Here is a 122,543-nt window from a genome sequence, read left to right on the forward strand (position 1 = left end):
CTTAAAAAAATTCAATATAATCACAAGGTCAATCTCAAGGTCAATCAAAATATTACAATTGAATTTCTTAACCCTCTATGGATCCAAACAAACAATAATGTTTTTCAATACCTTTTCCGCTGCTTATCAGTTACATAGTCGTCGAAAGTGCCCTTTCCCATGAAAGCAGAGTGGTGCATCGGAAGCGTGCTGGGCTCAAAGCCCAGGGTTCGATGCATCGAAACCATCCACTGCTAACAAGTATTTTTCATCATTCTTAGCTCGGTTTTAGTTATCGCAGATTTATCGGCTAAGTTTGTTGTGGCTTGCATAGATATTTTGCAAAAAGTGCTATGGCCTATTTCGTGATAAACACCCAAACTAAGCCTCTGTAGGATTAGCTCAAGTGGTAGAGCACGTGTTTTGCATGTGAGAAGTAGTGGAATCGATACCCACATTTTCCAAAGCACATACAGGCAACGAGTGGATTTTTCATTAGCATGTAAATATAGAGGCAACATATCAACTTATCGAATGTTTATAAAAATCAATATATTCACAATGTCAATCAAAAATTACAAATGAATATCTTAACTCTTGATTGATGCAAACAATAAAGAATATTTTTCAATGTATTTTCAGATGCTTCTCAGTTACATAGACGTCGATAATATGCCTTTCCAGAAAAACAGAGTGGTGCAGCGGATTCGTGCTGGGCCCATAACCCAAAGGTCGATGGATCGAAACCATCCTCTGCTAACAAGTCTTTTTAATCAATCTTAGCTCGGTTTTAGTTATCGCAGATTTATCGGCTAAGTTTGTTGTGGCTTTGCATAGATATTTTGCAAAAAGTGCTATGGCATATGTCACGAAAAAAAACACCCAAAATAACTTGGCATTGGATTAAATCAAGTGGTAAAGAGTGCGTGTAGCATGCGCGGTAGTGGGATCGATACCCACATTCTCCTAAACACATATGGGCAACTTGTGCATTTTTTATTAGCATCTAAAAATCGATGCAACATATCAAACTATCGAATGCTTAAAAAAAATCAATATAATCACAAGGTCAATCTCAAGGTCAATCAAAATATTACAATTGAATTTCTTAACCCTCTATGGATCCAAACAAACAATAAGGTTTTTCAATACCTTTTCCGCTGCTTATCAGTTACATAGTCGTCGAAAGTGCCCTTTCCCATGAAAGCAGAGTGGTGCATCGGAAGCGTGCTGGGCTCAAAGCCCAGAGTTCGATGAATCGAAACCATCCACTGCTAACAAGTGTTTTTCATCATTCTTAGCTCGGTTTTAGTTATCGCAGATTTATCGGCTAAGTTTGTTGTGGCTTGCATAGATATTTTGCAAAAAGTGCTATGGCCTATTTCGCGATAAACACCCAAACTAAGCCTCTGTAGGATTAGCTCAAGTGGTAGAGCACGTGTTTTGCATGTGAGAAGTAGTGGAATCGATACCCACATTTTCCAAAGCACATACAGGCAACGAGTGGATTTTTCATTAGCATGTAAATACAGAGGCAACATATCAACTTATCGAATGTTTATAAAAATCAATATGTTCACAATGTCAATCAAAAGGTTACAAATGAATTTCTTAACTCTCGATTGATGCAAACAATAAAGAATATTTTTCAATGTATTTTCAGATGCTTCTCAGTTACATAGACGTCGATAATATGCCTTTCCAGAAAAACAGAGTGGCGCAGCGGATTCGTGCTGGGCCCATAACCCAAAGGTCGATGGATCGAAACCATCCTCTGCTAACAAGTCTTTTTAATCAATCTTAGCTCGGTTTTAGTTATCGCAGATTTATCGGCTAAGTTTGTTGTGGCTTTGCATAGATATTTTGCAAAAAGTGCTATGGCCTATTTCGCGATAAACACCCAAACTAAGCCTCTGTAGGATTAGCTCAAGTGGTAGAGCACGTGTTTTGCATGTGAGAAGTAGTGGAATCGATACCCACATTTTCCAAAGCACATATAGGCAACGAGTGGATGTTTTATTAGCATGTAAAAATAGAGGCAACATATCAACTTATCGAATGTTTATAAAAAATCAATATGTTCACAATGTCAATCAAAAGATTACAAATGAATTTCTTAACTCTCGATTGATGCAAACAATAAATAATATTTTTCAATGTATTTTCTGATGCTTCTCAGTTACATAGACGTCGATAATATAACTTTCCATAAAAGCAGAGTGGCGCAGCGGAAGCGTGCTGGGCCCATAACCCAGAGGTCGATGGATTGAAACCATCCTCTGCTAACAAGTCTTTTTAATCAATCTTAGCTCGGTTTTAGTTATCGCAGATTTATCGTATAAATTTGTTGTGGCTTTGCATAGATATTTTGCAAAAAGTGCTATGGCATATGTCACGAAAAAAAACACCCAAAATAACTTGCTATTGGATTAAATCAAGTGGTAAAGAGTGCGTGTAGCATGCGCGGTAGTGCGATCGATACCCACATTCTCCTAAACACATATGGGCAACTTTTGCATTTTTTATTAGCATCTAAAAATCGATGCAACATATCAAACTATCGAATGCTTAAAAAAATTCAATATATTCACAAGGTCAATCTCGAGGTCAATCAAAATATTACAATTGAATTTCTTAACCCTCTATGGATCCAAACAAACAATAATGTTTTTCAATACCTTTTCCGCTGCTTATCAGTTACATAGTCGTCGAAAGTGCCCTTTCCCATGAAAGCAGAGTGGTGCATCGGAAACGTGCTGGGCTCAAAGCCCAGAGTTCAATGAATCAAAACCATCCACTGCTAACAAGTCTTTTTCATCATTCTTCGCTCGGTTTTAGTTATCGCAGATTTATCGGCTAAGTTTGCTCTGGCTTTGCATAGATATTTTGCAAAAATTGCTATGGCCTATTTCGCGAAATACACCCAAAGTAAGTCTCTCTAGGATTAGCTCAAGTGGTAGAGCACCTGTTTTGCATGTGAGAAGTAGTGGAATCGATACCCACATTTTCCAAAGCACATACAGGCAACGAGTGGATTTTTTATTAGCATGTAAAAATAGAGGCAACATATCAACTTATCGAATGTTTATAAAAAATCAATATATTCACAATGTCAATCAAAAGATTGCAAATGAATTTCTTAACTCTCGATTGATGCAAACAATAAAGAATATTTTTCAATGTATTTCTGATGCTTCTCAGTTACATAGACGTCGATAATATGCCTTTCCATAAAAGCAGAGTGGCGCAGCGGAAGCGTGCTGTGCCCAGAACCCAGAGGTCGATGGATCGAAACCATCTTCTACTAACAAGTCTATTTCATCAATCTTAGCTCGGTTTTAGTTATCGCAGATTTATCGGCTAAATTTGTTGTGGCTTTGCATAGATATTTTGCAAAAAGTGCTATGGCATATGTCACGAAAAAAAACACCCAAAATAACTTGGCATTGGATTAAATCAAGTGGTAAAGAGTGCGTGTAGCATGCGCGGTAGTGGGATCGATACCCACATTCTCCTAAACACATATGGGCAACTTGTGCATTTTTATTAGCATCTAAAAATCGATGCAACATATCAAACTATCGAATGCTTAAAAAAATTCAATATAATCACAAGGTCAATCTCAAGGTCAATCAAAATATTACAATTGAATTTCTTAACCCTCTATGGATCCAAACAAACAATAATGTTTTTCAATACCTTTTCCGCTGCTTATCAGTTACATAGTCGTCGAAAGTGCCCTTTCCCATGAAAGCAGAGTGGTGCATCGGAAACGTGCTGGGCTCAAAGCCCAGGGTTCGTTGCATCGAAACCATCTTCTGCTAACAAGTATTTTTCATCATTCTTAGCTCGGTTTTAGTTGTCGCAGATTTATCGGCTAAGTTTGTTGTGGCTTTGCATAGATATTTTGCAAAAAGTGCTATGGCCTATTTCGCGATAAACACCCAAACTAAGCCTCTGTAGGATTAGCTCAAGTGGGACAGCACGTGTTTTGCATGTGAATAGTGGAATCGATACGCACATTTTCCAAAGCACATATAGGCAACGAGTGGATTTTTTTTTAGCACGTAAAAATAGAGGCAACATATCAACTTAATAATATATTTATAAAAAATCAATATATTCACAATGTCAATCAAAAGATTACAAATGAATTTCTTAACTCTCGATTGATGCAAACAATAAAGAATATTTTTCAATGTATTTTCTGATGCTTCTCAGTTACATAGACGTCGATAATATGCCTTTCCATAAAAGCAGAGTGGCGCAGCGGAAGACGTGCTGGGCCCATAACCCAGAGGTCGATGGATCGAAACCATCCTCTGCTAACAAGTCTTTTTAATCAATCTTAGCTCGGTTTTAGTTATCGCAGATTTATCGGCTAAGTTTGTTGTGGCTTGCATAGATATTTTGCAAAAAGTGCTATGGCCTATTTCACGATAAACACCCAAACTAAGCCTCTGTAGGATTAGCTCAAGTGGTAGAGCACGTGTTTTGCATGTGAGAAGTAGTGGAATCGATACCCACATTTTCCAAAGCACATATTGGCAACGAGTGGATTTTTTATTAGCATGTAAATATAGAGGCAACATATCAACTTATCGAATGTTTATAAAAAATCAATATGTTCACAATGTCAATCAAAAGATTACAAATGAATTTCTTAACTCTCGATTGATGCAAACAATAAATAATATTTTTCAATGTATTTTCTGATGCTTCTCAGTTAAATAGACGTCGATAATATGCCTTTCCATAAAAGCAGAGTGGCGCAGCGGAAGCGTGTTGGGCCCAAAACCCAGAGGTCGATGGATTGAAACCATCCTCTGCTAACAAGTCTTTTTAATCAATCTTAGCTCGGTTTTAGTTATCGCAGATTTATCGGCTAAGTTTGTTGTGTCTTTGCATAGATATTTTGCAAAAAGTGCTATGGCCTATTTCGCGATAAACACCCAAAGTAAGCCTCTGTAGGATTAGCTCAAGTGGTAGAGCACCTGTTTTGCATGTGAGAAGAAGTGCAATCGATACCCACATTTTCCAAAGCACATATAGGCAACGAGTGGATTTTTTTATTAGCATGTAAAAATAGAGGCAACATATCAACTTATCGAATGTTTATAAAAAATCAATATATTCACAATGTCAATCAAAAGATTACAAATGAATTTCTTAACTCTCGATTGATGCAAACAATAAAGAATATTTTTCAATGTATTTTCTGATGCTTCTCAGTTACATAGACGTCGATAATATGCCTTTCCATAAAAGCAGAGTGGCGCAGCGGAAGCGTGCTGGGCCCATAACCCAGAGGTCGATGGATCGAAACCATCCTCTGCTAACAAGTCTTTTTAATCAATCTTAGCTCGGTTTTAGTTATCGCAGATTTATCGGCTAAGTTTGTTGTGGCTTGCATAGATGTTTTGCAAAAAGTGCTATGGCCTATTTCACGATAAACACCCAAACTAAGCCTCTGTAGGATTAGCTCAAGTGGTAGAGCACGTGTTTTGCATGTGAGAAGTAGTGGAATCGATACCCACATTTTCCAAAGCACATATTGGCAACGAGTGGATTTTTTACTAGCATGTAAATATAGAGGCAACATATCAACTTATCGAATGTTTATAAAAAATCAATATGTTCACAATGTCAATCAAAAGATTACAAATGAATTTCTTAACTCTCGATTGATGCAAACAATAAATAATATTTTTCAATGTATTTTCTGATGCTTCTCAGTTAAATAGACGTCGATAATATGCCTTTCCATAAAAGCAGAGTGGCGCAGCGGAAGCGTGCTGGGCCCAAAACCCAGAGGTCGATGGATTGAAACCATCCTCTGCTAACAAGTCTTTTTAATCAATCTTAGCTCGGTTTTAGTTATCGCAGATTTATCGGCTAAGTTTGTTGTGTCTTTGCATAGATATTTTGCAAAAAGTGCTATGGCCTATTTCGCGATAAACACCCAAAGTAAGCCTCTGTAGGATTAGCTCAAGTGGTAGAGCACCCGTTTTGCATGTGAGAAGTAGTGCAATCGATACCCACATTTTCCAAAGCACATATAGGCAACGAGTGGATTTTTTATTAGCATGTAAAAATAGAGGCAACATATCAACTTATCGAATGTTTATAAAAAATCAATATATTCACAATGTCAATCAAAAGATTACAAATGAATTTCTTAACTCTCGATTGATGCAAACAATGAAAAATATTTTTCAATGTATTTTCTGATGCTTCTCAGTTACATAGACGTCGATAATACGCCTTTCCATAAAAGCAGAGTGGCGCAGCGGAAGCGTGCTGGGCCCATAACCCAGAGGTCGATGGATCGAAACCATCCTCTGCTAACAAGTCTTTTTCATCAATCTTAGCTCGGTTTTAGTTATCGCAGATTTATAGGATAAGTTTGTTGTGGCTTTGCATAGATATTTTGCAAAAAGTGCTATGGCATATGTCACGAAAAAAAACACCCAAAATAACTTGGCATGGGATTAAATCAAGTGGTAAAGAGTGCGTGTAGCATGTGCGGTAGTGGGATCGATACCCACATTCTCCTAAACACATATGGGCAACTTGTGCATTTTTTATTAGCATCTAAAAATCGATGCAACATATCAAACTATCGAATGCTTAAAAAAATTCAATATAATCACAAGGTCAATCTCAAAGTCAATCAAAATATTACAATTGAATTTCTTAACCCTCTATGGATCCAAACAAACAATAATGTTTTTCAATACCTTTTCCGCTGCTTATCAGTTACATAGTCGTCGAAAGTGCCCTTTCCCATGAAAGCATAGTGGTGCAGCGGAAGCGTGCTGGGCTCAAAGCCCAGGGTTCGTTGCATCGAAACCAGCTTCTGCTAACAAGTATTTTTCATCATTCTTAGCTCGGTTTTAGTTGTCGCAGATTTATCGGCTAAGTTTGTTGTGGCTTTGCATAGATATTTTGCAAAAAGTGCTATGGCCTATTTCGCGATAAACACCCAAACTAAGCCTCTGTAGGATTAGCTCAAGTGGGACAGCACGTGTTTTGCATGTGAATAGTGGAATCGATACGCACATTTTCCAAAGCACATATAGGCAACGAGTGGATTTTTTATTAGCATGTAAAAATAGAGGCAACATATCAACTTAATAATATATTTATAAAAAATCAATATATTCACAATGTCAATCAAAAGATTACAAATGAATTTCTTAACTCTCGATTGATGCAAACAATAAAGAATATTTTTCAATGTATTTTCTGATGCTTCTCAGTTACATAGACGTCGATAATATGCCTTTCCATAAAAGCAGAGTGGCGCAGCGGAAGCGTGCTGGGCCCATAACCCAGAGGTCGATGGATCGAAACCATCCTCTGCTAACAAGTCTTTTTAATCAATCTTAGCTCGGTTTTAGTTATCGCAGATTTATCGGCTAAGTTTGTTGTGGCTTGCATAGATATTTTGCAAAAAGTGCTATGGCCTATTTCGCGATAAACACCCAAACTAAGCCTCTGTAGGATTAGCTCAAGTGGTAGAGCACGTGTTTTGCATGTGAGAAGTAGTGGAATCGATACCCACATTTTCCAAAGCACATATTGGCAACGAGTGGATTTTTTATTAGCATGTAAATATAGAGGCAACATATCAACTTATCGAATGTTTATAAAAAATCAATATGTTCACAATGTCAATCAAAAGATTACAAATGAATTTCTTAACTCTCGATTGATGCAAACAATAAATAATATTTTTCAATGTATTTTCTGATGCTTCTCAGTTAAATAGACGTCGATAATATGCCTTTCCATAAAAGCAGAGTGGCGCAGCGGAAGCGTGCTGGGCCCAAAACCCAGAGGTCGATGGATTGAAACCATCCTCTGCTAACAAGTCTTTTTAATCAATCTTAGCTCGGTTTTAGTTATCGCAGATTTATCGGCTAAGTTTGTTGTGTCTTTGCATAGATATTTTGCAAAAAGTGCTATGGCCTATTTCGCGATAAACACCCAAAGTAAGCCTCTGTAGGATTAGCTCAAGTGGTAGAGCACGTGTTTTGCATGTGAGAAGTAGTGCAATCGATAGCCACATTTTCCAAAGCACATATAGGCAACGAGTGGATTTTTTATTAGCATGTAAAAATAGAGGCAACATATCAACTTATCGAATGTTTATAAAAAATCAATATATTCACAATGTCAATCAAAAGATTACAAATGAATTTCCTAACCATCGATTGATGCAAACAATAAAGAATATTTTTCAATGTATTTTCTGATGCTTCTCAGTTACATAGACGTCGATAATATGCCTTTCCATAAAAGCAGAGTGGCGCAGCGGAAGCGTGCTGGGCCCATAACCCAGAGGTCGATGGATCGAAACCATCCTCTGCTAACAAGTCTTTTTCATCAATCTTAGCTCGGTTTTAGTTATCGCAGATTTATCGGCTAAGTTTGTTGTGGCTTTGCATAGATATTTTGCAAAAAGTGCTATGGCATATGTCACGAAAAAAACACCCAAAATAACTTGGCATGGGATTAAATCAAGTGGTAAAGAGTGCGTGTAGCATGCGCGGTAGTGGGATCGATACCCACATTCTCCTAAACACATATGGGCAACTTGTGCATTTTTTATTAGCATCTAAAAATCGATGCAACATATCAAACTATCGAATGCTTTAAAAAATTCAATATAATCACAAGGTCAATCTCAAGGTCAATCAAAATATTACAATTGAATTTCTTAACCCTCTATGGATTCAAACAAACAATAATGTTTTTCAATACCTTTTCCGCTGCTTATCAGTTACATAGTCGTCGAAAGTGCCCTTTCCCATGAAAGCATAGTGGTGCATCGGAAGCGTGTTGGGCTCAAAGCCCAGAGTTCGATGAATCGAAACCATCCACTGTTAACAAGTGTTTTTCATCATTCTTAGCTCGGTTTTAGTTATCGCAGATTTATCGGCTAAGTTTGTTGTGGCTTTGCATAGATATTTTGCAAAAATTGCTATGGCCTATTTCGCGAAAAACACCCAAAGTAAGCCTCTGTAGGATTAGCTCAAGTGGTAGAGCACCTGTTTTTCATGTGCGAAGTAGTGGAATCGATACCCACATTTTCCAAAGCACATACAGGCAACGAGTGGATTTTTTATTAGCATGTAAAAATAGAGGCAACATATCAACTTATCGAATATTTATAAAAAATCACTATATTCATAATGTCAATCAAAAGATTGCAAATGAATTTCTTAACTCTCGATTGATGCAAACAATAAAGAATATTTTTCAATGTATTTTCTGATGCTTCTCAGTTACATAGACGTCGATAATCTGCCTTTCCATAAAAGCAGAGTGGCGCAGCGGAAGCGTGCTGGGCCCATAACCCAGAGGTCGATGGATCGAAACCATCCTCTGCTAACAAGTCTTTTTCATCAATCTTAGCTCGATTTTAGTTATCGCAGATTTACCGGCTAAGTTTGTTGTGGCTTTGCATAGATATTTTGCAAAAAGTGCTATGGCATATGTCACGAAAAAAAACACCCAAAATAGCTTGGCATGGGATTAAATCAAGTGGTAAAGAGTGCGTGTAGCATGCGCGGTAGTGGGATCGATACCCACATTCTCCTAAACACATATGGGCAACTTGTGCATTTTTTATTAGCATCTAAAAATCGATGCAACATATCAAACTATCGAATGCTTAAAAAAATTCAATATAATCACAAGGTCAATCTCAAAGTCAATCAAAATATTACAATTGAATTTCTTAACCCTCTATGGATCCAAACAAACAATAATGTTTTTCAATACCTTTTCCGCTGCTTATCAGTTACATAGTCGTCGAAAGTGCCCTTTCCCATGAAAGCAGAGTGGTGCATCGGAAGCGTGCTGGGCTCAAAGCCCAGGGTTCGTTGCATCGAAACCATCTTCTGCTAACAAGAATTTTTCATCATTCTTAGCTCGGTTTTAGTTGTCGCAGATTTATCGGCTAAGTTTGTTGTGGCTTTGCATAGATATTTTGCAAAAAGTGCTATGGCCTATTTCGCGATAAACACCCAAACTAAGCCTCTGTAGGATTAGCTCAAGTGGGACAGCACGTGTTTTGCATGTGAATAGTGGAATCGATACGCACATTTTCCAAAGCACATATAGGCAACGAGTGGATTTTTTTTTAGCATGTAAAAATAGAGGCAACATATCAACTTAATAATATATTTATAAAAAATCAATATATTCACAATGTCAATCAAAAGATTACAAATGAATTTCTTAACTCTCGATTGATGCAAACAATAAAGAATATTTTTCAATGTATTTTCTGATGCTTCTCAGTTACATAGACGTCGATAATATGCCTTTCCATAAAAGCAGAGTGGCGCAGCGGAAGACGTGCTGGGCCCATAACCCAGAGGTCGATGGATCGAAACCATCCTCTGCTAACAAGTCTTTTTAATCAATCTTAGCTCGGTTTTAGTTATCGCAGATTTATCGGCTAAGTTTGTTGTGGCTTGCATAGATATTTTGCAAAAAGTGCTATGGCCTATTTCACGATAAACACCCAAACTAAGCCTCTGTAGGATTAGCTCAAGTGGTAGAGCACGTGTTTTGCATGTGAGAAGTAGTGGAATCGATACCCACATTTTCCAAAGCACATATTGGCAACGAGTGGATTTTTTATTAGCATGTAAATATAGAGGCAACATATCAACTTATCGAATGTTTATAAAAAATCAATATGTTCACAATGTCAATCAAAAGATTACAAATGAATTTCTTAACTCTCGATTGATGCAAACAATAAATAATATTTTTCAATGTATTTTCTGATGCTTCTCAGTTAAATAGACGTCGATAATATGCCTTTCCATAAAAGCAGAGTGGCGCAGCGGAAGCGTGCTGGGCCCAAAACCCAGAGGTCGATGGATTGAAACCATCCTCTGCTAACAAGTCTTTTAATCAATCTTAGCTCGGTTTTAGTTATCGCAGATTTATCGGCTAAGTTTGTTGTGTCTTTGCATAGATATTTTGCAAAAAGTGCTATGGCCTATTTCGCGATAAACACCCAAAGTAAGCCTCTGTAGGATTAGCTCAAGTGGTAGAGCACCTGTTTTGCATGTGAGAAGAAGTGCAATCGATACCCACATTTTCCAAAGCACATATAGGCAACGAGTGGATTTTTTTATTAGCATGTAAAAATAGAGGCAACATATCAACTTATCGAATGTTTATAAAAAATCAATATATTCACAATGTCAATCAAAAGATTACAAATGAATTTCTTAACTCTCGATTGATGCAAACAATAAAGAATATTTTTCAATGTATTTTCTGATGCTTCTCAGTTACATAGACGTCGATAATATGCCTTTCCATAAAAGCAGAGTGGCGCAGCGGAAGCGTGCTGGGCCCATAACCCAGAGGTCGATGGATCGAAACCATCCTCTGCTAACAAGTCTTTTTAATCAATCTTAGCTCGGTATTAGTTATCGCAGATTTATCGGATAAGTTTGTTGTGGCTTTGCATAGATATTTTGCAAAAAGTGCTATGGCATATGTCACGAAAAAAAACACCCAAAATAACTTGGCATGGGATTAAATCAAGTGGTAAAGAGTGCGTGTAGCATGTGCGGTAGTGGGATCGATACCCACATTCTCCTAAACACATATGGGCAACTTGTGCATTTTTTATTAGCATCTAAAAATCGATGCAACATATCAAACTATCGAATGCTTAAAAAAATTCAATATAATCACAAGGTCAATCTCAAAGTCAATCAAAATATTACAATTGAATTTCTTAACCCTCTATGGATCCAAACAAACAATAATGTTTTTCAATACCTTTTCCGCTGCTTATCAGTTACATAGTCGTCGAAAGTGCCCTTTCCCATGAAAGCATAGTGGTGCAGCGGAAGCGTGCTGGGCTCAAAGCCCAGGGTTCGTTGCATCGAAACCAGCTTCTGCTAACAAGTATTTTTCATCATTCTTAGCTCGGTTTTAGTTGTCGCAGATTTATCGGCTAAGTTTGTTGTGGCTTTGCATAGATATTTTGCAAAAAGTGCTATGGCCTATTTCGCGATAAACACCCAAACTAAGCCTCTGTAGGATTAGCTCAAGTGGGACAGCACGTGTTTTGCATGTGAATAGTGGAATCGATACGCACATTTTCCAAAGCACATATAGGCAACGAGTGGATTTTTTATTAGCATGTAAAAATAGAGGCAACATATCAACTTAATAATATATTTATAAAAAATCAATATATTCACAATGTCAATCAAAAGATTACAAATGAATTTCTTAACTCTCGATTGATGCAAACAATAAAGAATATTTTTCAATGTATTTTCTGATGCTTCTCAGTTACATAGACGTCGATAATATGCCTTTCCATAAAAGCAGAGTGGCGCAGCGGAAGCGTGCTGGGCCCATAACCCAGAGATCGATGGATCGAAACCATCCTCTGCTAACAAGTCTTTTTAATCAATCTTAGCTCGGTTTTAGTTATCGCAGATTTATCGGCTAAGTTTGTTGTGGCTTGCATAGATATTTTGCAAAAAGTGCTATGGCCTATTTCGCGATAAACACCCAAACTAAGCCTCTGTAGGATTAGCTCAAGTGGTAGAGCACGTGTTTTGCATGTGAGAAGTAGTGGAATCGATACCCACATTTTCCAAAGCACATATTGGCAACGAGTGGATTTTTTATTAGCATGTAAATATAGAGGCAACATATCAACTTATCGAATGTTTATAAAAAATCAATATGTTCACAATGTCAATCAAAAGATTACAAATGAATTTCTTAACTCTCGATTGATGCAAACAATAAATAATATTTTTCAATGTATTTTCTGATGCTTCTCAGTTAAATAGACGTCGATAATATGCCTTTCCATAAAAGCAGAGTGGCGCAGCGGAAGCGTGCTGGGCCCAAAACCCAGAGGTCGATGGATTGAAACCATCCTCTGCTAACAAGTCTTTTTAATCAATCTTAGCTCGGTTTTAGTTATCGCAGATTTATCGGCTAAGTTTGTTGTGTCTTTGCATAGATATTTTGCAAAAAGTGCTATGGCCTATTTCGCGATAAACACCCAAAGTAAGCCTCTGTAGGATTAGCTCAAGTGGTAGAGCACGTGTTTTGCATGTGAGAAGTAGTGCAATCGATAGCCACATTTTCCAACGCACATATAGGCAACGAGTGGATTTTTTATTAGCATGTAAAAATAGAGGCAACATATCAACTTATCGAATGTTTATAAAAAATCAATATATTCACAATGTCAATCAAAAGATTACAAATGAATTTCCTAACCATCGATTGATGCAAACAATAAAGAATATTTTTCAATGTATTTTCTGATGCTTCTCAGTTACATAGACGTCGATAATCTGCCTTTCCATAAAAGCAGAGTGGCGCAGCGGAAGCGTGCTGGGCCCATAACCCAGAGGTCGAAAGATCGAAACCATCCTCTGCTAACAAGTCTGTTTAATCAATCTTAGATCGGTTTTAGTTATTGCAGATTTATCGGCTAAGTTTGTTGTGGCATTGCATAGATATTTTGCAAAAAGTGCTATGGCCTATTTCGCGATAAACACCCAAACTAAGCCTCTGTAGGATTAGCTCAAGTGGTAGAGCACGTGTTTTGCATGTGAGAAGTAGTGGAATCGATACCCACATTTTCCAAAGCACATATAGGCAACGAGTGGATTTTTTATTAGCATGTAAACATAGACGCAACATATCAAGTTATCGAATGTTTATAAAAAATCAATATGTTCACAATGTCAATCAAAAGATTACAAATGAATTTCTTAACTCTCAATTGATGCAAACAATAAAGAATATTTTTCAATGTATTTTCTGATGCTTCTCAGTTAAATAGACGTCGATAATATGCCTTTCCATAAAAGCAGAGTGGCGCAGCGGAAGCGTGCTGGGCCCATAACCCAGAGGTCGATGGATCGAAACCATCCTCTGCTAACAAGTCTTTTTCATCAATCTTAGCTCGGTTTTAGTTATCGCAGATTTATCGGCTAAGTTTGTTGTGGCTTTGCATAGATATTTTGCAAAAAGTGCTATGGCATATGTCACGAAAAAAACACCCAAAATAACTTGGCATGGGATTAAATCAAGTGGTAAAGAGTGCGTGTAGCATGCGCGGTAGTGGGATCGATACCCACATTCTCCTAAACACATATGGGCAACTTGTGCATTTTTTATTAGCATCTAAAAATCGATGCAACATATCAAACTATCGAATGCTTTAAAAAATTCAATATAATCACAAGGTCAATCTCAAGGTCAATCAAAATATTACAATTGAATTTCTTAACCCTCTATGGATTCAAACAAACAATAATGTTTTTCAATACCTTTTCCGCTGCTTATCAGTTACATAGTCGTCGAAAGTGCCCTTTCCCATGAAAGCAGAGTGGTGCATCGGAAGCGTGTTGGGCTCAAAGCCCAGAGTTCGATGAATCGAAACCATCCACTGCTAACAAGTGTTTTTCATCATTCTTAGCTCGGTTTTAGTTATCGCAGATTTATCGGCTAAGTTTGTTGTGGCTTTGCATAGATATTTTGCAAAAATTGCTATGGCCTATTTCGCGAAAAACACCCAAAGTAAGCCTCTGTAGGATTAGCTCAAGTGGTAGAGCACCTGTTTTTCATGTGCGAAGTAGTGGAATCGATACCCACATTTTCCAAAGCACATACAGGCAACGAGTGGATTTTTTATTAGCATGTAAAAATAGAGGCAACATATCAACTTATCGAATATTTATAAAAAAATCACTATATTCATAATGTCAATCAAAAGATTGCAAATGAATTTCTTAACTCTCGATTGATGCAAACAATAAAGAATATTTTTCAATGTATTTTCTGATGCTTCTCAGTTACATAGACGTCGATAATCTGCCTTTCCATAAAAGCAGAGTGGCGCAGCGGAAGCGTGCTGGGCCCATAACCCAGAGGTCGATGGATCGAAACCATCCTCTGCTAACAAGTCTTTTTCATCAATCTTAGCTCGATTTTAGTTATCGCAGATTTATCGGCTAAGTTTGTTGTGGCTTTGCATAGATATTTTGCAAAAAGTGCTATGGCATATGTCACGAAAAAAAACACCCAAAATAGCTTGGCATGGGATTAAATCAAGTAGTAAAGAGTGCGTGTAGCATGCGCGGTAGTGGGATCGATACCCACATTCTCCTAAACACATATGGGCAACTTGTGCATTTTTTATTAGCATCTAAAAATCGATGCAACATATCAAACTATCGAATGCTTAAAAAAATTCAATATAATCACAAGGTCAATCTCAAAGTCAATCAAAATATTACAGTTGAATTTCTTAACCCTCTATGGATCCAAACAAACAATAATGTTTTTCAATACCTTTTCCGCTGCTTATCAGTTACATAGTCGTCGAAAGTGCCCTTTCCCATGAAAGCAGAGTGGTGCATCGGAAGCGTGCTGGGCTCAAAGCCCAGGGTTCGTTGCATCGAAACCATCTTCTGCTAACAAGTCTTTTTAATCAATCTTAGCTCGGTTTTAGTTATCGCAGATTCATCGGCTAAGTTTGTTGTGGCTTGCATAGATATTTTGCAAAAAGTGCTATGGCCTATTTCACGATAAACACCCAAACTAAGCCTCTGTAGGATTAGCTCAAGTGGTAGAGCACGTGTTTTGCATGTGAGAAGTAGTGGAATCGATACCCACATTTTCCAAAGCACATATTGGCAACGAGTGGATTTTTTATTAGCATGTAAATATAGAGGCAACATATCAACTTATCGAATGTTTATAAAAAATCAATATGTTCACAATGTCAATCAAAATATTACAAATGAATTTCTTAACTCTCGATTGATGCAAACAATAAATAATATTTTTCAATGTATTTTCTGATGCTTCTCAGTTAAATAGACGTCGATAATATGCCTTTCCATAAAAGCAGAGTGGCGCAGCGGAAGTGTGCTGGGCCCAAAACCCAGAGGTCGATGGATTGAAACCATCCTCTGCTAACAAGTCTTTTTAATCAATCTTAGCTCGGTTTTAGTTATCGCAGATTTATCGGCTAAGTTTGTTGTGTCTTTGCATAGATATTTTGCAAAAAGTGCTATGGCCTATTTCGCGATAAACACCCAAAGTATGCCTCTGTAGGATTAGCTCAAGTGGTAGAGCACCTGTTTTGCATGTGAGAAGAAGTGCAATCGATACCCACATTTTCCAAAGCACATATAGGCAACGAGTGGATTTTTTTATTAGCATGTAAAAATAGAGGCAACATATCAACTTATCGAATGTTTATAAAAAAATCAATATATTCACAATGTCAATCAAAAGATTACAAATGAATTTCCTAACCATCGATTGATGCAAACAATAAAGAATATTTTTCAATGTATTTTCTGATGCTTCTCAGTTACATAGACGTCGATAATCTGCCTTTCCATAAAAGCAGAGTGGCGCAGCGGAAGCGTGCTGGGCCCATAACCCAGAGGTCGAAAGATCGAAACCATCCTCTGCTAACAAGTCTGTTTAATCAATCTTAGATCGGTTTTAGTTATTGCAGATTTATCGGCTAAGTTTGTTGTGGCATTGCATAGATATTTTGCAAAAAGTGCTATGGCCTATTTCGCGATAAACACCCAAACTAAGCCTCTGTAGGATTAGCTCAAGTGGTAGAGCACGTGTTTTGCATGTGAGAAGTAGTGGAATCGATACCCACATTTTCCAAAGCACATATAGGCAACGAGTGGATTTTTTATTAGCATGTAAACATAGACGCAACATATCAAGTTATCGAATGTTTATAAAAAATCAATATGTTCACAATGTCAATCAAAAGATTACAAATGAATTTCTTAACTCTCAATTGATGCAAACAATAAAGAATATTTTTCAATGTATTTTCTGATGCTTCTCAGTTAAATAGACGTCGATAATATGCCTTTCCATAAAAGCAGAGTGGCGCAGCGGAAGCGTGCTGGGCCCATAACCCAGAGGTCGATGGATCGAAACCATCCTCTGCTAACAAGTCTTTTTCATCAATCTTAGCTCGGTTTTAGTTATCGCAGATTTATCGGCTAAGTTTGTTGTGGCTTTGCATAGATATTTTGCAAAAAGTGCTATGGCATATGTCACGAAAAAAACACCCAAAATAACTTGGCATGGGATTAAATCAAGTGGTAAAGAGTGCGTGTAGCATGCGCGGTAGTGGGATCGATACCCACATTCTCCTAAACACATATGGGCAACTTGTGCATTTTTTATTAGCATCTAAAAATCGATGCAACATATCAAACTATCGAATGCTTTAAAAAATTCAATATAATCACAAGGTCAATCTCAAGGTCAATCAAAATATTACAATTGAATTTCTTAACCCTCTATGGATTCAAACAAACAATAATGTTTTTCAATACCTTTTCCGCTGCTTATCAGTTACATAGTCGTCGAAAGTGCCCTTTCCCATGAAAGCAGAGTGGTGCATCGGAAGCGTGTTGGGCTCAAAGCCCAGAGTTCGATGAATCGAAACCATCCACTGCTAACAAGTGTTTTTCATCATTCTTAGCTCGGTTTTAGTTATCGCAGATTTATCGGCTAAGTTTGTTGTGGCTTTGCATAGATATTTTGCAAAAATTGCTATGGCCTATTTCGCGAAAAACACCCAAAGTATACCTCTGTAGGATGAGCTCAAGTGGGGACAGCACCTGTTTTTCATGTGCGAAGTAGTGGAATCGATACCCACATTTTCCAAAGCACATACAGGCAACGAGTGGATTTTTTATTAGCATGTAAAAATAGAGGCAACATATCAACTTATCGAATATTTAGAAAAAATCACTATATTCATAATGTCAATCAAAATATTGCAAATGAATTTCTTAACTCTCGATTGATGCAAACAATAAAGAATATTTTTCAATGTATTTTCTGATGCTTCTCAGTTACATAGACGTCGATAATCTGCCTTTCCATAAAAGCAGAGTGGCGCAGCGGAAGCGTGCTGGGCCCATAACCCAGAGGTCGATGGATCGAAACCATCCTCTGCTAACAAGTCTTTTTCATCAATCTTAGCTCGATTTTAGTTATCGCAGATTTATCGGCTAAGTTTGTTGTGGCTTTGCATAGATATTTTGCAAAAAGTGCTATGGCATATGTCACGAAAAAAAACACCCAAAATAGCTTGGCATGGGATTAAATCAAGTGGTAAAGAGTGCGTGTAGCATGCGCGGTAGTGGGATCGATACCCACATTCTCCTAAACACATATGGGCAACTTGTGCATTTTTTATTAGCATCTAAAAATCGATGCAACATATCAAACTATCGAATGCTTAAAAAAATTCAATATAATCACAAGGTCAATCTCAAAGTCAATCAAAATATTACAGTTGAATTTCTTAACCCTCTATGGATCCAAACAAACAATAATGTTTTTCAATACCTTTTCCGCTGCTTATCAGTTACATAGTCGTCGAAAGTGCCCTTTCCCATGAAAGCAGAGTGGTGCATCGGAAGCGTGCTGGGCACAAAGCCCAGGGTTCGTTGCATCGAAACCATCTTCTGCTAACAAGTCTTTTTAATCAATCTCAGCTCGGTTTTAGTTATCGCAGATTTATCGGCTAAGTTTGTTGTGGCTTGCATAGATATTTTGCAAAAAGTGCTATGGCCTATTTCACGATAAACACCCAAACTAAGCCTCTGTAGGATTAGCTCAAGTGGTAGAGCACGTGTTTTGCATGTGAGAAGTAGTGGAATCGATACCCACATTTTCCAAAGCACATATTGGCAACGAGTGGATTTTTTATTAGCATGTAAATATAGAGGCAACATATCAACTTATCGAATGTTTATAAAAAATCAATATGTTCACAATGTCAATCAAAAGATTACAAATGAATTTCTTAACTCTCGATTGATGCAAACAATAAATAATATTTTTCAATGTTTTTTCTGATGCTTCTCAGTTAAATAGACGTCGATAATATGCCTTTCCATAAAAGCAGAGTGGCGCAGCGGAAGCGTGCTGGGCCCAAAACCCAGAGGTCGATGGATTGAAACCATCCTCTGCTAACAAGTCTTTTTAATCAATCTTAGCTCGGTTTTAGTTATCGCAGATTTATCGGCTAAGTTTGTTGTGTCTTTGCATAGATATTTTGCAAAAAGTGCTATGGCCTATTTCGCGATAAACACCCAAAGTAAGCCTCTGTAGGATTAGCTCAAGTGGTAGAGCACCTGTTTTGCATGTGAGAAGAAGTGCAATCGATACCCACATTTTCCAAAGCACATACAGGCAACGAGTGGATTTTTTATTAGCATGTAAAAATAGAGGCAACATATCAACTTATCGAATATTTATAAAAAATCACTATATTCATAATGTCAATCAAAAGATTGCAAATGAATTTCTTAACTCTCGATTGATGCAAACAATAAAGAATATTTTTCAATGTATTTTCTGATGCTTCTCAGTTACATAGACGTCGATAATCTGCCTTTCCATAAAAGCAGAGTGGCGCAGCGGAAGCGTGCTGGGCCCATAACCCAGAGGTCGATGGATCGAAACCATCCTCTGCTAACAAGTCTTTTTCATCAATCTTAGCTCGATTTTAGTTATCGCAGATTTATCGGCTAAGTTTGTTGTGGCTTTGCATAGATATTTTGCAAAAAGTGCTATGGCATATGTCACGAAAAAAAACACCCAAAATAGCTTGGCATGGGATTAAATCAAGTGGTAAAGAGTGCGTGTAGCATGCGCGGTAGTGGGATCGATACCCACATTCTCCTAAACACATATGGGCAACTTGTGCATTTTTTATTAGCATCTAAAAATCGATGCAACATATCAAACTATCGAATGCTTAAAAAAATTCAATATAATCACAAGGTCAATCTCAAAGTCAATCAAAATATTACAGTTGAATTTCTTAACCCTCTATGGATCCAAACAAACAATAATGTTTTTCAATACCTTTTCCGCTGCTTATCAGTTACATAGTCGTCGAAAGTGCCCTTTCCCATGAAAGCAGAGTGGTGCATCGGAAGCGTGCTGGGCTCAAAGCCCAGGGTTCGTTGCATCGAAACCATCTTCTGCTAACAAGTATTTTTCATCATTCTTAGCTCGGTTTTAGTTGTCGCAGATTTATCGGCTAAGTTTGTTGTGGCTTTGCATAGATATTTTGCAAAAAGTGCTATGGCCTATTTCGCGATAAACACCCAAACTAAGCCTCTGTAGGATTAGCTCAAGTGGGACAGCACGTGTTTTGCATGTGAATAGTGGAATCGATACGCACATTTTCCAAAGCACATATAGGCAACGAGTGGATTTTTTTTTAGCATGAAAAAATAGAGGCAACATATCAACTTAATAATATATTTATAAAAAATCAATATATTCACAATGTCAATCAAAAGATTACAAATGAATTTCTTAACTCTCGATTGATGCAAACAATAAAGAATATTTTTCAATGTATTTTCTGATGCTTCTCAGTTACATAGACGTCGATAATATGCCTTTCCATAAAAGCAGAGTGGCGCAGCGGAAGACGTGCTGGGCCCATAACCCAGAGGTCGATGGATCGAAACCATCCTCTGCTAACAAGTCTTTTTAATCAATCTTAGCTCGGTTTTAGTTATCGCAGATTTATCGGCTAAGTTTGTTGTGGCTTGCATAGATATTTTGCAAAAAGTGCTATGGCCTATTTCACGATAAACACCCAAACTAAGCCTCTGTAGGATTAGCTCAAGTGGTAGAGCACGTGTTTTGCATGTGAGAAGTAGTGGAATCGATACCCACATTTTCCAAAGCACATATTGGCAACGAGTGGATTTTTTATTAGCATGTAAATATAGAGGCAACATATCAACTTATCGAATGTTTATAAAAAATCAATATGTTCACAATGTCAATCAAAAGATTACAAATGAATTTCTTAACTCTCGATTGATGCAAACAATAAATAATATTTTTCAATGTATTTTCTGATGCTTCTCAGTTAAATAGACGTCGATAACATGCCTTTCCATAAAAGCAGAGTGGCGCAGCGGAAGCGTGCTGGGCCCAAAACCCAGAGGTCGATGGATTGAAACCATCCTCTGCTAACAAGTCTTTTTAATCAATCTTAGCTCGGTTTTAGTTATCGCAGATTTATCGGCTAAGTTTGTTGTGTCTTTGCATAGATATTTTGCAAAAAGTGCTATGGCCTATTTCGCGATAAACACCCAAAGTAAGCCTCTGTAGGATTAGCTCAAGTGGTAGAGCACCTGTTTTGCATGTGAGAAGAAGTGCAATCGATACCCACATTTTCCAAAGCACATATAGGCAACGAGTGGATTTTTTTATTAGCATGTAAAAATAGAGGCAACATATCAACTTATCGAATGTTTATAAAAAATCAATATATTCACAATGTCAATCAAAAGATTACAAATGAATTTCTTAACTCTCGATTGATGCAAACAATAAAGAATATTTTTCAATGTATTTTCTGATGCTTCTCAGTTACATAGACGTCGATAATATGCCTTTCCATAAAAGCAGAGTGGCGCAGCGGAAGCGTGCTGGGCCCATAACCCAGAGGTCGATGGATCGAAACCATCCTCTGCTAACAAGTCTTTTTAATCAATCTTAGCTCGGTTTTAGTTATCGCAGATTTATCGGCTAAGTTTGTTGTGGCTTGCATAGATGTTTTGCAAAAAGTGCTATGGCCTATTTCACGATAAACACCCAAACTAAGCCTCTGTAGGATTAGCTCAAGTGGTAGAGCACGTGTTTTGCATGTGAGAAGTAGTGGAATCGATACCCACATTTTCCAAAGCACATATTGGCAACGAGTGGATTTTTTACTAGCATGTAAATATAGAGGCAACATATCAACTTATCGAATGTTTATAAAAAAATCAATATGTTCACAATGTCAATCAAAAGATTACAAATTAATTTCTTAACTCTCGATTGATGCAAACAATAAATAATATTTTTCAATGTATTTTCTGATGCTTCTCAGTTAAATAGACGTCGATAATATGCCTTTCCATAAAAGCAGAGTGGCGCAGCGGAAGCGTGCTGGGCCCAAAACCCAGAGGTCGATGGATTGAAACCATCCTCTGCTAACAAGTCTTTTTAATCAATCTTAGCTCGGTTTTAGTTATCGCAGATTTATCGGCTAAGTTTGTTGTGTCTTTGCATAGATATTTTGCAAAAAGTGCTATGGCCTATTTCGCGATAAACACCCAAAGTAAGCCTCTGTAGGATTAGCTCAAGTGGTAGAGCACCCGTTTTGCATGTGAGAAGTAGTGCAATCGATACCCACATTTTCCAAAGCACATATAGGCAACGAGTGGATTTTTTATTAGCATGTAAAAATAGAGGCAACATATCAACTTATCGAATGTTTATAAAAAATCAATATATTCACAATGTCAATCAAAAGATTACAAATGAATTTCTTAACTCTCGATTGATGCAAACAATGAAAAATATTTTTCAATGTATTTTCTGATGCTTCTCAGTTACATAGACGTCGATAATATGCCTTTCCATAAAAGCAGAGTGGCGCAGCGGAAGCGTGCTGGGCCCATAACCCAGAGGTCGATGGATCGAAACCATCCTCTGCTAACAAGTCTTTTTCATCAATCTTAGCTCGGTTTTAGTTATCGCAGATTTATCGGATAAGTTTGTTGTGGCTTTGCATAGATATTTTGCAAAAAGTGCTATGGAATATGTCACGAAAAAAAACACCCAAAATAACTTGGCATGGGATTAAATCAAGTGGTAAAGAGTGCGTGTAGCATGTGCGGTAGTGGGATCGATACCCACATTCTCCTAAACACATATGGGCAACTTGTGCATTTTTTATTAGCATCTAAAAATCGATGCAACATATCAAACTATCGAATGCTTAAAAAAATTCAATATAATCACAAGGTCAATCTCAAAGTCAATCAAAATATTACAATTGAATTTCTTAACCCTCTATGGATCCAAACAAACAATAATGTTTTTCAATACCTTTTCCGCTGCTTATCAGTTACATAGTCGTCGAAAGTGCCCTTTCCCATGAAAGCATAGTGGTGCAGCGGAAGCGTGCTGGGCTCAAAGCCCAGGGTTCGTTGCATCGAAACCATCCTCTGCTAACAAGTCTTTTTAATCAATCTTAGCTCGGTTTTAGCTATCGCAGATTTATCGGCTAAGTTTGTTGTGGCTTGCATAGATATTTTGCAAAAAGTGCTATGGCCTATTTCGCGATAAACACCCAAACTAAGCCTCTGTAGGATTAGCTCAAGTGGTAGAGCACGTGTTTTGCATGTGAGAAGTAGTGGAATCGATACCCACATTTTCCAAAGCACATATTGGCAACGAGTGGATTTTTTATTAGCATGTAAATATAGAGGAAACATATCAACTTATCGAATGTTTATAAAAAATCAATATGTTCACAATGTCAATCAAAAGATTACAAATGAATTTCTTATCTCTCGATTGATGCAAACAATAAAGAATATTTTTCAATGTATTTTCTGATGCTTCTCAGTTACATAGACGTCGATAATCTGCCTTTCCATAAAAGCAGAGTGGCGCAGCGGAAGCGTGCTGGGCCCATAACCCAGAGGTCGATGGATCGAAACCATTCTCTGCTAACAAGTCTTTTTCATCAATCTTAGCTCGGTTTTAGTTATCGCAGATTTATCGGCTAAGTTTGTTGTGGCTTGCATAGATGTTTTGCAAAAAGTGCTATGGCCTATTTCACGATAAACACCCAAACTAAGCCTCTGTAGGATTAGCTCAAGTGGTAGAGCACGTGTTTTGCATGTGAGAAGTAGTGGAATCGATACCCACATTTTCCAAAGCACATATTGGCAACGAGTGGATTTTTTACTAGCATGTAAATATAGAGGCAACATATCAACTTATCGAATGTTTATAAAAAAATCAATATGTTCACAATGTCAATCAAAAGATTACAAATTAATTTCTTAACTCTCGATTGATGCAAACAATAAATAATATTTTTCAATGTATTTTCTGATGCTTCTCAGTTAAATAGACGTCGATAATATGCCTTTCCATAAAAGCAGAGTGGCGCAGCGGAAGCGTGCTGGGCCCAAAACCCAGAGGTCGATGGATTGAAACCATCCTCTGCTAACAAGTCTTTTTAATCAATCTTAGCTCGGTTTTAGTTATCGCAGATTTATCGGCTAAGTTTGTTGTGTCTTTGCATAGATATTTTGCAAAAAGTGCTATGGCCTATTTCGCGATAAACACCCAAAGTAAGCCTCTGTAGGATTAGCTCAAGTGGTAGAGCACCCGTTTTGCATGTGAGAAGTAGTGCAATCGATACCCACATTTTCCAAAGCACATATAGGCAACGAGTGGATTTTTTATTAGCATGTAAAAATAGAGGCAACATATCAACTTATCGAATGTTTATAAAAAATCAATATATTCACAATGTCAATCAAAAGATTACAAATGAATTTCTTAACTCTCGATTGATGCAAACAATGAAAAATATTTTTCAATGTATTTTCTGATGCTTCTCAGTTACATAGACGTCGATAATACGCCTTTCCATAAAAGCAGAGTGGCGCAGCGGAAGCGTGCTGGGCCCATAACCCAGAGGTCGATGGATCGAAACCATCCTCTGCTAACAAGTCTTTTTCATCAATCTTAGCTCGGTTTTAGTTATCGCAGATTTATCGGATAAGTTTGTTGTGGCTTTGCATAGATATTTTGCAAAAAGTGCTATGGCATATGTCACGAAAAAAAACACCCAAAATAACTTGGCATGGGATTAAATCAAGTGGTAAAGAGTGCGTGTAGCATGTGCGGTAGTGGGATCGATACCCACATTCTCCTAAACACATATGGGCAACTTGTGCATTTTTTATTAGCATCTAAAAATCGATGCAACATATCAAACTATCGAATGCTTAAAAAAATTCAATATAATCACAAGGTCAATCTCAAAGTCAATCAAAATATTACAATTGAATTTCTTAACCCTCTATGGATCCAAACAAACAATAATGTTTTTCAATACCTTTTCCGCTGCTTATCAGTTACATAGTCGTCGAAAGTGCCCTTTCCCATGAAAGCATAGTGGTGCAGCGGAAGCGTGCTGGGCTCAAAGCCCAGGGTTCGTTGCATCGAAACCAGCTTCTGCTAACAAGTATTTTTCATCATTCTTAGCTCGGTTTTAGTTGTCGCAGATTTATCGGCTAAGTTTGTTGTGGCTTTGCATAGATATTTTGCAAAAAGTGCTATGGCCTATTTCGCGATAAACACCCAAACTAAGCCTCTGTAGGATTAGCTCAAGTGGGACAGCACGTGTTTTGCATGTGAATAGTGGAATCGATACGCACATTTTCCAAAGCACATATAGGCAACGAGTGGATTTTTTATTAGCATGTAAAAATAGAGGCAACATATCAACTTAATAATATATTTATAAAAAATCAATATATTCACAATGTCAATCAAAAGATTACAAATGAATTTCTTAACTCTCGATTGATGCAAACAATAAAGAATATTTTTCAATGTATTTTCTGATGCTTCTCAGTTACATAGACGTCGATAATATGCCTTTCCATAAAAGCAGAGTGGCGCAGCGGAAGCGTGCTGGGCCCATAACCCAGAGGTCGATGGATCGAAACCATCCTCTGCTAACAAGTCTTTTTAATCAATCTTAGCTCGGTTTTAGTTATCGCAGATTTATCGGCTAAGTTTGTTGTGGCTTGCATAGATATTTTGCAAAAAGTGCTATGGCCTATTTCGCGATAAACACCCAAAGTAAGCCTCTGTAGGATTAGCTCAAGTGGTAGAGCACCCGTTTTGCATGTGAGAAGTAGTGCAATCGATACCCACATTTTCCAAAGCACATATAGGCAACGAGTGGATTTTTTATTAGCATGTAAAAATAGAGGCAACATATCAACTTATCGAATGTTTATAAAAAATCAATATATTCACAATGTCAATCAAAAGATTACAAATGAATTTCTTAACTCTCGATTGATGCAAACAATGAAAAATATTTTTCAATGTATTTTCTGATGCTTCTCAGTTACATAGACGTCGATAATACGCCTTTCCATAAAAGCAGAGTGGCGCAGCGGAAGCGTGCTGGGCCCATAACCCAGAGGTCTGATGGATCGAAACCATCCTCTGCTAACAAGTCTTTTTCATCAATCTTAGCTCGGTTTTAGTTATCGCAGATTTATCGGATAAGTTTGTTGTGGCTTTGCATAGATATTTTGCAAAAAGTGCTATGGCATATGTCACGAAAAAAAACACCCAAAATAACTTGGCATGGGATTAAATCAAGTGGTAAAGAGTGCGTGTAGCATGTGCGGTAGTGGGATCGATACCAACATTCTCCTAAACACATATGGGCAACTTGTGCATTTTTTATTAGCATCTAAAAATCGATGCAACATATCAAACTATCGAATGCTTAAAAAAATTCAATATAATCACAAGGTCAATCTCAAAGTCAATCAAAATATTACAATTGAATTTCTTAACCCTCTATGGATCCAAACAAACAATAATGTTTTTCAATACCTTTTCCGCTGCTTATCAGTTACATAGTCGTCGAAAGTGCCCTTTCCCATGAAAGCATAGTGGTGCAGCGGAAGCGTGCTGGGCTCAAAGCCCAGGGTTCGTTGCATCGAAACCAGCTTCTGCTAACACGTATTTTTCATCATTCTTAGCTCGGTTTTAGTTGTCGCAGATTTATCGGCTAAGTTTGTTGTGGCTTTGCATAGATATTTTGCAAAAAGTGCTATGGCCTATTTCGCGATAAACACCCAAACTAAGCCTCTGTAGGATTAGCTCAAGTGGGACAGCACGTGTTTTGCATGTGAATAGTGGAATCGATACGCACATTTTCCAAAGCACATATAGGCAACGAGTGGATTTTTTATTAGCATGTAAAAATAGAGGCAACATATCAACTTAATAATATATTTATAAAAAATCAATATATTCACAATGTCAATCAAAAGATTACAAATGAATTTCTTAACTCTCGATTGATGCAAACAATAAAGAATATTTTTCAATGTATTTTCTGATGCTTCTCAGTTACATAGACGTCGATAATATGCCTTTCCATAAAAGCAGAGTGGCGCAGCGGAAGCGTGCTGGGCCCATAACCCTAGAGGTCGATGGATCGAAACCATCCTCTGCTAACAAGTCTTTTTAATCAATCTTAGCTCGGTTTTAGTTATCGCAGATTTATCGGCTAAGTTTGTTGTGGCTTGCATAGATATTTTGCAAAAAGTGCTATGGCCTATTTCGCGATAAACACCCAAACTAAGCCTCTGTAGGATTAGCTCAAGTGGTAGAGCACGTGTTTTGCATGTGAGAAGTAGTGGAATCGATACCCACATTTTCCAAAGCACATATTGGCAACGAGTGGATTTTTTATTAGCATGTAAATATAGAGGCAACATATCAACTTATCGAATGTTTATAAAAAATCAATATGTTCACAATGTCAATCAAAAGATTACAAATGAATTTCTTAACTCTCGATTGATGCAAACAATAAATAATATTTTTCAATGTATTTTCTGATGCTTCTCAGTTAAATAGACGTCGATAATATGCCTTTCCATAAAAGCAGAGTGGCGCAGCGGAAGCGTGCTGGGCCCAAAACCCAGAGGTCGATGGATTGAAACCATCCTCTGCTAACAAGTCTTTTTCATCAATCTTAGCTCGGTTTTAGTTATCGCAGATTTATCGGATAAGTTTGTTGTGGCTTTGCATAGATATTTTGCAAAAAGTGCTATGGCATATGTCACGAAAAAAACACCCAAAATAACTTGGCATGGGATTAAATCAAGTGGTAAAGAGTGCGTGTAGCATGCGCGGTAGTGGGATCGATACCCACATTCTCCTAAACACATATGGGCAACTTGTGCATTTTTTATTAGCATCTAAAAATCGATGCAACATATCAAACTATCGAATGCTTAAAAAAATTCAATATAATCACTAGGTCAATCTCAAGGTCAATCAAAATATTACAATTGAATTTCTTAAACCTCTATGGATCCAAACAAACAATAAGGTTTTTCAATACCTTTTCCGCTGCTTATCAGTTACATAGTCGTCGAAAGTGCCCTTTCCCATGAAAGCAGAGTGGTGCATCGGAAGCGTGCTGGGCTCAAAGCCCAGAGTTCCATGAATCGAAACCATCCACTGCTAACAAGTGTTTTTCATCATTCTTAGCTCGGTTTTAGTTATCGCAGATTTATCGGCTAAGTTTTCTCTGGCTTTGCATAGATATTTTGCAAAAAGTGCTATGGCCTATTTCGCGAAAAACACCCAAAGTAAGCCTCTGTAGGATTAGCTCAAGTGGTAGAGCACCTGTTTTTCATGTGCTAAGTAGTGAAATCGATACGCACATTTTCCAAAGCACATATAGGCAACGAGTGGATTTTTTATTAGCATGTAAAAATAGAGGCAACATATCAACTTAATAATATATTTATAAAAAATCAATATATTCACAATGTCAATAAAAAGATTACAAATGAATTTCTTAACTCTCGATTGATGCAAACAATAAAGAATATTTTTCAATGTATTTTCTGATGCTTCTCAGTTACATAGACGTCGATAATATGCCTTTCCATAAAAGCAGAGTGGCGCAGCGGAAGCGTGCTGGGCCCATAACCCAGAGGTCGATGGATTGAAACCATCCTCTGCTAACAAGTCTTTTTAATCAATCTTAGCTCGGTTTTAGCTATCGCAGATTTATCGGCTAAGTTTGTTGTGGCTTGCATAAATATTTTGCAAAAAGTGCTATGGCCTATTTCGCGATAAACACCCAAACTAAGCCTCTGTAGGATTAGCTCAAGTGGTAGAGCACGTGTTTTGCATGTGAGAAGTAGTGGAATCGATACCCACATTTTCCAAAGCACATATTGGCAACGAGTGGATTTTTTATTAGCATGTAAATATAGAGGAAACATATCAACTTATCGAATGTTTATAAAAAATCAATATGTTCACAATGTCAATCAAAAGATTACAAATGAATTTCTTATCTCTCGATTGATGCAAACAATAAAGAATATTTTTCAATGTATTTTCTGATGCTTCTCAGTTACATAGACGTCGATAATCTGCCTTTCCATAAAAGCAGAGTGGCGCAGCGGAAGCGTGCTGGGCCCATAACCCAGAGGTCGATGGATCGAAACCATTCTCTGCTAACAAGTCTTTTTCATCAATCTTAGCTCGGTTTTAGTTATCGCAGATTTATCGGCTAAGTTTGTTGTGGCTTGCATAGATGTTTTGCAAAAAGTGCTATGGCCTATTTCACGATAAACACCCAAACTAAGCCTCTGTAGGATTAGCTCAAGTGGTAGAGCACGTGTTTTGCATGTGAGAAGTAGTGGAATCGATACCCACATTTTCCAAAGCACATATTGGCAACGAGTGGATTTTTTACTAGCATGTAAATATAGAGGCAACATATCAACTTATCGAATGTTTATAAAAAAATCAATATGTTCACAATGTCAATCAAAAGATTACAAATTAATTTCTTAACTCTCGATTGATGCAAACAATAAATAATATTTTTCAATGTATTTTCTGATGCTTCTCAGTTAAATAGACGTCGATAATATGCCTTTCCATAAAAGCAGAGTGGCGCAGCGGAAGCGTGCTGGGCCCAAAACCCAGAGGTCGATGGATTGAAACCATCCTCTGCTAACAAGTCTTTTTAATCAATCTTAGCTCGGTTTTAGTTATCGCAGATTTATCGGCTAAGTTTGTTGTGTCTTTGCATAGATATTTTGCAAAAAGTGCTATGGCCTATTTCGCGATAAACACCCAAAGTAAGCCTCTGTAGGATTAGCTCAAGTGGTAGAGCACCCGTTTTGCATGTGAGAAGTAGTGCAATCGATACCCACATTTTCCAAAGCACATATAGGCAACGAGTGGATTTTTTATTAGCATGTAAAAATAGAGGCAACATATCAACTTATCGAATGTTTATAAAAAATCAATATATTCACAATGTCAATCAAAAGATTACAAATGAATTTCTTAACTCTCGATTGATGCAAACAATGAAAAATATTTTTCAATGTATTTTCTGATGCTTCTCAGTTACATAGACGTCGATAATACGCCTTTCCATAAAAGCAGAGTGGCGCAGCGGAAGCGTGCTGGGCCCATAACCCAGAGGTCGATGGATCGAAACCATACTCTGCTAACAAGTCTTTTTCATCAATCTTAGCTCGGTTTTAGTTATCGCAGATTTATCGGATAAGTTTGTTGTGGCTTTGCATAGATATTTTGCAAAAAGTGCTATGGCATATGTCACGAAAAAAACACCCAAAATAACTTGGCATGGGATTAAATCAAGTGGTAAAGAGTGCGTGTAGCATGTGCGGTAGTGGGATCGATACCCACATTCTCCTAAACACATATGGGCAACTTGTGCATTTTTTATTAGCATCTAAAAATCGATGCAACATATCAAACTATCGAATGCTTAAAAAAATTCAATATAATCACAAGGTCAATCTCAAAGTCAATCAAAATATTACAATTGAATTTCTTAACCCTCTATGGATCCAAACAAACAATAATGTTTTTCAATACCTTTTCCGCTGCTTATCAGTTACATAGTCGTCGAAAGTGCCCTTTCCCATGAAAGCATAGTGGTGCAGCGGAAGCGTGCTGGGCTCAAAGCCCAGGGTTCGTTGCATCGAAACCAGCTTCTGCTAACACGTATTTTTCATCATTCTTAGCTCGGTTTTAGTTGTCGCAGATTTATCGGCTAAGTTTGTTGTGGCTTTGCATAGATATTTTGCAAAAAGTGCTATGGCCTATTTCGCGATAAACACCCAAACTAAGCCTCTGTAGGATTAGCTCAAGTGGGACAGCACGTGTTTTGCATGTGAATAGTGGAATCGATACGCACATTTTCCAAAGCACATATAGGCAACGAGTGGATTTTTTATTAGCATGTAAAAATAGAGGCAACATATCAACTTAATAATATATTTATAAAAAATCAATATATTCACAATGTCAATCAAAAGATTACAAATGAATTTCTTAACTCTCGATTGATGCAAACAATAAAGAATATTTTTCAATGTATTTTCTGATGCTTCTCAGTTACATAGACGTCGATAATATGCCTTTCCATAAAAGCAGAGTGGCGCAGCGGAAGCGTGCTGGGCCCATAACCCAGAGGTCGATGGATCGAAACCATCCTCTGCTAACAAGTCTTTTTAATCAATCTTAGCTCGGTTTTAGTTATCGCAGATTTATCGGCTAAGTTTGTTGTGGCTTGCATAGATATTTTGCAAAAAGTGCTATGGCCTATTTCGCGATAAACACCCAAAGTAAGCCTCTGTAGGATTAGCTCAAGTGGTAGAGCACCCGTTTTGCATGTGAGAAGTAGTGCAATCGATACCTACATTTTCCAAAGCACATATAGGCAACGAGTGGATTTTTTATTAGCATGTAAAAATAGAGGCAACATATCAACTTATCGAATGTTTATAAAAAATCAATATATTCACAATGTCAATCAAAAGATTACAAATGAATTTCTTAACTCTCGATTGATGCAAACAATGAAAAATATTTTTCAATGTATTTTCTGATGCTTCTCAGTTACATAGACGTCGATAATACGCCTTTCCATAAAAGCAGAGTGGTGCAGCGGAAGCGTGCTGGGCCCATAACCCAGAGGTCTGATGGATCGAAACCATCCTCTGCTAACAAGTCTTTTTCATCAATCTTAGCTCGGTTTTAGTTATCGCAGATTTATCGGATAAGTTTGTTGTGGCTTTGCATAGATATTTTGCAAAAAGTGCTATGGCATATGTCACGAAAAAAACACCCAAAATAACTTGGCATGGGATTAAATCAAGTGGTAAAGAGTGCGTGTAGCATGTGCGGTAGTGGGATCGATACCCACATTCTCCTAAACACATATGGGCAACTTGTGCATTTTTTATTAGCATCTAAAAATCGATGCAACATATCAAACTATCGAATGCTTAAAAAAATTCAATATAATCACAAGGTCAATCTCAAAGTCAATCAAAATATTACAATTGAATTTCTTAACCCTCTATGGATCCAAACAAACAATAATGTTTTTCAATACCTTTACCGCTGCTTATCAGTTACATAGTCGTCGAAAGTGCCCTTTCCCATGAAAGCATAGTGGTGCAGCGGAAGCGTGCTGGGCTCAAAGCCCAGGGTTCGTTGCATCGAAACCAGCTTCTGCTAACACGTATTTTTCATCATTCTTAGCTCGGTTTTAGTAGTCGCAGATTTATCGGCTAAGTTTGTTGTGGCTTTGCATAGATATTTTGCAAAAAGTGCTATGGCCTATTTCGCGATAAACACCCAAACTAAGCCTCTGTAGGATTAGCTCAAGTGGGACAGCACGTGTTTTGCATGTGAATAGTGGAATCGATACGCACATTTTCCAAAGCACATATAGGCAACGAGTGGATTTTTTATTAGCATGTAAAAATAGAGGCAACATATCAACTTAATAATATATTTATAAAAAATCAATATATTCACAATGTCAATCAAAAGATTACAAATGAATTTCTTAACTCTCGATTGATGCAAACAATAAAGAATATTTTTCAATGTATTTTCTGATGCTTCTCAGTTACATAGACGTCGATAATATGCCTTGCCATAAAAGCAGAGTGGCGCAGCGGAAGCGTGCTGGGCCCATAACCCAGAGGTCGATGGATCGAAACCATCCTCTGCTAACAAGTCTTTTTAATCAATCTTAGCTCGGTTTTAGTTATCGCAGATTTATCGGCTAAGTTTGTTGTGGCTTGCATAGATATTTTGCAAAAAGTGCTATGGCCTATTTCGCGATAAACACCCAAACTAAGCCTCTGTAGGATTAGCTCAAGTGGTAGAGCACGTGTTTTGCATGTGAGAAGTAGTGGAATCGATACCCACATTTTCCAAAGCACATATTGGCAACGAGTGGATTTTTTATTAGCATGTAAATATAGAGGCAACATATCAACTTATCGAATGTTTATAAAAAATCAATATGTTCACAATGTCAATCAAAAGATTACAAATGAATTTCTTAACTCTCGATTGATGCAAACAATAAATAATATTTTTCAATGTATTTTCTGATGCTTCTCAGTTAAATAGACGTCGATAATATGCCTTTCCATAAAAGCAGAGTGGCGCAGCGGAAGCGTGCTGGGCCCAAAACCCAGAGGTCGATGGATTGAAACCATCCTCTGCTAACAAGTCTTTTTAATCAATCTTAGCTCGGTTTTAGTTATCGCAGATTTATCGGCTAAGTTTGTTGTGTCTTTGCATAGATATTTTGCAAAAAGTGCTATGGCCTATTTCGCGATAAACACCCAAAGTAAGCCTCTGTAGGATTAGCTCAAGTGGTAGAGCACGTGTTTTGCATGTGAGAAGTAGTGCAATCGATACCCACATTTTCCAAAGCACATATAGGCAACGAGTGGATTTTTTATTAGCATGTAAAAATAGAGGCAACATATCAACTTATCGAATGTTTATAAAAAATCAATATATTCACAATGTCAATCAAAAGATTACAAATGAATTTCCTAACCATCGATTGATGCAAACAATAAAGAATATTTTTCAATGTATTTTCTGATGCTTCTCAGTTACATAGACGTCGATAATCTGCCTTTCCATAAAAGCAGAGTGGCGCAGCGGAAGCGTGCTGGGCCCATAACCCAGAGGTCGAAAGATCGAAACCATCCTCTGCTAACAAGTCTGTTTAATCAATCTTAGCTCGGTTTTAGTTATTGCAGATTTATCGGCTAAGTTTGTTGTGGCATTGCATAGATATTTTGCAAAAAGTGCTATGGCCTATTTCGCGATAAACACCCAAACTAAGCCTCTGTAGGATTAGCTCAAGTGGTAGAGCACGTGTTTTGCATGTGAGAAGTAGTGGAATCGATACCCACATTTTCCAAAGCACATATAGGCAACGAGTGGATTTTTTATTAGCATGTAAACATAGACGCAACATATCAAGTTATCGAATGTTTATAAAAAATCAATATGTTCACAATGTCAATCAAAAGATTACAAATGAATTTCTTAACTCTCAATTGATGCAAACAATAAAGAATATTTTTCAATGTATTTTCTGATGCTTCTCAGTTAAATAGACGTCGATAATATGCCTTTCCATAAAAGCAGAGTGGCGCAGCGGAAGCGTGCTGGGCCCATAACCCAGAGGTCGATGGATCGAAACCATCCTCTGCTAACAAGTCTTTTTCATCAATCTTAGCTCGGTTTTAGTTATCGCAGATTTATCGGATAAGTTTGTTGTGGCTTTGCATAGATATTTTGCAAAAAGTGCTATGGCATATGTCACGAAAAAAACACCCAAAATAACTTGGCATGGGATTAAATCAAGTGGTAAAGAGTGCGTGTAGCATGCGCGGTAGTGGGATCGATACCCACATTCTCCTAAACACATATGGGCAACTTGTGCATTTTTTATTAGCATCTAAAAATCGATGCAACATATCAAACTATCGAATGCTTAAAAAAATTCAATATAATCACTAGGTCAATCTCAAGGTCAATCAAAATATTACAATTGAATTTCTTAAACCTCTATGGATCCAAACAAACAATAAGGTTTTTCAATACCTTTTCCGCTGCTTATCAGTTACATAGTCGTCGAAAGTGCCCTTTCCCATGAAAGCAGAGTGGTGCATCGGAAGCGTGCTGGGCTCAAAGCCCAGAGTTCGATGAATCGAAACCATCCACTGCTAACAAGTGTTTTTCATCATTCTTAGCTCGGTTTTAGTTATCGCAGATTTATCGGCTAAGTTTTCTCTGGCTTTGCATAGATATTTTGCAAAAAGTGCTATGGCCTATTTCGCGAAAAACACCCAAAGTAAGCCTCTGTAGGATTAGCTCAAGTGGTAGAGCACCTGTTTTTCATGTGCTAAGTAGTGGAATCGATACGCACATTTTCCAAAGCACATATAGGCAACGAGTGGATTTTTTATTAGCATGTAAAAATAGAGGCAACATATCAACTTAATAATATATTTATAAAAAATCAATATATTCACAATGTCAATAAAAAGATTACAAATGAATTTCTTAACTCTCGATTGATGCAAACAATAAAGAATATTTTTCAATGTATTTTCTGATGCTTCTCAGTTACATAGACGTCGATAATATGCCTTTCCATAAAAGCAGAGTGGCGCAGCGGAAGCGTGCTGGGCCCATAACCCAGAGGTCGATGGATTGAAACCATCCTCTGCTAACAAGTCTTTTTAATCAATCTTAGCTCGGTTTTAGCTATCGCAGATTTATCGGCTAAGTTTGTTGTGGCTTGCATAGATATTTTGCAAAAAGTGCTATGGCCTATTTCGCGATAAACACCCAAACTAAGCCTCTGTAGGATTAGCTCAAGTGGTAGAGCACGTGTTTTGCATGTGAGAAGTAGTGGAATCGATACCCACATTTTCCAAAGCACATATTGGCAACGAGTGGATTTTTTATTAGCATGTAAATATAGAGGAAACATATCAACTTATCGAATGTTTATAAAAAATCAATATGTTCACAATGTCAATCAAAAGATTACAAATGAATTTCTTATCTCTCGATTGATGCAAACAATAAAGAATATTTTTCAATGTATTTTCTGATGCTTCTCAGTTACATAGACGTCGATAATCTGCCTTTCCATAAAAGCAGAGTGGCGCAGCGGAAGCGTGCTGGGCCCATAACCCAGAGGGCGATGGATCGAAACCATTCTCTGCTAACAAGTCTTTTTCATCAATCTTAGCTCGGTTTTAGTTATCGCAGATTTATCGGCTAAGTTTGTTGTGGCTTGCATAGATGTTTTGCAAAAAGTGCTATGGCCTATTTCACGATAAACACCCAAACTAAGCCTCTGTAGGATTAGCTCAAGTGGTAGAGCACGTGTTTTGCATGTGAGAAGTAGTGGAATCGATACCCACATTTTCCAAAGCACATATTGGCAACGAGTGGATTTTTTACTAGCATGTAAATATAGAGGCAACATATCAACTTATCGAATGTTTATAAAAAAATCAATATGTTCACAATGTCAATCAAAAGATTACAAATGAATTTCTTAACTCTCGATTGATGCAAACAATGAAAAATATTTTTCAATGTATTTTCTGATGCTTCTCAGTTAAATAGACGTCGATAATATGCCTTTCCATAAAAGCAGAGTGGCGCAGCGGAAGCGTGCTGGGCCCAAAACCCAGAGGTCGATGGATTGAAACCATCCTCTGCTAACAAGTCTTTTTAATCAATCTTAGCTCGGTTTTAGTTATCGCAGATTTATCGGATAAGTTTGTTGTGGCTTTGCATAGATATTTTGCAAAAAGTGCTATGGCATATGTCACGAAAAAAAACACCCAAAATAACTTGGCATGGGATTAAATCAAGTGGTAAAGAGTGCGTGTAGCATGTGCGGTAGTGGGATCGATACCCACATTCTCCTAAACACATATGGGCAACTTGTGCATTTTTTATTAGCATCTAAAAATCGATGCAACATATCAAACTATCGAATGCTTAAAAAAATTCAATATAATCACAAGGTCAATCTCAAAGTCAATCAAAATATTACAATTGAATTTCTTAACCCTCTATGGATCCAAACAAACAATAATGTTTTTCAATACCTTTTCCGCTGCTTATCAGTTACATAGTCGTCGAAAGTGCCCTTTCCCATGAAAGCATAGTGGTGCAGCGGAAGCGTGCTGGGCTCAAAGCCCAGGGTTCGTTGCATCGAAACCAGCTTCTGCTAACACGTATTTTTCATCATTCTTAGCTCGGTTTTAGTTGTCGCAGATTTATCGGCTAAGTTTGTTGTGGCTTTGCATAGATATTTTGCAAAAAGTGCTATGGCCTATTTCGCGATAAACACCCAAACTAAGCCTCTGTAGGATTAGCTCAAGTGGGACAGCACGTGTTTTGCATGTGAATAGTGGAATCGATACGCACATTTTCCAAAGCACATATAGGCAACGAGTGGATTTTTTATTAGCATGTAAAAATAGAGGCAACATATCAACTTAATAATATATTTATAAAAAATCAATATATTCACAATGTCAATCAAAAGATTACAAATGAATTTCTTAACTCTCGATTGATGCAAACAATAAAGAATATTTTTCAATGTATTTTCTGATGCTTCTCAGTTACATGGACGTCGATAATATGCCTTTCCATAAAAGCAGAGTGGCCCAGCGGAAGCGTGCTGGGCCCATAACCCAGAGGTCGATGGATCGAAACCATCCTCTGCTAACAAGTCTTTTTAATCAATCTTAGCTCGGTTTTAGTTATCGCAGATTTATCGGCTAAGTTTGTTGTGGCTTGCATAGATATTTTGCAAAAAGTGCTATGGCCTATTTCGCGATAAACACCCAAACTAAGCCTCTGTAGGATTAGCTCAAGTGGTAGAGCACGTGTTTTGCATGTGAGAAGTAGTGGAATCGATACCCACATTTTCCAAAGCACATATTGGCAACGAGTGGATTTTTTATTAGCATGTAAATATAGAGGCAACATATCAACTTATCGAATGTTTATAAAAAATCAATATGTTCACAATGTCAATCAAAAGATTACAAATTAATTTCTTAACTCTCGATTGATGCAAACAATGAAGAATATTTTTCAATGTATTTTCTGATGCTTCTCAGTTACATAGACGTCGATAATCTGCCTTTCCATAAAAGCAGAGTGGCGCAGCGGAAGCGTGCTGGGCCCATAACCCAGAGGTTGATGGATCGAAACCATCCTCTGCTAACAAGTCTTTTTCATCAATCTTAGCTCGGTTTTAGTTATCGCAGATTTATCGGCTAAGTTTGTTGTGGGTTTGCATGATATTTTGCAAAAAGTGCTATGGCATATGTCACGAAAAAAAACACCCAAAATAACTTGGCATGGGATTAAATCAAGTGGTAAAGAGTGCGTGTAGCATGCGCGGTAGTGGGATCGATACCCACATTCTCCTAAACACATATGGGCAACTTGTGCATTTTTTATTAGCATCTAAAAATCGATGCAACATATCAAACTATCAAATGCTTAAAAAAATTCAATATAATCACAAGGTCAATCTCAAAGTCAATCAAAATATTACAATTGAATTTCTTAACCCTCTATGGATCCAAACAAACAATAATGTTTTTCAATACCTTTTCCGCTGCTTATCAGTTACATAGTCGTCGAAAGTGCCCTTTCCCATGAAAGCATAGTGGTGCAGCGGAAGCGTGCTGGGCTCAAAGCCCAGGGTTCGTTGCATCGAAACCAGCTTCTGCTAACAAGTATTTTTCATCATTCTTAGCTCGGTTTTAGTTGTCGCAGATTTATCGGCTAAGTTTGTTGTGGCTTTGCATTGATATTTTGCAAAAAGTGCTATGGCCTATTTCGCGATAAACACCCAAACTAAGCCTCTGTAGGATTAGCTCAAGTGGGACAGCACGTGTTTTGCATGTGAATAGTGGAATCGATACGCACATTTTCCAAAGCACATATAGGCAACGAGTGGATTTTTTATTAGCATGTAAAAATAGAGGCAACATATCAACTTAATAATATATTTATAAAAAATCAATATATTCACAATGTCAATCAAAAGATTACAAATGAATTTCTTAACTCTCGATTGATGCAAACAATAAACAATATTTTTCAATGTATTTTCTGATGCTTCTCAGTTACATGGACGTCGATAATATGCCTTTCCATAAAAGCAGAGTGGCCCAGCGGAAGCGTGCTGGGCCCATAACCCAGAGGTCGATGGATCGAAACCATCCTCTGCTAACAAGTCTTTTTAATCAATCTTAGCTCGGTTTTAGTTATCGCAGATTTATCGGCTAAGTTTGTTGTGGCTTGCATAGATATTTTGCAAAAAGTGCTATGGCCTATTTCGCGATAAACACCCAAACTAAGCCTCTGTAGGATTATCTCAAGTGGTAGAGCACGTGTTTTGCATGTGAGAAGTAGTGGAATCGATACCCACATTTTCCAAAGCACATATTGGCAACGAGTGGATTTTTTATTAGCATGTAAATATAGAGGAAACATATCAACTTATCGAATGTTTATAAAAAATCAATATGTTCACAATGTCAATCAAAAGATTACAAATTAATTTCTTAACTCTCGATTGATGCAAACAATGAAGAATATTTTTCAATGTATTTTCTGATGCTTCTCAGTTACATAGACGTCGATAATCTGCCTTTCCATAAAAGCAGAGTGGCGCAGCGGAAGCGTGCTGGGCCCATAACCCAGAGGTTGATGGATCGAAACAATCCTCTGCTAACAAGTCTTTTTCATCAATCTTAGCTCGGTTTTAGTTATCGCAGATTTATCGGCTAAGTTTGTTGTGGCTTTGCATGATATTTTGCAAAAAGTGCTATGGCATATGTCACGAAAAAAAACACCCAAAATAACTTGGCATGGGATTAAATCAAGTGGTAAAGAGTGCGTGTAGCATGCGCGGTAGTGGGATCGATACCCACATTCTCCTAAACACATATGGGCAACTTGTGCATTTTTTATTAGCATCTAAAAATCGATGCAACATATCAAACTATCGAATGCTTAAAAAAATTCAATATAATCACAAGGTCAATCTCAAAGTCAATCAAAATATTACAATTGAATTTCTTAACCCTCTATGGATCCAAACAAACAATAATGTTTTTCAATACCTTTTCCGCTGCTTATCAGTTACATAGTCGTCGAAAGTGCCCTTTCCCATGAAAGCATAGTGGTGCAGCGGAAGCGTGCTGGGCTCAAAGCCCAGGGTTCGTTGCATCGAAACCAGCTTCTGCTAACAAGTATTTTTCATCATTCTTAGCTCGGTTTTAGTTGTCGCAGATTTATCGGCTAAGTTTGTTGTGGCTTTGCATTGATATTTTGCAAAAAGTGCTATGGCCTATTTCGCGATAAACACCCAAACTAAGCCTCTGTAGGATTAGCTCAAGTGGGACAGCACGTGTTTTGCATGTGAATAGTGGAATCGATATGCACATTTTCCAAAGCACATATAGGCAACGAGTGGATTTTTTATTAGCATGTAAAAATAGAGGGAACATATCAACTTAATAATATATTTATAAAAAATCAATATATTCACAATGTCAATCAAAAGATTACAAATGAATTTCTTAACTCTCGATTGATGCAAACAATAAACAATATTTTTCAATGTATTTTCTGATGCTTCTCAGTTACATAGACGTCGATAATATGCCTTTCCATAAAAGCAAAGTGGCGCAGCAGAAGCGTGCTGGGCCCATAACCCAGAGGTCGATGGATCGAAACCATCCTCTGCTAACAAGTCTTTTTAATCAATCTTAGCTCGGTTTTAGTTATCGCAGATTTATCGGCTAAGTTTGTTGTGGCTTGCATAGATATTTTGCAAAAAGTGCTATGGCCTATTTCGCGATAAACACCCAAACTAAGCCTCTGTAGGATTAGCTCAAGTGGTAGAGCACGTGTTTTGCATGTGAGAAGTAGTGGAATCGATACCCACATTTTCCAAAGCACATATTGGCAACGAGTGGATTTTTTATTAGCATGTAAATATAGAGGCAACATATCAACTTATCGAATGTTTATAAAAAATCAATATGTTCACAATGTCAATCAAAAGATTACAAATGAATTTCTTAACTCTCGATTGATGCAAACAATAAATAATATTTTTCAATGTATTTTCTGATGCTTCTCAGTTAAATAGACGTCGATAATATGCCTTTCCTTAAAAGCAGAGTGGCGCAGCGGAAGCGTGCTGGGCCCAAAACCCAGAGGTCGATGGATTGAAACCATCCTCTGCTAACAAGTCTTTTTCATCATTCTTAGCTCGGTTTTAGTTGTCGCAGATTTATCGGCTAAGTTTGTTGTGGCTTTGCATAGATATTTTGCAAAAAGTGCTATGGCCTATTTCGCGATAAACACCCAAACTAAGCCTCTGTAGGATTAGCTCAAGTGGGACAGCACGTGTTTTGCATGTGAATAGTGGAATCGATACGCACATTTTCCAAAGCACATATAGGCAACGAGTGGATTTTTTTATTAGCATGTAAAAATAGAGGCAACATATCAACTTAATAATATATTTATAAAAAATCAATATATTCACAATGTCAATCAAAAGATTACAAATGAATTTCTTAACTCTCGATTGATGCAAACAATAAACAATATTTTTCAATGTATTTTCTGATGCTTCTCAGTTACATGGACGTCGATAATATGCCTTTCCATAAAAGCAGAGCGGCCCAGCGGAAGCGTGCTGGGCCCATAACCCAGAGGTCGATGGATCGAAACCATCCTCTGCTAACAAGTCTTTTTAATCAATCTTAGCTCGGTTTTAGTTATCGCAGATTTATCGGCTAAGTTTGTTGTGTCTTTGCATAGATATTTTGCAAAAAGTGCTATGGCCTATTTCGCGATAAACACCCAAAGTAAGCCTCTGTAGGATTAGCTCAAGTGGTAGAGCACCTGTTTTGCATGTGAGAAGTAGTGCAATCGATAGCCACATTTTCCAAAGCACATATAGGCAACGAGTGGATTTTTTATTAGCATGTAAAAATAGAGGCAACATATCAACTTATCGAATGTTTATAAAAAATCAATATATGCACAATGTCAATCAAAAGATTACAAATGAATTTCTTAACTCTCGATTGATGCAAACAATGAAGAATATTTTTCAATGTATTTTCTGATGCTTCTCAGTTACATAGACGTCGATAATCTGCCTTTCCATGAAAGCAGAGTGGCGCAGCGGAAGCGTGCTGGGCCCATAACCCAGAGGTCGATGGATCGAAACCATCCTCTGCTAACAAGTCTTTTTAATCAATCTTAGCTCGGTTTTAGTTATCGCAGATTTATCGGCTAAGTTTGTTGTGGCTTTGCATAGATATTTTGCAAAAAGTGCTATGGCATATGTCACGAAAAAAAACACCCAAAATAAATTGGCATTGGATTAAATCAAGTGGTAAAGAGTGCGTGTAGCATGCGCGGTAGTGGGATCGATACCCACATTCTCCTAAACACATATGGGCAACTGTGCATTTTTTATTAGCATCTAAAAATCGATGCAACATATCAAACTATCGAATGCTTAAAAAAATTCAATATAATCACAAGGTCAATCTCAAAGTCAATCAAAATATTACAATTGAATTTCTTAACCCTCTATGGATCCAAACAAACAATAATGTTTTTCAATACCTTTTCCGCTGCTTATCAGTTACATAGTCGTCGAAAGTGCCCTTTCCCATGAAAGCAGAGTGGTGCATCGGAAACGTGCTGGGCTCAAAGCCCAGGGTTCGATGCATTGAAACCATCCACTGCTAACACGTATTTTTCATCATTCTTAGCTCGGTTTTAGTTATCGCAGATTTATCGGCTAAGTTTGTTGTGGCTTTGCATAGATATTTTGCAAAAGTGCTATGGCCTATTTCGCGATAAACACCCAAACTAAGCCACGGTAGGATTAGCTCAAGTGGGACAGCACGTGTTTTGCATGTGAGTAGTGGAATCGATACCCACATTTTCCAAAGCACATATAGGCAACGAGTGGATTTTTTATTAGCATGTAAAAATAGAGGCAACATATCAACTTATCGAATGTTTATAAAAAATCAATATGTTCACAATGTCAATCAAAAGATTACAAATGAATTTCTTAACTCTCGATTGATGCAAACAATGAAGAATATTTTTCAATGTATTTTCTGATGCTTCTCAGTTAAATAGACGTCGATAATATGCCTTTCCATAAAAGCAGAGTGGCGCAGCGGAAGCGTGCTGGGCCCAAAACCCAGAGGTCGATGGATTGAAACCATCCTCTGCTAACAAGTCTTTTTAATCAATCTTAGCTCGGTTTTAGTTATCGCAGATTTATCGGCTAAGTTTGTTGTGTCTTTGCATAGATATTTTGCAAAAAGTGCTATGGCCTATTTCGCGATAAACACCCAAAGTAAGCCTCTGTAGGATTAGCTCAAGTGGTAGAGCACCTGTTTTGCATGTGAGAAGTAGTGCAATCGATAGCCACATTTTCCAAAGCACATATAGGCAACGAGTGGATTTTTTATTAGCATGTAAAAATAGAGGCAACATATCAACTTATCGAATGTTTATAAAAAATCAATATATTCACATTGTCAATCAAAAGATTACAAATGAATTTCTTAACTCTCGATTGATGCAAACAATGAAGAATATTTTTCAATGTATTTTCTGATGCTTCTCAGTTACATAGACGTCGATAATCTGCCTTTCCATAAAAGCAGAGTGGCGCAGCGGAAGCGTGCTGGGCCCATAACCCAGAGGTCGATGGATCGAAACCATCCTCTGCTAACAAGTCTTTTTAATCAATCTTAGCTCGGTTTTAGTTATCGCAGATTTATCGGCTAAGTCTGTTGTGGCTTTGCATAGATATTTTGCAAAAAGTGCTATGGCATATGTCACGAAAAAAAACACCCAAAATGAATTGGCATTGGATTAAATCAAGTGGTAAAGAGTGCGTGTAGCATGCGCGGTAGTGGGATCAATACCCACATTCTCCTAAACACATATGGGCAACTGTGCATTTTTTATTAGCATCTAAAAATCGATGCAACATATCAAACTATCGAATGCTTAAAAAAATTCAATATAATCACAAGGTCAATCTCAAAGTCAATCAAAATATTACAATTGAATTTCTTAACCCTCTATGGATCCAAACAAACAATACTGTTTTTCAATACCTTTTCCGCTGCTTATCAGTTACATAGTCGTCGAAAGTGCCCTTTCCCATGAAAGCAGAGTGGTGCATCGGAAACGTGCTGGGCTCAAAGCCCAGGGTTCGATGCATCGAAACCATCCACTGCTAACACGTATTTTTCATCATTCTTAGCTCGGTTTTAGTTATCGCAGATTTATCGGCTAAGTTTGTTGTGGCTTTGCATAGATATTTTGCAAAAGTGCTATGGCCTATTTCGCGATAAACACCCAAACTAAGCCACGGTAGGATTAGCTCAAGTGGGACAGCACGTGTTTTGCATGTGAGTAGTGGAATCGATACCCACATTTTCCAAAGCACATATAGGCAACGAGTGGATTTTTTATTAGCATGTAAAAATAGAGGCAACATATCAACTTATCGAATGTTTATAAAAAATCAATATGTTCACAATGTCAATCAAAAGATTACAAATGAATTTCTTAACTCTCGATTGATGCAAACAATAAAGAATATTTTTCAATGTATTTTCTGATGCTTCTCAGTTACATAGACGTCGATAATATGCCTTTCCATAAAAGCAGAGTGGCGCAGCGGAAGCGTGCTGGGCCCATAACCCAGAGGTCGATGGATCGAAACCATCCTCTGCTAACAAGTCTTTTTAATCAATCTTAGCTCGGTTTTAGTTATCGCAGATTTATCGGCTAAGTTTGTTGTGGCTTGCATAGATATTTTGCAAAAAGTGCTATGGCCTATTTCGCGATAAACACCCAAACTAAGCCTCTGTAGGATTAGCTCAAGTGGTAGAGCACGTGTTTTGCATGTGAGAAGTAGTGGAATCGATACCCACATTTTCCAAAGCACATATTGGCAACGAGTGGATTTTTTATTAGCATGTAAATATAGAGGCAACATATCAACTTATCGAATGTTTATAAAAAATCAATATGTTCACAATGTCAATCAAAAGATTACAAATGAATTTCTTAACTCTCGATTGATGCAAACAATGAAGAATATTTTTCAATGTATTTTCTGATGCTTCTCAGTTAAATAGACGTCGATAATATGCCTTTCCATAAAAGCAGAGTGGCGCAGCGGAAGCGTGCTGGGCCCAAAACCCAGAGGTCGATGGATTGAAACCATCCTCTGCTAACAAGTCTTTTTAATCAATCTTAGCTCGGTTTTAGTTATCGCAGATTTATCGGCTAAGTTTGTTGTGTCTTTGCATAGATATTTTGCAAAAAGTGCTATGGCCTATTTCGCGATAAACACCCAAAGTAAGCCTCTGTAGGATGAGCTCAAGTGGTAGAGCTCCTGTTTTGCATGTGAGAAGTAGTGCAATCGATAGCCACATTTTCCAAAGCACATATAGGCAACGAGTGGATTTTTTATTAGCATGTAAAAATAGAGGCAACATATCAACTTATCGAATGTTTATAAAAAATCAATATATTCACAATGTCAATCAAAAGATTACAAATGAATTTCTTAACTCTAGATTGATGCAAACAATGAAGAATATTTTTCAATGTATTTTCTGATGCTTCTCAGTTACATAGACGTCGATAATCTGCCTTTCCATAAAAGCAGAGTGGCGCAGCGGAAGCGTGCTGGGCCCATAACCCAGAGGTCGATGGATCGAAACCATCCTCTGCTAACAAGTCTTTTTCATCAATCTTAGCTCGGTTTTAGTTATCGCAGGTTTATCGGCTAAGTTTGTTGTGGCTTGCATGATATTTTGCAAAAAGTGCTATGGCATATGTCACGAAAAAAAACACCCAAAATAACTTGGCATGGGATTAAATCAAGTGGTAAAGAGTGCGTGTAGCATGCACGGTAGTGGGATCGATACCCACATTCTCCTAAACACATATGGGCAACTTGTGCATTTTTTATTAGCATCTAAAAATCGATGCAACATATCAAACTATCGAATGCTTAAAAAAATTCAATATAATCACAAGGTCAATCTCAAGGTCAATCAAAATATTACAATTGAATTTCTTAACCCTCTATGGATCCAAACAAACAATAATGTTTTTCAATACCTTTTCCGCTGCTTATCAGTTACATAGTCGTCGAAAGTGCCCTTTCCCATGAAAGCAGAGTGGTGCATCGGAAACGTGCTGGGCTCAAAGCCCAGGGTTCGATGCATTGAAACCATCCACTGCTAACACGTATTTTTCATCATTCTTAGCTCGGTTTTAGTTATCGCAGATTTATCGGCTAAGTTTGTTGTGGCTTTGCATAGATATTTTGCAAAAGTGCTATGGCCTATTTCGCGATAAACACCCAAACTAAGCCACGGTAGAATTAGCTCAAGTGGGACAGCACGTGTTTTGCATGTGAGTAGTGGAATCGATACCCACATTTTCCAAAGCACATATAGGCAACGAGTGGATTTTTTATTAGCATGTAAAAATAGAGGCAACATATCAACTTATCGAATGTTTATAAAAAATCAATATGTTCACAATGTCAATCAAAAGATTACAAATGAATTTCTTAACTCTCGATTGATGCAAACAATGAAGAATATTTTTCAATGTATTTTCTGATGCTTCTCAGTTAAATAGACGTCGATAATATGCCTTTCCATAAAAGCAGAGTGGCGCAGCGGAAGCGTGCTGGGCCCAAAACCCAGAGGTCGATGGATTGAAACCATCCTCTGCTAACAAGTCTTTTTAATCAATCTTAGCTCGGTTTTAGTTATCGCAGATTTATCGGCTAAGTTTGTTGTGTCTTTGCATAGATATTTTGCAAAAAGTGCTATGGCCTATTTCGCGATAAACACCCAAAGTAAGCCTCTGTAGGATTAGCTCAAGTGGTAGAGCACCTGTTTTGCATGTGAGAAGTAGTGCAATCGATAGCCACATTTTCCAAAGCACATATAGGCAACGAGTGGATTTTTTATTAGCATGTAAAAATAGAGGCAACATATCAACTTATCGAATGTTTATAAAAAATCAATATATTCACAATGTCAATCAAAAGATTACAAATGAATTTCTTAACTCTCGATTGATGCAAACAATGAAGAATATTTTTCAATGTATTTTCTGATGCTTCTCAGTTACATAGACGTCGATAATACGCCTTTCCATAAAAGCAGAGTGGCGCAGCGGAAGCGTGCTGGGCCCATAACCCAGAGGTCGATAGATCGAAACCATCCTCTGCTAACAAGTCTTTTTCATCAATCTTAGCTCGGTTTTAGTTATCGCAGATTTATCGGCTAAGTTTGTTGTGGCTTTGCATAGATATTTTGCAAAAAGTGCTATGGCATATGTCACGAAAAAAAACACCCAAAATAACTTGGCATTGGATTAAATCAAGTGGTAAAGAGTGCGTGTAGCATGCGCGGTAGTGGGATCGATACCCACATTCTCCTAAACACATATGGGCAACTTGTGCATTTTTTATTAGCATCTAAAAATCGATGCAACATATCAAACTATCGAATGCTTAAAAAAATTCAATATAATCACAAGGTCAATCTCAAGGTCAATCAAAATATTACAATTGAATGTCTTAACCCTCTATGGATCCAAACAAACAATAATGTTTTTGAATACCTTTTCCGCTGCTTATCAGTTACATAGTCGTCGAAAGTGCCCTTTCCCATGAAAGCAGAGTGGTGCATCGGAAGCGTGCTGGGCTCAAAGCCCAGAGTTCGATGCATCCACAACCATCCACTGCTAACAAGTCTTTTTCATCAATCTTAGCTCAGTTTTAGTTATCGCAGATTTATCGGCTAAGTTTGTTGTGGCTTTGCATAGATATTTTGCAAAAATTGCTATGGCCTATTTCGCGAAAAACACCCAAAGTAAGCCGCTGTAGGATTAGCTCAAGTGGTAGAGCACCTGTTTTGCATGTGAGAAGTAGTGCAATCGATACCCACATTTTCCAAAGCACATATAGGCAACGAGTGGATTTTTTATTAGCATGTAAAAATAGAGGCAACATATCAACTTATCTAATGTTTATAAAAAATCTATATATTCACAATGTCAATCAAAAGATTACAAATGAATTTCTTAACTCTCGATTGATGCAAACAATAAATAATATTTTACAATGTATTTTCTGATGCTTCTCAGTTACATAGACGTCGATAATCTGCCTTTCCATAAAAACAGAGTGGCGCAGCGGAAGCGTCCTGGGCCCATAACACCAGAGGTCGATGGATCGAAACCATCCGCTGCTAACAAGTCTTTTTCATCAATCTTAGCTCGGTTTTAGTTATCGCAGATTTATCGGCTAAGTTTGTTGTGGCTTTGCATGATATTTTGCAAAAAGTGCTATGGCATATGTCACGAAAAAAAACACCCAAAATAACTTGGCATGGGATTAAATCAAGTGGTAAAGAGTGCGTGTAGCATGCGCGGTAGTGGGATCGATACCCACATTCTCCTAAACACATATGTGCAACTTGTGCATTTTTTATTAGCATCTAAAAATCGATGCAACATATCAAACTATCGAATGCTTAAAAAAATTCAAAATAATCACAAGGTCAATCTCAAGGTCAATCAAAATATTACAATTGAATTTCTTAACCCTCTATGGATCCAAACAAACAATAATGTTTTTCAATACCTTTTCCGCTGCTTATCAGTTACATAGTCGTCGAAAGTGCCCTTTCCCATGAAAGCACAGTGGTGCATCGGAAACGTGCTGGGCTCAAAGCCCAAAGTTCGATGCATCGAAACCATCCACTGCTAACAAGTCTTTTTCATCATTCTTCGCTCGGTTTTAGTTATCGCAGATTTATCGACTAAGTTTGCTCTGGCTTTGCATAATATTTTGCAAAAATTGCTATGGCCTATTTCGCGAAAAACACCCAAAGTAAGCCTCTGTAGGATTAGCTCAAGTGGTAGTGCACCTGTTTTGCATGTGAGACGTAGTGGAATCGATACCCACATTTTCCAAAGCACATATAGGCAACGAGTGGATGTTTTATTAGCATGTAAAAATAGAGGCAACATATCAACTTATCGAATGTTTATAAAAAATCAATATGTTCACAATGTCAATCAAAAGATTACAAATGAATTTCTTAACTCTCGATTGATGCAAACAATAAAGAATATTTTTCAATGTATTTTCTGATGCTTCTCAGTTACATAGACGTCGATAATATGCCGTTCCATAAAAGCAGAGTGGCGCAGCGGAAGCGTGCTGGGCCCATAACCCAGAGGTCGATGGATCGAAACCATCCGCTGCTAACAAGTCTTTTTCATCAATCTTAGCTCGGTTTTAGTTATCGCAGATTTATCGGCTAAGTTTGTTGTGGCTTTGCATGATATTTTGCAAAAAGTGCTATGGCATATGTCACGAAAAAACACCCAAAATAACTTGGCATGGGATTAAATCAAGTGGTAAAGAGTGCGTGTAGCATGCGCGGTAGTGGGATCGATACCCACATTCTCCTAAACACATATGGGCAACTTGTGCATTTTTTATTAGCATCTAAAAATCGATGCAACATATCAAACTATCGAATGCTTAATAAAATTCAATATAATCACAAGGTCAATCTCAAGGTCAATCAAAATATTACAATTGAATTTCTTAACCCTCTATGGATCCAAACAAACAATAATGTTTTTCAATACCTTTTCCGCTGCTTATCAGTTACATAGTCGTCGAAAGTGCCCTTTCCCATGAAAGCAGAGTGGTGCATCGGAAACGTGCTGGGCTCAAAGCCCAAAGTTCGATGCATCGAAACCATCCACTGCTAACAAGTCTTTTTCATCATTCTTCGCTCGGTTTTAGTTATCGCAGATTTATCGACTAAGTTTGCTCTGGCTTTGCATAGATATTTTGCAAAAATTGCTATGGCCTATTTCGCGAAAAACACCCAAAGTAAGCCTCTGTAGGATTAGCTCAAGTGGTAGTGCACCTGTTTTGCATGTGAGACGTAGTGGAATCGATACCCACATTTTCCAAAGCACATATAGGCAACGAGTGGATGTTTTATTAGCATGTAAAAATAGAGGCAACATATCAACTTATCGAATGTTTATAAAAAATCAATATGTTCACAATGTCAATCAAAAGATTACAAATGAATTTCTTAACTCTCGATTGATGCAAACAATAAATAATATTTTTCAATGTATTTTCTGATGCTTCTCAGTTACATAGACGTCGATAATATGCCTTTCCATAAAAGCAGAGTGGCGCAGCGGAAGCGTGCTGGGCCCATAACCCAGAGGTCGATGGATCGAAACCATCCTCTGCTAACAAGTCTTTTTAATCAATCTTAGCTCGGTTTTAGTTATCGCTGATTTAACGGCTAAGTTTATTGTGGCTTTGCATAGATATTTTGCAAAAAGTGCTATGGCCTATTTCGCAATAAACACCCAAACTAAGCCGCTGTAGGATTAGCTCAAGTGGTAGAGCACGTGTTTTTCATGTGAGAAGTAGTGGAATCGATACCCACATTTTCCAAAGCACATACAGGCAACGAGTGGATTTTTTATTAGCATGTAAATATAGAGGCAACATATCAACTTATCGAATGTTTATAAAAAATCAATATGTTCACAATGTCAATCAAAAGATTACAAATGAATTTCTTAACTCTCGATTGATGCAAACAATAAAGAATATTTTTCAATGTATTTTCTGATGCTTCTCAGTTACATAGACGTCGATAATATGCCTTTCCATAAAAGCAGAGTGGCGCATCGGAAGCGTGCTGGGCCCATAACCCAGTGGTCGATGGATTGAAACCATCCTCTGCTAACAAGTCTTTTTAATCAATCTTAGCTCGGTTTTAGTTATCGCAGATTTATCGGCTAAGTTTGTTGTGGCTTTGCATAGATATTTTGCAAAAAGTGCTATGGCATATGTCACGAAAAAAAACACCCAAAATAACTTGGCATTGGATTAAATCAATTGGTAAAGAGTGCGTGTAGCATGCGCCGTAGTGGGATCGATACCCACATTCTCCTAAACACATATGGGCAACTTGTGCATTTTTATTAGCATCTAAAAATCGATGCAACATATCAAACTATCGAATGCTTAAAAAAATTCAATATAATCACAAGGTCAATCTCAAGGTCAATCAAAATATTACAATTGAATTTCTTAACCCTCTATGGATCCAAACAAACAATAATGTTTTTCAATACCTTTTCCGCTGCTTATCAGTTACATAGTCGTCGAAAGTGCCCTTTCCCATGAAAGCAGAGTGGTGCATCGGAAACGTGCTGGGCTCAAAGCCCAGAGTTCGATGCATCGACAACCATCGACTGCTAACAAGTCTTTTTCATCAATCTTCGCTCGGTTTTAGTTATCGCAGATTTATCGGCTAAGTTTGCTCTGGCTTTGCATAGATATTTTGCAAAAATTGCTATGGCCTATTTCGCGAAAAACTCCCAAAGTAAGCCTCTGTAGGATTAGCTCAAGTGGTAGTGCACCTGTTTTGCATGTGAGACGTAGTGGAATCGATACCCACATTTTCCAAAGCACATACAGGCAACGAGTGGATTTTTTATTAGCATGTAAAAATAGAGGCAACATATCAACTTATCGAATGTTTATAAAAAAAATCAATATATTCACAATGTCAATCAAAAGATTACAAATGAATTTCTTAACTCTCGATTGATGCAAACAATAAAGAATATTTTTCAATGTATTTTCTGATGCTTCTCAGTTACATAGACGTCGATAATATGCCTTTCCATAAAAGCAGAGTGGCGCAGCGGAAGCGTGCTGGGCCCATAACCCAGAGATCGATGGGTCGAAACCATCCTCTGCTAACAAGTCTTTTTAATCAATCTTAGCTCGGTTTTAGTTATCGCAGATTTATCGGCTAAGTTTGTTGTGGCTTTGCATGATATTTTGCAAAAAGTGCTATGGCATATGTCACGAAAAAAAACACCCAAAATAACTTGGCATGGGATTAAATCAAGTGGTAAAGAGTGCGTGTAGCATGCGCGGTAGTGGGATCGATACCCAGATTCTCCTAAACACATATGGGCAACTTGTGCATTTTTTATTAGCATCTAAAAATCGATGCAACATATCAAACTATCGAATGCTTAAAAAAATTCAATATAATCACAAGGTCAATCTCAAGGTCAATCAAAATATTACAATTGAATTTCTTAACCCTCTATGGATCCCAACAAACAATAATGTTTTTCAATACCTTTTCCGCTGCTTATCAATTACATAGTCGTCGAAAGTGCCCTTTCCCATGAAAGCAGAGTGGTGCATCGGAAACGTGCTGGGCTCAAAGCCCAGGGTTCGATGCATCGAAACCATCCACTGCTAACAAGTCTTTTTAATCAATCTTAGCTCGGTTTTAGTTATCGCAGATTTATCGGCTAAGTTTGTTGTGTCTTTGCATAGATATTTTGCAAAAATTGCTATGGCCTATTTCGCGATAAACACCCAAACTAAGCCTCTGTAAGATTAGCTCAAGTGGTAGAGCACGTGTTTTGCATGTGAGAAGTAGTGGAATCGATACCCACATTTTCCAAAGCACATATTGGCAACGAGTGGATTTTTTATTAGCATGTAAATATAGAGGCAACATATCAACTTATCGAATGTTTATAAAAAATCAATATGTTCACAATGTCAATCAAAAGATTACAAATGAATTTCTTATCTCTCGATTGATGCAAACAATAAAGAATATTTTTCAATGTATTTTCTGATGCTTCTCAGTTACATAGACGTCGATAATATGCCTTTCCATAAAAGCAGAGTGGCGCAGCGGAAGCGTGCTGGGCCCATAACCCAGTGGTCGATGGATCGAAACCATCCTCTGCTAACAAGTCTTTTTAATCAATCTTAGCTCGGTTTTAGTTATCGCAGATTTATCGGCTAAGTTTGCTCTGGCTTTGCATAGATATTTTGCAAAAATTGCTATGGCCTATTTCGCGAAAAACTCCCAAAGTAAGCCTCTGTAGGATTAGCTCAAGTGGTAGTGCACCTGTTTTGCATGTGAGACGTAGTGGAATCGATACCCACATTTTCCAAAGCACATACAGGCAACGAGTGGATTTTTTATTAGCATGTAAAAATAGAGGCAACATATCAACTTATCGAATGTTTATAAAAAAAATCAATATATTCACAATGTCAATCAAAAGATTACAAATGAATTTCTTATCTCTCGATTGATGCAAACAATAAAGAATATTTTTCAATGTATTTTCTGATGCTTCTCAGTTACATAGACGTCGATAATATGCCTTTCCATAAAAGCAGAGTGGCGCAGCGGAAGCGTGCTGGGCCCATAACCCAGAGGTCGATGGATCGAAACCATCCTCTGCTAACAAGTCTTTTTAATCAATCTTAGCTCGGTTTTAGTTATCGCAGATTTATCGGCTAAGTTTGCTCTGGCTTTGCATAGATATTTTGCAAAAATTGCTATGGCCTATTTCGCGAAAAACTCCCAAAGTAAGCCTCTGTAGGATTAGCTCAAGTGGTAGTGCACCTGTTTTGCATGTGAGACGTAGTGGAATCGATACCCACATTTTCCAAAGCACATACAGGCAACGAGTGGATTTTTTATTAGCATGTAAAAATAGAGGCAACATATCAACTTATCGAATGTTTATAAAAAAAATCAATATATTCACAATGTCAATCAAAAGATTACAAATGAATTTCTTAACTCTCGATTGATGCAAACAATAAAGAATATTTTTCAATGTATTTTCTGATGCTTCTCAGTTACATAGACGTCGATAATATGCCTTTCCATAAAAGCAGAGTGGCGCAGCGGAAGCGTGCTGGACCCATAACCCACAGATCGATGGGTCGAAACCATCCTCTGCTAACAAGTCTTTTTAATCAATCTTAGCTCGGTTTTAGTTATCGCAGATTTATCGGCTAAGTTTGTTGTGGCTTTGCATGATATTTTGCAAAAAGTGCTATGGCATATGTCACGAAAAAAAACACCCAAAATAACTTGGCATGGGATTAAATCAAGTGGTAAAGAGTGCGTGTAGCATGCGCGGTAGTGGGATCGATACCCAGATTCTCCTAAACACATATGGGCAACTTGTGCATTTTTTATTAGCATCTAAAAATCGATGCAACATATCAAACTATCGAATGCTTAAAAAAATTCAATATAATCACAAGGTCAATCTCAAGGTCAATCAAAATATTACAATTGAATTTCTTAACCCTCTATGGATCCCAACAAACAATAATGTTTTTCAATACCTTTTCCGCTGCTTATCAATTACATAGTCGTCGAAAGTGCCCTTTCCCATGAAAGCAGAGTGGTGCATCGGAAACGTGCTGGGCTCAAAGCCCAAAGTTCGATGCATCGAAACCATCCACTGCTAACAAGTCTTTTTCATCATTCTTCGCTCGGTTTTAGTTATCGCAGATTTATCGGCTAAGTTTGCTCTGGCATTGCATAGATATTTTGCAAAAATTGCTATGGCCTATTTCGCGAAAAACACCCAAAGTAAGCCTCTGTAGGATTAGCTCAAGTGGTAGTGCACCTGTTTTGCATGTGAGACGTAGTGGAATCGATACCCACATTTTCCAAAGCACATACAGGCAACGAGTGGATTTTTTATTAGCATGTAAAAATAGAGGCAACATATCAACTTATCGAATGTTTATAAAAAAAAATCAATATATTCACAATGTCAATCAAAAGATTACAAATGAATTTCTTAACTCTCGATTGATGCAAACAATAAAGAATATTTTTCAATGTATTTTCAGATGCTTATCAGTTACATAGACGTCGATAATATGCCTTTCCATAAAAGCAGAGTGGCGCAGCGGAAGCGTGCTGGGCCCATAACCCAGAGGTCGATGGATCGAAACCATCCTCTGCTAACAAGTCTGTTTAATCAATCTTAGCTCGGTTTTAGTTATCGCAGATTTATCGGCTAAGTTTGTTGTGGCTTTGCATAGATATTTTGCAAAAAGTGCTATGGCCTATTTCGCGATAAACACCCAAACTAAGCCTCTGTAGGATTAGCTCAAGTGGTAGAGCACGTGTTTTGCATGTGAGAAGTAGTGGAATCGATACCCACATTTTCCAAAGCACATATTGGCAACGAGTGGATTTTTTATTAGCATGTAAATATAGAGGCAACATATCAACTTATCGAATGTTTATAAAAAATCAATATGTTCACAATGTCAATCAAAAGATTACAAATGAATTTCTTAACTCTCGATTGATGCAAACAATAAAGAATATTTTTCAATGTATTTTCTGATGCTTCTCAGTTACATAGACGTCGATAATATGCCTTGCCATAAAAGCAGAGTGGCGCAGCGGAAGCGTGCTGGGCCCATAACCCAGAGGTCGATGGATCGAAACCATCCTCTGCTAACAAGTCTTTTTAATCAATCTTAGCTGGGTTTAAGTTATCGCAGATTTATCGGCTAAGTTTGTTGTGGCTTTGCATAGATATTTTGCAAAAAGTGCTATGGCATATGTCACGAAAAAAAACACCCAAAATAACTTGGCATGGGATTAAATCAAGTGGTAAAGCGTGCGTGTAGCATGCGCGGTAGTGGGATCGATACCCACATTCTCCTAAACACATATGGGCAACGTGTGCATTTTTTATTAGCATCTAAAAATCGATGCAACATATCAAACTATCGAATGCTTAAAAAAATTCAATATAATCACAAGGTCAATCTCAAGGTCAATCAAAATATTACAATTTAATTTCTTAACCCTCTATGGATCCAAACAAACAATAATGTTTTTCAATACCTTTTCCGCTGCTTATCAGTTACATAGTCGTCGAAAGTGCCCTTTCCCATGAAAGCAGAGTGATGCATCGGAAACGTGCTGGGCGCAAATCCCAGAGTTCGATGCATCGAAACCATCCACTGCTAACAAGTCTTTTTCATCATTCTTCGCTCGGTTTTAGTTATCGCAGATTTATCGGCTAAGTTTGCTCTGGCTTTGCTTAGATATTTTGCTAAAATTGCTATGGCCTATTTCGCGATAAACACCCAAAGTAAGCCTCTGTAGGATTAGCTCAAGTGGTAGAGCACCTGTTTTGCATGTGAGAAGTAGTGGAATCGATACCCACATTTTCCAAAGCACATACAGTCAACGAGTGGATTTTTTATTAGCATGTAAAAATAGAAGCAACATATCAACTTATCGAATGTTTATAAAAAATCAATATGTTCACAATGTCAATCAAAAGATTACAAATGAATTTCTTAACTCTCGATTGATGCAAACAATAAAGAATATTTTTCAATGTATTTTCTGATGCTTCTCAGTTACATAGACGTCGATAATATGCCTTTCCATAAAAGCAGAGTGGCGCAGCGGTAAGCGTGCTGGGCCCATAACCCAGAGGTCGATGGATCGAAACCATCCTCTGCTAACAAGTCTTTTTAATCAATCTTAGCTGGGTTTAAGTTATCGCAGATTTATCGCCGAAGTTTGTTGTGGCTTTGCATAGATATTTTGCAAAAAGTGCTATGGCCTATTTCGCGATAAACACCCAAACTAAGCCTCTGTAGGATTAGCTCAAGTGGGGAGAGCACGTGTTTTGCATGTGAGAAGTAGTGGAATCGATACCCACATTTTCCAAAGCACATATAGGCAACGAGTGGATTTTTTATTAGCATGTAAAAATAGAGGCAACATATCAACTTATCGAATGTTTATAAGAAATCAATATATTCACAATGTCAATCAAAAGATTACAAATGAATTTCTTAACTCTCGATTGATGCAAACAATAAAGAATATTTTTCAATGTATTTTCTGATGCTTCTCAGTTACATAGACGTCGATAATATGCTTTTCCATAAAAGCAGAGTGGCGCAGCGGAAGCGTGCTGGGCCCATAACCCAGAGGTCGATGGATCGAAACCATCCTCTGCTAACAAGTCTTTTTAATCAATCTTAGCTGGGTTTAAGTTATCGCAGATTTATCGGCTAAGTTTGTTGTGGCTTTGCATAGATATTTTGCAAAAAGTGCTATGGCATATGTCACGAAAAAAAACACCCAAAATAACTTGGCATGGGATTAAATCAAGTGGTAAAGCGTGCGTGTAGCATGCGCGGTAGTGGGATCGATACCCACATTCTCCTAAACACATATGGGCAACGTGTGCATTTTTTATTAGCATCTAAAAATCGATGCAACATATCAAACTATCGAATGCTTAAAAAAATTCAATATAATCACAAGGTCAATCTCAAGGTCAATCAAAATATTACAATTTAATTTCTTAACCCTCTATGGATCCAAACAAACAATAATGTTTTTCAATACCTTTTCCGCTGCTTATCAGTTACATAGTCGTCGAAAGTGCCCTTTCCCATGAAAGCAGAGTGATGCATCGGAAACGTGCTGGGCGCAAATCCCAGAGTTCGATGCATCGAAACCATCCACTGCTAACAAGTCTTTTTCATCATTCTTCGCTCGGTTTTAGTTATCGCAGATTTATCGGCTAAGTTTGCTCTGGCTTTGCTTAGATATTTTGCTAAAATTGCTATGGCCTATTTCGCGATAAACACCCAAAGTAAGCCTCTGTAGGATTAGCTCAAGTGGTAGAGCACCTGTTTTGCATGTGAGAAGTAGTGGAATCGATACCCACATTTTCCAAAGCACATACAGTCAACGAGTGGATTTTTTATTAGCATGTAAAAATAGAAGCAACATATCAACTTATCGAATGTTTATAAAAAATCAATATGTTCACAATGTCAATCAAAAGATTACAAATGAATTTCTTAACTCTCGATTGATGCAAACAATAAAGAATATTTTTCAATGTATTTTCTGATGCTTCTCAGTTACATAGACGTCGATAATATGCCTTTCCATAAAAGCAGAGTGGCGCAGCGGTAAGCGTGCTGGGCCCATAACCCAGAGGTCGATGGATCGAAACCATCCTCTGCTAACAAGTCTTTTTAATCAATCTTAGCTGGGTTTAAGTTATCGCAGATTTATCGCCGAAGTTTGTTGTGGCTTTGCATAGATATTTTGCAAAAAGTGCTATGGCCTATTTCGCGATAAACACCCAAACTAAGCCTCTGTAGGATTAGCTCAAGTGGGGAGAGCACGTGTTTTGCATGTGAGAAGTAGTGGAATCGATACCCACATTTTCCAAAGCACATATAGGCAACGAGTGGATTTTTTATTAGCATGTAAAAATAGAGGCAACATATCAACTTATCGAATGTTTATAAGAAATCAATATATTCACAATGTCAATCAAAAGATTACAAATGAATTTCTTAACTCTCGATTGATGCAAACAATAAAGAATATTTTTCAATGTATTTTCTGATGCTTCTCAGTTACATAGACGTCGATAATATGCTTTTCCATAAAAGCAGAGTGGCGCAGCGGAAGTGTGATTGTCCCATAACCCAGAGGTCGATGGATCGAAACCATCCTCTGCTAACAAGTCTTTTTCATCAATCTTAACTCGGTTTTAGTTATCGCAGATTTATCGGCTAAGTTTGTTGTGGCTTTGCATAGATATTTTGCAAAAAGTGCTATGGCATATGTCACGAAAAAAAACACCCAAAATAACTTGGCATGGGATTAAATCAAGTGGTAAAGCGTGCGTGTAGCATGCGCGGTAGTGGGATCGATACCCACATTCTCCTAAACACATATGGGCAACTTGTGCATTTTTTATTAGCATCTAAAAATCGATGCAACATATCAAACTATCGAATGCTTAAAAAAATTCAATATAATCACAAGGTCAATCTCAAGGTCAATCAAAATATTACAATTGAATTTTTTAACCCTCTATGGATCCAAACAAACAATAATGTTTTTCAATACCTTTTCCGCTGCTTATCAGTTACATAGTCGTCGAAAGTGCCCTTTCCCATGAAAGCAGAGTGGTGCATTGGAAACGCGCTGGGCGCAAATCCCAGAGTTCGATGCATCGAAACCATCCACTGCTAACAAGTCTTTTTCATCATTCTTCGCTCGGTTTTAGTTATCGCAGATTTATCGGCTAAGTTTGCTCTGGCTTTGCTTAGATATTTTGCAAAAATTGCTATGACCTATTTCGCGATAAACACCCAAAGTAAGCCTCTGTAGGATTAGCTCAAGTGGTAGAGCACCTGTTTTGCATGTGAGAAGTAGTGGAATCGATACCCACATTTTCCAAAGCACATACAGGCAACGAGTGGATTTTTTATTAGCATGTAAAAATAGAGGCAACATATCAACTTATCGAATGTTTATACAACATCAATATGTTCACAATGTCAATCAAAAGATTACAAATGAATTTCTTAACTCTCGATTGATGCAAACAATAAAGAATATTTTTCAATGTATTTTCTGATGCTTCTCAGTTACATAGACGTCGATAATATGCCTTGCCATAAAAGCAGAGTGGCGCAGCGGAAGCGTGCTGGGCCCATAACCCAGAGGTCGATGGATCGAAACCATCCTCTGCTAACAAGTCTTTTTAATCAATCTTAGCTGGGTTTAAGTTATCGCAGATTTATCGCCTAAGTTTGTTGTGGCTTTGCATAGATATTTTGCAAAAAGTGCTATGGCCTATTTCGCGATAAACACCCAAATTAAGCCTCTGTAGGATTAGCTCAAGGGGGACAGCACGTGTTTTGCATGTGAGAAGTAGTGGAATCGATACCCACATTTTCCAAAGCACATATAGGCAACGAGTGGATTTTTTATTAGCATGTAAAAATAGAAGCAACATATCAACTTATCGAATGTTTATAAAAAATCAATATGTTCACAATGTCAATCAAAAGATTACAAATGAATTTCTTAACTCTCGATTGATGCAAACAATAAAGAATATTTTTCAATGTATTTTCTGATGCTTCTCAGTTACATAGACGTCGATAATATGCCTTGCCATAAAAGCAGAGTGGCGCAGCGGAAGCGTGCTGGGCCCATAACCCAGAGGTCGATGGATCGAAACCATCCTCTGCTAACAAGTCTTTTTAATCAATCTTAGCTGGGTTTAAGTTATCGCAGATTTATCGCCGAAGTTTGTTATGGCTTTGCATAGATATTTTGCAAAAAGTGCTATGGCATATGTCACGAAAAAAAACACCCAAAATAACTTGGCATGGGATTAAATCAAGTGGTAAAGCGTGCGTGTAGCATGCGCGGTAGTGGGATCGATACCCACATTCTCCTAAACACATATGGGCAACGTGTGCATTTTTTATTAGCATCTAAAAATCGATGCAACATATCAAACTATCGAATGCTTAAAAAAATTCAATATAATCACAAGGTCAATCTCAAGGTCAATCAAAATATTACAATTGAATTTCTTAACCCTCTATGGATCCAAACAAACAATAATGTTTTTCAATACCTTTTCCGCTGCTTATCAGTTACATAGTCGTCGAAAGTGCCCTTTCCCATGAAAGCAGAGTGGTGCATCGGAAACGTGCTGGGCGCAAATCCTTAGTTCGATGCATCGAAACCATCCACTGCTAACAAGTCTTTTTCATCATTCTTCGCTCGGTTTTAGTTATCGCAGATTTATCGGCTAAGTTTGCTCTGGCTTTGCTTAGATATTTTGCTAAAATTGCTATGGCCTATTTCGCGATAAACACCCAAAGTAAGCCTCTGTAGGATTAGCTCAAGTGGCAGAGCACCTGTTTTGCATGTGAGAAGTAGTGGAATCGATACCCACATTTTCCAAAGCACATACAGTCAACGAGTGGATTTTTTATTAGCATGTAAAAATAGAGGCAACATATCAACTTATCGAATGTTTATAAAAAATCAATATGTTCACAATGTCAATCAAAAGATTACAAATGAATTTCTTAACTCTCGATTGATGCAAACAATAAAGAATATTTTTCAATGTATTTTCTGATGCTTCTCAGTTACATAGACGTCGATAATATGCCTTTCCATAAAAGCAGAGTGGCGCAGCGGAAGCGTGCTGGGCCCAGAACCCAGAGGTCGATGGATCGAAACCATCCTCTGCTAACAAGTCTTTTTAATCAATCTTAGCTGGGTTTAAGTTATCGCAGATTTATCGCCTAAGTTTGTTGTAGCTTTGCATAGATATTTTGCAAAAAGTGCTATTGCCTATTTCGCGATAAACACCCAAACTAAGCCTCTGTAGGATTAGCTCAAGTGGGACAGCACGTGTTTTGCATTTGAGAAGTAGTGGAATCGATACCCACATTTTCCACAGCACATATAGGCAACGAGTGGATTTTTTTATTAGCATGTAAAAATAGAGGCAACATATCAACTTATCGAATGTATGTATAAGAAATCAATATATTCACAATGTCAATCAAAAGATTACAAATGAATTTCTTAACTCTCGATTGATGCAAACAATAAAGAATATTTTTCAATGTATTTTCTGATGCTTCTCAGTTACATAGACGTCGATAATCTCGCTTTTCCATAAAAGCAGAGTGGCGCAGCGGAAGTGTGCTGGGCCCATAACCCAGAAGTCGATGGATCGAAACTATCCTCTGCTAACAAGTCTTTTTCATCAATCTTAGCTCGGTTTTAGTTATCGCAGATTTATCGGTTAAGTTTGTTGTGGCTTTGCATAGATATTTTGCAAAAAGTGCTATGGCCTATTTCGCAATAAACACCCAAACTAAGCCTCTGTAGGATGAGCTCAAGTGGTAAAGCACGTGTTTTGCATGTGAGAAGTAGTGGAATCGATACCCACATTTTCCAAAGCACATATAGGCAACGAGTGGATTTTTTATTAGCATGTAAAAATAGAGGCAACATATCAACTCATCGAATGTTTATAAGAAATCAATATATTCACAATGTCAATCAAAAGATTACAAATGAATTTCTTAACTCTCGATTGATGCAAACAATAAAGAATATTTTTCAATGTATTTTCTGATGCTTCTCAGTTACATAGACGTCGATAATCTCGCTTTCCATAAAAGCAGAGTGGCGCAGCGGAAGCGTGCTGGGCCCATAACCCAGAGGTCGATGGATCGAAACCATCCTCTGCTAACAAGTCTTTTTAATCAATCTTAGCTGGGTTTAAGTTATCGCAGATTTATCGCCGAAGTTTGTTGTGGCTTTGCATAGATATTTTGCAAAAAGTGCTATGGCCTATTTCGCGATAAACACCCAAACTAAGCCTCTGTAGGATTAGCTCAAGTGGGGACAGCACGTGTTTTGCATGTGAGAAGTAGTGGAATCGATACCCACATTTTCCAAAGCACATATAGGCAACGAGTGGATTTTTATTAGCATGTAAAAATAGAAGCAACATATCAACTTATCGAATGTTTATAAGAAATCAATATATTCACAATGTCAATCAAAAGATTACAAATGAATTTCTTAACTCTCGATTGATGCAAACAATAAAGAATATTTTTCAATGTATTTTCTGATGCTTCTCAGTTACATAGACGTCGATAATATGCTTTTCCATAAAAGCAGAGTGGCGCAGCGGAAGTGTGATTGTCCCATAACCCAGAGGTCGATGGATCGAAACCATCCTCTGCTAACAAGTCTTTTTCATCAATCTTAACTCGGTTTTAGTTATCGCAGATTTATCGGCTAAGTTTGTTGTGGCTTTGCATAGATATTTTGCAAAAAGTGCTATGGCATATGTCACGAAAAAAAACACCCAAAATAACTTGGCATGGGATTAAATCAAGTGGTAAAGCGTGCGTGTAGCATGCGCGGTAGTGGGATCGATACCCACATTCTCCTAAACACATATGGGCAACTTGTGCATTTTTTATTAGCATCTAAAAATCGATGCAACATATCAAACTATCGAATGCTTAAAAAAATTCAATATAATCACAAGGTCAATCTCAAGGTCAATCAAAATATTACAATTGAATTTTTTAACCCTCTATGGATCCAAACAAACAATAATGTTTTTCAATACCTTTTCCGCTGCTTATCAGTTACATAGTCGTCGAAAGTGCCCTTTCCCATGAAAGCAGAGTGGTGCATTGGAAACGCGCTGGGCGTAAATCCCAGAGTTCGATGCATCGAAACCATCCACTGCTAACAAGTCTTTTTCATCATTCTTCGCTCGGTTTTAGTTATCGCAGATTTATCGGCTAAGTTTGCTCTGGCTTTGCTTAGATATTTTGCAAAAATTGCTATGACCTATTTCGCGATAAACACCCAAAGTAAGCCTCTGTAGGATTAGCTCAAGTGGTAGAGCACCTGTTTTGCATGTGAGAAGTAGTGGAATCGATACCCACATTTTCCAAAGCACATACAGGCAACGAGTGGATTTTTTATTAGCATGTAAAAATAGAGGCAACATATCAACTTATCGAATGTTTATAAAACATCAATATGTTCACAATGTCAATCAAAAGATTACAAATGAATTTCTTAACTCTCGATTGATGCAAACAATAAAGAATATTTTTCAATGTATTTTCTGATGCTTCTCAGTTACATAGACGTCGATAATATTCTTGCCATAAAAGCAGAGTGGCGCAGCGGAAGCGTGCTGGGCCCATAACCCAGAGGTCGATGGATCGAAACCATCCTCTGCTAACAAGTCTTTTTAATCAATCTTAGCTGGGTTTAAGTTATCGCAGATTTATCGCCTAAGTTTGTTGTGGCTTTGCATAGATATTTTGCAAAAAGTGCTATGGCCTATTTCGCGATAAACACCCAAATTAAGCCTCTGTAGGATTAGCTCAAGGGGGACAGCACGTGTTTTGCATGTGAGAAGTAGTGGAATCGATACCCACATTTTCCAAAGCACATATAGGCAACGAGTGGATTTTTTATTAGCATGTAAAAATAGAAGCAACATATCAACTTATCGAATGTTTATAAAAAATCAATATGTTCACAATGTCAATCAAAAGATTACAAATGAATTTCTTAACTCTCGATTGATGCAAACAATAAAGAATATTTTTCAATGTATTTTCTGATGCTTCTCAGTTACATAGACGTCGATAATATGCCTTGCCATAAAAGCAGAGTGGCGCAGCGGAAGCGTGCTGGGCCCATAACCCAGAGGTCGATGGATCGAAACCATCCTCTGCTAACAAGTCTTTTTAATCAATCTTAGCTGGGTTTAAGTTATCGCAGATTTATCGCCGAAGTTTGTTGTGGCTTTGCATAGATATTTTGCAAAAAGTGCTATGGCATATGTCACGAAAAAAAACACCCAAAATAACTTGGCATGGGATTAAATCAAGTGGTATAAGCGTGCGTGTAGCATGCGCGGTAGTGGGATCGATACCCACATTCTCCTAAACACATATGGGCAACGTGTGCATTTTTTATTAGCATCTAAAAATCGATGCAACATATCAAACTATCGAATGCTTAAAAAAATTCAATATAATCACAAGGTCAATCTCAAGGTCAATCAAAATATTACAATTGAATTTCTTAACCCTCTATGGATCCAAACAAACAATAATGTTTTTCAATACCTTTTCCGCTGCTTATCAGTTACATAGTCGTCGAAAGTGCCCTTTCCCATGAAAGCAGAGTGGTGCATCGGAAACGTGCTGGGCTCAAAGCACAGAGTTCGATGCATCGAAACCATCCACTGCTAACAAGTCTTTTTCATCATTCTTCGCTCGGTTTTAGTTATCGCAGATTTATCGGCTAAGTTTGCTCTGGCTTTGCTTAGATATTTTGCTAAAATTGCTATGGCCTATTTCGCGATAAACACCCAAAGTAAGCCTCTGTAGGATTAGCTCAAGTGGCAGAGCACCTGTTTTGCATGTGAGAAGTAGTGGAATCGATACCCACATTTTCCAAAGCACATACAGTCAACGAGTGGATTTTTTATTAGCATGTAAAAATAGAGGCAACATATCAACTTATCGAATGTTTATAAAAAATCAATATGTTCACAATGTCAATCAAAAGATTACAAATGAATTTCTTAACTCTCGATTGATGCAAACAATAAAGAATATTTTTCAATGTATTTTCTGATGCTTCTCAGTTACATAGACGTCGATAATATGCCTTTCCATAAAAGCAGAGTGGCGCAGCGGAAGCGTGCTGGGCCCATAACCCAGAGGTCGATGGATCGAAACCATCCTCTGCTAACAAGTCTTTTTAATCAATCTTAGCTGGGTTTAAGTTATCGCAGATTTATCGCCTAAGTTTGTTGTAGCTTTGCATAGATATTTTGCAAAAAGTGCTATGGCCTATTTCGCGATAAACACCCAAACTAAGCCTCTGTAGGATTAGCTCAAGTGGGACAGCACGTGTTTTGCATTTGAGAAGTAGTGGAATCGATACCCACATTTTCCACAGCACATATAGGCAACGAGTGGATTTTTTTATTAGCATGTAAAAATAGAGGCAACATATCAACTTATCGAATGTATGTATAAGAAATCAATATATTCACAATGTCAATCAAAAGATTACAAATGAATTTCTTAACTCTCGATTGATGCAAACAATAAAGAATATTTTTCAATGTATTTTCTGATGCTTCTCAGTTACATAGACGTCGATAATCTCGCTTTTCCATAAAAGCAGAGTGGCGCAGCGGAAGTGTGCTGGGCCCATAACCCAGAGGTCGATGGATCGAAACTATCCTCTGCTAACAAGTCTTTTTCATCAATCTTAGCTCGGTTTTAGTTATCGCAGATTTATCGGTTAAGTTTGTTGTGGCTTTGCATAGATATTTTGCAAAAAGTGCTATGGCCTATTTCGCAATAAACACCCAAACTAAGCCTCTGTAGGATGAGCTCAAGTGGTAAAGCACGTGTTTTGCATGTGAGAAGTAGTGGAATCGATACCCACATTTTCCAAAGCACATATAGGCAACGAGTGGATTTTTTATTAGCATGTAAAAATAGAGGCAACATATCAACTCATCGAATGTTTATAAGAAATCAATATATTCACAATGTCAATCAAAAGATTACAAATGAATTTCTTAACTCTCGATTGATGCAAACAATAAAGAATATTTTTCAATGTATTTTCTGATGCTTCTCAGTTACATAGACGTCGATAATCTCGCTTTCCATAAAAGCAGAGTAGCGCAGCGGAAGCGTGCTGGGCCCATAACCCAGAGGTCGATGGATCGAAACCATCCTCTGCTAACAAGTCTGTTTAATCAATCTTAGCTCGGTTTTAGTTATCACAGATTTATCGGCTAAGTTTGTTGTGGCTTTGCATAGATATTTTGCAAAAAGTGCTATGGCCTATTTCGCGATAAACACCCAAACTAAGCCTCTGTAGGATTAGCTCAAGTGGTAAAGCACGTGTTTTGCATATGAGAAGTAGTAGAATCGATGCCAACATTTTCCAAAGCACATATAGGCAACGAGTGGATTTTGTATTAGCATGTAAAAATAGAGGCAACATATCAACTTATCGAATGTTTATAAAAAATCAATATGTTCACAATGTCAATCAAAAGATTAAAAATGAATTTCTTAACTCTCGATTGATGCAAAGAATAAAGAATATTTTTCAATGTATTTTCTGATGCTTCTCAGTTACATAGACGTCGATAGTATGCCTTGCCATAAAAGCAGAGTGGCGCAGCGGAAGCGTGCTGGGCCCATAACCCAGAGGTCGAAGGAGCGAAACCATCCTCTGCTAACAAGTCTTTTTAATCAATCTTAGCTGGGTTTAAGTTATCGCAGATTTATCGCCTAAGTTTGTTGTGGCTTTGCATAGATATTTTGCAAAAAGTGCTATGGCCTATTTCGCGATAAACACCCAAACTAAGCCTCTGTAGGATTAGCTCAAGTGGGACCAGCACGTGTTTTGCATTTGAGAAGTAGTGGAATCGATACCCACATTTTCCAAAGCACATATAGGCAACGAGTGGATTTTTTATAAGCATGTAAAAATAGAGGCAACATATCAACTTATCGAATGTTTATAAAAAATCAAAATATTCACAATGTCAATCAAAAGATTACAAATGAATTTCTTAACTCTCGATTGATGCAAACAATAAAGAATATTTTTCAATGTATTTTCTGATGCTTCTCAGTTACATAGACGTCGATAATATGCCTTGCCATAAAAGCAGAGTGGCGCAGCGGAAGCGTGCTGGGCCCATAACCCAGAGGTCGAAGGAGCGAAACCATCCTCTGCTAACAAGTCTTTTTAATCAATCTTAGCTGGGTTTAAGTTATCGCAGATTTATCGCCTAAGTTTGTTGTGGCTTTGCATAGATATTTTGCAAAAAGTGCTATGGCCTATTTCGCGATAAACACCCAAACTAAGCCTCTGTAGGATTAGCTCAAGTGGGACAGCACGTGTTTTGCATTTGAGAAGTAGTGGAATCGATACCCACATTTTCCAAAGCACATATAGGCAACGAGTGGATTTTTTATAAGCATGTAAAAATAGAGGCAACATATCAACTTATCGAATGTTTATAAAAAATCAAAATATTCACAATGTCAATCAAAAGATTACAAATGAATTTCTTAACTCTCGATTGATGCAAACAATAAAGAATATTTTTCAATGTATTTTCTGATGGTTCTCAGTTACATAGACGTCGATAATATGCCTTTCCATAAAAGCAGAGTGGCGCAGCGGAAGCGTGCTGGGCCCATAACCCAGAGGTCGATGGATCGAAACCATCCTCTGCTAACAAGTCTTTTTAATCAATCTTAGCTGGGTTTAAGTTATCGCAGATTTATCGCCGAAGTTTGTTGTGGCTTTGCATAGATATTTTGCAAAAAGTGCTATGGCCTATTTCGCGATAAACACCCAAACTAAGCCTCTGTAGGATTAGCTCAAGTGGGGACAGCACGTGTTTTGCATGTGAGAAGTAGTGGAATCGATACCCACATTTTCCAAAGCACATATAGGCAACGAGTGGATTTTTTATTAGCATGTAAAAATAGAGGCAACATATCAACTTATCGAATGTTTATAAGAAATCAATATATTCACAATGTCAATCAAAAGATTACAAATGAATTTCTTAACTCTCGATTGATGCAAACAATAAAGAATATTTTTCAATGTATTTTCTGATGGTTCTCAGTTACATAGACGTCGATAATATGCCTTTCCATAAAAGCAGAGTGGCGCAGCGGAAGCGTGCTGGGCCCATAACCCAGAGGTTGATGGATCGAAACCATCCTCTGCTAACAAGTCTTTTTAATCAATCTTAGCTGGGTTTAAGTTATCGCAGATTTATCGCCGAAGTTTGTTGTGGCTTTGCATAGATATTTTGCAAAAAGTGCTATGGACTATTTCGCGATAAACACCCAAACTAAGCCTCTGTAGGATTAGCTCAAGTGGGGACAGCACGTGTTTTGCATGTGAGAAGTAGTGGAATCGATACCCACATTTTCCAAAGCACATATAGGCAACGAGTGGATTTTTTATTAGCATGTAAAAATAGAGGCAACATATCAACTTATCGAATGTTTATAAGAAATCAATATATTCACAATGTCAATCAAAAGATTACAAATGAATTTCTTAACTCTCGATTGATGCAAACAATAAAGAATATTTTTCAATGTATTTTCTGATGCTTTTCAGTTACATAGACGTCGATAATATGCATTTCCATAAAAGCAGAGTGGCGCAGCGGAAGTGTGATTGGCCCATAACCCAGAGATCGATGGATCGAAACCATCCTCTGCTAACAAGTCTTTTTCATCAATCTTATCTCGGTTTTAGTTATCGCAGATTTATCGCCGAAGTTTGTTGTGGCTTTGCATAGATATTTTGCAAAAAGTGCTATGGCATATGTCACGAAAAAAAACACCCAAAATAACTTGGCATGGGATTAAATCAAGTGGTATAAGCGTGCGTGTAGCATGCGCGGTAGTGGGATCGATACCCACATTCTCCTAAACACATATGGGCAACGTGTGCATTTTTTATTAGCATCTAAAAATCGATGCAACATATCAAACTATCGAATGCTTAAAAAAATTCAATATAATCACAAGGTCAATCTCAAGGTCAATCAAAATATTACAATTGAATTTCTTAACCCTCTATGGATCCAAACAAACAATAATGTTTTTCAATACCTTTTCCGCTGCTTATCAGTTACATAGTCGTCGAAAGTGCCCTTTCCCATGAAAGCAGAGTGGTGCATCGGAAACGTGCTGGGCTCAAAGCACAGAGTTCGATGCATCGAAACCATCCACTGCTAACAAGTCTTTTTCATCATTCTTCGCTCGGTTTTAGTTATCGCAGATTTATCGGCTAAGTTTGCTCTGGCTTTGCTTAGATATTTTGCTAAAATTGCTATGGCCTATTTCGCGATAAACACCCAAAGTAAGCCTCTGTAGGATTAGCTCAAGTGGCAGAGCACCTGTTTTGCATGTGAGAAGTAGTGGAATCGATACCCACATTTTCCAAAGCACATACAGTCAACGAGTGGATTTTTTATTAGCATGTAAAAATAGAGGCAACATATCAACTTATCGAATGTTTATAAAAAATCAATATGTTCACAATGTCAATCAAAAGATTACAAATGAATTTCTTAACTCTCGATTGATGCAAACAATAAAGAATATTTTTCAATGTATTTTCTGATGCTTCTCAGTTACATAGACGTCGATAATATGCCTTTCCATAAAAGCAGAGTGGCGCAGCGGAAGCGTGCTGGGCCCATAACCCAGAGGTCGATGGATCGAAACCATCCTCTGCTAACAAGTCTTTTTAATCAATCTTAGCTGGGTTTAAGTTATCGCAGATTTATCGCCTAAGTTTGTTGTAGCTTTGCATAGATATTTTGCAAAAAGTGCTATGGCCTATTTCGCGATAAACACCCAAACTAAGCCTCTGTAGGATTAGCTCAAGTGGGACAGCACGTGTTTTGCATTTGAGAAGTAGTGGAATCGATACCCACATTTTCCACAGCACATATAGGCAACGAGTGGATTTTTTTATTAGCATGTAAAAATAGAGGCAACATATCAACTTATCGAATGTATGTATAAGAAATCAATATATTCACAATGTCAATCAAAAGATTACAAATGAATTTCTTAACTCTCGATTGATGCAAACAATAAAGAATATTTTTCAATGTATTTTCTGATGCTTCTCAGTTACATAGACGTCGATAATCTCGCTTTTCCATAAAAGCAGAGTGGCGCAGCGGAAGTGTGCTGGGCCCATAACCCAGAGGTCGATGGATCGAAACTATCCTCTGCTAACAAGTCTTTTTCATCAATCTTAGCTCGGTTTTAGTTATCGCAGATTTATCGGTTAAGTTTGTTGTGGCTTTGCATAGATATTTTGCAAAAAGTGCTATGGCCTATTTCGCAATAAACACCCAAACTAAGCCTCTGTAGGATGAGCTCAAGTGGTAAAGCACGTGTTTTGCATGTGAGAAGTAGTGGAATCGATACCCACATTTTCCAAAGCACATATAGGCAACGAGTGGATTTTTTATTAGCATGTAAAAATAGAGGCAACATATCAACTCATCGAATGTTTATAAGAAATCAATATATTCACAATGTCAATCAAAAGATTACAAATGAATTTCTTAACTCTCGATTGATGCAAACAATAAAGAATATTTTTCAATGTATTTTCTGATGCTTCTCAGTTACATAGACGTCGATAATCTCGCTTTCCATAAAAGCAGAGTGGCGCAGCGGAAGCGTGCTGGGCCCATAACCCAGAGGTCGATGGATCGAAACCATCCTCTGCTAACAAGTCTGTTTAATCAATCTTAGCTCGGTTTTAGTTATCACAGATTTATCGGCTAAGTTTGTTGTGGCTTTGCATAGATATTTTGCAAAAAGTGCTATGGCCTATTTCGCGATAAACACCCAAACTAAGCCTCTGTAGGATTAGCTCAAGTGGTAAAGCACGTGTTTTGCATATGAGAAGTAGTAGAATCGATGCCAACATTTTCCAAAGCACATATAGGCAACGAGTGGATTTTGTATTAGCATGTAAAAATAGAGGCAACATATCAACTTATCGAATGTTTATAAAAAATCAATATGTTCACAATGTCAATCAAAAGATTAAAAATGAATTTCTTAACTCTCGATTGATGCAAAGAATAAAGAATATTTTTCAATGTATTTTCTGATGCTTCTCAGTTACATAGACGTCGATAGTATGCCTTGCCATAAAAGCAGAGTGGCGCAGCGGAAGCGTGCTGGGCCCATAACCCAGAGGTCGAAGGAGCGAAACCATCCTCTGCTAACAAGTCTTTTTAATCAATCTTAGCTGGGTTTAAGTTATCGCAGATTTATCGCCTAAGTTTGTTGTGGCTTTGCATAGATATTTTGCAAAAAGTGCTATGGCCTATTTCGCGATAAACACCCAAACTAAGCCTCTGTAGGATTAGCTCAAGTGGGACCAGCACGTGTTTTGCATTTGAGAAGTAGTGGAATCGATACCCACATTTTCCAAAGCACATATAGGCAACGAGTGGATTTTTTATAAGCATGTAAAAATAGAGGCAACATATCAACTTATCGAATGTTTATAAAAAATCAAAATATTCACAATGTCAATCAAAAGATTACAAATGAATTTCTTAACTCTCGATTGATGCAAACAATAAAGAATATTTTTCAATGTATTTTCTGATGCTTCTCAGTTACATAGACGTCGATAATATGCCTTGCCATAAAAGCAGAGTGGCGCAGCGGAAGCGTGCTGGGCCCATAACCCAGAGGTCGAAGGAGCGAAACCATCCTCTGCTAACAAGTCTTTTTAATCAATCTTAGCTGGGTTTAAGTTATCGCAGATTTATCGCCTAAGTTTGTTGTGGCTTTGCATAGATATTTTGCAAAAAGTGCTATGGCCTATTTCGCGATAAACACCCAAACTAAGCCTCTGTAGGATTAGCTCAAGTGGGACAGCACGTGTTTTGCATTTGAGAAGTAGTGGAATCGATACCCACATTTTCCAAAGCACATATAGGCAACGAGTGGATTTTTTATAAGCATGTAAAAATAGAGGCAACATATCAACTTATCGAATGTTTATAAAAAATCAAAATATTCACAATGTCAATCAAAAGATTACAAATGAATTTCTTAACTCTCGATTGATGCAAACAATAAAGAATATTTTTCAATGTATTTTCTGATGGTTCTCAGTTACATAGACGTCGATAATATGCCTTTCCATAAAAGCAGAGTGGCGCAGCGGAAGCGTGCTGGGCCCATAACCCAGAGGTCGATGGATCGAAACCATCCTCTGCTAACAAGTCTTTTTAATCAATCTTAGCTGGGTTTAAGTTATCGCAGATTTATCGCCGAAGTTTGTTGTGGCTTTGCATAGATATTTTGCAAAAAGTGCTATGGCCTATTTCGCGATAAACACCCAAACTAAGCCTCTGTAGGATTAGCTCAAGTGGGGACAGCACGTGTTTTGCATGTGAGAAGTAGTGGAATCGATACCCACATTTTCCAAAGCACATATAGGCAACGAGTGGATTTTTTATTAGCATGTAAAAATAGAGGCAACATATCAACTTATCGAATGTTTATAAGAAATCAATATATTCACAATGTCAATCAAAAGATTACAAATGAATTTCTTAACTCTCGATTGATGCAAACAATAAAGAATATTTTTCAATGTATTTTCTGATGGTTCTCAGTTACATAGACGTCGATAATATGCCTTTCCATAAAAGCAGAGTGGCGCAGCGGAAGCGTGCTGGGCCCATAACCCAGAGGTTGATGGATCGAAACCATCCTCTGCTAACAAGTCTTTTTAATCAATCTTAGCTGGGTTTAAGTTATCGCAGATTTATCGCCGAAGTTTGTTGTGGCTTTGCATAGATATTTTGCAAAAAGTGCTATGGACTATTTCGCGATAAACACCCAAACTAAGCCTCTGTAGGATTAGCTCAAGTGGGGACAGCACGTGTTTTGCATGTGAGAAGTAGTGGAATCGATACCCACATTTTCCAAAGCACATATAGGCAACGAGTGGATTTTTTATTAGCATGTAAAAATAGAGGCAACATATCAACTTATCGAATGTTTATAAGAAATCAATATATTCACAATGTCAATCAAAAGATTACAAATGAATTTCTTAACTCTCGATTGATGCAAACAATAAAGAATATTTTTCAATGTATTTTCTGATGCTTTTCAGTTACATAGACGTCGATAATATGCATTTCCATAAAAGCAGAGTGGCGCAGCGGAAGTGTGATTGGCCCATAACCCAGAGATCGATGGATCGAAACCATCCTCTGCTAACAAGTCTTTTTCATCAATCTTATCTCGGTTTTAGTTATCGCAGATTTATCGGCTAAGTTTGTTGTGGCTTTGCATAGATATTTTGCAAAAAGTGCTATGGCATATGTCACGAAAAAAAAACCCAAAATAACTTGGCATGGGATTAAATCAAGTGGTAAAGCGTGCGTGTAGCATGCGCGGTAGTGGGATCGATACCCACATTCTCCTAAACACATATGGGCAACTTGTGCATTTTTTATTAGCATCTAAAAATCGATGCAACATATCAAACTATCGAATGCTTAAAAAAATTCAATATAATCACAAGGTCAATCTCAAGGTCAATCAAAATATTACAATTGAATTTCTTAACCCTCTATGGATCCAAACAAACAATAATGTTTTTCAATACCTTTTCCGCTGCTTATCAGTTACATAGTCGTCGAAAGTGCCCTTTCCCATGAAAGCAGAGTGGTGCATCGGAAACGTGCTGGGCGCAAAGCCCAGAGTTCGATGCATCGAAACCATCCACTGCTAACAAGTCTTTTTCATCATTCTTCGCTCGGTTTTAGTTATCGCAGATTTATCGGCTAAGTTTGCTATGGCTTTGCTTAGATATTTTGCAAAATTTGCTATTGCCTATTTCGCGATAAACACCCAAAGTAAGCCTCTGTAGGATTAGCTCAAGTGGTAGAGCACCTGTTTTGCATGTGAGAAGTAGTGGAATCGATACCCACATTTTCCAAAGCACGTACAGGCAACGAGTGGATTTTTTATTAGCATGTAAAAATAGAGGCAACATATCAACTTATCGAATGTTTATAAAACATCAATATGTTCACAATGTCAATCAAAAGATTACAAATGAATTTCTTAACTGCCCGATTGATGCAAACAATAAAGAATATTTTTCAATGTATTTTCTGATGCTTCTCAGTTACATAGACGTCGATAATATGCCTTGCCATAAAAGCAGAGTGGCGCAGCGGAAGCGTGCTGGGCCCATAACCCAGAGGTCGATGGATCGAAACCATCCTCTGCTAACAAGTCTTTTTAATCAATCTTAGCTGGGTTTAAGTTATCGCAGATTTATCGCCGAAGTTTGTTGTGGCTTTGCATAGATATTTTGCAAAAAGTGCTATGGCCTATTTCGCGATAAACACCCAAATTAAGCCTATGTAGGATTAGCTCAAGGGGGACAGCACGTGTTTTGCATGTGAGAAGTAGTGGAATCGATACCCACATTTTCCAAAGCACATATAGGCAACGAGTGGATTTTTATTAGCATGTAAAAATAGAAGCAACATATCAACTTATCGAATGTTTATAAAAAATCAATATGTTCACAATGTCAATCAAAAGATTACAAATGAATTTCTTAACTCTCGATTTATGCAAACAATAAAGAATATTTTTCAATGTATTTTCTGATGCTTCTCAGTTACATAGACGTCGATAATATGCCTTGCCATAAAAGCAGAGTGGCGCAGCGGAAGCGTGCTGGGCCCATAACCCATAGGTCGATGGATCGAAACCATCCTCTGCTAACAAGTCTTTTAATCAATCTTAGCTGGGTTTAAGTTATCGCAGATTTATCGGCTAAGTTTGTTGTGGCTTTGCATAGATATTTTGCAAAAAGTGCTATGGCATATGTCACGAAAAAAAACACCCAAAATAACTTGGCATGGGATTAAATCAAGTGGTAAAGCGTGCGTGTAGCATGCGCGGTAGTGGGATCGATACCCACATTCTCCTAAACACATATGGGCAACGTGTGCATTTTTTATTAGCATCTAAAAATCGATGCAACATATCAAACTATCGAATGCTTAAAAAATTTCAATATAATCACAAGGTCAATCTCAAGGTCAATCAAAATATTACAATTGAATTTCTTAACCCTCTATGGATCCAAACAAACAATAATGTTTTTCAATACCTTTTCCGCTGCTTATCAGTTACATTGTCGTCGAAAGTGCCCTTTCCCATGAAAGCAGAGTGGTGCATCGGAAACGTGCTGGGCGCAAATCCCAGAGGTCGATGGATCGAAACCATCCTCTGCTAACAAGTCTTTTTAATCAATCTTAGCTGGGTTTAAGTTATCGCAGATTTATCGCCTAAGTTTGTTGTGGCTTTGCATAGATATTTTGCAAAAAGTGCTATGGCCTATTTCGCGATAAACACCCAAACTAAGCCTCTGTAGGATTAGCTCAAGTGGGACAGCACGTGTTTTGCATTTGAGAAGTAGTGGAATCGATACCCACATTTTCCACAGCACATATAGGCAACGAGTGGATTTTTTTATTAGCATGTAAAAATAGAGGCAACATATCAACTTATCGAATGTTTATAAGAAATCAATATATTCACAATGTCAATCAAAAGATTACAAATGAATTTCTTAACTCTCGATTGATGCAAACAATAAAGAATATTTTTCAATGTATTTTCTGATGCTTCTCAGTTACATAGACGTCGATAATCTCGCTTTTCCATAAAAGCAGAGTGGCGCAGCGGAAGTGTGCTGGGCCCATAAACCCAGAGGTCTGATGGATCGAAACTATCCTCTGCTAACAAGTCTTTTTCATCAATCTTAGCTCGGTTTTAGTTATCGCAGATTTATCGGTTAAGTTTGTTGTGGCTTTGCATAGATATTTTGCAAAAAGTGCTATGGCCTATTTCGCAATAAACACCCAAACTAAGCCTCTGTAGGATGAGCTCAAGTGGTAAAGCACGTGTTTTGCATGTGAGAAGTAGTGGAATCGATACCCACATTTTCCAAAGCACATATAGGCAACGAGTGGATTTTTTATTAGCATGTAAAAATAGAGGCAACATATCAACTCATCGAATGTTTATAAGAAATCAATATATTCACAATGTCAATCAAAAGATTACAAATGAATTTCTTAACTCTCGATTGATGCAAACAATAAAGAATATTTTTCAATGTATTTTCTGATGCTTCTCAGTTACATAGACGTCGATAATCTCGCTTTCCATAAAAGCAGAGTGGCGCAGCGGAAGCGTGCTGGGCCCATAACCCAGAGGTCGATGGATCGAAACCATCCTCTGCTAACAAGTATGTTTAATCAATCTTAGCTCGGTTTTAGTTATCACAGATTTATCGGCTAAGTTTGTTGTGGCTTTGCATAGATATTTTGCAAAAAGTGCTATGGCATATGTCACGAAAAAAAACACCCAAAATAACTTGGCATGGGATTAAATCAAGTGGTAAAGCGTGCGTGTAGCATGCGCGGTAGTGGGATCGATACCCACATTCTCCTAAACACATATGGGCAACGTGTGCATTTTTTATTAGCATCTAAAAATCGATGCAACATATCAAACTATCGAATGCTTAAAAAATTTCAATATAATCACAAGGTCAATCTCAAGGTCAATCAAAATATTACAATTGAATTTCTTAACCCTCTATGGATCCAAACAAACAATAATGTTTTTCAATACCTTTTCCGCTGCTTATCAGTTACATAGTCGTCGAAAGTGCCCTTTCCCATGAAAGCAGAGTGGTGCATCGGAAACGTGCTGGGCGCAAATCCCAGAGGTCGATGGATCGAAACCATCCTCTGCTAACAAGTCTTTTTAATCAATCTTAGCTGGGTTTAAGTTATCGCAGATTTATCGCCTAAGTTTGTTGTGGCTTTGCATAGATATTTTGCAAAAAGTGCTATGGCCTATTTCGCGATAAACACCCAAACTAAGCCTCTGTAGGATTAGCTCAAGTGGGACAGCACGTGTTTTGCATTTGAGAAGTAGTGGAATCGATACCCACATTTTCCACAGCACATATAGGCAACGAGTGGATTTTTTTATTAGCATGTAAAAATAGAGGCAACATATCAACTTATCGAATGTTTATAAGAAATCAATATATTCACAATGTCAATCAAAAGATTACAAATGAATTTCTTAACTCTCGATTGATGCAAACAATAAAGAATATTTTTCAATGTATTTTCTGATGCTTCTCAGTTACATAGACGTCGATAATCTCGCTTTCCATAAAAGCAGAGTGGCGCAGCGGAAGCGTGCTGGGCCCATAACCCAGAGGTCGATGGATCGAAACCATCCTCTGCTAACAAGTATGTTTAATCAATCTTAGCTCGGTTTTAGTTATCACAGATTTATCGGCTAAGTTTGTTGTGGCTTTGCATAGATATTTTGCAAAAAGTGCTATGGCCTATTTCGCGATAAACACCCAAACTAAGCCTCTGTAGGATTAGCTCAAGTGGTAAAGCACGTGTTTTGCATATGAGAAGTAGTAGAATCGATGCCAACATTTTCCAAAGCACATATAGGCAACGAGTGGATTTTTTATTTGCATGTAAAAATAGAGGCAACATATCAACTTATCGAATGTTTATAAAAAATCAATATGTTCACAATGTCAATCAAAAGATTAAAAATGAATTTCTTAACTCTCGATTGATGCAAACAATAAAGAATATTTTTCAATGTATTTTCTGATGCTTCTCAGTTACATAGACGTCGATAGTATGCCTTGCCATAAAAGCAGAGTGGCGCAGCGGAAGCGTGCTGGGCCCATAACCCAGAGGTCGAAGGAGCGAAACCATCCTCTGCTAACAAGTCTTTTTAATCAATCTTAGCTGGGTTTAAGTTATCGCAGATTTATCGCCTAAGTTTGTTGTGGCTTTGCATAGATATTTTGCAAAAAGTGCTATGGCCTATTTCGCGATAAACACCCAAACTAAGCCTCTGTAGGATTAGCTCAAGTGGGACCAGCACGTGTTTTGCATTTGAGAAGTAGTGGAATCGATACCCACATTTTCCAAAGCACATATAGGCAACGAGTGGATTTTTTATAAGCATGTAAAAATAGAGGCAACATATCAACTTATCGAATGTTTATAAAAAATCAAAATATTCACAATGTCAATCAAAAGATTACAAATGAATTTCTTAACTCTCGATTGATGCAAACAATAAAGAATATTTTTCAATGTATTTTCTGATGGTTCTCAGTTACATAGACGTCGATAATATGCCTTTCCATAAAAGCAGAGTGGCGCAGCGGAAGCGTGCTGGGCCCATAACCCAGAGGTCGATGGATCGAAACCATCCTCTGCTAACAAGTCTTTTTAATCAATCTTAGCTGGGTTTAAGTTATCGCAGATTTATCGCCGAAGTTTGTTGTGGCTTTGCATAGATATTTTGCAAAAAGTGCTATGGCCTATTTCGCGATAAACACCCAAATTAAGCCGCTGTAGGATTAGCTCAAGGGGGACAGCACGTGTTTTGCATGTGAGAAGTAGTGGTATCGATACTCACATTTTCCAAAGCACATATAGGCAACGAGTGGATTTTTTATTAGCATGTAAAAATAGAGGCAACAGATCAACTTATCGAATGTTTATAAAAAATCAATATATGCACAATGTCAATCAAAAGATTACAAATTAATTTCTTAACTCTCGATTGATGCAAACAATAAAGAATATTTTCAATGTATTTTCTGATGCTTCTCAGTTACATAGACGTCGATAATATGCCTTGCCATAAAAGCAGAGTGGCGCAGCGGAAGCGTGCTGGGCCCATAACCCAGAGGTCGAAGGAGCGAAACCATCCTCTGCTAACAAGTCTTTTTAATCAATCTTAGCTGGGTTTAAGTTATCGCAGATTTATCGCCTAAGTTTGTTGTGGCTTTGCATAGATATTTTGCAAAAAGTGCTATGGCCTATTTCGCGATAAACACCCAAACTAAGCCTCTGTAGGATTAGCTCAAGTGGGACAGCACGTGTTTTGCATTTGAGAAGTAGTGGAATCGATACCCACATTTTCCAAAGCACATATAGGCAACGAGTGGATTTTTTATAAGCATGTAAAAATAGAGGCAACATATCAACTTATCGAATGTTTATAAAAAATCAAAATATTCACAATGTCAATCAAAAGATTACAAATGAATTTCTTAACTCTCGATTGATGCAAACAATAAAGAATATTTTTCAATGTATTTTCTGATGGTTCTCAGTTACATAGACGTCGATAATATGCCTTTCCATAAAAGCAGAGTGGCGCAGCGGAAGCGTGCTGGGCCCATAACCCAGAGGTCGATGGATCGAAACCATCCTCTGCTAACAAGTCTTTTTAATCAATCTTAGCTGGGTTTAAGTTATCGCAGATTTATCGCCGAAGTTTGTTGTGGCTTTGCATAGATATTTTGCAAAAAGTGCTATGGCCTATTTCGCGATAAACACCCAAATTAAGCCGCTGTAGGATTAGCTCAAGGGGGACAGCACGTGTTTTGCATGTGAGAAGTAGTGGTATCGATACTCACATTTTCCAAAGCACATATAGGCAACGAGTGGATTTTTTATTAGCATGTAAAAATAGAGGCAACATATCAACTTATCGAATGTTTATAAAAAATCAATATATGCACAATGTCAATCAAAAGATTACAAATTAATTTCTTAACTCTCGATTGATGCAAACAATAAAGAATATTTTCAATGTATTTTCTGATGCTTCTCAGTTACATAGACGTCGATAATATACCTTTCCATAAACGCAGCGGAAGCGTTTTGGGCCCATAACCCAGAGGTCGATGGATCGAAACCATCCTCTGCTAACAAGTCTGTTCAATCAATCTTAGCTCGGTTTTAGTTATCGCAGATTTATCGGCTAAGTTTGTTGTGGCTTTGCATAGATGTTTTGCAAAAAGTGCTATGGCCTATTTCGCGATAAACACCCAAACTAAGCCTCTGTAGGATTAGCTCAAGTGGTAAAGCACGTGTTTTGCATGTGAGAAGTAGTGGAATCGATACCCACATTTTCCAAAGCACATATAGGCAACGAGTGGATTTTTTATTAGCATGTAAAAATAGAAGCAACATATCAACTTATCGAATGTTTATAAAAAATCAATATGTTCACAATGTCAATCAAAAGATTACAAATTAATTTCTTAACTCTCGATTGATGCAAACAATAAAGAATATTTTTCAATGTATTTTCTGATGCTTCTCAGTTACATAGACGTCGATAATATGCCTTGCCATAAAAGCAGAGTGGCGCAGCGGAAGCGTGCTGGGCCCATAACCCAGAGGTCGAAGGAGCGAAACCATCCTCTGCTAACAAGTCTTTTTAATCAATCTTAGCTGGGTTTAAGTTATCGCAGATTTATCGCCTAAGTTTGTTGTGGCTTTGCATAGATATTTTGCAAAAAGTGCTATGGCCTATTTCGCGATAAACACCCAAACTAAGCCTCTGTAGGATTAGCTCAAGTGGGACAGCACGTGTTTTGCATTTGAGAAGTAGTGGAATCGATACCCACATTTTCCAAAGCACATATAGGCAACGAGTGGATTTTTTATAAGCATGTAAAAATAGAGGCAACATATCAACTTATCGAATGTTTATAAAAAATCAAAATATTCACAATGTCAATCAAAAGATTACAAATGAATTTCTTAACTCTCGATTGATGCAAACAATAAAGAATATTTTTCAATGTATTTTCTGATGGTTCTCAGTTACATAGACGTCGATAATATGCCTTTCCATAAAAGCAGAGTGGCGCAGCGGAAGCGTGCTGGGCCCATAACCCAGAGGTCGATGGATCGAAACCATCCTCTGCTAACAAGTCTTTTTAATCAATCTTAGCTGGGTTTAAGTTATCGCAGATTTATCGCCGAAGTTTGTTGTGGCTTTGCATAGATATTTTGCAAAAAGTGCTATGGCCTATTTCGCGATAAACACCCAAACTAAGCCTCTGTAGCATTAGCTCAAGTGGGGACAGCACGTGTTTTGCATGTGAGAAGTAGTGGAATCGATACCCACATTTTCCAAAGCACATATAGGCAACGAGTGGATTTTTTATTAGCATGTAAAAATAGAGGCAACATATCAACTTATCGAATGTTTATAAGAAATCAATATATTCACAATGTCAATCAAAAGATTACAAATGAATTTCTTAACTCTCGATTGATGCAAACAATAAAGAATATTTTTCAATGTATTTTCTGATGGTTCTCAGTTACATAGACGTCGATAATATGCCTTTCCATAAAAGCAGAGTGGCGCATCGGAAGCGTGCTGGGCCCATAACCCAGAGGTCGATGGATCGAAACCATCCTCTGCTAACAAGTCTTTTTAATCAATCTTAGCTGGGTTTAAGTTATCGCAGATTTATCGCCGAAGTTTGTTGTGGCTTTGCATAGATATTTTGCAAAAAGTGCTATGGACTATTTCGCGATAAACACCCAAACTAAGCCTCTGTAGGATTAGCTCAAGTGGGGACAGCACGTGTTTTGCATGTGAGAAGTAGTGGAATCGATACCCACATTTTCCAAAGCACATATAGGCAACGAGTGGATTTTTTATTAGCATGTAAAAATAGAGGCAACATATCAACTTATCGAATGTTTATAAGAAATCAATATATTCACAATGTCAATCAAAAGATTACAAATGAATTTCTTAACTCTCGATTGATGGAAACAATAAAGAATATTTTTCAATGTATTTTCTGATGCTTTTCAGTTACATAGACGTCGATAATATGCATTTCCATAAAAGCAGAGTGGCGCAGCGGAAGTGTGATTGGCCCATAACCCAGAGGTCGATGGATCGAAACCATCCTCTGCTAACAAGTCTTTTTCATCAATCTTAACTCGGTTTTAGTTATCGCAGATTTATCGGCTAAGTTTGTTGTGGCTTTGCATAGATATTTTGCAAAAAGTGCTATGGCATATGTCACGAAAAAAAAACCCAAAATAACTTGGCATGGGATTAAATCAAGTGGTAAAGCGTGCGTGTAGCATGCGCGGTAGTGGGATCGATACCCACATTCTCCTAAACACATATGGGCAACTTGTGCATTTTTTATTAGCATCTAAAAATCGATGCAACATATCAAACTATCGAATGCTTAAAAAAATTCAATATAATCACAAGGTCAATCTCAAGGTCAATCAAAATATTACAATTGAATTTCTTAACCCTCTATGGATCCAAACAAACAATAATGTTTTTCAATACCTTTTCCGCTGCTTATCAGTTACATAGTCGTCGAAAGTGCCCTTTCCCATGAAAGCAGAGTGGTGCATCGGAAACGTGCTGGGCGCAAAGCCCAGAGTTCGATGCATCGAAACCATCCACTGCTAACAAGTCTTTTTCATCATTCTTCGCTCGGTTTTAGTTATCGCAGATTTATCGGCTAAGTTTGCTATGGCTTTGCTTAGATATTTTGCAAAATTTGCTATTGCCTATTTTGCGATAAACACCCAAAGTAAGCCTCTGTAGGATTAGCTCAAGTGGTAGAGCACCTGTTTTGCATGTGAGAAGTAGTGGAATCGATACCCACATTTTCCAAAGCACGTACAGGCAACGAGTGGATTTTTTATTAGCATGTAAAAATAGAGGCAACATATCAACTTATCGAATGTTTATAAAAAATCAATATGTTCACAATGTCAATCAAAAGATTACAAATGAATTTCTTAACTCTCGATTGATGCAAACAATAAAGAATATTTTTCAATGTATTTTCTGATGCTTCTCAGTTACATAGACGTCGATAATATGCCTTGCCATAAAAGCAGAGTGGCGCAGCGGAAGCGTGCTGGGCCCATAACCCAGAGGTCGATGGATCGAAACCATCCTCTGCTAACAAGTCTTTTTAATCAATCTTAGCTGGGTTTAAGTTATCGCAGATTTATCGCCTAAGTTTGTTGTGGCTTTGCATAGATATTTTGCAAAAAGTGCTATGGCCTATTACGCGATAAACACCCAAATTAAGCCTCTGTAGGATTAGCTCAAGGGGGACAGCACGTGTTTTGCATGTGAGAAGTAGTGGAATCGATACCCACATTTTCCAAAGCACATATAGGCAACGAGTGGATTTTTTATTAGCATGTAAAAATAGAGGCAACATATCAACTTATCGAATGTTTATAAAAAATCAAAATATTCACAATGTCAATCAAAAGATTACAAATGAATTTCTTAACTCTCGATTGATGCAAACAATAAAGAATATTTTTCAATGTATTTTCTGATGCTTCTCAGTTACATAGACGTCGATAATATGCCTTTCCATAAAAGCAGAGTGGCGCAGCGGAAGCGTGCTGGGCCCATAACCCAGAGGTCGATGGATCGAAACCATCCTCTGCTAACAAGTCTTTTTCATCAATCTTAGCTGGGTTTAAGTTATCGCAGATTTATCGCCGAAGTTTGTTGTGGCTTTGCATAGATATTTTGCAAAAAGTGCTAGGGCATATGTCACGAAAAAAAACACCCAAAATAACTTGGCATGGGATTAAATCAAGTGGTAAAGCGTGCGTGTAGCATGCGCGGTAGTGGGATCGATACCCACATTCTCCTAAACACATATGGGCAACTTGTGCATTTTTTATTAGCATCTAAAAATCGATGCAACATATCAAACTATCGAATGCTTAAAAAAATTCAATATAATCACAAGGTCAATCTCAAGGTCAATCAAAATATTACAATTGAATTTCTTAACCCTCTATGGATCCAAACAAACAATAATGTTTTTCAATACCTTTTCCGCTGCTTATCAGTTACATAGTCGTCGAAAGTGCCCTTTCCCATGAAAGCAGAGTGGTGCATCGGAAACGTGCTGGGCGCAAAGCCCAGAGTTCGATGCATCGAAATCATCCACTGCTAACAAGTCTTTTTCATCAATCTTCGCTCGGTTTTAGGTATCGCAGATTTATCGGCTAAGTTTGCTCTGGCTTTGCTTAGATATTTTGCAAAAATTGCTATGGCCTATTTCGCGATAAACACCCAAAGTAAGCCTCTGTAGGATTAGCTCAAGTGGTAGAGCACCTGTTTTGCATGTGAGAAGTAGTGGAATCGATACCCACATTTTCCAAAGCACATATAGGCAACGAGTGGATTTTTTATTAGCATGTAAAAATAGAGGCAACATATCAACTTATCGAATGTTTATAAAAATAATCTATATGTTCACAATGTCAATCAAAAGATTACAAATGAATTTTTTAACTCTCGATTGATGCAAACAATAAATAATATTTTTCAATGTATTTTCTGATGCTTCTCAGTTACATAGACGTCGATAATATGCCTTTCCATAAAAGCAGAGTGGCGCAGCGGAAGCGTGCTGGGCCCATAACCCAGAGGTCGATGGATCGAAACCATCCTCTGCTAACAAGTCTGTTTAATCAATCTTAGCTCGGTTTTAGTTATCACAGATTTATCGGCTAAGTTTGTTGTGGCTTTGCATAGATATTTTGCAAAAAGTGCTATGGTCTATTTCGCGATAAACACCCAAACTAAGCCTCTGTAGGATTAGCTCAAGTGGTAAAGCACGTGTTTTGCATATGAGAAGTAGTAGAATCGATGCCAACATTTTCCAAAGCACATATAGGCAACGAGTGGATTTTTTATTAGCATGTAAAAATAGAGGCAACATATCAACTTATCGAATGTTTATAAAAAATCAATATGTTCACAATGTCAATCAAAAGATTAAAAATGAATTTCTTAACTCTCGATTGATGCAAACAATAAAGAATATTTTTCAATGTATTTTCTGATGCTTCTCAGTTACATAGACGTCGATAGTATGCCTTGCCATAAAAGCAGAGTGGCGCAGCGGAAGCGTGCTGGGCCCATAACCCAGAGGTCGAAGGAGCGAAACCATCCTCTGCTAACAAGTCTTTTTAATCAATCTTAGCTGGGTTTAAGTTATCGCAGATTTATCGCCTAAGTTTGTTGTGGCTTTGCATAGATATTTTGCAAAAAGTGCTATGGCCTATTTCGCGATAAACACCCAAATTAAGCCGCTGTAGGATTAGCTCAAGGGGGACAGCACGTGTTTTGCATGTGAGAAGTAGTGGTATCGATACTCACATTTTCCAAAGCACATATAGGCAACGAGTGGATTTTTTATTAGCATGTAAAAATAGAGGCAACATATCAACTTATCGAATGTTTATAAAAAAATCAATATATGCACAATGTCAATCAAAAGATTACAAATTAATTTCTTAACTCTCGATTGATGCAAACAATAAAGAATATTTTCAATGTATTTTCTGATGCTTCTCAGTTACATAGACGTCGATAATATGCCTTGCCATAAAAGCAGAGTGGCGCAGCGGAAGCGTGCTGGGCCCATAACCCAGAGGTCGAAGGAGCGAAACCATCCTCTGCTAACAAGTCTTTTTAATCAATCTTAGCTGGGTTTAAGTTATCGCAGATTTATCGCCTAAGTTTGTTGTGGCTTTGCATAGATATTTTGCAAAAAGTGCTATGGCCTATTTCGCGATAAACACCCAAACTAAGCCTCTATAGGATTAGCTCAAGTGGGACAGCACGTGTTTTGCATTTGAGAAGTAGTGGAATCGATACCCACATTTTCCAAAGCACATATAGGCAACGAGTGGATTTTTTATAAGCATGTAAAAATAGAGGCAACATATCAACTTATCGAATGTTTATAAAAAATCAAAATATTCACAATGTCAATCAAAAGATTACAAATGAATTTCTTAACTCTCGATTGATGCAAACAATAAAGAATATTTTTCAATGTATTTTCTGATGGTTCTCAGTTACATAGACGTCGATAATATGCCTTTCCATAAAAGCAGAGTGGCGCAGCGGTAAGCGTGCTGGGCCCATAACCCAGAGGTCGATGGATCGAAACCATCCTCTGCTAACAAGTCTTTTTAATCAATCTTAGCTGGGTTTAAGTTATCGCAGATTTATCGCCGAAGTTTGTTGTGGCTTTGCATAGATATTTTGCAAAAAGTGCTATGGCCTATTTCGCGATAAACACCCAAATTAAGCCGCTGTAGGATTAGCTCAAGGGGGACAGCACGTGTTTTGCATGTGAGAAGTAGTGGTATCGATACTCACATTTTCCAAAGCACATATAGGCAACGAGTGGATTTTTTATTAGCATGTAAAAATAGAGGCAACATATCAACTTATCGAATGTTTATAAAAAATCAATATATGCACAATGTCAATCAAAAGATTACAAATTAATTTCTTAACTCTCGATTGATGCAAACAATAAAGAATATTTTCAATGTATTTTCTGATGCTTCTCAGTTACATAGACGTCGATAATATACCTTTCCATAAAAGCAGAGTGGCGCAGCGGAAGCGTTTTGGGCCCATAACCCAGAGGTCGATGGATCGAAACCATCCTCTGCTAACAAGTCTGTTCAATCAATCTTAGCTCGGTTTTAGTTATCGCAGATTTATCGGCTAAGTTTGTTGTGGCTTTGCATAGATATTTTGCAAAAAGTGCTATGGCCAATTTCGCGATAAACACCCAAACTAAGCCTCTGTAGGATTAGCTCAAGTGGTAAAGCACGTGTTTTGCATGTGAGAAGTAGTGGAATCGATACCCACATTTTCCAAAGCACATATAGGCAACGAGTGGATTTTTTATTAGCATGTAAAAATAGAAGCAACATATCAACTTATCGAATGTTTATAAAAAATCAATATGTTCACAATGTCAATCAAAAGATTACAAATTAATTTCTTAACTCTCGATTGATGCAAACAATAAAGAATATTTTTCAATGTATTTTCTGATGCTTCTCAGTTACATAGACGTCGATAATATGCCTTGCCATAAAAGCAGAGTGGCGCAGCGGAAGCGTGCTGGGCCCATAACCCAGAGGTCGAAGGAGCGAAACCATCCTCTGCTAACAAGTCTTTTTAATCAATCTTAGCTGGGTTTAAGTTATCGCAGATTTATCGCCTAAGTTTGTTGTGGCTTTGCATAGATATTTTGCAAAAAGTGCTATGGCCTATTTCGCGATAAACACCCAAACTAAGCCTCTGTAGGATTAGCTCAAGTGGGACAGCACGTGTTTTGCATTTGAGAAGTAGTGGAATCGATACCCACATTTTCCAAAGCACATATAGGCAACGAGTGGATTTTTTATAAGCATGTAAAAATAGAGGCAACATATCAACTTATCGAATGTTTATAAAAAATCAATATGTTCACAATGTCAATCAAAAGATTACAAATTAATTTCTTAACTCTCGATTGATGCAAACAATAAAGAATATTTTTCAATGTATTTTCTGATGCTTCTCAGTTACATAGACGTCGATAATATGCCTTGCCATAAAAGCAGAGTGGCGCAGCGGAAGCGTGCTGGGCCCATAACCCAGAGGTCGAAGGAGCGAAACCATCCTCTGCTAACAAGTCTTTTTAATCAATCTTAGCTGGGTTTAAGTTATCGCAGATTTATCGCCTAAGTTTGTTGTGGCTTTGCATAGATATTTTGCAAAAAGTGCTATGGCCTATTTCGCGATAAACACCCAAACTAAGCCTCTGTAGGATTAGCTCAAGTGGGACAGCACGTGTTTTGCATTTGAGAAGTAGTGGAATCGATACCCACATTTTCCAAAGCACATATAGGCAACGAGTGGATTTTTTATAAGCATGTAAAAATAGAGGCAACATATCAACTTATCGAATGTTTATAAAAAATCAAAATATTCACAATGTCAATCAAAAGATTACAAATGAATTTCTTAACTCTCGATTGATGCAAACAATAAAGAATATTTTTCAATGTATTTTCTGATGGTTCTCAGTTACATAGACGTCGATAATATGCCTTTCCATAAAAGCAGAGTGGCGCAGCGGAAGCGTGCTGGGCCCATAACCCAGAGGTCGATGGATCGAAACCATCCTCTGCTAACAAGTCTTTTTAATCAATCTTAGCTGGGTTTAAGTTATCGCAGATTTATCGCCGAAGTTTGTTGTGGCTTTGCATAGATATTTTGCAAAAAGTGCTATGGCCTATTTCGCGATAAACACCCAAACTAAGCCTCTGTAGGATTAGCTCAAGTGGGGACAGCACGTGTTTTGCATGTGAGAAGTAGTGGAATCGATACCCACATTTTCCAAAGCACATATAGGCAACGAGTGGATTTTTTATTAGCATGTAAAAATAGAGGCAACATATCAACTTATCGAATGTTTATAAGAAATCAATATATTCACAATGTCAATCAAAAGATTACAAATGAATTTCTTAACTCTCGATTGATGCAAACAATAAAGAATATTTTTCAATGTATTTTCTGATGGTTCTCAGTTACATAGACGTCGATAATATGCCTTTCCATAAAAGCAGAGTGGCGCATCGGAAGCGTGCTGGGCCCATAACCCAGAGGTCGATGGATCGAAACCATCCTCTGCTAACAAGTCTTTTTAATCAATCTTAGCTGGGTTTAAGTTATCGCAGATTTATCGCCGAAGTTTGTTGTGGCTTTGCATAGATATTTTGCAAAAAGTGCTATGGACTATTTCGCGATAAACACCCAAACTAAGCCTCTGTAGGATTAGCTCAAGTGGGGACAGCACGTGTTTTGCATGTGAGAAGTAGTGGAATCGATACCCACATTTTCCAAAGCACATATAGGCAACGAGTGGATTTTTTATTAGCATGTAAAAATAGAGGCAACATATCAACTTATCGAATGTTTATAAGAAATCAATATATTCACAATGTCAATCAAAAGATTACAAATGAATTTCTTAACTCTCGATTGATGGAAACAATAAAGAATATTTTTCAATGTATTTTCTGATGCTTTTCAGTTACATAGACGTCGATAATATGCATTTCCATAAAAGCAGAGTGGCGCAGCGGAAGTGTGATTGGCCCATAACCCAGAGGTCGATGGATCGAAACCATCCTCTGCTAACAAGTCTTTTTCATCAATCTTAACTCGGTTTTAGTTATCGCAGATTTATCGGCTAAGTTTGTTGTGGCTTTGCATAGATATTTTGCAAAAAGTGCTATGGCATATGTCACGAAAAAAAAACCCAAAATAACTTGGCATGGGATTAAATCAAGTGGTAAAGCGTGCGTGTAGCATGCGCGGTAGTGGGATCGATACCCACATTCTCCTAAACACATATGGGCAACTTGTGCATTTTTTATTAGCATCTAAAAATCGATGCAACATATCAAACTATCGAATGCTTAAAAAAATTCAATATAATCACAAGGTCAATCTCAAGGTCAATCAAAATATTACAATTGAATTTCTTAACCCTCTATGGATCCAAACAAACAATAATGTTTTTCAATACCTTTTCCGCTGCTTATCAGTTACATAGTCGTCGAAAGTGCCCTTTCCCATGAAAGCAGAGTGGTGCATCGGAAACGTGCTGGGCGCAAAGCCCAGAGTTCGATGCATCGAAACCATCCACTGCTAACAAGTCTTTTTCATCATTCTTCGCTCGGTTTTAGTTATCGCAGATTTATCGGCTAAGTTTGCTATGGCTTTGCTTAGATATTTTGCAAAATTTGCTATTGCCTATTTCGCGATAAACACCCAAAGTAAGCCTCTGTAGGATTAGCTCAAGTGGTAGAGCACCTGTTTTGCATGTGAGAAGTAGTGGAATCGATACCCACATTTTCCAAAGCACGTACAGGCAACGAGTGGATTTTTTATTAGCATGTAAAAATAGAGGCAACATATCAACTTATCGAATGTTTATAAAAAATCAATATGTTCACAATGTCAATCAAAAGATTACAAATGAATTTCTTAACTCTCGATTGATGCAAACAATAAAGAATATTTTTCAATGTATTTTCTGATGCTTCTCAGTTACATAGACGTCGATAATATGCCTTGCCATAAAAGCAGAGTGGCGCAGCGGAAGCGTGCTGGGCCCATAACCCAGAGGTCGATGGATCGAAACCATCCTCTGCTAACAAGTCTTTTTAATCAATCTTAGCTGGGTTTAAGTTATCGCAGATTTATCGCCTAATTTTGTTGTGGCTTTGCATAGATATTTTGCAAAAAGTGCTATGGCCTATTTCGCGATAAACACCCAAATTAAGCCTCTGTAGGATTAGCTCAAGGGGGACAGCACGTGTTTTGCATGTGAGAAGTAGTGGAATCGATACCCACATTTTCCAAAGCACATATAGGCAACGAGTGGATTTTTTATTAGCATGTAAAAATAGAGGCAACATATCAACTTATCGAATGTTTATAAAAAATCAATATATGCACAATGTCAATCAAAAGATTACAAATGAATTTCTTAACTCTCGATTGATGCAAACAATAAAGAATATTTTCAATGTATTTTCTGATGCTTCTCAGTTACATAGACGTCGATAATATGCCTTTCCATAAAAGCAGAGTGGCGCAGCGGAAGCGTGCTGGGCCCATAACCCAGAGGTCGATGGATCGAAACCATCCTCTGCTAACAAGTCTGTTCAATCAATCTTAGCTCGGTTTTAGTTATCGCAGATTTATCGGCTAAGTTTGTTGTGGCTTTGCATAGATATTTTGCAAAAAGTGCTATGGCCTATTTCGCGATAAACACCCAAACTAAGCCTCTGTAGGATTAGCTCAAGTGGGACAGGACGTGTTTTGCATTTGAGAAGTAGTGGAATCGATACCCACATTTTCCAAAGCACATATAGGCAACGAGTGGATTTTTTATAAGCATGTAAAAATAGAGGCAACATATCAACTTATCGAATGTTTATAAAAAATCAAAATATTCACAATGTCAATCAAAAGATTACAAATGAATTTCTTAACTCTCGATTGATGCAAACAATAAATAATATTTTTCAATGTATTTTCTGATGCTTCTCAGTTACATAGACGTCGATAATATGCCTTGCCATAAAAGCAGAGTGGCGCAGCGGAAGCGTGCTGGGCCCATAACCCAGAGGTCGATGGATCGAAACCATCCTCTGCTAACAAGTCTTTTTAATCAATCTTAGCTGGGTTTAAGTTATCGCAGATTTATCGCCGAAGTTTGTTGTGGCTTTGCATAGATATTTTGCAAAAAGTGCTATGGCCTATTTCGCGATAAACACCCAAACTAAGCCTCTGTAGGATTAGCTCAAGTGGGGACAGCACGTGTTTTGCATGTGAGAAGTAGTGGAATCGATACCCACATTTTCCAAAGCACATATAGGCAACGAGTGGATTTTTTATAAGCATGTAAAAATAGAGGCAACATATCAACTTATCGAATGTTTATAAGAAATCAATATATTCACAATGTCAATCAAAAGATTACAAATGAATTTCTTAACTCTCGATTGATGCAAACAATAAAGAATATTTTTCAATGTATTTTCTGATGCTTCTCAGTTACATAGACGTCGATAATATGCCTTTCCATAAAAGCAGAGTGGCGCAGCGGAAGCGTGCTGGGCCCATAACCCAGAGGTCGATGGATCGAAACCATCCTCTGCTAACAAGTCTGTTCAATCAATCTTAGCTCGGTTTTAGTTATCGCAGATTTATCGGCTAAGTTTGTTGTGGCTTTGCATAGATATTTTGCAAAAAGTGCTATGGCATATGTCACGAAAAAAAAACCCAAAATAACTTGGCATGGGATTAAATCAAGTGGTAAAGCGTGCGTGTAGCATGCGCGGTAGTGGGATCGATACCCACATTCTCCTAAACACATATGGGCAACTTGTGCATTTTTTATTAGCATCTAAAAATCGATGCAACATATCAAACTATCGAATGCTTAAAAAAATTCAATATAATCACAAGGTCAATCTCAAGGTCAATCAAAATATTACAATTGAATTTCTTAACCCTCTATGGATCCAAACAAACAATAATGTTTTTCAATACCTTTTCCGCTGCTTATCAGTTACATAGTCGTCGAAAGTGCCCTTTCCCATGAAAGCAGAGTGGTGCATCGGAAACGTGCTGGGCGCAAAGCCCAGAGTTCGATGCATCGAAACCATCCACTGCTAACAAGTCTTTTTCATCAATCTTCGCTCGGTTTTAGGTATCGCAGATTTATCGGCTAAGTTTGCTCTGGCTTTGCTTAGATATTTTGCAAAAATTGCTATGGCCTATTTCGCGATAAACACCCAAAGTAAGCCTCTGTAGGATTAGCTCAAGTGGTAGAGCACCTGTTTTGCATGTGAGAAGTAGTGGAATCGATACCCACATTTTCCAAAGCACATATAGGCAACGAGTGGATTTTTTATTAGCATGTAAAAATAGAGGCAACATATCAACTTATCGAATGTTTATAAAAATAATCTATATGTTCACAATGTCAATCAAAAGATTACAAATGAATTTCTTAACTCTCGATTGATGCAAACAATAAATAATATTTTTCAATGTATTTTCTGATGCTTCTCAGTTACATAGACGTCGATAATATGCCTTTCCATAAAAGCAGAGTGGCGCAGCGGAAGCGTGCTGGGCCCATAACCCAGAGGTCGATGGATCGAAACCATCCTCTGCTAACAAGTCTGTTTAATCAATCTTAGCTCGGTTTTAGTTATCACAGATTTATCGGCTAAGTTTGTTGTGGCTTTGCATAGATATTTTGCAAAAAGTGCTATGGCCTATTTCGCGATAAACACCCAAAGTAAGCCTCTGTAGGATTAGCTCAAGTGGTAGAGCACCTGTTTTGCATGTGAGAAGTAGTGGAATCGATACCCACATTTTCCAAAGCACGTACAGGCAACGAGTGGATTTTTTATTAGCATGTAAAAATAGAGGCAACATATCAACTTATCGAATGTTTATAAAAAATCAATATGTTCACAATGTCAATCAAAAGATTACAAATGAATTTCTTAACTCTCGATTGATGCAAACAATAAAGAATATTTTTCAATGTATTTTCTGATGCTTCTCAGTTACATAGACGTCGATAATATGCCTTGCCATAAAAGCAGAGTGGCGCAGCGGAAGCGTGCTGGGCCCATAACCCAGAGGTCGATGGATCGAAACCATCCTCTGCTATCAAGTCTTTTTCATTATTCTTAGCTCGGTTTAAGTTATCGCAGATTTATCGGCTAAGTTTGTTGTGGCTTTGCATAGATATTTTGCAAAAAGTGCTATGGCATATGTCATGAAAAAAACACCCAAAATAACTTGGCATGGGATTAGATCAAGTGGTAAAGCGTGCATGTAGCATGTGCGCGGTAGTGGGATCGATACCCACATTCTCCTAAACACATATGGGCAACTTGTGCATGTTTTATTAGCATCTAAAAATCGATGCAACATATCAAACTATCGAATGTTTACAAAAATACAATATAATCATAAGGTCAATCTCAAGGTCAATCAAAATATTACAATTGAATTTCTTTACCCTCTATGGATCCAAAGAAACAATAATGTTTTTCAATACCTTTTCCGCTGCTTATCAGTTACATAGTCGTCGAAAGTGCCCTTTCCCATGAAAGCAGAGTGGTGCATCGGAAGCGTGCTGGGCTCAAAGCCCAGAGTTGGATGCATCGAAAACATCCACTGCTAACAAATATATTTCATCATTCTTAGCTCGGTTTTAGTTATCGCAGATTTATCGGCTAAGTTTGTTGTGGCTTTGCATAGATATTTTGCAAAAAGTGCTATGGCCTATTTCGCCATAAACACCCAAACTAAGCCTCTGTAGGATTAGCTCAAGTGGTAAAGCACGTGTTTTGCATGTGAGAAGTAGTGGAATCGATACCCACATTTTCCAAAGCACATATAGGCAACGAGTGGATTTTTTATTAGCATGTAAAAATAGAAGCAACATATAAACTTATCGAATGTTTATAAAAAATCAATATGTTCACAATGTCAATCAAAAGATTACAAATGAATTTCTTAACTCTCGATTGATGCAAACAATAAAGAATATTTTTCAATGTATTTTCTGATGCTTCTCAGTTACATAGACGTCGATAATATGCCTTGCCATAAAAGCAGAGTGGCGCAGCGGAAGCGTGCTGGGCCCATAACCCAGAGGTCGAAGGAGCGAAACCATCCTCTGCTAACAAGTCTTTTTAATCAATCTTAGCTGGGTTTAAGTTATCGCAGATTTATCGCCTAAGTTTGTTGTGGCTTTGCATATATATTTTGCAAAAAGTGCTATGGCCTATTTCGCGATAAACACCCAAACTAAGCCTCTGTAGGATTAGCTCAAGTGGGACAGCACGTGTTTTGCATTTGAGAAGTAGTGGAATCGATACCCACATTTTCCAAAGCACATATAGGCAACGAGTGGATTTTTTATAAGCATGTAAAAATAGAGGCAACATATCAACTTATCGAATGTTTATAAAAAATCAAAATATTCACAATGTCAATCAAAAGATTACAAATGAATTTCTTAACTCTCGATTGATGCAAACAATAAAGAATATTTTTCAATGTATTTTCTGATGCTTCTCAGTTACATAGACGTCGATAATATGCCTTGCCATAAAAGCAGAGTGGCGCAGCGGAAGCGTGCTGGGCCCATAACCCAGAGGTCGAAGGAGCGAAACCATCCTCTGCTAACAAGTCTTTTTAATCAATCTTAGCTGGGTTTAAGTTATCGCAGATTTATCGCCTAAGTTTGTTGTGGCTTTGCATATATATTTTGCAAAAAGTGCTATGGCCTATTTCGCGATAAACACCCAAACTAAGCCTCTGTAGGATTAGCTCAAGTGGGACAGCACGTGTTTTGCATTTGAGAAGTAGTGGAATCGATACCCACATTTTCCAAAGCACATATAGGCAACGAGTGGATTTTTTATAAGCATGTAAAAATAGAGGCAACATATCAACTTATCGAATGTTTATAAAAAATCAAAATATTCACAATGTCAATCAAAAGATTACAAATGAATTTCTTAACTCTCGATTGATGCAAACAATAAAGAATATTTTTCAATGTATTTTCTGATGGTTCTCAGTTACATAGACGTCGATAATATGCCTTTCCATAAAAGCAGAGTGGCGCAGCGGAAGCGTGCTGGGCCCATAACCCAGAGGTCGATGGATCGAAACCATCCTCTGCTAACAAGTCTTTTTAATCAATCTTAGCTGGGTTTAAGTTATCGCAGATCTATCGCCGAAGTTTGTTGTGGATTTGCATAGATATTTTGCAAAAAGTGCTATGGCCTATTTCGCGATAAACACCCAAACTAAGCCTCTGTAGGATTAGCTCAAGTGGGGACAGCACGTGTTTTGCATGTGAGAAGTAGTGGAATCGATACCCACATTTTCCAAAGCACATATAGGCAACGAGTGGATTTTTTATTAGCATGTAAAAATAGAGGCAACATATCAACTTATCGAATGTTTATAAAAAATCAATATGTTCACAATGTCAATCAAAAGATTACAAATGAATTTCTTAACTCTCGATTGATGAAAAACAATAAAGAATATTTTTCAATGTATTTTCTCATGGTTCTCAGTTACATAGACGTCGATAATATGCCTTTCCATAAAAGCAGAGTGGCCCAGCGGAAGCGTGCTGGGCCCATAACCCAGAGGTCGATGGATCGAAACCATCCTCTGCTAACAAGCCTTTTTAATCAATCTTAGCTGGGTTTAAGTTATCGCAGATTTATCGCCTAAGTTTGTTGTGGCTTTGCATAGATATTTTGCAAAAAGTGCTATGGCCTATTTCGCGATAAACACCCAAACTAAGCCTCTGTAGGATTAGCTCAAGTGGGACAGCACGTGTTTTGAATTTGAGAAGTAGTGGAATCGATACCCACATTATCCAAAGCACATATAGGCAACGAGTGGATTTTTTATAAGCATGTAAAAATAGAGGCAACATATCAACTTATCGAATGTTTATAAAAAATCAAAATATTCACAATGTCAATCAAAAGATTACAAATGAATTTCTTAACTCTCGATTGATGCAAACAATAAAGAATATTTTTCAATGTATTTTCTGATGGTTCTCAGTTACATAGACGTCGATAATATGCCTTTCCATAAAAGCAGAGTGGCGCAGCGGAAGTGTGCTGGGCCCATAACCCAGAGGTCGATGGATCGAAACTATCCTCTGCTAACAAGTCTTTTTCATCAATCTTAGCTCGGTTTTAGTTATCGCAGATTTATCGGCTAAGTTTGTTGTGGCTTTGCATAGATATTTTGCAAAAAGTGCTATGGCCTATTTCGCAATAAACACCCAAACTAAGCCTCTGTAGGATTAGCTCAAGTGGTAAAGCACGTGTTTTGCATGTGAGAAGTAGTGGAATCGATACCCACATTTTCCAAAGCACATATAGGCAACGAGTGGATTTTTTATAAGCATGTAAAAATAGAGGCAACATATCAACTTATCGAATGTTTATAAAAAATCTAAATATTCACAATGTCAATCAAAAGATTACAAATGAATTTCTTAACTCTCGATTGATGCAAACAATAAAGAATATTTTTCAATGTATTTTCTGATGGTTCTCAGTTACATAGACGTCGATAATATGCCTTTCCATAAAAGCAGAGTGGCGCAGCGGAAGTGTGCTGGGCCCATAACCCAGAGGTCGATGGATCGAAACTATCCTCTGCTAACAAGTCTTTTTCATCAATCTTAGCTCGGTTTTAGTTATCGCAGATTTATCGGCTAAGTTTGTTGTGGCTTTGCATAGATATTTTGCAAAAAGTGCTATGGCCTATTTCGCAATAAACACCCAAACTAAGCCTCTGTAGGATTAGCTCAAGTGGTAAAGCACGTGTTTTGCATGTGAGAAGTAGTGGAATCGATACCCACATTTTCCAAAGCACATATAGGCAACGAGTGGATTTTTTATAAGCATGTAAAAATAGAGGCAACATATCAACTTATCGAATGTTTATAAAAAATCAAAATATTCACAATGTCAATCAAAAGATTACAAATGAATTTCTTAACTCTCGATTGATGCAAACAATAAAGAATATTTTTCAATGTATTTTCTGATGCTTCTCAGTTACATAGACGTCGATAATATGCCTTGCCATAAAAGCAGAGTGGCGCAGCGGAAGCGTGCTGGGCCCATAACCCAGAGGTCGAAGGAGCGAAACCATCCTCTGCTAACAAGTCTTTTTAATCAATCTTAGCTGGGTTTAAGTTATCGCAGATTTATCGCCTAAGTTTGTTGTGGCTTTGCATATATATTTTGCAAAAAGTGCTATGGCCTATTTCGCGATAAACACCCAAACTAAGCCTCTGTAGGATTAGCTCAAGTGGGACAGCACGTGTTTTGCATTTGAGAAGTAGTGGAATCGATACCCACATTTTCCAAAGCACATATAGGCAACGAGTGGATTTTTTATTAGCATGTAAAAATAGAAGCAACATATCAACTTATCGAATGTTTATAAAAAATCAATATGTTCACAATGTCAATCAAAAGATTACAAATGAATTTCTTAACTTTCGATTGATGCAAACAATAAAGAATATTTTTCAATGTATTTTCTGATGCTTCTCAGTTACATAGACGTCGATAATATGCCTTGCCATAAAAGCAGAGTGGCGCAGCGGAAGCGTGCTGGGCCCATAACCCAGAGGTCGAAGGAGCGAAACCATCCTCTGCTAACAAGTCTTTTTAATCAATCTTAGCTGGGTTTAAGTTATCGCAGATTTATCGCCTAAGTTTGTTGTGGCTTTGCATAGATATTTTGCAAAAAGTGCTATGGCCTATTTCGCGATAAACACCCAAACTAAGCCTCTGTAGGATTAGCTCAAGTGGGACAGCACGTGTTTTGCATTTGAGAAGTAGTGGAATCGATACCCACATTATCCAAAGCACATATAGGCAACGAGTGGATTTTTTATAAGCATGTAAAAATAGAGGCAACATATCAACTTATCGAATGTTTATAAAAAATCAAAATATTCACAATGTCAATCAAAAGATTACAAATGAATTTCTTAACTCTCGATTGATGCAAACAATAAAGAATATTTTTCAATGTATTTTCTGATGGTTCTCAGTTACATAGACGTCGATAATATGCCTTTCCATAAAAGCAGAGTGGCGCAGCGGAAGTGTGCTGGGCCCATAACCCAGAGGTCGATGGATCGAAACTATCCTCTGCTAACAAGTCTTTTTCATCAATCTTAGCTCGGTTTTAGTTATCGCAGATTTATCGGCTAAGTTTGTTGTGGCTTTGCATAGATATTTTGCAAAAAGTGCTATGGCCTATTTCGCAATAAACACCCAAACTAAGCCTCTGTAGGATTAGCTCAAGTGGTAAAGCACGTGTTTTGCATGTGAGAAGTAGTGGAATCGATACCCACATTTTCCAAAGCACATATAGGCAACGAGTGGATTTTTTATTAGCATGTAAAAATAGAGGCAACATATCAACTTATCGAATGTTTATAAAAAATCAATATGTTCACAATGTCAATCAAAAGATTACAAATGAATTTCTTAACTCTCGATTGATGAAAAACAATAAAGAATATTTTTCAATGTATTTTCTCATGGTTCTCAGTTACATAGACGTCGATAATATGCCTTTCCATAAAAGCAGAGTGGCCCAGCGGAAGCGTGCTGGGCCCATAACCCAGAGGTCGATGGATCGAAACCATCCTCTGCTAACAAGCCTTTTTAATCAATCTTAGCTGGGTTTAAGTTATCGCAGATTTATCGCCTAAGTTTGTTGTGGCTTTGCATAGATATTTTGCAAAAAGTGCTATGGCCTATTTCGCGATAAACACCCAACCTAAGCCTCTGTAGGATTAGCTCAAGTGGTAAAGCACGTGTTTTGCATGTGAGAATTAGTGGAATCGATACCCACATTTTCCAAAGCACATATAGGCAACGAGTGGATTTTTTATAAGCATGTAAAAATAGAGGCAACATATCAACTTATCGAATGTTTATAAAAAATCAAAATATTCACAATGTCAATCAAAAGATTACAAATGAATTTCTTAACTCTCGATTGATGCAAACAATAAAGAATATTTTTCAATGTATTTTCTGATGCTTCTCAGTTACATAGACGTCGATAAGATGCCTTGCCATAAAAGCAGAGTGGCGCAGCGGAAGCGTGCTGGGCCCATAACCCAGAGGTCGAAGGAGCGAAACCATCCTCTGCTAACAAGTCTTTTTAATCAATCTTAGCTGGGTTTAAGTTATCGCAGATCTATCGCCGAAGTTTGTTGTGGCTTTGCATAGATATTTTGCAAAAAGTGCTATGGCCTATTTCGCGATAAACACCCAAACTAAGCCTCTGTAGGATTAGCTCAAGTGGGGACAGCACGTGTTTTGCATGTGAGAAGTAGTGGAATCGATACCCACATTTTCCAAAGCACATATAGGCAACGAGTGGATTTTTTATTAGCATGTAAAAATAGAAGCAACATATCAACTTATCGAATGTTTATAAAAAATCAATATGTTCACAATGTCAATCAAAAGATTACAAATGAATTTCTTAACTTTCGATTGATGCAAACAATAAAGAATATTTTTCAATGTATTTTCTGATGCTTCTCAGTTACATAGACGTCGATAATATGCCTTGCCATAAAAGCAGAGTGGCGCAGCGGAAGCGTGCTGGGCCCATAACCCAGAGGTCGAAGGAGCGAAACCATCCTCTGCTAACAAGTCTTTTTAATCAATCTTAGCTGGGTTTAAGTTATCGCAGATTTATCGCCTAAGTTTGTTGTGGCTTTGCATAGATATTTTGCAAAAAGTGCTATGGCCTATTTCGCGATAAACACCCAAACTAAGCCTCTGTAGGATTAGCTCAAGTGGGACAGCACGTGTTTTGCATTTGAGAAGTAGTGGAATCGATACCCACATTTTCCAAAGCACATATAGGCAACGAGTGGATTTTTTATAAGCATGTAAAAATAGAGGCAACATATCAACTTATCGAATGTTTATAAAAAATCAAAATATTCACAATGTCAATCAAAAGATTACAAATGAATTTCTTAACTCTCGATTGATGCAAACAATAAAGAATATTTTTCAATGTATTTTCTGATGCTTCTCAGTTACATAGACGTCGATAAGATGCCTTGCCATAAAAGCAGAGTGGCGCAGCGGAAGTGTGCTGGGCCCATAACCCAGAGGTCGAAGGAGCGAAACCATCCTCTGCTAACAAGTCTTTTTAATCAATCTTAGCTGGGTTTAAGTTATCGCAGATCTATCGCCGAAGTTTGTTGTGGCTTTGCATAGATATTTTGCAAAAAGTGCTATGGCCTATTTCGCGATAAACACCCAAACTAAGCCTCTGTAGGATTAGCTCAAGTGGGGACAGCACGTGTTTTGCATGTGAGAAGTAGTGGAATCGATACCCACATTTTCCAAAGCACATATAGGCAACGAGTGGATTTTTTATTAGCATGTAAAAATAGAAGCAACATATCAACTTATCGAATGTTTATAAAAAATCAATATGTTCACAATGTCAATCAAAAGATTACAAATGAATTTCTTAACTTTCGATTGATGCAAACAATAAAGAATATTTTTCAATGTATTTTCTGATGCTTCTCAGTTACATAGACGTCGATAATATGCCTTGCCATAAAACCTGAGTGGCGCAGCGGAAGCGTGCTGGGCCCATAACCCAGAGGTCGAAGGAGCGAAACCATCCTCTGCTAACAAGTCTTTTTAATCAATCTTAGCTGGGTTTAAGTTATCGCAGATTTATCGGCTAAGTTTGTTGTGGCTTTGCATAGATATTTTGCAAAAAGTGCTATGGCCTATTTCGCAATAAACACCCAAACTAAGCCTCTGTAGGATTAGCTCAAGTGGTAAAGCACGTGTTTTGCATGTGAGAAGTAGTGGAATCGATACCCACATTTTCCAAAGCACATATAGGCAACGAGTGGATTTTTTATTAGCATGTAAAAATAGAGGCAACATATCAACTTATCGAATGTTTATAAAAAATCAATATGTTCACAATGTCAATCAAAAGATTACAAATGAATTTCTTAACTCTCGATTGATGAAAAACAATAAAGAATATTTTTCAATGTATTTTCTCATGCTTCTCAGTTACATAGACGTCGATAATATGCCTTTCCATAAAAGCAGAGTGGCCCAGCGGAAGCGTGCTGGGCCCATAACCCAGAGGTCGATGGATCGAAACCATCCTCTGCTAACAAGCCTTTTTAATCAATCTTAGCTGGGTTTAAGTTATCGCAGATTTATCGCCTAAGTTTGTTGTGGCTATGCATAGATATTTTGCAAAAAGTGCTATGGCCTATTTCGCCATAAACACCCAAACTAAGCCTCTGTAGGATTAGCTCAAGTGGTAGAGCACGTGTTTTGCATGTGAGAAGTAGTGGAATCGATACCCACATTTTCCAAAGCACATATAGGTAACGAGTGAATGTTTTATTAGCATGTAAAAATAGAGGCAACATATCAACTTATCGAATGTTTATAAAAAATCAATATGTTCACAATGTCAATCAAAAGATTACAAATGAATTTCTTAACTCTCGATTGATGCAAACAATAAAGAATATTTTTCAATGTATTTTCTGATGCTTCTCAGTTACATAGACGTCGATAATATGCCTTGCCATAAAACCTGAGTGGCGCAGCGGAAGCGTGCTGGGCCCATAACCCAGAGGTCGAAGGAGCGAAACCATCCTCTGCTAACAAGTCTTTTTAATCAATCTTAGCTGGGTTTAAGTTATCGCAGATTTATCGGCTAAGTTTGTTGTGGCTTTGCATAGATATTTTGCAAAAAGTGCTATGGCCTATTTCGCAATAAACACCCAAACTAAGCCTCTGTAGGATTAGCTCAAGTGGTAAAGCACGTGTTTTGCATGTGAGAAGTAGTGGAATCGATACCCACATTTTCCAAAGCACATATAGGCAACGAGTGGATTTTTTATTAGCATGTAAAAATAGAGGCAACATATCAACTTATCGAATGTTTATAAAAAATCAATATGTTCACAATGTCAATCAAAAGATTACAAATGAATTTCTTAACTCTCGATTGATGAAAAACAATAAAGAATATTTTTCAATGTATTTTCTCATGCTTCTCAGTTACATAGACGTCGATAATATGCCTTTCCATAAAAGCAGAGTGGCCCAGCGGAAGCGTGCTGGGCCCATAACCCAGAGGTCGATGGATCGAAACCATCCTCTGCTAACAAGCCTTTTTAATCAATCTTAGCTGGGTTTAAGTTATCGCAGATTTATCGCCTAAGTTTGTTGTGGCTATGCATAGATATTTTGCAAAAAGTGCTATGGCCTATTTCGCCATAAACACCCAAACTAAGCCTCTGTAGGATTAGCTCAAGTGGTAGAGCACGTGTTTTGCATGTGAGAAGTAGTGGAATCGATACCCACATTTTCCAAAGCACATATAGGTAACGAGTGAATGTTTTATTAGCATGTAAAAATAGAGGCAACATATCAACTTATCGAATGTTTATAAAAAATCAATATGTTCACAATGTCAATCAAAAGATTACAAATGAATTTCTTAACTCTCGATTGATGCAAACAATAAAGAATATTTTTCAATGTATTTTCTGATGCTTCTCAGTTACATAGACGTCGATAATATGCCTTGCCATAAAAGCAGAGTGGCGCAGCGAAGCGTGCTGGGCCCATAACCCAGAGGTCGAAGGAGCGAAACCATCCTCTGCTAACAAGTCTTTTTAATCAATCTTAGCTGGGTTTAAGTTATCGCAGATTTATCGCCTAAGTTTGTTGTGGCTTTGCATAGATATTTTGCAAAAAGTGCTATGGCCTATTTCGCGATAAACACCCAAACTAAGCCTCTGTAGGATTAGCTCAAGTGGGACAGAACGTGTTTTGCATTTGAGAAGTAGTGGAATCGAACATATGGACACGTACCTTTTTTGTTAGCTTGTATGAATTGAGTAATCATATGAACGTGTCGAATGTTTAAAACGTTATCAATATATTCACAAGGTCACTCAAAATATTACAAATGAATTTCTTAAGCCGGTATGGATGCAAACAATGATAATTTTTCAACATCTTTTCTGCTGCCTATCAGGTACATGGATGTCAATAATATCCATTTACAGGAAAGCAGAGTGGCAGAGCATAAGCGTGCTGGGTCCTTTTCCCAGAGGTCGATGGATCGAAGCCAAACTATGATATCTGGCTTCCTGTATCGCCTAGGTCGGTTTTTATGTTTCGTCGATTTAAAGGTTAAGTCTGTTCTTGTTTAGCTTAGATATTTTTTAAATGTGCTATGGACTATGTCGACATAAACATCCACGACAACCCAGTGGGGGATTAGCTCAAGTGGTAGAGCACTCGCTTAGCATGCGAGAGGTAGTGGGATCGATGCCCACATTCTCCAAAGTACATATGGACACGTACCTTTTTTTTGTTAGCTTGTATGAATTGAGTAATCATATGAACGTGTCGAATGTTTAAAACGTTATCAATATATTCACAAGGTCAATCAAAATATTACAAATTAATTAATTAACCCGGTATTGATGCAAACAATGATCATTTTTCCGTATATTTTCTGCTGCCTATCAGGTCCATGGACGTCAATAATATCCATTTACAGGAAAGCAGAGTGGCAAAGCGAAAGCGTGCTGGGCCCTTTTTCCAGAGATCGATGGATCGAAGCCAGTCTATAATATCTGGCTTCCTCTATCACATAGGTCGGTTTTAATTTAACTCAGATTTAAAGGTAACGTTTGATCTTGTTTTGCTTTGATATTTTTCAAAAAGTTCCATGGCCTATTTCGAGATAAACATTCAACACGACCAAGTGGGGAGATTAGCTCGAGTGGTCGAGTGCTCGCTTAGCATGCTAGAGGTAGTGGGATCGATGCCCACATTCTCCAAAACGCATATGGACAAGTGGCTCTTTTATTGTTAGCATGCATGAATTGAGTAATCATATGAACGTGTCGAATGTTTAAAACGTTATCAATATATTCACAAGGTCAATCAAAATATTACAAATGAATTTCTTAACCCGGTATTGATGCAAACAATGATTTTTTTCAATATCTTTTCTGCTGCCTATCAGGTCCATGGACGTCAATTATATCCATTTACAGGAAAGCAGAGTGGCTAAGCGAAAGCGTGCTGGGTCCTTTTTCCAGAGGTCGATGGATCGAAGCAAGTCTATGATATCTGGCTTCCGGTATCACTTAGGTCGGTTTTTATTTTTCGCAGATTTAAAGGTTAAGTTGGTTCTTGTTTAGCTTAGATATTTTTTTAAATGTGCTATGGCCTATGTCAACATAAACATCCACGACAACCCAGTGGGGGATTAGCTCAAGTGGTAGAGTGCTCGCTTAGCATGCGAGAGGTAGTGGGATCGATGCCCACATTCTCCAAAGTACATATGGACACGTACCTTTTTTTTGGTAGCTTGTATGAATTGAGTAATCATATGAACGTGTCGAATGTTTAAAACGTAATCAATATATTCACAAGGTCAATCAAAATATTACAAATGAATTTCTAAAAGCCGGTATTGATGCAAACAATGATATTTTTTCAAGATCTTTTCTGCTGCCTATCAGGTCCATGGACGTCAATAATATCTATTTACAGGAAAGTAGAGTGGCAAAGCGAAGGCGTGCTTGGTACTTTTTCCAGAGGTCGCTGGATCGAAGCAAGTATGTGATATCTGGCTTCATCTATCACATAAGTATGTTATAATTAATTGCAGATTTAAAGGTTACGTTTGATCTTGTTTTGCTGAGATATTTTTTCAAAAAGTTCCATTGCCTAAGTCTAGATAAACATCTAAAACAACCCAGTAGGGGAGTAGATCAAGTGGTAGTGTGCTCGCTTACCATGCGAGAAGTAGTGGGATCGATGCCCACATTCGCCAAAGTACATATGGACAACTACCTTTTTGTTTTTAGCTCGTATGAATTGAGTAATCATATGAACGTGTCGAATGTTGAAAACGTTATCAATGTATTCACAAGGTCAATCAAAATATTACAAATGAATTTGTTAAGCCGGTATTGATGCAAACAATGATAATTTTTCAAAATCTTTTCTGCTGCCAATCAGGTCCATGGACGTCAATAATATCCATTTACAGGAAAGCAGAGTGGCAAAGCGAAAGCGTGCTGGGTCCTTTTTCCAGAGATCGATTGATCGAAGCCAGTCTATAATATCTGGCTTCCTCTATCACATAGGTCGGTTTTAATTTATCGCAGATTTAAAGGTAACGTTTGATCTTTTTTGCTTTGATATTTTTCAAAAAGTTCCATGGCCTATTTCGAGATAAACATTCAACGCAACCAAGTGGGAGATTAGCTCAAGTGGTAAAGCGCTCGCTTAGCATGCGAGAGGTAGTGGGATCGATGCCCACATTCTCCAAAGTACATATGGCCAAGTACCTTTTTTTTGTTAGCTCGTATGAATTGAGTAATCATATGAACGTTTCGAATGTTTAAAACGTTATCAATGTATTCACAAGGTCAATCAAAAAATTACAAATGAATTTCTTAAGACGGTATTGATGCAAACAATGATAATTTTTCAACATCTTTTCTGCTGCCTATCAGGTCCATGGACGTCAATAATATCCATTTACAGGAAAGCAGAGTGGCAGAGCGTAAGCGTGCTGGGTCATTTTCCCAGAGGTCGATGGATCAAAGCCAGTCTATGATATCTGGCTTCCTATATCACTTAGGTCGGATTTTATTTATCTCAGATTTAAAGGTTGAGTTTGTTCTTGGTTAGCTTAGATATTTTTTTAAATGTGCTATGGACTATGTCGACATAAACATCCATGACAACCCAGTGGGGGATTAGCTCAAGTGGTAGATCGCTCGCTTAGCATGCGAGAGGTAGTGGGATTGATGCCCACATTCTCCAAAGTACATATGGACACGTACCTTTTTTTTGTTAGCTTGTATGAATTGAGTAATCATATGAACGTGTCGAATGTTTAAAACGTTATCAATATATTTACAAGGTCAATCAAAATATTACAAATGAATTTATTAACCCGGTATTGATACAAACAATGATAATTTTTCAACATCTTTTCTGCAGCCTATCAGGTCCATGGACGTCAATAATATCCATTTACAGGAAAGCAAAGTGGCAAAGCGAAAGCGTGCTGAGTCCTTTTTCCAGAGATCGATGGATCGAAGCCAGTCTATAATATCTGGCTTCCTCTATCACATAGGTCGGTTTTAATTTATCGCAGATTTAAAGATAACGTTTGATCTTGTTTTCCTTTGATATACTTCAAAAAGTTCCATGGCCTATTTAGAGATAAACATTCAACGCAACCAAGTAGGGGATTAGCTCAAGTGGTCGAGTGCTCGCTTAGCATGCGAGAGGTAGTGGGATCGATTCTCCAAAACGCATATGGACAAGTAGCTCTTTTTTTGTTAGCATGCATGAATTGAGTAATCATATGAACGTGTCGAATGTTTAAAACGTTATCAATATATTCACAAGGTCAATCAAAATATTACAAATGAATTTCTTAACCCGGTATTGATGCAAACAATGATTTTTTTCAATATCTTTTCTGCTGCCTATCAGGTCCATGGACGTCAATTATATCCATTTACAGGAAAGCAGAGTGGCAAAGCATAAGCGTGCTGGGTCCTTTTTCCAGAGATCGATGGATCGAAGCCAGTCTATAATATCTGGCTTCCTCTATCACATAGGTCGGTTTTAATTTATCGCAGATTTAAAGATAACGTTTGATCTTGTTTTGCTTTGATATTTTTCAAAAAGTTCCATGGCCTATTTCGAGATAAACATCCATGACAACCCAGTGGGGGATTAGCTCAAGTGGTAGAGCGCTCGCTTAGCATGCGAGAGGTAGTGGGATCGATGCCCACATTCTCCAAAGTACATATGGACACGTACCTTTTTTTTGTTAGCTTGTATGAATTGAGTAATCATATGAACGTGTCGAATATTTAAAACGTTATCAATATATTTACAAGGTCAATCAAAATATTACAAATGAATTTATTAACCCGGTATTTATGCAAACAATGATAATTTTTCAACATCTTTTCTGCAGCCTATCATGTCCATGGACATCAATAATATCCATTTACAGGAAAGCAAAGTGGCAAAGCGAAAGCGTGCTGAGTCCTTTTTCCAGAGATCGATGGATCGAAGCCAGTCTATAATATCTGGCTTCCTCTATCACATAGGTCGGTTTTAATTTATCGCAGATTTAAAGATAACGTTTGATCTTGTTTTGCTTTGATATTTTTCAAAAAGTTCCATGGCCTATTTCGAGATGAACATCCATGACAACCCAGTGGGGGATTAGCTCAAGTGGTAGAGCGCTCGCTTAGCATGCGAGAGGTAGTGGGATCGATGCCCACATTCTCCAAAGTACATATGGACACGTACCTTTTTTTTGTTAGCTTGTATGAATTGAGTAATCATATGAACGTGTCGAATGTTTAAAACGTTATCAATATATTTACAAGGTCAATCAAAATATTACAAATGAATTTATTAACCCGGTATTGATGCAAACAATTATAATTTTTCAACATCTTTTCTGCAGCCTATCAGGTCCATGGACGTCAATAATATCCATTTACAGGAAAGCAAAGTGGCAGAGCGTAAGCGTGCTGGGTCCTTTTCCCAGAGGTCGATGGATCGAAGCAAGTCTATGATATCTGGCTTCCGGTATCACTTAGGTCAGTTTTTATTTATCGCAGAATTAAAGGTTAAGTTGGTTCTTGTTTAGCTTAGATATTTTTTTCAAATGTGCTATGGCCTATGTCAACATAAACATCCACGACAACCCAGTGGGGAATTAGCTCAAGTGGTAGAGCGCTCGCTTAGCATGCAAGAGGTAGTGGGATCGATGGCCACATTCTCCAAAGTACATATGGACACGTACCTTTTTTTTTTGTTAGCTTGTATGAATTGAGTAATCATATGAACGTGTCGAATGTTTAAAACGTTATCAATAAATTCACAAGGCCACTCAAAATATTACAAATGAATTTCTTAAGCTGGTATGGATGCAAACAATGATAATTTTTCAACATCTTTTCTGCTGCCTATCAGGTACATGGATGTCAATAATATCCATTTACAGGACAGCGGAGTGGCAGAGCATAAGCGTGCTGGGTCCTTTTCCCAGAGGTCGATGGATCGAAGCCAATCTATGATATCTGGCTTCCTGTTTCGCCTAGGTCGGTTTTTATGTTTCGCGGATTTAAAGGTTAAGTTTGTTCTTGTTTAGCTTAGATATTTTAAAATGAAAATGTGCTATGGCCTTTGTCGAGATAAACATCCATGACAACCCAGCGGGGGAGTAGCTCAGCTGGTAGAGCACTCGCTTAGCATGTGAGAGGTAGTGGGATCTATGCCCACATTCTCCAAAGCGCAAATGGACAAGTAGCTCTTTTTTGCTAGCGTGTATGAATTGAGTAATCATATGAACGTGTCGAATGTTTAAAACGTTATCAATATATTCACAAGGTCAATCAAAACATTACAAATTAATTTATTAACCCCTGTATTGATGCAAACAATGATCATTTCTCCGTATCTTTTCTGCTGCCTATCAGGTCCATGGACGTCAATAATATCCATTTACAGGAAAGCAGAGTGGCAGAGCGTAAGCGTGCTGGGTCCTTTTCCCAGAGGTCGATGGATCGAAGCCAGTCTATGATATCTGGCTTCTGGTATCACTTAGATCGGTTTTTATTCATCGCAGATTTAAAGGTTAAGTTTGTTCTTGTTTAGCTTAGATATTTTTTTTTCAAATGTGCTATGGCCTATGTCAACATAAACATCCACGACATCCCAGTGGGGGATTAGCTCAAGTGGTAGAGCGCGCGCTTAGCATGCGAGAGGTAGTGTGAGCGATGCCCACATTCTGCAAAGAACATATGGACAAGTACCTTTTTTTTAGCTTGTATGAATTGTTTAATCATATGAACGTGTCGAATGTTTAAAACGTCATCAATATATTCACAAGGTCACTCAAAATATTACAAATGAATTTCTTAAGCCGGTATGAATGCAAACAATGATAATTTTTCAACATCTTTTCTGCTGCCTATCAGGTCCATGGATGTCAATAATATCCATTTACAGGAAAGCAGAGTGGCAGAGCATAAGCGTGCTGGGTCCTTTTCCCAGAGGTCGATGGATCAAAGCCAGTCTATGATATCTGGCTTCCTGTATCACTTAGGTCGGTTTTTATTCATTGCAGATTTAAAGGTTAAGTTTGTTCTTGTTAGGCTTAGATATTTTTTTTAAATGTGCTATGGACTATGTCGACATAAACATCCACGACAACCCAGTGGGGGATTAGCTCAAGTGGTAGAGCACTCGCTTAGCATGCGAGAGGTAGTGGGATCGATGCCCACGTTCTCCAAAGTACATAAGGACAAGTACTGTTTTATGTTAGCTTGTATGAATTGAGTAATCATATGAACGTGTCGAATGTTTAAAACGTTATCAATATATTCACAAGGTAAATCAAAATATTACAAATTAATGTATTAACCCGGTATTGATGCAAACAATGATATTTGTTTCCATATCTTTTCTGCTGCCTATCAGGTCCATGGACGTCAATAATATCCATTTACAGGAAAGCAGAGTGGCAAAGCGAAAGCGTGCTGGGCCCTTTTTCCAGAGGTCGATGGATCGAAGCCAATCTATGATATCTGGCTTCCTGTATCGCTTAGGTCGGTTATAATGTTTCGCAGATTTAAAGGTTATGTTTGTTCTTGTTTAGCTTAGATATTTTAAAAAGAAAATGTGCTATGGCCTATTTCGAGATAAACATCCACGACAACCCAGCTGGGGATTAGCTCAAGTGGTAGAGCGCTTGCTTAGGATGTGCGAGGTAGTGGGATCGATGCCCACATTCTCCAAAGCGCATATGGACAAGTAGCTCTTTTTTGCTAGCGTGTATGAATTGAGTAATCATATGAACGTGTCGAATGTTTAAAACGATATCAATATATTCACAAGGTCAATCAAAATATTACAGATGAATTTATTAACCCGGTATTGATGCAAACAATGATAATTTTTCAACATCTTTTCTGCTGCCTATCAGGTCCATGGACGTCAATAATATCCATTTACAGGAAAGCAGAGTGGCAAAGCGAAAGCGTGCTGGGCCCTTTTTCCAGAGATCGATGGATCGAAGCCAGTCTATAATATCTGGCTTCCTCTATCACATAGGTCGGTTTTAATTTATCGCAGATTTAAAGGTAACGTTTGATCTTGTTTTGCTTTGATATTTTTCAAAAAGTTCCATGGCCTATTTCGAGATAAACATTCAACACAACCAAGTGGGGGATTAGCTCAAGTGGTAGAGCGCTCGCTTAGTATGCGAGAGGTAGTGGGATCGATGCCCACATTCTCCAAAGTACTTATTGACAAGTACCTTTTTTATGTTAGCTTGTATGAATTGAGTAATCATATGAACGTGTCGAATGTTTAAAACGTTATCAATATATTCAAAAGGTCAATCAAAATATTACAAATTAATGTATTAACCCGGTGTTGATGCAAACAATTATATTTTTTTCCATATCTTTTCTGCTGCCTATCAGGTCCATGGACGTCAATAATATCCATTTACAGGAAAGCAGAGTGGCAAAGCGAAAGCGTGCTGGGTCCTTTTCCCAGAGGTCGATGGATCGAAGCCAGTCTATGATATCTGGCTTCCTGTATCGCGTAGGTCGGTTTTTATGATTCGCGAATTTAAAGGTTAAGTTTGTTCTTGTTTAGCTTAGATATATATTTTTTAAATGTGCTATGGACTATGTCGACATAAACATCCACGACAACCCAGTGGGGGATTAGCTCAAGTGGTAGAGCGCTCGCTTAGCATGCGAGAGGTAGTGGGATCGATGCCCACATTCTCCAAAGTACATATGGACACGTACCTTTTTTGTTAGCTTGCATGAATTGAGTGATCATATGAACGTGTCGAATGTTTAAAACGTTATCAATATATTCACAAGGTCAATCAAAATATTACAAATTCATTTCTTAACCCGGTATTAATGCAAACAATAATTTTTTTCAATATCTTTTCTGCTGCCTATCAGGTCCATGGACGTCAATTATATCCATTTACAGGAAAGCAGAGTGGCAGAGCGTAAGCGTGCTGGGTCCTTTTCCCAGAGGTCGATGGATCGAAGCCAGTCTATGATATCTGGCTTCCTGTATCACTTAGGTCGGTTTTTATTCATTGCAGATTTAAAAGGTTAAGTTTGTTCTTGTTAGACTTAGATTTTTTTTTAAATGTGCTATGGACTATGTCGACATAAACATCCACGACAACCCAGTGGGGGATTAGCTCAAGTGGTAGAGCGCTCGCTTAGCATGCGAGAGGAAGTGGGATCGATGCCCACATTCTCCAAAGTACATATGGACAAGTACCTTTTTTATGTTAGCTTGTATGAATTGAGTAATCATATGAACGTGTCGAATGTTTAAAACGTTATCAATATATTCACAAGGTCAATCAAAATATTACAAATTAATGTATTAACCCGGTATTGATGCAAACAATGATATTTTTTTCCATATCTTTTCTGCTGCCTATCAGGTCCATGGACGTCAATAATATCCATTTACAGGAAAGCAGAGTGGCAAAGCGAAAGCGTGCTGGGTCCTTTTTCCAGAGATCGATGGATCGAAGCCAGTCTATAATATCTGGCTTCCTCTATCACATAGGTCGGTTTTAATTTATCGCAGATTTGAAGGTAACGTGTGATCTTGTTTTCGCTTTGATATTTCTCAAAAAGGTCCATGGCCTATTTCGAGATAAACATTCAACGCAACCAAGTGGGGGATTAGCTCACGTGGTAGAGCGCTCGCTTAGCATGCGAGAGGTAGTGGGATTGATGCCCAAATTCTCCGAAACGCATATGGAAAAATAGCACTTTTTATGTTAGCGTGTATGAATTGAGTAATCATATGAACGTGTCGAATGTTTAAAACGTTATCAATATATTGTCAAGGTCAATCAAAATATTACAAATGAATTTCTTAACCCGGTATTGATGCAAAAAATGATAATTTTTCAATATCTTTTCTGCTGCCTATCAGGTCCATGGACGTCAATAATATCCATTTACAGGAAAGCAAAGTATCAGAGCATAAGCGTGCTGGGTCCTTTTCCCAGAGGTCGATGGATCGAAGCCAATCTATGATATCTGGCTGCCTGTATCGCTTCGGTCGGTTTTAATGTTTCGCAGATTTAAAGGTTATGTTTGTTCTTGTTTAGCTTAGATATTTTAAAAAGAAAATGTGCTATGGCCTATTTCGAGATAAACATCCACGACAACCCAGCTGGGGGATTAGCTCAGGTGGTAGAGCGCTTGCTTAGCATGTGAGAGGTAGTGGGATTGATGCCCACATTCTCCAAAGCGCATATGGACAAGTAGCTCTTTTTTGCTAGCGTGTATGAATTGAGTAATCATATGAACGTGTCGAATGTTTAAAACGTTATCAATATATTCACAAGGTCAATCAAAATATTACAGATGAATTTATTAACCCGGTATTGATGCAAACAATGATAATTTTTCAACATCTTTTCTGCTGCCTATCAGGTCCATGGACGTCAATAATATCCATTTACAGGAAAGCAGAGTAGCAAAGCGAAGGCGTGCTTGGTACTTTTTCCAGAGATCGATGGATCGAAGCCAGTATATGATATCTGGCTTCCTCTATCACATAAGTCGGTTTTAATTTATTGCAGATTTAAAGGTAACGTTTGATCTTGTTTTGCTTTGATATTTTTCAAAAAGTTCCATGGCCTATTTCGAGATAAACATTCAACACAACCAAGTGGGCGATTATCTCAAGTGGTAGAGCGCTCGCTTAGTATGCGAGAGGTAGTGGGATCCATGCCCACATTCTCCAAAACGCCTATGGACAAGTAGACCTTTTTTTGTTAGCTTGCATGAATTGAGAAATCATATGAACGTGTCGCATGTTTAAAAAGTTATCAATATATTCACAAGGTCAATCAAAATATTACAAATTAATTTATTAACCCGGTATTGATGCAAACAATGATCATTTTTGCCGTATCTTTTCTGCTGCCTATCAGGTCCATGGACGTCAATTATATCCATTTACAGGAAAGCAGAGTGGCAGAGCGTAAGCGTGCTGGGTCCTTTTCCCAGAGGTCGATGGATCGAAGCCAGTCTATGATATCTGGCTTCCGGTATCACTTAGGTCGGTTTTTATTCATCGCAGATTTAAAGGTTAAGTTTGTTCTTGTTTAGCTTAGATATTTTTTTTCAAATGTGCTATGGCCTATGTCAACATAAACATCCACGACAACCCAGTGGGGGATTAGCTCAAGTGGTAGAGCGCTCGCTTAGCATGCGAGAGGTAGTGTGATCGATGCCCACATTCTCCAAAGAACATATGGACAAGTAACTTTTTTTTAGCTTGCATGAATTGTGTAATCATATGAACGTGTCGAATGTTTAAAACGTTATCAATATATTCACAAGGTCAATCAAAATATTACAAATGAATTTATTAACCCGGTATGGATGCAAACAATGATAATTTTTCAACATCTTTTCTGCTGCCTATCAGGTCCATGGACGTCAATAATATCCATTTACAGGAAAGCAGAGTGGCAAAGCGAAAGCGTGCTGGGCCCTTTTTCCAGAGATCGATGGATCGAAGCCAGTCTATAATAACTGGCTTCCTCTATCACTTAGGTCGGTTTTAATTTATCGCAGATTTAAAAGTAACGTTTGATATTGTTTTGCTTTCATATTTTTCAAAAAGTTCCATGGCCTATTTCGAGATAAACATTCAACACAACCAAGTGGGGGATTAGCTCAAGTGGTAGAGCGCTCGCTTAGCATGCGAGAGGTAGTGGGATCGTTGCCCACATTCTCCAAAGTACATATGGACAAGTACCTTTTTTTTGTTAGCTCGTATGAATTGAGTAATCATATAAACGTGTCGAATGTTTAAAACGTTATCAATATATTCACAAGGTCAATCAAAATATTACAAATGAATTTATTAACCCGGTATTGATGCAAACAATGATTTTTTTCAATATCTTTTCTACTGCCTATCAGGTCCATGGACGTCAATAATATCCATTTACAGGAAAGCAGAGTGGCAGAGCGTAAGCGTGCTGGGTCCTTTTCCCAGAGGTCGATGGATCGAAGCCAATCTATGATATCTGGCTTCCTGTATCGCCTAGGTCGGTTTTTATGTTTCGCGGATTTAAAGGTTAAGTTTGTTCTTGTTTAGCTTAGATATTTTTTTTTAATGTGCTATGGCCTATGTCAACATAAACATCAACGACAACCCAGTGGGGGATTAGCTCAAGTGGTAGAGCGCTCGCTTAGCTATGCGAGTGGTAGTGGGATTGATGCCCACATTCTCCAAAGTACATATGGACACGTACCTTTTTTTTGTTAGCTTGTATGAATTGAGTAATCATATGAACGTGTCGAATGTTTAAAACGTTATCAATATATTCACAAGGTCAATCAAAATATTACAAATGAATTTATTAACCCGGTATTGATGCAAACAATGATCATTTTTCCGTATCTTTTCTGCTGCCTATCAGGTCCATGGACCTCAATAATATCCATTTACAGGAAAGCAGAGTGGCAAAGCGAAAGTGTGCTGGGCCCTTTTTCCAGAGATCGATGGATCGAAGCCAGTCTATAATATCTGGCTTCCTCTATCACATAGGTCGGTTTTAATTTATCGCAGATTTAAAGGTAACGTTTGATCTTGTTTTGCTTTGATATTTTTCAAAAAGTTCCATGGCCTATTTCGAGATAAACATTCAACACAACCAAGTGGGGGATTAGCTCAAGTGGTAGAGCGCTCGTTTAGCATGCGAAAGGTAGTGGGATCGATGCCCACATTCTCCAAAACGCATATGGACAAGTAGCTCTTTTTTTGTTAGCATGTATGAATTGAGCAATCATATGAACGTGTCGAATGTTTAAAACGTTATCAATATATTCACAAGGTCAATCAAAATATTACAAATGAATTCCTTAACCCGGTATTGATGCAAACAATGATTTTTTTCAATATCTTTTCTGCTGCCTATCAGGTCCATGGACGTCAATTATATCCATTTACAGGAAAGCAGAGTGGCAGAGCGTAAGCGTGCTGGGTCCTTTTCCCAGAGGTCGATGGATCGAAGCCAGTCTATGATATCTGGCTTCCGGTATCACTTAGGTCGGTTTTTATTCATCGCAGATTTAAAGGTTAAGTTTGTTCTTGTTTAGCTTAGATATCTTTTTTTCAAATGTGCTATGGCCTATATCAACATAAACATCCAAGACAACCCAGTGGGGGATTAGCTCAAGTGGTAGAGCGCTCACTTAGCATGCGAGAGGTAGTGTGATCGATGCCCACATTCTGCAAAGAACATATGGACAAGTACCTTTTTTTAGCTTGTATGAATTGTGTAATCATATGAACGTGTCGAATGTTTAAAACGTCATCAATATATTCACAAGGTCACTCAAAATATTACAAATGAATTTCTTAAGCCGGTATGAATGCAAACAATGATAATTTTTCAACATCTTTTCTGCTGCCTATCAGGTCCATGGATGTCAATAATATCCATTTACAGGAAAGCAGAGTGGCAGAGCATAAGCGTGCTGGGTCCTTTTCCCAGAGGTCGATGGATCAAAGCCAGTCTATGATATCTGGCTTCCTGTATCACTTAGGTCGGTTTTTATTCATTGCAGATTTAAAGGTTAAGTTTGTTCTTGTTAGGCTTAGATATTTTTTTTAAATGTGCTATGGACTATGTCGACATAAACATCCACGACAACCCAGTGGGGGATTAGCTCAAGTGGTAGAGCACTCGCTTAGCATGCGAGAGGTAGTGGGATCGATGCCCACGTTCTCCAAAGTACATAAGGACAAGTACTGTTTTATGTTAGCTTGTATGAATTGAGTAATCATATGAACGTGTCGAATGTTTAAAACGTTATCAATATATTCACAAGGTCAATCAAAATATTACAAATTAATGTATTAACCCGGTATTGATGCAAACAATGATATTTGTTTCCATATCTTTTCTGCTGCCTATCAGGTCCATGGACGTCAATAATATCCATTTACAGGAAAGCAGAGTGGCAAAGCGAAAGCGTGCTGGGCCCTTTTTCCAGAGGTCGATGGATCGAAGCCAATCTATGATATCTGGCTTCCTGTATCGCTTAGGTCGGTTATAATGTTTCGCAGATTTAAAGGTTATGTTTGTTCTTGTTTAGCTTAGATATTTTAAAAAGAAAATGTGCTATGGCCTATTTCGAGATAAACATCCACGACAACCCAGCTGGGGATTAGCTCAAGTGGTAGAGCGCTTGCTTAGGATGTGCGAGGTAGTGGGATCGATGCCCACATTCTCCAAAGCGCATATGGACAAGTAGCTCTTTTTTGCTAGCGTGTATGAATTGAGTAATCTTATGAACGTGTCGAATGTTTAAAACGATATCAATATATTCACAAGGTCAATCAAAATATTACAGATTAATTTATTAACCCGGTATTGATGCAAACAATGATAATTTTTCAACATCTTTTCTGCTGCCTATCAGGTCCATGGACGTCAATAATATCCATTTACAGGAAAGCAGAGTGGCAAAGCGAAAGCGTGCTGGGCCCTTTTTCCAGAGATCGATGGATCGAAGCCAGTCTATAATATCTGGCTTCCTCTATCACATAGGTCGGTTTTAATTTATCGCAGATTTAAAGGTAACGTTTGATCTTGTTTTGCTTTGATATTTTTCAAAAAGTTCCATGGCCTATTTCGAGATAAACATTCAACACAACCAAGTGGGGGATTAGCTCAAGTGGTAGAGCGCTCGCTTAGTATGCGAGAGGTAGTGGGATCGATGCCCACATTCTCCAAAGTACTTATTGACAAGTACCTTTTTTATGTTAGCTTGTATGAATTGAGTAATCATATGAACGTGTCGAATGTTTAAAACGTTATCAATATATTCAAAAGGTCAATCAAAATATTACAAATTAATGTATTAACCCGGTGTTGATGCAAACAATTATATTTTTTTCCATATCTTTTCTGCTGCCTATCAGGTCCATGGACGTCAATAATATCCATTTACAGGAAAGCAGAGTGGCAAAGCGAAAGCGTGCTGGGTCCTTTTTCCAGAGATCGATGGATCGAAGCCAGTCTATAATATCTGGCTTCCGGTATCACTTAGGTCGGTTTTTATTCATCGCAGATTTAAAGGTTAAGTTTGTTCTTGTTTAGCTTAGATATTTTTTTTCAAATGTGCTATGGCCTATGTCAACATAAACATCCACGACATCCCAGTGGGGGATTAGCTCAAGTGGTAGAGCGCTCGCTTAGCATGCGAGAGGTAGTGTGATCGATGCCCACATTCTGCAAAGAACATATAGACAAGTACCTTTTTTTAGCTTGTATGAATTGTGTAATCATATGAACGTGTCGAATGTTTAAAACGTCATCAATATATTCACAAGGTCACTCAAAATATTACAAATGAATTTCTTAAGCCGGTATGGATGCAAACAATGTTAATTTTTCAACATCTTTTCTGCTGCCTATCAGGTCCATGGATGTCAATAATATCCATTTTCAGGAAAGCAGAGTGGCAGAGCATACGCGTGCTGGGTCCTTTTCCCAGAGGTCGATGGATCGAAGCCAGTCTATGATATCTGGCTTCCTGTATCGCGTAGGTCGGTTTTTATGATTCGCGAATTTAAAGGTTAAGTTTGTTCTTGTTTAGCTTAGATATATTTTTTTTAAATGTGCTATGGACTATGTCGACATAAACATCCACGACAACCCAGTGGGGGATTAGCTCAAGTGGTAGAGCGCTCGCTTAGCTATGCGAGTGGTAGTGGGATTGATGCCCACATTCTCCAAAGTACAAATGGACACGTACCTTTTTTTTGTTAGCTTGTATGAATTGAGTAATCATATGAACGTGTCGAATGTTTAAAACGTTATCAATATATTCACAAGGTCAATCAAAATATTACAAATGAATTTATTAACCCGGTATTGATGCAAACAATGATCATTTTTCCGTATCTTTTCTGCTGCCTATCAGGTCCATGGACCTCAATAATATCCATTTACAGGAAAGCAGAGTGGCAAAGCGAAAGTGTGCTGGGCCCTTTTTCCAGAGATCGATGGATCGAAGCCAGTCTATAATATCTGGCTTCCTCTATCACATAGGTCGGTTTTAATTTATCGCAGATTTAAAGGTAACGTTTGATCTTGTTTTGCTTTGATATTTTTCAAAAAGTTCCATGGCCTATTTCGAGATAAACATTCAACACAACCAAGTGGGGGATTAGCTCAAGTGGTAGAGCGCTCGTTTAGCATGCGAAAGGTAGTGGGATCGATGCCCACATTCTCCAAAACGCATATGGACAAGTAGCTCTTTTTTTGTTAGCATGTATGAATTGAGCAATCATATGAACGTGTCGAATGTTTAAAACGTTATCAATATATTCACAAGGTCAATCAAAATATTACAAATGAATTCCTTAACCCGGTATTGATGCAAACAATGATTTTTTTCAATATCTTTTCTGCTGCCTATCAGGTCCATGGACGTCAATTATATCCATTTACAGGAAAGCAGAGTGGCAGAGCGTAAGCGTGCTGGGTCCTTTTCCCAGAGGTCGATGGATCGAAGCCAGTCTATGATATCTGGCTTCCGGTATCACTTAGGTCGGTTTTTATTCATCGCAGATTTAAAGGTTAAGTTTGTTCTTGTTTAGCTTAGATATCTTTTTTTCAAATGTGCTATGGCCTATATCAACATAAACATCCAAGACAACCCAGTGGGGGATTAGCTCAAGTGGTAGAGCGCTCACTTAGCATGCGAGAGGTAGTGTGATCGATGCCCACATTCTGCAAAGAACATATGGACAAGTACCTTTTTTTAGCTTGTATGAATTGTGTAATCATATGAACGTGTCGAATGTTTAAAACGTCATCAATATATTCACAAGGTCACTCAAAATATTACAAATGAATTTCTTAAGCTGGTATGGATGCAAACAATGTTAATTTTTCAACATCTTTTCTGCTGCCTATCAGGTCCATGGATGTCAATAATATCCATTTACAGGAAAGCAGAGTGGCAGAGCATAAGCGTGCTGGGTCCTTTTCCCAGAGGTCGTTGGATCGAAGCCAGTCTATGATATCTGGTTTCCTGTATCACTTAGGTCGGTTTTTATTCATTGCAGATTTAAAAGTTAAGTTTGTTCTTGTTAGGCTTAGATATTTTTTTTTTAAATGTGCTATGGACTATGTCGACATAAACATCCACGACAACCCAGTGGGGGATTAGCTCAAGTGGTAGAGCGCTCGCTTAGCATGCGAGAGGTAGTGTGATCGATGCCCACATTCTCCAAAGAACATATGGACAAGTACCTTTTTTTTAGCTTGTATGAATTGTGTAATCATATGAACGTGTCGAATGTTTAAAACGTTATCAATATATTCACAAGGTCAATCAAAATATTACAAATGAATTTATTAACCCGGTATGGATGCAAACAATGATAATTTTTCAACATCTTTTCTGCTGCCTATCAGGTCCATGGACGTCAATAATATCCATTTACAGGAAAGCAAAGTGGCAAAGCGAAAGCGTGCTGGGCCCTTTTTCCAGAGGTCGCTGGATCGAAGCCAGTATATGATATCTGGCTTCCTCTATCACATAAGTCGGTTTTAATTTATTGCAGATTTAAAGGTTACGTTTGATCTTGTTTTGCTTAGATATTTTTTTCTAAAAGTTCCATTGCCTATGTCGAGATAAACATCTAAAAAAACCCAGTAGGGGAGTAGATCAAGTGGTAGTGTGCTCGCTTACCATGCGAGAAGTAGTGGGATCGATGCCCACATTCTCCAAAGTACATATGGACACGTACCTTTTTTGTTAGCTTGCATGAATTGAGTAATCATATGAACGTATCGAATGTTTAAAACGTAATCAATATATTCACAAGGTCAATCAAAATATTACAAATGAATTCCTTAACCCGGTATTGATGCAATGATTTTTTTCAATATCTTTTCTGCTGCCTATCAGGTCCATGGACGTCAATTATATCAAGTAACAGGAAAGCAGAGTGGCAGAGCGTAAGCGTGCTGGGTCCTTTTCCCAGAGGTCGATGGATCGAAGCCAGTCTATGATATCTGGCTTCCGGTATCACTTAGGTCGGTTTTTATTCATCGCAGATTTAAAGGTTAAGTTTGTTCTTGTTTAGCTTAGATATTTTTTTTCAAATGTGCTATGGCCTATGTCAACATAAACATCCACGACAACCCAGTGGGGGATTAGCTCAAGTGGTAGAGCGCTCGCTTAGCATGCGAGAGGTAGTGTGATCGATGCCCACATTCTCCAAAGAACATATGGACAAGTACCTTTTTTTTAGCTTGTATGAATTGTGTAATCATATGAACGTGTCGAATGTTTAAAACGTTATCAATGTATTCATAAGGTCAATCAAAATATTACAAATGAATTTCTTAAGACGGTATTGATGCAAACAATGATAATTTTTCAACATCTTTTCTGCTGCCTATCAGGTCCATGGACGTCAATAATATCCATTTACAGGAAAGCAGAGTGGTAAAGCGAAAGCGTGCTGGGTCCTTTTTCCAGAGATCGATGGATCGAAGCCAGTCTATAATATCTGGCTTCCTCTATCACATAGGTCGGTTTTAATTTATCGCAGATTTAAAGGTAGAGTTTGATCTTGTTTTGCTTTGATATTTTTCAAAAAGTTCCATGGCCTATTTCGAGATAAACATCCATGATAACCCAGCGGGGGAGTAGCTCAGCTGGTAGAGCACTTGCTTAGCATGTGAGAGGTAGTGGGATCGATGCCCACATTCTCCAAAGCGCAAATGGACAAGTAGCTCTTTTTTTGCTAGCGTGTATGAATTGAGTAATCATATGAACGTGTCGAATGTTTAAAACGTTATCAATATATTCACAAGGTCAATCAAAATATTACAAATGAATTCCTTAACCCGGTATTGATGCAATGATTTTTTTCAATATCTTTTCTGCTGCCTATCAGGTCTATGGACGTCAATTATATCCATTTACAGGAAAGCAGAGTGGCAGAGCGTAAGCGTGCTGGGTCCTTTTCCCAGAGGTCGATGGATCGAAGCCAATCTATGATATCCTGCTTCCTGTATCGCCTATGTCGGTTTTTATGTTTCGCGGATTTTAAGGTTAAGTTAGTTCTTGTTTAGCTTAGATATTTTTTTAAATGTGGTATGGCCTATGTCAACATAAACATCCACGACACCCCAGTGGGGGATTAGCTCAAGTGGTAGAGCGCTCGCTTAGCATGCGAGAGGTAGTGGGTCGATGCCCACATTCTCCAAAGTACATATGGACACGTACCTTTTTTTGTTAGCTTGCATGAATTGAGAAATCATATGAACGTGTCGCATGTTTAAAAAGTTATCAATATATTCACAAGGTCAATCAAAATATTACAAATTAATTTATTAACCCGGTATTGATGCAAACAAGGATCATTTTTGCCGTATCTTTTCTGCTGCCTATCAGGTCCATGGACGTCAATTATATCCATTTACAGGAAAGCAGAGTGGCAGAGCGTAAGCGTGCTGGGTCCTTTTCCCAGAGGTCGATGGATCGAAGCCAGTCTATGATATCTGGCTTCCGGTATCACTTAGGTCGGTTTTTATTCATCGCAGATTTAAAGGTTAAGTTTGTTCTTGTTTAGCTTAGATATTTTTTTTCAAATGTGCTATGGCCTATGTCAACATAAACATCCACGACAACCCAGTGGGGGATTAGCTCAAGTGGTAGAGCGCTCGCTTAGCATGCGAGAGGTAGTGTGATCGATGCCCACATTCTCCAAAGAACATATGGACAAGTACCTTTTTTTTAGCTTGTATGAATTGTGTAATCATATGAACGTGTCGAATGTTTAAAACGTTATCAATATATTCACAAGGTCAATCAAAATATTACAAATGAATTTATTAACCCGGTATGGATGCAAACAATGATAATTTTTCAACATCTTTTCTGCTGCCTATCAGGTCCATGGACGTCAATAATATCCATTTACAGGAAAGCAAAGTGGCAAAGCGAAAGCGTGCTGGGCCCTTTTTCCAGAGGTCGCTGGATCGAAGCCAGTATATGATATCTGGCTTCCTCTATCACATAAGTCGGTTTTAATTTATTGCAGATTTAAAGGTTACGTTTGATCTTGTTTTGCTTAGATATTTTTTTCTAAAAGTTCCATTGCCTATGTCGAGATAAACATCTAAAAAAACCCAGTAGGGGAGTAGATCAAGTGGTAGTGTGCTCGCTTACCATGCGAGAAGTAGTGGGATCGATGCCCACATTCTCCAAAGTACATATGGACACGTACCTTTTTTGTTAGCTTGCATGAATTGAGTAATCATATAAACGTATCGAATGTTTAAAACGTAATCAATATATTCACAAGGTCAATCAAAATATTACAAATGAATTCCTTAACCCGGTATTGATGCAATGATTTTTTTCAATATCTTTTCTGCTGCCTATCAGGTCCATGGACGTCAATTATATCCATTTACAGAAAAGCAGAGTGGCAGAGCGTAAGCGTGCTGGGTCCTTTTCCCAGAGGTCGATGGATCGAAGCCAGTCTATGATATCTGGCTTCCGGTATCACTTAGGTCGGTTTTTATTCATCGCAGATTTAAAGGTTAAGTTTGTTCTTGTTTAGCTTAGATATTTTTTTCAAATGTGCTATGGCCTATGTCAACATAAACATCCACGACAACCCAGTGGGGGATTAGCTCAAGTGGTAGAGCGCTCGCTTAGCATGCGAGAGGTAGTGTGATCGATGCCCACATTCTCCAA

General features: G+C 37.7%; 49 non-coding genes across 49 annotated transcripts; all 49 read left to right on the forward strand.

Annotated features, from left to right (window-relative positions):
- The first annotated feature begins 31,162 nt into the window (after window positions 1-31,162).
- On the forward strand, window positions 31,163-31,234 carry TRNAM-CAU (transfer RNA methionine (anticodon CAU)). The gene has a single exon. It is a non-coding gene; the product is annotated as a tRNA-Met (tRNA).
- A 1,453-nt stretch (window positions 31,235-32,687) lies between these two features.
- TRNAM-CAU (transfer RNA methionine (anticodon CAU)) lies at window positions 32,688-32,759 on the forward strand. Its single transcript has one exon. It is a non-coding gene; the product is annotated as a tRNA-Met (tRNA).
- Window positions 32,760-34,201: 1,442 nt separating this feature from the next.
- TRNAM-CAU (transfer RNA methionine (anticodon CAU)) lies at window positions 34,202-34,273 on the forward strand. The gene has a single exon. It is a non-coding gene; the product is annotated as a tRNA-Met (tRNA).
- Window positions 34,274-41,815: 7,542 nt separating this feature from the next.
- Window positions 41,816-41,887, forward strand: TRNAM-CAU (transfer RNA methionine (anticodon CAU)). Its single transcript has one exon. It is a non-coding gene; the product is annotated as a tRNA-Met (tRNA).
- A 1,451-nt stretch (window positions 41,888-43,338) lies between these two features.
- TRNAM-CAU (transfer RNA methionine (anticodon CAU)) lies at window positions 43,339-43,410 on the forward strand. Its single transcript has one exon. It is a non-coding gene; the product is annotated as a tRNA-Met (tRNA).
- Window positions 43,411-44,356: 946 nt separating this feature from the next.
- TRNAM-CAU (transfer RNA methionine (anticodon CAU)) lies at window positions 44,357-44,428 on the forward strand. Its single transcript has one exon. It is a non-coding gene; the product is annotated as a tRNA-Met (tRNA).
- Window positions 44,429-45,365: 937 nt separating this feature from the next.
- Window positions 45,366-45,437, forward strand: TRNAM-CAU (transfer RNA methionine (anticodon CAU)). Its single transcript has one exon. It is a non-coding gene; the product is annotated as a tRNA-Met (tRNA).
- Window positions 45,438-49,953: 4,516 nt separating this feature from the next.
- TRNAM-CAU (transfer RNA methionine (anticodon CAU)) lies at window positions 49,954-50,025 on the forward strand. Its single transcript has one exon. It is a non-coding gene; the product is annotated as a tRNA-Met (tRNA).
- Window positions 50,026-53,012: 2,987 nt separating this feature from the next.
- Window positions 53,013-53,084, forward strand: TRNAM-CAU (transfer RNA methionine (anticodon CAU)). Its single transcript has one exon. It is a non-coding gene; the product is annotated as a tRNA-Met (tRNA).
- A 1,460-nt stretch (window positions 53,085-54,544) lies between these two features.
- Window positions 54,545-54,616, forward strand: TRNAM-CAU (transfer RNA methionine (anticodon CAU)). Its single transcript has one exon. It is a non-coding gene; the product is annotated as a tRNA-Met (tRNA).
- A 433-nt stretch (window positions 54,617-55,049) lies between these two features.
- TRNAM-CAU (transfer RNA methionine (anticodon CAU)) lies at window positions 55,050-55,121 on the forward strand. The gene has a single exon. It is a non-coding gene; the product is annotated as a tRNA-Met (tRNA).
- A 951-nt stretch (window positions 55,122-56,072) lies between these two features.
- Window positions 56,073-56,145, forward strand: TRNAM-CAU (transfer RNA methionine (anticodon CAU)). Its single transcript has one exon. It is a non-coding gene; the product is annotated as a tRNA-Met (tRNA).
- Window positions 56,146-56,579: 434 nt separating this feature from the next.
- On the forward strand, window positions 56,580-56,651 carry TRNAM-CAU (transfer RNA methionine (anticodon CAU)). Its single transcript has one exon. It is a non-coding gene; the product is annotated as a tRNA-Met (tRNA).
- Window positions 56,652-57,602: 951 nt separating this feature from the next.
- TRNAM-CAU (transfer RNA methionine (anticodon CAU)) lies at window positions 57,603-57,675 on the forward strand. The gene has a single exon. It is a non-coding gene; the product is annotated as a tRNA-Met (tRNA).
- A 1,457-nt stretch (window positions 57,676-59,132) lies between these two features.
- Window positions 59,133-59,204, forward strand: TRNAM-CAU (transfer RNA methionine (anticodon CAU)). The gene has a single exon. It is a non-coding gene; the product is annotated as a tRNA-Met (tRNA).
- A 433-nt stretch (window positions 59,205-59,637) lies between these two features.
- On the forward strand, window positions 59,638-59,709 carry TRNAM-CAU (transfer RNA methionine (anticodon CAU)). Its single transcript has one exon. It is a non-coding gene; the product is annotated as a tRNA-Met (tRNA).
- Window positions 59,710-61,673: 1,964 nt separating this feature from the next.
- Window positions 61,674-61,745, forward strand: TRNAM-CAU (transfer RNA methionine (anticodon CAU)). The gene has a single exon. It is a non-coding gene; the product is annotated as a tRNA-Met (tRNA).
- A 1,455-nt stretch (window positions 61,746-63,200) lies between these two features.
- On the forward strand, window positions 63,201-63,272 carry TRNAM-CAU (transfer RNA methionine (anticodon CAU)). Its single transcript has one exon. It is a non-coding gene; the product is annotated as a tRNA-Met (tRNA).
- Window positions 63,273-63,705: 433 nt separating this feature from the next.
- TRNAM-CAU (transfer RNA methionine (anticodon CAU)) lies at window positions 63,706-63,777 on the forward strand. Its single transcript has one exon. It is a non-coding gene; the product is annotated as a tRNA-Met (tRNA).
- A 952-nt stretch (window positions 63,778-64,729) lies between these two features.
- On the forward strand, window positions 64,730-64,801 carry TRNAM-CAU (transfer RNA methionine (anticodon CAU)). Its single transcript has one exon. It is a non-coding gene; the product is annotated as a tRNA-Met (tRNA).
- A 2,458-nt stretch (window positions 64,802-67,259) lies between these two features.
- Window positions 67,260-67,331, forward strand: TRNAM-CAU (transfer RNA methionine (anticodon CAU)). Its single transcript has one exon. It is a non-coding gene; the product is annotated as a tRNA-Met (tRNA).
- A 1,964-nt stretch (window positions 67,332-69,295) lies between these two features.
- TRNAM-CAU (transfer RNA methionine (anticodon CAU)) lies at window positions 69,296-69,367 on the forward strand. The gene has a single exon. It is a non-coding gene; the product is annotated as a tRNA-Met (tRNA).
- A 942-nt stretch (window positions 69,368-70,309) lies between these two features.
- TRNAM-CAU (transfer RNA methionine (anticodon CAU)) lies at window positions 70,310-70,381 on the forward strand. Its single transcript has one exon. It is a non-coding gene; the product is annotated as a tRNA-Met (tRNA).
- Window positions 70,382-71,825: 1,444 nt separating this feature from the next.
- On the forward strand, window positions 71,826-71,897 carry TRNAM-CAU (transfer RNA methionine (anticodon CAU)). Its single transcript has one exon. It is a non-coding gene; the product is annotated as a tRNA-Met (tRNA).
- Window positions 71,898-73,860: 1,963 nt separating this feature from the next.
- On the forward strand, window positions 73,861-73,932 carry TRNAM-CAU (transfer RNA methionine (anticodon CAU)). Its single transcript has one exon. It is a non-coding gene; the product is annotated as a tRNA-Met (tRNA).
- Window positions 73,933-75,895: 1,963 nt separating this feature from the next.
- Window positions 75,896-75,967, forward strand: TRNAM-CAU (transfer RNA methionine (anticodon CAU)). Its single transcript has one exon. It is a non-coding gene; the product is annotated as a tRNA-Met (tRNA).
- Window positions 75,968-76,919: 952 nt separating this feature from the next.
- Window positions 76,920-76,991, forward strand: TRNAM-CAU (transfer RNA methionine (anticodon CAU)). The gene has a single exon. It is a non-coding gene; the product is annotated as a tRNA-Met (tRNA).
- A 939-nt stretch (window positions 76,992-77,930) lies between these two features.
- On the forward strand, window positions 77,931-78,002 carry TRNAM-CAU (transfer RNA methionine (anticodon CAU)). The gene has a single exon. It is a non-coding gene; the product is annotated as a tRNA-Met (tRNA).
- Window positions 78,003-78,939: 937 nt separating this feature from the next.
- On the forward strand, window positions 78,940-79,011 carry TRNAM-CAU (transfer RNA methionine (anticodon CAU)). The gene has a single exon. It is a non-coding gene; the product is annotated as a tRNA-Met (tRNA).
- A 1,432-nt stretch (window positions 79,012-80,443) lies between these two features.
- On the forward strand, window positions 80,444-80,515 carry TRNAM-CAU (transfer RNA methionine (anticodon CAU)). The gene has a single exon. It is a non-coding gene; the product is annotated as a tRNA-Met (tRNA).
- A 1,962-nt stretch (window positions 80,516-82,477) lies between these two features.
- TRNAM-CAU (transfer RNA methionine (anticodon CAU)) lies at window positions 82,478-82,549 on the forward strand. Its single transcript has one exon. It is a non-coding gene; the product is annotated as a tRNA-Met (tRNA).
- Window positions 82,550-82,982: 433 nt separating this feature from the next.
- TRNAM-CAU (transfer RNA methionine (anticodon CAU)) lies at window positions 82,983-83,054 on the forward strand. Its single transcript has one exon. It is a non-coding gene; the product is annotated as a tRNA-Met (tRNA).
- Window positions 83,055-84,007: 953 nt separating this feature from the next.
- TRNAM-CAU (transfer RNA methionine (anticodon CAU)) lies at window positions 84,008-84,079 on the forward strand. Its single transcript has one exon. It is a non-coding gene; the product is annotated as a tRNA-Met (tRNA).
- Window positions 84,080-85,522: 1,443 nt separating this feature from the next.
- Window positions 85,523-85,595, forward strand: TRNAM-CAU (transfer RNA methionine (anticodon CAU)). The gene has a single exon. It is a non-coding gene; the product is annotated as a tRNA-Met (tRNA).
- A 1,947-nt stretch (window positions 85,596-87,542) lies between these two features.
- Window positions 87,543-87,614, forward strand: TRNAM-CAU (transfer RNA methionine (anticodon CAU)). The gene has a single exon. It is a non-coding gene; the product is annotated as a tRNA-Met (tRNA).
- Window positions 87,615-89,576: 1,962 nt separating this feature from the next.
- TRNAM-CAU (transfer RNA methionine (anticodon CAU)) lies at window positions 89,577-89,648 on the forward strand. Its single transcript has one exon. It is a non-coding gene; the product is annotated as a tRNA-Met (tRNA).
- Window positions 89,649-90,080: 432 nt separating this feature from the next.
- Window positions 90,081-90,152, forward strand: TRNAM-CAU (transfer RNA methionine (anticodon CAU)). The gene has a single exon. It is a non-coding gene; the product is annotated as a tRNA-Met (tRNA).
- Window positions 90,153-90,585: 433 nt separating this feature from the next.
- TRNAM-CAU (transfer RNA methionine (anticodon CAU)) lies at window positions 90,586-90,657 on the forward strand. Its single transcript has one exon. It is a non-coding gene; the product is annotated as a tRNA-Met (tRNA).
- Window positions 90,658-91,091: 434 nt separating this feature from the next.
- TRNAM-CAU (transfer RNA methionine (anticodon CAU)) lies at window positions 91,092-91,163 on the forward strand. The gene has a single exon. It is a non-coding gene; the product is annotated as a tRNA-Met (tRNA).
- Window positions 91,164-92,115: 952 nt separating this feature from the next.
- TRNAM-CAU (transfer RNA methionine (anticodon CAU)) lies at window positions 92,116-92,187 on the forward strand. The gene has a single exon. It is a non-coding gene; the product is annotated as a tRNA-Met (tRNA).
- Window positions 92,188-92,620: 433 nt separating this feature from the next.
- On the forward strand, window positions 92,621-92,692 carry TRNAM-CAU (transfer RNA methionine (anticodon CAU)). Its single transcript has one exon. It is a non-coding gene; the product is annotated as a tRNA-Met (tRNA).
- Window positions 92,693-94,654: 1,962 nt separating this feature from the next.
- On the forward strand, window positions 94,655-94,726 carry TRNAM-CAU (transfer RNA methionine (anticodon CAU)). Its single transcript has one exon. It is a non-coding gene; the product is annotated as a tRNA-Met (tRNA).
- An 8,195-nt stretch (window positions 94,727-102,921) lies between these two features.
- Window positions 102,922-102,994, forward strand: TRNAA-AGC (transfer RNA alanine (anticodon AGC)). Its single transcript has one exon. It is a non-coding gene; the product is annotated as a tRNA-Ala (tRNA).
- Window positions 102,995-106,422: 3,428 nt separating this feature from the next.
- Window positions 106,423-106,495, forward strand: TRNAA-AGC (transfer RNA alanine (anticodon AGC)). The gene has a single exon. It is a non-coding gene; the product is annotated as a tRNA-Ala (tRNA).
- Window positions 106,496-106,923: 428 nt separating this feature from the next.
- Window positions 106,924-106,996, forward strand: TRNAA-AGC (transfer RNA alanine (anticodon AGC)). The gene has a single exon. It is a non-coding gene; the product is annotated as a tRNA-Ala (tRNA).
- Window positions 106,997-109,942: 2,946 nt separating this feature from the next.
- TRNAT-AGU (transfer RNA threonine (anticodon AGU)) lies at window positions 109,943-110,015 on the forward strand. The gene has a single exon. It is a non-coding gene; the product is annotated as a tRNA-Thr (tRNA).
- A 432-nt stretch (window positions 110,016-110,447) lies between these two features.
- TRNAA-AGC (transfer RNA alanine (anticodon AGC)) lies at window positions 110,448-110,520 on the forward strand. Its single transcript has one exon. It is a non-coding gene; the product is annotated as a tRNA-Ala (tRNA).
- Window positions 110,521-110,946: 426 nt separating this feature from the next.
- Window positions 110,947-111,019, forward strand: TRNAA-AGC (transfer RNA alanine (anticodon AGC)). The gene has a single exon. It is a non-coding gene; the product is annotated as a tRNA-Ala (tRNA).
- Window positions 111,020-116,471: 5,452 nt separating this feature from the next.
- On the forward strand, window positions 116,472-116,544 carry TRNAT-AGU (transfer RNA threonine (anticodon AGU)). Its single transcript has one exon. It is a non-coding gene; the product is annotated as a tRNA-Thr (tRNA).
- The last annotated feature ends 5,999 nt before the right edge of the window (window positions 116,545-122,543 follow it).

This window comes from Petromyzon marinus, chromosome 24 (assembly GCF_048934315.1).
Source record: "Petromyzon marinus isolate PM22_M1 ecotype Great Lakes invasive population chromosome 24, UKy_Petmar_22M1.pri1.0, whole genome shotgun sequence".
Lineage (NCBI taxonomy): Eukaryota > Metazoa > Chordata > Hyperoartia > Petromyzontiformes > Petromyzontidae > Petromyzon > Petromyzon marinus.